General features: G+C 45.8%; 54 non-coding genes and 5 pseudogenes across 54 annotated transcripts in view; all 59 read left to right on the top strand.

Annotated features, from left to right (window-relative positions):
• Nucleotides 1-110, top strand: part of LOC130330649 (U2 spliceosomal RNA) — a 191-nt gene extending 81 nt beyond the window's left edge. The window contains exon 1 of the small nuclear RNA XR_008873769.1: nt 1-110. This exon is cut by the window's left edge and continues 81 nt beyond it. This is a non-coding gene — a small nuclear RNA (U2 spliceosomal RNA).
• A 2,089-nt stretch (nt 111-2,199) lies between these two features.
• LOC130330647 (U2 spliceosomal RNA) lies at nt 2,200-2,390 on the top strand. Its single transcript, XR_008873768.1, has one exon. It is a non-coding gene; the product is annotated as a U2 spliceosomal RNA (small nuclear RNA).
• Nucleotides 2,391-4,478: 2,088 nt separating this feature from the next.
• LOC130330646 (U2 spliceosomal RNA) lies at nt 4,479-4,669 on the top strand. The gene has a single exon (XR_008873767.1). It is a non-coding gene; the product is annotated as a U2 spliceosomal RNA (small nuclear RNA).
• Nucleotides 4,670-6,764: 2,095 nt separating this feature from the next.
• On the top strand, nt 6,765-6,955 carry LOC130330645 (U2 spliceosomal RNA). The gene has a single exon (XR_008873766.1). It is a non-coding gene; the product is annotated as a U2 spliceosomal RNA (small nuclear RNA).
• Nucleotides 6,956-9,042: 2,087 nt separating this feature from the next.
• Nucleotides 9,043-9,233, top strand: LOC130330644 (U2 spliceosomal RNA). The gene has a single exon (XR_008873765.1). It is a non-coding gene; the product is annotated as a U2 spliceosomal RNA (small nuclear RNA).
• A 2,086-nt stretch (nt 9,234-11,319) lies between these two features.
• Nucleotides 11,320-11,510, top strand: LOC130330584 (U2 spliceosomal RNA). The gene has a single exon (XR_008873718.1). It is a non-coding gene; the product is annotated as a U2 spliceosomal RNA (small nuclear RNA).
• A 2,089-nt stretch (nt 11,511-13,599) lies between these two features.
• LOC130330583 (U2 spliceosomal RNA) lies at nt 13,600-13,790 on the top strand. Its single transcript, XR_008873717.1, has one exon. It is a non-coding gene; the product is annotated as a U2 spliceosomal RNA (small nuclear RNA).
• Nucleotides 13,791-15,889: 2,099 nt separating this feature from the next.
• LOC130330580 (U2 spliceosomal RNA) lies at nt 15,890-16,080 on the top strand. The gene has a single exon (XR_008873715.1). It is a non-coding gene; the product is annotated as a U2 spliceosomal RNA (small nuclear RNA).
• Nucleotides 16,081-18,170: 2,090 nt separating this feature from the next.
• Nucleotides 18,171-18,361, top strand: LOC130330607 (U2 spliceosomal RNA). The gene has a single exon (XR_008873731.1). It is a non-coding gene; the product is annotated as a U2 spliceosomal RNA (small nuclear RNA).
• Nucleotides 18,362-25,540: 7,179 nt separating this feature from the next.
• On the top strand, nt 25,541-25,754 carry LOC130330590 (U2 spliceosomal RNA; annotated as a pseudogene).
• Nucleotides 25,755-27,851: 2,097 nt separating this feature from the next.
• LOC130330642 (U2 spliceosomal RNA) lies at nt 27,852-28,042 on the top strand. Its single transcript, XR_008873763.1, has one exon. It is a non-coding gene; the product is annotated as a U2 spliceosomal RNA (small nuclear RNA).
• A 2,090-nt stretch (nt 28,043-30,132) lies between these two features.
• Nucleotides 30,133-30,323, top strand: LOC130330641 (U2 spliceosomal RNA). The gene has a single exon (XR_008873762.1). It is a non-coding gene; the product is annotated as a U2 spliceosomal RNA (small nuclear RNA).
• Nucleotides 30,324-32,416: 2,093 nt separating this feature from the next.
• Nucleotides 32,417-32,607, top strand: LOC130330640 (U2 spliceosomal RNA). The gene has a single exon (XR_008873761.1). It is a non-coding gene; the product is annotated as a U2 spliceosomal RNA (small nuclear RNA).
• A 2,100-nt stretch (nt 32,608-34,707) lies between these two features.
• LOC130330602 (U2 spliceosomal RNA) lies at nt 34,708-34,867 on the top strand (annotated as a pseudogene).
• Nucleotides 34,868-35,560: 693 nt separating this feature from the next.
• LOC130330594 (U2 spliceosomal RNA) lies at nt 35,561-35,749 on the top strand. Its single transcript, XR_008873724.1, has one exon. It is a non-coding gene; the product is annotated as a U2 spliceosomal RNA (small nuclear RNA).
• A 2,097-nt stretch (nt 35,750-37,846) lies between these two features.
• On the top strand, nt 37,847-38,037 carry LOC130330639 (U2 spliceosomal RNA). The gene has a single exon (XR_008873760.1). It is a non-coding gene; the product is annotated as a U2 spliceosomal RNA (small nuclear RNA).
• Nucleotides 38,038-40,136: 2,099 nt separating this feature from the next.
• LOC130330638 (U2 spliceosomal RNA) lies at nt 40,137-40,327 on the top strand. Its single transcript, XR_008873759.1, has one exon. It is a non-coding gene; the product is annotated as a U2 spliceosomal RNA (small nuclear RNA).
• Nucleotides 40,328-42,434: 2,107 nt separating this feature from the next.
• Nucleotides 42,435-42,594, top strand: LOC130330601 (U2 spliceosomal RNA; annotated as a pseudogene).
• A 694-nt stretch (nt 42,595-43,288) lies between these two features.
• Nucleotides 43,289-43,479, top strand: LOC130330595 (U2 spliceosomal RNA). The gene has a single exon (XR_008873725.1). It is a non-coding gene; the product is annotated as a U2 spliceosomal RNA (small nuclear RNA).
• Nucleotides 43,480-45,582: 2,103 nt separating this feature from the next.
• On the top strand, nt 45,583-45,773 carry LOC130330636 (U2 spliceosomal RNA). The gene has a single exon (XR_008873758.1). It is a non-coding gene; the product is annotated as a U2 spliceosomal RNA (small nuclear RNA).
• Nucleotides 45,774-47,876: 2,103 nt separating this feature from the next.
• On the top strand, nt 47,877-48,067 carry LOC130330635 (U2 spliceosomal RNA). Its single transcript, XR_008873757.1, has one exon. It is a non-coding gene; the product is annotated as a U2 spliceosomal RNA (small nuclear RNA).
• Nucleotides 48,068-50,152: 2,085 nt separating this feature from the next.
• On the top strand, nt 50,153-50,343 carry LOC130330634 (U2 spliceosomal RNA). The gene has a single exon (XR_008873756.1). It is a non-coding gene; the product is annotated as a U2 spliceosomal RNA (small nuclear RNA).
• A 2,094-nt stretch (nt 50,344-52,437) lies between these two features.
• LOC130330576 (U2 spliceosomal RNA) lies at nt 52,438-52,628 on the top strand. The gene has a single exon (XR_008873711.1). It is a non-coding gene; the product is annotated as a U2 spliceosomal RNA (small nuclear RNA).
• Nucleotides 52,629-54,725: 2,097 nt separating this feature from the next.
• Nucleotides 54,726-54,916, top strand: LOC130330633 (U2 spliceosomal RNA). The gene has a single exon (XR_008873755.1). It is a non-coding gene; the product is annotated as a U2 spliceosomal RNA (small nuclear RNA).
• Nucleotides 54,917-57,007: 2,091 nt separating this feature from the next.
• On the top strand, nt 57,008-57,198 carry LOC130330632 (U2 spliceosomal RNA). The gene has a single exon (XR_008873754.1). It is a non-coding gene; the product is annotated as a U2 spliceosomal RNA (small nuclear RNA).
• A 2,105-nt stretch (nt 57,199-59,303) lies between these two features.
• On the top strand, nt 59,304-59,494 carry LOC130330630 (U2 spliceosomal RNA). The gene has a single exon (XR_008873752.1). It is a non-coding gene; the product is annotated as a U2 spliceosomal RNA (small nuclear RNA).
• Nucleotides 59,495-61,576: 2,082 nt separating this feature from the next.
• On the top strand, nt 61,577-61,767 carry LOC130330629 (U2 spliceosomal RNA). The gene has a single exon (XR_008873751.1). It is a non-coding gene; the product is annotated as a U2 spliceosomal RNA (small nuclear RNA).
• Nucleotides 61,768-63,844: 2,077 nt separating this feature from the next.
• On the top strand, nt 63,845-64,035 carry LOC130330628 (U2 spliceosomal RNA). The gene has a single exon (XR_008873750.1). It is a non-coding gene; the product is annotated as a U2 spliceosomal RNA (small nuclear RNA).
• Nucleotides 64,036-66,125: 2,090 nt separating this feature from the next.
• Nucleotides 66,126-66,316, top strand: LOC130330627 (U2 spliceosomal RNA). Its single transcript, XR_008873749.1, has one exon. It is a non-coding gene; the product is annotated as a U2 spliceosomal RNA (small nuclear RNA).
• A 2,089-nt stretch (nt 66,317-68,405) lies between these two features.
• On the top strand, nt 68,406-68,596 carry LOC130330625 (U2 spliceosomal RNA). Its single transcript, XR_008873748.1, has one exon. It is a non-coding gene; the product is annotated as a U2 spliceosomal RNA (small nuclear RNA).
• Nucleotides 68,597-70,682: 2,086 nt separating this feature from the next.
• Nucleotides 70,683-70,873, top strand: LOC130330624 (U2 spliceosomal RNA). Its single transcript, XR_008873747.1, has one exon. It is a non-coding gene; the product is annotated as a U2 spliceosomal RNA (small nuclear RNA).
• A 2,084-nt stretch (nt 70,874-72,957) lies between these two features.
• On the top strand, nt 72,958-73,148 carry LOC130330623 (U2 spliceosomal RNA). The gene has a single exon (XR_008873746.1). It is a non-coding gene; the product is annotated as a U2 spliceosomal RNA (small nuclear RNA).
• A 2,081-nt stretch (nt 73,149-75,229) lies between these two features.
• On the top strand, nt 75,230-75,420 carry LOC130330622 (U2 spliceosomal RNA). The gene has a single exon (XR_008873745.1). It is a non-coding gene; the product is annotated as a U2 spliceosomal RNA (small nuclear RNA).
• Nucleotides 75,421-77,514: 2,094 nt separating this feature from the next.
• Nucleotides 77,515-77,705, top strand: LOC130330621 (U2 spliceosomal RNA). The gene has a single exon (XR_008873744.1). It is a non-coding gene; the product is annotated as a U2 spliceosomal RNA (small nuclear RNA).
• Nucleotides 77,706-79,799: 2,094 nt separating this feature from the next.
• On the top strand, nt 79,800-79,990 carry LOC130330620 (U2 spliceosomal RNA). The gene has a single exon (XR_008873743.1). It is a non-coding gene; the product is annotated as a U2 spliceosomal RNA (small nuclear RNA).
• A 2,099-nt stretch (nt 79,991-82,089) lies between these two features.
• Nucleotides 82,090-82,280, top strand: LOC130330618 (U2 spliceosomal RNA). The gene has a single exon (XR_008873741.1). It is a non-coding gene; the product is annotated as a U2 spliceosomal RNA (small nuclear RNA).
• Nucleotides 82,281-84,384: 2,104 nt separating this feature from the next.
• Nucleotides 84,385-84,575, top strand: LOC130330617 (U2 spliceosomal RNA). The gene has a single exon (XR_008873740.1). It is a non-coding gene; the product is annotated as a U2 spliceosomal RNA (small nuclear RNA).
• Nucleotides 84,576-86,673: 2,098 nt separating this feature from the next.
• On the top strand, nt 86,674-86,864 carry LOC130330616 (U2 spliceosomal RNA). The gene has a single exon (XR_008873739.1). It is a non-coding gene; the product is annotated as a U2 spliceosomal RNA (small nuclear RNA).
• A 2,090-nt stretch (nt 86,865-88,954) lies between these two features.
• LOC130330614 (U2 spliceosomal RNA) lies at nt 88,955-89,145 on the top strand. The gene has a single exon (XR_008873738.1). It is a non-coding gene; the product is annotated as a U2 spliceosomal RNA (small nuclear RNA).
• Nucleotides 89,146-91,236: 2,091 nt separating this feature from the next.
• Nucleotides 91,237-91,427, top strand: LOC130330613 (U2 spliceosomal RNA). The gene has a single exon (XR_008873737.1). It is a non-coding gene; the product is annotated as a U2 spliceosomal RNA (small nuclear RNA).
• Nucleotides 91,428-93,527: 2,100 nt separating this feature from the next.
• Nucleotides 93,528-93,718, top strand: LOC130330612 (U2 spliceosomal RNA). Its single transcript, XR_008873736.1, has one exon. It is a non-coding gene; the product is annotated as a U2 spliceosomal RNA (small nuclear RNA).
• Nucleotides 93,719-95,796: 2,078 nt separating this feature from the next.
• LOC130330600 (U2 spliceosomal RNA) lies at nt 95,797-95,956 on the top strand (annotated as a pseudogene).
• A 693-nt stretch (nt 95,957-96,649) lies between these two features.
• Nucleotides 96,650-96,841, top strand: LOC130330596 (U2 spliceosomal RNA). Its single transcript, XR_008873726.1, has one exon. It is a non-coding gene; the product is annotated as a U2 spliceosomal RNA (small nuclear RNA).
• A 2,097-nt stretch (nt 96,842-98,938) lies between these two features.
• On the top strand, nt 98,939-99,129 carry LOC130330611 (U2 spliceosomal RNA). The gene has a single exon (XR_008873735.1). It is a non-coding gene; the product is annotated as a U2 spliceosomal RNA (small nuclear RNA).
• Nucleotides 99,130-101,220: 2,091 nt separating this feature from the next.
• LOC130330610 (U2 spliceosomal RNA) lies at nt 101,221-101,411 on the top strand. The gene has a single exon (XR_008873734.1). It is a non-coding gene; the product is annotated as a U2 spliceosomal RNA (small nuclear RNA).
• Nucleotides 101,412-103,506: 2,095 nt separating this feature from the next.
• On the top strand, nt 103,507-103,697 carry LOC130330609 (U2 spliceosomal RNA). The gene has a single exon (XR_008873733.1). It is a non-coding gene; the product is annotated as a U2 spliceosomal RNA (small nuclear RNA).
• A 2,086-nt stretch (nt 103,698-105,783) lies between these two features.
• On the top strand, nt 105,784-105,974 carry LOC130330608 (U2 spliceosomal RNA). Its single transcript, XR_008873732.1, has one exon. It is a non-coding gene; the product is annotated as a U2 spliceosomal RNA (small nuclear RNA).
• Nucleotides 105,975-108,079: 2,105 nt separating this feature from the next.
• LOC130330577 (U2 spliceosomal RNA) lies at nt 108,080-108,270 on the top strand. Its single transcript, XR_008873712.1, has one exon. It is a non-coding gene; the product is annotated as a U2 spliceosomal RNA (small nuclear RNA).
• A 2,086-nt stretch (nt 108,271-110,356) lies between these two features.
• On the top strand, nt 110,357-110,547 carry LOC130330606 (U2 spliceosomal RNA). Its single transcript, XR_008873730.1, has one exon. It is a non-coding gene; the product is annotated as a U2 spliceosomal RNA (small nuclear RNA).
• A 2,089-nt stretch (nt 110,548-112,636) lies between these two features.
• LOC130330599 (U2 spliceosomal RNA) lies at nt 112,637-112,827 on the top strand. Its single transcript, XR_008873729.1, has one exon. It is a non-coding gene; the product is annotated as a U2 spliceosomal RNA (small nuclear RNA).
• A 2,092-nt stretch (nt 112,828-114,919) lies between these two features.
• Nucleotides 114,920-115,110, top strand: LOC130330587 (U2 spliceosomal RNA). Its single transcript, XR_008873721.1, has one exon. It is a non-coding gene; the product is annotated as a U2 spliceosomal RNA (small nuclear RNA).
• Nucleotides 115,111-117,205: 2,095 nt separating this feature from the next.
• On the top strand, nt 117,206-117,396 carry LOC130330575 (U2 spliceosomal RNA). The gene has a single exon (XR_008873710.1). It is a non-coding gene; the product is annotated as a U2 spliceosomal RNA (small nuclear RNA).
• Nucleotides 117,397-119,495: 2,099 nt separating this feature from the next.
• Nucleotides 119,496-119,686, top strand: LOC130330563 (U2 spliceosomal RNA). The gene has a single exon (XR_008873699.1). It is a non-coding gene; the product is annotated as a U2 spliceosomal RNA (small nuclear RNA).
• Nucleotides 119,687-121,782: 2,096 nt separating this feature from the next.
• Nucleotides 121,783-121,973, top strand: LOC130330585 (U2 spliceosomal RNA). The gene has a single exon (XR_008873719.1). It is a non-coding gene; the product is annotated as a U2 spliceosomal RNA (small nuclear RNA).
• A 2,092-nt stretch (nt 121,974-124,065) lies between these two features.
• Nucleotides 124,066-124,256, top strand: LOC130330551 (U2 spliceosomal RNA). The gene has a single exon (XR_008873688.1). It is a non-coding gene; the product is annotated as a U2 spliceosomal RNA (small nuclear RNA).
• Nucleotides 124,257-126,351: 2,095 nt separating this feature from the next.
• On the top strand, nt 126,352-126,542 carry LOC130330539 (U2 spliceosomal RNA). The gene has a single exon (XR_008873677.1). It is a non-coding gene; the product is annotated as a U2 spliceosomal RNA (small nuclear RNA).
• A 2,086-nt stretch (nt 126,543-128,628) lies between these two features.
• On the top strand, nt 128,629-128,819 carry LOC130330526 (U2 spliceosomal RNA). The gene has a single exon (XR_008873666.1). It is a non-coding gene; the product is annotated as a U2 spliceosomal RNA (small nuclear RNA).
• Nucleotides 128,820-136,003: 7,184 nt separating this feature from the next.
• Nucleotides 136,004-136,210, top strand: LOC130330591 (U2 spliceosomal RNA; annotated as a pseudogene).
• A 2,091-nt stretch (nt 136,211-138,301) lies between these two features.
• Nucleotides 138,302-138,410, top strand: part of LOC130330514 (U2 spliceosomal RNA) — a 191-nt gene continuing 82 nt past the window's right edge. Inside the window, exon 1 of the small nuclear RNA XR_008873655.1 lies at nt 138,302-138,410. This exon is cut by the window's right edge and continues 82 nt beyond it. This is a non-coding gene — a small nuclear RNA (U2 spliceosomal RNA).

The raw sequence follows: 138,410 nt of genomic DNA, 5'->3' as shown, positions 1-138,410 counted from the left end.
GACCATATATTAAATGGATTTTTGAGAACGGGGGCCGATTTCGAAGCTTGCTTCCGTCGCCCTATGCATTGACCCGATATGGCAGTATCTTCGGGTACAGTGCACCACCCCCTTACAGGGTTAAAAAGAAAGATTCCTACTTTCATTGCTACCTGCTTGCTGGCTAGCCAGCTAGCCAGCCCTGTGGGCCTTGCTGCTGCTGCAGCCAAAAAACAAAAGGTGGTGCTGCTGCTGCTTCTGCTGCTTCTGCTTCTGCTTGTGTCTGGCCGCTGTTGGAGCGTCCAGGCACAGGACTTCTGCTGCTGCTGACTAAATGGCCTCCTTAATTGGATCATTTGAGTAGCCAGCACACCTGTGCAGGTAGGGCATGACATGATAGGCAGCTGCCTTGATAGCGGGTGGGTGCTGAATGTTCCTAATTGACAAAATAAGATTAATGCTTATGAAGAAATATAAAATCTCATCCCTTCCCCAATATCGCGCCACACCCCTACCCCTTAATTCCCTGGTTGAACTTGATGGACATATGTCTTTTTTCGACCGTACTAACTATGTAACTATGTAACATAACATGGGGGGGGGGGGGGTCTCCTGGCTGTTCACACAGGTGTGTCATTGCTGTACATTGACCATGCATTGCTTCTGTGGTATTGCAAAGGCAAAGACAAATGCTTCCAGCCATCCATTGCACTAATGGATTGGTCATCAGCTGGCTGTCTATGTCCCGCATCAATATAGACCAAAGTACAGAGGGTTAGGCTATGCTATTGTGCACCTACCTGATGCATCAGAAGGTGCGAGGCCCTTGCTAAATTCTGTGCACAGACTTTGAGATCTATACTTTAGACTGTATCTAAACCTGCTCCAACATGGACTGACATTCTGGCCTACTTTCAGCCGATGCGACTTGTCTGTCGCTGAACAGTCGCTTTTTATGTATTCAGCACCTATGTATAATGTTGTAAAAATGCTCTAGAAGCTAAAGTCGCAGAAATGTCACACATATTTGGCCTGCAACTTTCTGTGCGACAAATTCAGACAGGAAAAATCAGTATAAATCCTTAGAAAATTATCCCCCAGTGTCTCCATCTGCTGGCGGTATTGAATAAGCATTGCTGCACTGATGGGGTATGCATTAGACGAAAAAAAAGAAGAAAAAGAAGAATAATACGCCCAGAAAAGAGGCGAAAAGGAGAAAAACGTAAAAAAACGTGAAAAAAAAGTAAGAGGAAAAGAAGGGAAAAAAAGGTGGAAATGGGTTTAAAAGTGATTTCGGCGGAGAAATATATATATATATATATATATATATATATATATATATATATACGCGCACACACACACATATATATAAACGTATTCTCCGTTGAGATATTGCAGCCGCTGCTGTGTCCAGGCCCAGGAGCCTTAGCACTGTGCTGTGATGTCACTCAATACCACTGACATCACTAGGTGTAAACAACATCTCTCCTTTGCTGTGTATGTGACTATGGAGCTGTTTGGTGATGTCGTCTATTATGGCCTTCATAGAAGCAACAGGAGATTGTTGCATCCATCTAGAACCCTCAGAACTACAGTGCTATGATGTCACTCACTTCCACAGGCCTTGCAGAGTGTAAACAACAACAACCCAGCTTTGTTGTGTATGTAACCATAGGGATTTGTGATGTCACCTAGAACCTTCACAGCAGCGACAGCTTTATGAGGAGCATCAGCACTGCTCTGCCTGAGCAGAACCATCACCGCCATAGGTTGTCAAATAACCCGGATTTAACCCACACAGGTAAGTCCAATGGGGTGCAGGCATGTCCTCTATGCTTACAGCTTCCCGTGGGTGTTGGTTTGATACCGTTTGGGGACAGCCAAGGAGGCATCTGCAGGCAACAAAGGTAGGTGTGTGCTTGTGTGTGTGTTTCCTATGCAGATCCTAAGCCCAGTGTCACATGCAAGTAGGAGGAGTAAGAAGGGTTCCTGGCAAATCCGGGTTATGGATTGCATTTAAAAAGGCCCCGTGGGAGTGCAATGGGCCCCTGTCTTGCTGCTTAGCAATAATGGTATGGGTTTAGGTTCTGCTGTGTGTACTGGTGGTTGACTGCCCCCCAGCCCAGAGTGTGCATGGAAAATTGTCTGGCAGCCTCCCTGACAGCAAGCAGTGATAGTGCCCATGAAGGGCACCTTGTTGGGCCCGCCCCTTTCACGGTTATCGCTTCTCGGCCTTTTGGCTAAGATCAAGTGTAGTATCTGTTCTTATCAGTTTAATATCTGATACGTCCCCTATCTGGGGACCATATATTAAATGGATTTTTGAGAACGGGGGCCGATTTCGAAGCTTGCTTCCGTCGCCCTATGCATTGACCCGATATGGCAGTATCTTCGGGTACAGTGCACCACCCCCTTACAGGGTTAAAAAGAAAGATTCCTACTTTCATTGCTACCTGCTTGCTGGCTAGCCAGCTAGCCAGCCCTGTGGGCCTTGCTGCTGCTGCAGCCAAAAAACAAAAGGTGGTGCTGCTGCTGCTTCTGCTGCTTCTGCTTCTGCTTGTGTCTGGCCGCTGTTGGAGCGTCCAGGCACAGGACTTCTGCTGCTGCTGACTAAATGGCCTCCTTAATTGGATCATTTGAGTAGCCAGCACACCTGTGCAGGTAGGGCATGACATGATAGGCAGCTGCCTTGATAGCGGGTGGGTGCTGAATGTTCCTAATTGACAAAATAAGATTAATGCTTATGAAGAAATATAAAATCTCATCCCTTCCCCAATATCGCGCCACACCCCTACCCCTTAATTCCCTGGTTGAACTTGATGGACATATGTCTTTTTTCGACCGTACTAACTATGTAACTATGTAACATAACATGGGGGGGGGGGGGTCTCCTGGCTGTTCACACAGGTGTGTCATTGCTGTACATTGACCATGCATTGCTTCTGTGGTATTGCAAAGGCAAAGACAAATGCTTCCAGCCATCCATTGCACTAATGGATTGGTCATCAGCTGGCTGTCTATGTCCCGCATCAATATAGACCAAAGTACAGAGGGTTAGGCTATGCTATTGTGCACCTACCTGATGCATCAGAAGGTGCGAGGCCCTTGCTAAATTCTGTGCACAGACTTTGAGATCTATACTTTAGACTGTATCTAAACCTGCTCCAACATGGACTGACATTCTGGCCTACTTTCAGCCGATGCGACTTGTCTGTCGCTGAACAGTCGCTTTTTATGTATTCAGCACCTATGTATAATGTTGTAAAAATGCTCTAGAAGCTAAAGTCGCAGAAATGTCACACATATTTGGCCTGCAACTTTCTGTGCGACAAATTCAGACAGGAAAAATCAGTATAAATCCTTAGAAAATTATCCCCCAGTGTCTCCATCTGCTGGCGGTATTGAATAAGAATTGCTGCACTGATGGGGTATGCATTAGACGAAAAAAAAGAAGAAAAAGAAGAATAATACGCCCAGAAAAGAGGCGAAAAGGAGAAAAACGTAAAAAAACGTGAAAAAAAAGTAAGAGGAAGAGAAGGGAAAAAAAGGTGGAAATGGGTTTAAAAGTGATTTCGGCGGAGAAATATATATATATATATATATATATATATATATATATATATATACGCGCACACACACACATATATATAAACGTATTCTCCGTTGAGATATTGCAGCCGCTGCTGTGTCCAGGCCCAGGAGCCTTAGCACTCTGCTGTGATGTCACTCAATACCACTGACATCACTAGGTGTAAACAACATCTCTCCTTTGCTGTGTATGTGACTATGGAGCTGTTTGGTGATGTCGTCTATTATGGCCTTCATAGAAGCAACAGGAGATTGTTGCATCCATCTAGAACCCTCAGAACTACAGTGCTATGATGTCACTCACTTCCACAGGCCTTGCAGAGTGTAAACAACAACAACCCAGCTTTGTTGTGTATGTAACCATAGGGATTTGTGATGTCACCTAGAACCTTCACAGCAGCGACAGCTTTATGAGGAGCATCAGCACTGCTCTGCCTGAGCAGAACCATCACCGCCATAGGTTGTCAAATAACCCGGATTTAACCCACACAGGTAAGTCCAATGGGGTGCAGGCATGTCCTCTATGCTTACAGCTTCCCGTGGGTGTTGGTTTGATACCGTTTGGGGACAGCCAAGGAGGCATCTGCAGGCAACAAAGGTAGGTGTGTGCTTGTGTGTGTGTTTCCTATGCAGATCCTAAGCCCAGTGTCACATGCAAGTAGGAGGAGTAAGAAGGGTTCCTGGCAAATCCGGGTTATGGATTGCATTTAAAAAGGCCCCGTGGGAGTGCAATGGGCCCCTGTCTTGCTGCTTAGCAATAATGGTATGGGTTTAGGTTCTGCTGTGTGTACTGGTGGTTGACTGCCCCCCAGCCCAGAGTGTGCATGGAAAATTGTCTGGCAGCCTCCCTGACAGCAAGCAGTGATAGTGCCCATGAAGGGCACCTTGTTGGGCCCGCCCCTTTCACGGTTATCGCTTCTCGGCCTTTTGGCTAAGATCAAGTGTAGTATCTGTTCTTATCAGTTTAATATCTGATACGTCCCCTATCTGGGGACCATATATTAAATGGATTTTTGAGAACGGGGGCCGATTTCGAAGCTTGCTTCCGTCGCCCTATGCATTGACCCGATATGGCAGTATCTTCGGGTACAGTGCACCACCCCCTTACAGGGTTAAAAAGAAAGATTCCTACTTTCATTGCTACCTGCTTGCTGGCTAGCCAGCTAGCCAGCCCTGTGGGCCTTGCTGCTGCTGCAGCCAAAAAACAAAAGGTGGTGCTGCTGCTGCTTCTGCTGCTTCTGCTTCTGCTTGTGTCTGGCCGCTGTTGGAGCGTCCAGGCACAGGACTTCTGCTGCTGCTGACTAAATGGCCTCCTTAATTGGATCATTTGAGTAGCCAGCACACCTGTGCAGGTAGGGCATGACATGATAGGCAGCTGCCTTGATAGCGGGTGGGTGCTGAATGTTCCTAATTGACAAAATAAGATTAATGCTTATGAAGAAATATAAAATCTCATCCCTTCCCCAATATCGCGCCACACCCCTACCCCTTAATTCCCTGGTTGAACTTGATGGACATATGTCTTTTTTCGACCGTACTAACTATGTAACTATGTAACATAACATGGGGGGGGGGGGGGGGTCTCCTGGCTGTTCACACAGGTGTGTCATTGCTGTACATTGACCATGCATTGCTTCTGTGGTATTGCAAAGGCAAAGACAAATGCTTCCAGCCATCCATTGCACTAATGGATTGGTCATCAGCTGGCTGTCTATGTCCCGCATCAATATAGACCAAAGTACAGAGGGTTAGGCTATGCTATTGTGCACCTACCTGATGCATCAGAAGGTGCGAGGCCCTTGCTAAATTCTGTGCACAGACTTTGAGATCTATACTTTAGACTGTATCTAAACCTGCTCCAACATGGACTGACATTCTGGCCTACTTTCAGCCGATGCGACTTGTCTGTCGCTGAACAGTCGCTTTTTATGTATTCAGCACCTATGTATAATGTTGTAAAAATGCTCTAGAAGCTAAAGTCGCAGAAATGTCACACATATTTGGCCTGCAACTTTCTGTGCGACAAATTCAGACAGGAAAAATCAGTATAAATCCTTAGAAAATTATCCCCCAGTGTCTCCATCTGCTGGCGGTATTGAATAAGCATTGCTGCACTGATGGGGTATGCATTAGACGAAAAAAAAGAAGAAAAAGAAGAATAATACGCCCAGAAAAGAGGCGAAAAGGAGAAAAACGTAAAAAAATGTGAAAAAAAAGTAAGAGGAAGAGAAGGGAAAAAAAGGTGGAAATGGGTTTAAAAGTGATTTCGGCGGAGAAATATATATATATATATATATATATATATATATATATATATATATATACGCGCACACACACACATATATATAAACGTATTCTCCGTTGAGATATTGCAGCCGCTGCTGTGTCCAGGCCCAGGAGCCTTAGCACTGTGCTGTGATGTCACTCAATACCACTGACATCACTAGGTGTAAACAACATCTCTCCTTTGCTGTGTATGTGACTATGGAGCTGTTTGGTGATGTCGTCTATTATGGCCTTCATAGAAGCAACAGGAGATTGTTGCATCCATCTAGAACCCTCAGAACTACAGTGCTATGATGTCACTCACTTCCACAGGCCTTGCAGAGTGTAAACAACAACAACCCAGCTTTGTTGTGTATGTAACCATAGGGATTTGTGATGTCACCTAGAACCTTCACAGCAGCGACAGCTTCATGAGGAGCATCAGCACTGCTCTGCCTGAGCAGAACCATCACCGCCATAGGTTGTCAAATAACCCGGATTTAACCCACACAGGTAAGTCCAATGGGGTGCAGGCATGTCCTCTATGCTTACAGCTTCCCGTGGGTGTTGGTTTGATACCGTTTGGGGACAGCCAAGGAGGCATCTGCAGGCAACAAAGGTAGGTGTGTGCTTGTGTGTGTGTTTCCTATGCAGATCCTAAGCCCAGTGTCACATGCAAGTAGGAGGAGTAAGAAGGGTTCCTGGCAAATCCGGGTTATGGATTGCATTTAAAAAGGCCCCGTGGGAGTGCAATGGGCCCCTGTCTTGCTGCTTAGCAATAATGGTATGGGTTTAGGTTCTGCTGTGTGTACTGGTGGTTGACTGCCCCCCAGCCCAGAGTGTGCATGGAAAATTGTCTGGCAGCCTCCCTGACAGCAAGCAGTGATAGTGCCCATGAAGGGCACCTTGTTGGGCCCGCCCCTTTCACGGTTATCGCTTCTCGGCCTTTTGGCTAAGATCAAGTGTAGTATCTGTTCTTATCAGTTTAATATCTGATACGTCCCCTATCTGGGGACCATATATTAAATGGATTTTTGAGAACGGGGGCCGATTTCGAAGCTTGCTTCCGTCGCCCTATGCATTGACCCGATATGGCAGTATCTTCGGGTACAGTGCACCACCCCCTTACAGGGTTAAAAAGAAAGATTCCTACTTTCATTGCTACCTGCTTGCTGGCTAGCCAGCTAGCCAGCCCTGTGGGCCTTGCTGCTGCTGCAGCCAAAAAACAAAAGGTGGTGCTGCTGCTGCTTCTGCTTCTGCTTGTGTCTGGCCGCTGTTGGAGCGTCCAGGCACAGGACTTCTGCTGCTGCTGACTAAATGGCCTCCTTAATTGGATCATTTGAGTAGCCAGCACACCTGTGCAGGTAGGGCATGACATGATAGGCAGCTGCCTTGATAGCGGGTGGGTGCTGAATGTTCCTAATTGACAAAATAAGATTAATGCTTATGAAGAAATATAAAATCTCATCCCTTCCCCAATATCGCGCCACACCCCTACCCCTTAATTCCCTGGTTGAACTTGATGGACATATGTCTTTTTTCGACCGTACTAACTATGTAACTATGTAACATAACATGGGGGGGGGGGGGGTCTCCTGGCTGTTCACACAGGTGTGTCATTGCTGTACATTGACCATGCATTGCTTCTGTGGTATTGCAAAGGCAAAGACAAATGCTTCCAGCCATCCATTGCACTAATGGATTGGTCATCAGCTGGCTGTCTATGTCCCGCATCAATATAGACCAAAGTACAGAGGGTTAGGCTATGCTATTGTGCACCTACCTGATGCATCAGAAGGTGCGAGGCCCTTGCTAAATTCTGTGCACAGACTTTGAGATCTATACTTTAGACTGTATCTAAACCTGCTCCAACATGGACTGACATTCTGGCCTACTTTCAGCCGATGCGACTTGTCTGTCGCTGAACAGTCGCTTTTTATGTATTCAGCACCTATGTATAATGTTGTAAAAATGCTCTAGAAGCTAAAGTCGCAGAAATGTCACACATATTTGGCCTGCAACTTTCTGTGCGACAAATTCAGACAGGAAAAATCAGTATAAATCCTTAGAAAATTATCCCCCAGTGTCTCCATCTGCTGGCGGTATTGAATAAGCATTGCTGCACTGATGGGGTATGCATTAGACGAAAAAAAAGAAGAAAAAGAAGAATAATACGCCCAGAAAAGAGGCGAAAAGGAGAAAAACGTAAAAAAATGTGAAAAAAAAGTAAGAGGAAGAGAAGGGAAAAAAAGGTGGAAATGGGTTTAAAAGTGATTTCGGCGGAGAATATATATATATATATATATATATATATATATATATATATATATATATATACGCGCACACACACACATATATATAAACGTATTCTCCGTTGAGATATTGCAGCCGCTGCTGTGTCCAGGCCCAGGAGCCTTAGCACTGTGCTGTGATGTCACTCAATACCACTGACATCACTAGGTGTAAACAACATCTCTCCTTTGCTGTGTATGTGACTATGGAGCTGTTTGGTGATGTCGTCTATTATGGCCTTCATAGAAGCAACAGGAGATTGTTGCATCCATCTAGAACCCTCAGAACTACAGTGCTATGATGTCACTCACTTCCACAGGCCTTGCAGAGTGTAAACAACAACAACCCAGCTTTGTTGTGTATGTAACCATAGGGATTTGTGATGTCACCTAGAACCTTCACAGCAGCGACAGCTTTATGAGGAGCATCAGCACTGCTCTGCCTGAGCAGAACCATCACCGCCATAGGTTGTCAAATAACCCGGATTTAACCCACACAGGTAAGTCCAATGGGGTGCAGGCATGTCCTCTATGCTTACAGCTTCCCGTGGGTGTTGGTTTGATACCGTTTGGGGACAGCCAAGGAGGCATCTGCAGGCAACAAAGGTAGGTGTGTGCTTGTGTGTGTGTTTCCTATGCAGATCCTAAGCCCAGTGTCACATGCAAGTAGGAGGAGTAAGAAGGGTTCCTGGCAAATCCGGGTTATGGATTGCATTTAAAAAGGCCCCGTGGGAGTGCAATGGGCCCCTGTCTTGCTGCTTAGCAATAATGGTATGGGTTTAGGTTCTGCTGTGTGTACTGGTGGTTGACTGCCCCCCAGCCCAGAGTGTGCATGGAAAATTGTCTGGCAGCCTCCCTGACAGCAAGCAGTGATAGTGCCCATGAAGGGCACCTTGTTGGGCCCGCCCCTTTCACGGTTATCGCTTCTCGGCCTTTTGGCTAAGATCAAGTGTAGTATCTGTTCTTATCAGTTTAATATCTGATACGTCCCCTATCTGGGGACCATATATTAAATGGATTTTTGAGAACGGGGGCCGATTTCGAAGCTTGCTTCCGTCGCCCTATGCATTGACCCGATATGGCAGTATCTTCGGGTACAGTGCACCACCCCCTTACAGGGTTAAAAAGAAAGATTCCTACTTTCATTGCTACCTGCTTGCTGGCTAGCCAGCTAGCCAGCCCTGTGGGCCTTGCTGCTGCTGCAGCCAAAAAACAAAAGGTGGTGCTGCTGCTGCTTCTGCTGCTTCTGCTTCTGCTTGTGTCTGGCCGCTGTTGGAGCGTCCAGGCACAGGACTTCTGCTGCTGCTGACTAAATGGCCTCCTTAATTGGATCATTTGAGTAGCCAGCACACCTGTGCAGGTAGGGCATGACATGATAGGCAGCTGCCTTGATAGCGGGTGGGTGCTGAATGTTCCTAATTGACAAAATAAGATTAATGCTTATGAAGAAATATAAAATCTCATCCCTTCCCCAATATCGCGCCACACCCCTACCCCTTAATTCCCTGGTTGAACTTGATGGACATATGTCTTTTTTCGACCGTACTAACTATGTAACTATGTAACATAACATGGGGGGGGGGGTCTCCTGGCTGTTCACACAGGTGTGTCATTGCTGTACATTGACCATGCATTGCTTCTGTGGTATTGCAAAGGCAAAGACAAATGCTTCCAGCCATCCATTGCACTAATGGATTGGTCATCAGCTGGCTGTCTATGTCCCGCATCAATATAGACCAAAGTACAGAGGGTTAGGCTATGCTATTGTGCACCTACCTGATGCATCAGAAGGTGCGAGGCCCTTGCTAAATTCTGTGCACAGACTTTGAGATCTATACTTTAGACTGTATCTAAACCTGCTCCAACATGGACTGACATTCTGGCCTACTTTCAGCCGATGCGACTTGTCTGTCGCTGAACAGTCGCTTTTTATGTATTCAGCACCTATGTATAATGTTGTAAAAATGCTCTAGAAGCTAAAGTCGCAGAAATGTCACACATATTTGGCCTGCAACTTTCTGTGCGACAAATTCAGACAGGAAAAATCAGTATAAATCCTTAGAAAATTATCCCCCAGTGTCTCCATCTGCTGGCGGTATTGAATAAGCATTGCTGCACTGATGGGGTATGCATTAGACGAAAAAAAAGAAGAAAAAGAAGAATAATACGCCCAGAAAAGAGGCGAAAAGGAGAAAAACGTAAAAAAACGTGAAAAAAAAGTAAGAGGAAGAGAAGGGAAAAAAAGGTGGAAATGGGTTTAAAAGTGATTTCGGCGGAGAAATATATATATATATATATATATATATATATATATATATATATACGCGCACACACACACATATATATAAACGTATTCTCCGTTGAGATATTGCAGCCGCTGCTGTGTCCAGGCCCAGGAGCCTTAGCACTGTGCTGTGATGTCACTCAATACCACTGACATCACTAGGTGTAAACAACATCTCTCCTTTGCTGTGTATGTGACTATGGAGCTGTTTGGTGATGTCGTCTATTATGGCCTTCATAGAAGCAACAGGAGATTGTTGCATCCATCTAGAACCCTCAGAACTACAGTGCTATGATGTCACTCACTTCCACAGGCCTTGCAGAGTGTAAACAACAACAACCCAGCTTTGTTGTGTATGTAACCATAGGGATTTGTGATGTCACCTAGAACCTTCACAGCAGCGACAGCTTTATGAGGAGCATCAGCACTGCTCTGCCTGAGCAGAACCATCACCGCCATAGGTTGTCAAATAACCCGGATTTAACCCACACAGGTAAGTCCAATGGGGTGCAGGCATGTCCTCTATGCTTACAGCTTCCCGTGGGTGTTGGTTTGATACCGTTTGGGGACAGCCAAGGAGGCATCTGCAGGCAACAAAGGTAGGTGTGTGCTTGTGTGTGTGTTTCCTATGCAGATCCTAAGCCCAGTGTCACATGCAAGTAGGAGGAGTAAGAAGGGTTCCTGGCAAATCCGGGTTATGGATTGCATTTAAAAAGGCCCCGTGGGAGTGCAATGGGCCCCTGTCTTGCTGCTTAGCAATAATGGTATGGGTTTAGGTTCTGCTGTGTGTACTGGTGGTTGACTGCCCCCCAGCCCAGAGTGTGCATGGAAAATTGTCTGGCAGCCTCCCTGACAGCAAGCAGTGATAGTGCCCATGAAGGGCACCTTGTTGGGCCCGCCCCTTTCACGGTTATCGCTTCTCGGCCTTTTGGCTAAGATCAAGTGTAGTATCTGTTCTTATCAGTTTAATATCTGATACGTCCCCTATCTGGGGACCATATATTAAATGGATTTTTGAGAACGGGGGCCGATTTCGAAGCTTGCTTCCGTCGCCCTATGCATTGACCCGATATGGCAGTATCTTTGGGTACAGTGCACCACCCCCTTACAGGGTTAAAAAGAAAGATTCCTACTTTCATTGCTACCTGCTTGCTGGCTAGCCAGCTAGCCAGCCCTGTGGGCCTTGCTGCTGCTGCAGCCAAAAAACAAAAGGTGGTGCTGCTGCTGCTTCTGCTGCTTCTGCTTCTGCTTGTGTCTGGCCGCTGTTGGAGCGTCCAGGCACAGGACTTCTGCTGCTGCTGACTAAATGGCCTCCTTAATTGGATCATTTGAGTAGCCAGCACACCTGTGCAGGTAGGGCATGACATGATAGGCAGCTGCCTTGATAGCGGGTGGGTGCTGAATGTTCCTAATTGACAAAATAAGATTAATGCTTATGAAGAAATATAAAATCTCATCCCTTCCCCAATATCGCGCCACACCCCTACCCCTTAATTCCCTGGTTGAACTTGATGGACATATGTCTTTTTTCGACCGTACTAACTATGTAACTATGTAACATAACATGGGGGGGGGGGGGGTCTCCTGGCTGTTCACACAGGTGTGTCATTGCTGTACATTGACCATGCATTGCTTCTGTGGTATTGCAAAGGCAAAGACAAATGCTTCCAGCCATCCATTGCACTAATGGATTGGTCATCAGCTGGCTGTCTATGTCCCGCATCAATATAGACCAAAGTACAGAGGGTTAGGCTATGCTATTGTGCACCTACCTGATGCATCAGAAGGTGCGAGGCCCTTGCTAAATTCTGTGCACAGACTTTGAGATCTATACTTTAGACTGTATCTAAACCTGCTCCAACATGGACTGACATTCTGGCCTACTTTCAGCCGATGCGACTTGTCTGTCGCTGAACAGTCGCTTTTTATGTATTCAGCACCTATGTATAATGTTGTAAAAATGCTCTAGAAGCTAAAGTCGCAGAAATGTCACACATATTTGGCCTGCAACTTTCTGTGCGACAAATTCAGACAGGAAAAATCAGTATAAATCCTTAGAAAATTATCCCCCAGTGTCTCCATCTGCTGGCGGTATTGAATAAGCATTGCTGCACTGATGGGGTATGCATTAGACGAAAAAAAAGAAGAAAAAGAAGAATAATACGCCCAGAAAAGAGGCGAAAAGGAGAAAAACGTAAAAAAACGTGAAAAAAAAGTAAGAGGAAGAGAAGGGAAAAAAAGGTGGAAATGGGTTTAAAAGTGATTTCGGCGGAGAAATATATATATATATATATATATATATATATATATATATATATACGCGCACACACACACATATATATAAACGTATTCTCCGTTGAGATATTGCAGCCGCTGCTGTGTCCAGGCCCAGGAGCCTTAGCACTGTGCTGTGATGTCACTCAATACCACTGACATCACTAGGTGTAAACAACATCTCTCCTTTGCTGTGTATGTGACTATGGAGCTGTTTGGTGATGTCGTCTATTATGGCCTTCATAGAAGCAACAGGAGATTGTTGCATCCATCTAGAACCCTCAGAACTACAGTGCTATGATGTCACTCACTTCCACAGGCCTTGCAGAGTGTAAACAACAACAACCCAGCTTTGTTGTGTATGTAACCATAGGGATTTGTGATGTCACCTAGAACCTTCACAGCAGCGACAGCTTTATGAGGAGCATCAGCACTGCTCTGCCTGAGCAGAACCATCACCGCCATAGGTTGTCAAATAACCCGGATTTAACCCACACAGGTAAGTCCAATGGGGTGCAGGCATGTCCTCTATGCTTACAGCTTCCCGTGGGTGTTGGTTTGATACCGTTTGGGGACAGCCAAGGAGGCATCTGCAGGCAACAAAGGTAGGTGTGTGCTTGTGTGTGTGTTTCCTATGCAGATCCTAAGCCCAGTGTCACATGCAAGTAGGAGGAGTAAGAAGGGTTCCTGGCAAATCCGGGTTATGGATTGCATTTAAAAAGGCCCTGTGGGAGTGCAATGGGCCCCTGTCTTGCTGCTTAGCAATAATGGTATGGGTTTAGGTTCTGCTGTGTGTACTGGTGGTTGACTGCCCCCCAGCCCAGAGTGTGCATGGAAAATTGTCTGGCAGCCTCCCTGACAGCAAGCAGTGATAGTGCCCATGAAGGGCACCTTGTTGGGCCCGCCCCTTTCTCGGTTATCGCTTCTCGGCCTTTTGGCTAAGATCAAGTGTAGTATCTGTTCTTATCAGTTTAATATCTGATACGTCCCCTATCTGGGGACCATATATTAAATAGATTTTTGAGAACGGGGGCCGATTTCGAAGCTTGCTTCCGTCACCCTATGCATTGACCCGATATGGCAGTATCTTCGGGTACAGTGCACCACCCCCTTACAGGGTTAAAAAGAAAGATTCCTACTTTCATTGCTACCTGCTTGCTGGCTAGCCAGCTAGCCAGCCCTGTGGGCCTTGCTGCTGCTGCAGCCAAAAAACAAAAGGTGGTGCTGCTGCTGCTTCTGCTGCTTCTGCTTCTGCTTGTGTCTGGCCGCTGTTGGAGCGTCCAGGCACAGGACTTCTGCTGCTGCTGACTAAATGGCCTCCTTAATTGGATCATTTGAGTAGCCAGCACACCTGTGCAGGTAGGGCATGACATGATAGGCAGCTGCCTTGATAGCGGGTGGGTGCTGAATGTTCCTAATTGACAAAATAAGATTAATGCTTATGAAGAAATATAAAATCTCATCCCTTCCCCAATATCGCGCCACACCCCTACCCCTTAATTCCCTGGTTGAACTTGATGGACATATGTCTTTTTTCGACCGTACTAACTATGTAACTATGTAACATAACATGGGGGGGGGGGGGGGGGGTCTCCTGGCTGTTCACACAGGTGTGTCATTGCTGTACATTGACCATGCATTGCTTCTGTGGTATTGCAAAGGCAAAGACAAATGCTTCCAGCCATCCATTGCACTAATGGATTGGTCATCAGCTGGCTGTCTATGTCCCGCATCAATATAGACCAAAGTACAGAGGGTTAGGCTATGCTATTGTGCACCTACCTGATGCATCAGAAGGTGCGAGGCCCTTGCTAAATTCTGTGCACAGACTTTGAGATCTATACTTTAGACTGTATCTAAACCTGCTCCAACATGGACTGACATTCTGGCCTACTTTCAGCCGATGCGACTTGTCTGTCGCTGAACAGTCGCTTTTTATGTATTCAGCACCTATGTATAATGTTGTAAAAATGCTCTAGAAGCTAAAGTCGCAGAAATGTCACACATATTTGGCCTGCAACTTTCTGTGCGACAAATTCAGACAGGAAAAATCAGTATAAATCCTTAGAAAATTATCCCCCAGTGTCTCCATCTGCTGGCGGTATTGAATAAGCATTGCTGCACTGATGGGGTATGCATTAGATGAAAAAAAAGAAGAAAAAGAAGAATAATACGCCCAGAAAAGAGGCGAAAAGGAGAAAAACGTAAAAAAACGTGAAAAAAAAGTAAGAGGAAGAGAAGGGAAAAAAAGGTGGAAATGGGTTTAAAAGTGATTTCGGCGGAGAAATATATATATATATATATATATATATATATATATATATATATATATATACGCGCACACACACACATATATATAAACGTATTCTCCGTTGAGATATTGCAGCCGCTGCTGTGTCCAGGCCCAGGAGCCTTAGCACTGTGCTGTGATGTCACTCAATACCACTGACATCACTAGGTGTAAACAACATCTCTCCTTTGCTGTGTATGTGACTATGGAGCTGTTTGGTGATGTCGTCTATTATGGCCTTCATAGAAGCAACAGGAGATTGTTGCATCCATCTAGAACCCTCAGAACTACAGTGCTATGATGTCACTCACTTCCACAGGCCTTGCAGAGTGTAAACAACAACAACCCAGCTTTGTTGTGTATGTAACCATAGGGATTTGTGATGTCACCTAGAACCTTCACAGCAGCGACAGCTTTATGAGGAGCATCAGCACTGCTCTGCCTGAGCAGAACCATCACCGCCATAGGTTGTCAAATAACCCGGATTTAACCCACACAGGTAAGTCCAATGGGGTGCAGGCATGTCCTCTATGCTTACAGCTTCCCGTGGGTGTTGGTTTGATACCGTTTGGGGACAGCCAAGGAGGCATCTGCAGGCAACAAAGGTAGGTGTGTGCTTGTGTGTGTGTTTCCTATGCAGATCCTAAGCCCAGTGTCACATGCAAGTAGGAGGAGTAAGAAGGGTTCCTGGCAAATCCGGGTTATGGATTGCATTTAAAAAGGCCCCGTGGGAGTGCAATGGGCCCCTGTCTTGCTGCTTAGCAATAATGGTATGGGTTTAGGTTCTGCTGTGTGTACTGGTGGTTGACTGCCCCCCAGCCCAGAGTGTGCATGGAAAATTGTCTGGCAGCCTCCCTGACAGCAAGCAGTGATAGTGCCCATGAAGGGCACCTTGTTGGGCCCGCCCCTTTCACGGTTATCGTTTCTCGGCCTTTTGGCTAAGATCAAGTGTAGTATCTGTTCTTATCAGTTTAATATCTGATACGTCCCCTATCTGGGGACCATATATTAAATGGATTTTTGAGAACGGGGGCCGATTTCGAAGCTTGCTTCCGTCGCCCTATGCATTGACCCGATATGGCAGTATCTTCGGGTACAGTGCACCACCCCCTTACAGGGTTAAAAAGAAAGATTCCTACTTTCATTGCTACCTGCTTGCTGGCTAGCCAGCTAGCCAGCCCTGTGGGCCTTGCTGCTGCTGCAGCCAAAAAACAAAAGGTGGTGCTGCTGCTGCTTCTGCTGCTTCTGCTTCTGCTTGTGTCTGGCCGCTGTTGGAGCGTCCAGGCACAGGACTTCTGCTGCTGCTGACTAAATGGCCTCCTTAATTGGATCATTTGAGTAGCCAGCACACCTGTGCAGGTAGGGCATGACATGATAGGCAGCTGCCTTGATAGCGGGTGGGTGCTGAATGTTCCTAATTGACAAAATAAGATTAATGCTTATGAAGAAATATAAAATCTCATCCCTTCCCCAATATCGCGCCACACCCCTACCCCTTAATTCCCTGGTTGAACTTGATGGACATATGTCTTTTTTCGACCGTACTAACTATGTAACTATGTAACATAACATGGGGGGGGGGGGGGGTCTCCTGGCTGTTCACACAGGTGTGTCATTGCTGTACATTGACCATGCATTGCTTCTGTGGTATTGCAAAGGCAAAGACAAATGCTTCCAGCCATCCATTGCACTAATGGATTGGTCATCAGCTGGCTGTCTATGTCCCGCATCAATATAGACCAAAGTACAGAGGGTTAGGCTATGCTATTGTGCACCTACCTGATGCATCAGAAGGTGCGAGGCCCTTGCTAAATTCTGTGCACAGACTTTGAGATCTATACTTTAGACTGTATCTAAACCTGCTCCAACATGGACTGACATTCTGGCCTACTTTCAGCCGATGCGACTTGTCTGTCGCTGAACAGTCGCTTTTTATGTATTCAGCACCTATGTATAATGTTGTAAAAATGCTCTAGAAGCTAAAGTCGCAGAAATGTCACACATATTTGGCCTGCAACTTTCTGTGCGACAAATTCAGACAGGAAAAATCAGTATAAATCCTTAGAAAATTATCCCCCAGTGTCTCCATCTGCTGGCGGTATTGAATAAGCATTGCTGCACTGATGGGGTATGCATTAGACGAAAAAAAAGAAGAAAAAGAAGAATAATACGCCCAGAAAAGAGGCGAAAAGGAGAAAAACGTAAAAAAACGTGAAAAAAAAGTAAGAGGAAGAGAAGGGAAAAAAAGGTGGAAATGGGTTTAAAAGTGATTTCGGCGGAGAAATATATATATATATATATATATATATATATATATATATATATACGCGCACACACACACATATATATAAACGTATTCTCCGTTGAGATATTGCAGCCGCTGCTGTGTCCAGGCCCAGGAGCCTTAGCACTGTGCTGTGATGTCACTCAATACCACTGACATCACTAGGTGTAAACAACATCTCTCCTTTGCTGTGTATGTGACTATGGAGCTGTTTGGTGATGTCGTCTATTATGGCCTTCATAGAAGCAACAGGAGATTGTTGCATCCATCTAGAACCCTCAGAACTACAGTGCTATGATGTCACTCACTTCCACAGGCCTTGCAGAGTGTAAACAACAACAACCCAGCTTTGTTGTGTATGTAACCATAGGGATTTGTGATGTCACCTAGAACCTTCACAGCAGCGACAGCTTTATGAGGAGCATCAGCACTGCTCTGCCTGAGCAGAACCATCACCGCCATAGGTTGTCAAATAACCCGGATTTAACCCACACAGGTAAGTCCAATGGGGTGCAGGCATGTCCTCTATGCTTACAGCTTCCCGTGGGTGTTGGTTTGATACCGTTTGGGGACAGCCAAGGAGGCATCTGCAGGCAACAAAGGTAGGTGTGTGCTTGTGTGTGTGTTTCCTATGCAGATCCTAAGCCCAGTGTCACATGCAAGTAGGAGGAGTAAGAAGGGTTCCTGGCAAATCCGGGTTATGGATTGCATTTAAAAAGGCCCTGTGGGAGTGCAATGGGCCCCTGTCTTGCTGCTTAGCAATAATGGTATGGGTTTAGGTTCTGCTGTGTGTACTGGTGGTTGACTGCCCCCCAGCCCAGAGTGTGCATGGAAAATTGTCTGGCAGCCTCCCTGACAGCAAGCAGTGATAGTGCCCATGAAGGGCACCTTGTTGGGCCCGCCCCTTTCTCGGTTATCGCTTCTCGGCCTTTTGGCTAAGATCAAGTGTAGTATCTGTTCTTATCAGTTTAATATCTGATACGTCCCCTATCTGGGGACCATATATTAAATAGATTTTTGAGAACGGGGGCCGATTTCGAAGCTTGCTTCCGTCGCCCTATGCATTGACCCGATATGGCAGTATCTTCGGGTACAGTGCACCACCCCCTTACAGGGTTAAAAAGAAAGATTCCTACTTTCATTGCTACCTGCTTGCTGGCTAGCCAGCTAGCCAGCCCTGTGGGCCTTGCTGCTGCTGCAGCCAAAAAACAAAAGGTGGTGCTGCTGCTGCTTCTGCTGCTTCTGCTTCTGCTTGTGTCTGGCTGCTGTTGGAGCGTCCAGGCACAGGACTTCTGCTGCTGCTGACTAAATGGCCTCCTTAATTGGATCATTTGAGTAGCCAGCACACCTGTGCAGGTAGGGCATGACATGATAGGCAGCTGCCTTGATAGCGGGTGGGTGCTGAATGTTCCTAATTGACAAAATAAGATTAATGCTTATGAAGAAATATAAAATCTCATCCCTTCCCCAATATCGCGCCACACCCCTACCCCTTAATTCCCTGGTTGAACTTGATGGACATATGTCTTTTTTCGACCGTACTAACTATGTAACTATGTAACATAACATGGGGGGGGGGGGGGGTCTCCTGGCTGTTCACACAGGTGTGTCATTGCTGTACATTGACCATGCATTGCTTCTGTGGTATTGCAAAGGCAAAGACAAATGCTTCCAGCCATCCATTGCACTAATGGATTGGTCATCAGCTGGCTGTCTATGTCCCGCATCAATATAGACCAAAGTACAGAGGGTTAGGCTATGCTATTGTGCACCTACCTGATGCATCAGAAGGTGCGAGGCCCTTGCTAAATTCTGTGCACAGACTTTGAGATCTATACTTTAGACTGTATCTAAACCTGCTCCAACATGGACTGACATTCTGGCCTACTTTCAGCCGATGCGACTTGTCTGTCGCTGAACAGTCGCTTTTTATGTATTCAGCACCTATGTATAATGTTGTAAAAATGCTCTAGAAGCTAAAGTCGCAGAAATGTCACACATATTTGGCCTGCAACTTTCTGTGCGACAAATTCAGACAGGAAAAATCAGTATAAATCCTTAGAAAATTATCCCCCAGTGTCTCCATCTGCTGGCGGTATTGAATAAGCATTGCTGCACTGATGGGGTATGCATTAGACGAAAAAAAAGAAGAAAAAGAAGAATAATACGCCCAGAAAAGAGGCGAAAAGGAGAAAAACGTAAAAAAACGTGAAAAAAAAGTAAGAGGAAGAGAAGGGAAAAAAAGGTGGAAATGGGTTTAAAAGTGATTTCGGCGGAGAAATATATATATATATATATATATATATATATATATACGCGCACACACACACATATATATAAACGTATTCTCCGTTGAGATATTGCAGCCGCTGCTGTGTCCAGGCCCAGGAGCCTTAGCACTGTGCTGTGATGTCACTCAATACCACTGACATCACTAGGTGTAAACAACATCTCTCCTTTGCTGTGTATGTGACTATGGAGCTGTTTGGTGATGTCGTCTATTATGGCCTTCATAGAAGCAACAGGAGATTGTTGCATCCATCTAGAACCCTCAGAACTACAGTGCTATGATGTCACTCACTTCCACAGGCCTTGCAGAGTGTAAACAACAACAACCCAGCTTTGTTGTGTATGTAACCATAGGGATTTGTGATGTCACCTAGAACCTTCACAGCAGCGACAGCTTTATGAGGAGCATCAGCACTGCTCTGCCTGAGCAGAACCATCACCGCCATAGGTTGTCAAATAACCCGGATTTAACCCACACAGGTAAGTCCAATGGGGTGCAGGCATGTCCTCTATGCTTACAGCTTCCCGTGGGTGTTGGTTTGATACCGTTTGGGGACAGCCAAGGAGGCATCTGCAGGCAACAAAGGTAGGTGTGTGCTTGTGTGTGTGTTTCCTATGCAGATCCTAAGCCCAGTGTCACATGCAAGTAGGAGGAGTAAGAAGGGTTCCTGGCAAATCCGGGTTATGGATTGCATTTAAAAAGGCCCCGTGGGAGTGCAATGGGCCCCTGTCTTGCTGCTTAGCAATAATGGTATGGGTTTAGGTTCTGCTGTGTGTACTGGTGGTTGACTGCCCCCCAGCCCAGAGTGTGCATGGAAAATTGTCTGGCAGCCTCCCTGACAGCAAGCAGTGATAGTGCCCATGAAGGGCACCTTGTTGGGCCCGCCCCTTTCACGGTTATCGCTTCTCGGCCTTTTGGCTAAGATCAAGTGTCTTGCCCTAAGGTATTCGGGTACCCCTCTCCTCGGCCTTGTGGGATCGCCCAGGTTTATTGCCTGGGCTTCACCCACCTGCTGCTATTGGGGAGAGGGCTTAGTCCCAGGATAACGGGAAGGTGATCATCGGAGGACGGGTCTGCCGGAGAGGATGGCTAATGCGCCGAACGCTCCTAATACAGTACGGCTGTTTATCGAGGAGGAAAAGAGGAGTGCCTACGGGATTTTGCATGTCCAGCAGAAGGTCGTGGAAGGAGTGCTGAGGATGCCGCATGCTTCCATCTTCTGTGTCCAGGTCTTTCCCAGCCAAGGATTCTTTGACGTGACCTTCTACAACCTGGATGATCTCCGTACCTGTCTCTACCGGAGTAAGGAGAATGCTTCTCACCCTGACCTACAAGGGATCCGATTCATTTCCTGCGAGGCTCGGCCTAAGAAAGTTCCAGTGGTAGTGCATATGTACAACCCTTTTGTGCGGGATGAGGAGATCCAGACCTTTCTAAGAAGGTATTGTGTGTCTGTTTCTGGTGCGGAGAGGAAAAATAACATCCTGGGGACTTTCACAGGCATGAGACGTTTTTGGGTGGAGTTTAGGCCTGCCCCCGAGGGTGGTGCTGAAGGTTTTTGTCACCCCCCGCAGAACTTTGCGATAGGGAACAACAGGGGGTTTCTGCACTACCCGGGGATGCCAAGTTTTTGCCGGGACTGTTTTTGCTTTGGTCATACCAGAGAGAACTGTACAACCGGGCAGGTTTGCAGGAACTGCCACAAGCCTGATCACCGCACTGCAGACTGTCCCGAGAAACGCAAGTGTCATTTCTGTGGTTCTTCGGATCACCTGGCTAGGAGTTGCCCCACTTACCAGTCCGGGGCACCCCGATCATATGCAATGGCTCTTCGAGGTGGGACAGTTCCTGAGGACTCCAATGCTGCCAGGGCAGGCGATGCAGAGGTTAGCGTGCTGACCAGTGAAGCAGAGTCTGCCCCTGTTTTTCCTTCCATTTCTAGGTCTGTTCCGGATGCTTTGGTGGCAGAGGGGGAGAAGGCGGAGTCTGTTTCGGGGGCATCTGTTTCGGAGGCCTCTGATCCCCCAGAGGAGATGACTGTGGACAAAGAATCCTTGAAGAGAAAGATGCCGGTGGAAGAATCGGAGGATGACTGTCCGACTCCTCAGAGTCAAAGGATTGAGGACTTTCCTAGCCCGGGAAGGGAGGAGGCAGGTGGAGGGTCGTCATGTCAGATTGATTCTGACTCCTCTTTATCCTCCCTGGGCACAGGTTATTTGGAGGAATGTTCAGTCAAAAAATTGACAAAGACTCTTAAGTTTAAGGAAGGGGAGGCAAAAAATAAGGGTAGAGGTCGGGGAAAGGCTAGGCCTCCTTTTGATAATGCTTGATTTTGTATTTCCTTTTTTTCCTTCAAATGTTTGAATGAGTTTAACAATTGGTTCTCTAAATGTCCGCAGTATTAGATCTTTAGAAAGGAGATCCGCCATTTTTGATTTACTTTCTAGATATTCTTTTGATGTTCTAGGTCTCCAGGAGTGCTGCTTGGATGGGGAGCCAAATATCTCCTGGCCTTATGGGCAATCGGTATGGTCTGGTTCAATGGAACGTAATTCGGGGGTGGGGATTTTGTTCAAAAGTAATGAGTTTGTTGTTAAAAAAGTTGTCCATATTGTTCCGGGTAGGGTATTATTAGTGCATTTTATTTTCAGGGGTTTCACATATAAAGTAATTAATGTTTATGCTCCAACTGGGAGGAAGGAAAGAGGGGAGGTGTTTGAGAAATTATATTTCTTTTTGAGTGGGAGGGATGATGTGTTCCTTATAGGGGATTTCAATTGTATAATAACAGAGGGGGATAGGAGTAGTACTACGGTGGGTGGTGGGTCTGGTTTAGACAGTACTAGTAAGCAGCTTAAAGAGATTGTAAATTTATTTGGGTTAAAGGATTCCTTTGTTGCCCATAATGATGGTACTATCGGTTATACATATTTTTCTAACAATACAAGTTCGCGTATTGATTTCATTTTTGTCTCAAAACTAATGTCTGTTTCTAATTTCAGACGGAGGAGGTTACCGTTCACGGATCATGCCTGGATTGAGTGTGTGGTAAAAGGTGGTGGTCTAAGTGAGTATGGAAAGGGTGTTTGGAAGTTGAATGTGTCTTTATTGGATAATGAATGTGTATTACAAGAATATAGGGAGCGTTTTGATGGATGGGTGTTGAGGAAGGATGCATTTTATAGTGTGGTTGAGTGGTGGGAGTGGGTGAAGTTAGAGACTAAAAGGTTTTTTATTAAAAAAGGGTGTGAGAAAGGGAGGAAAGATAGAGAAGAGTATGAGAGATGGCAAAGAAGGTTAGAGTATTTGTATGAATTGAGGCGTTTGGGGATGAGTGTTGAGAAGGAGATTGAGGAAGCTCGTGGAAGTGTGAATGAGTGTCTGGAGAGGAATGGAAGGAAGATTATTGCACAGGCTAGGGTTGAAGTGAAAGAGAAGGATGAGAAATGTAGCAAATTTTTCTTTAAAAAGGCATTCAGTTAAAAAACTGAGATGATGAGTGTTTTTACGAATGATGGGGTAGAGGTCTTTGGTAAGGATGAGGTGTTAGAGGAAGTGTGGAAGTTTTATTCTGATTTATTCACGGAGAAGGAGCGGGACGTGACTCTAGAGGAGGAATGTTTGGGATATGTGGATAAGCGTTTGGATGAAATTGATGGGTTCTTTATGGAAGAGGATGTGAGGAAGAGTGAGGTGGAGGATGCTGTGAATGGGATGAAGAAAGGAAAGGTGGCAGGGAGTGATGGTTTGCCTGTGGAATTTTATCTTGTGTTTTGGGATATGTTAGGGGATTATGTATGGGAGGTGTGTAAGGAAGTACTTAGGAGAGGGAAGTTATCTAAAAGTATGAGTGAGAGTGTGACTGTGTTATTGTTTAAAAAAGGGGATAAGAGGGATCTTAAAAATTGGAGGCCTATAGCGCTCTTGAATTGTGATTACAAAATTATTGCTAAAGTTATTGCGAATAGGTTAAAGGATGTGATTGATTGTATGGTAGGTGAGGAGCAAATGTGTACAGTGCCTGATCGTAGGATTTCTGAATGTCTGTTAGGTCTGAGGGATGTATTGTGGGACTGTAAAACTAGGAAGCAAGGTGTGGCTGTTGTTACGGTGGATTTTGAAAAAGCGTATGATAGGGTGGTGCATGATTTATTGTTTAGGGTTTTGAGGAGGATGAATGTGCCGGACAGAATGGTGAAGTGGATTGAATGTTTGTATAGGGACATTTATAGTAAGATTCAGGTCAATGGTTTTCTGAGTAGGGAGGTGAGTATAAAATCTGGAGTGCGGCAGGGGTGTCCCCTGTCGCCAATTCTTTTTATTTGTATGATTGAGCCTTTGTTGGGGATGATTAGGAGAGATAAGGTGATGCGGGGTATAGAAATACCTGGTAGTCATGGGAAGGATATGCGAGTGATTGGTTACATGGATGATGTTACTGTTGTATGTAAGTCAATGGCAGGGGTAAGGCGTGCTAAGTTATTGATTGAGTGTTTCTGTTTAATGAGTGGGTTTAAGCTTAATGTTGGGAAGAGTGGTTGTAAATTTTTTGAGGGGTGGGGAGAGAGTGGGTTGTGCGAGTGGCCTGTGAGAGAGGGGGGTGTGGAAGTGCTTGGGGTGGTGTTTGATAATGATTTGTATGGGAAAGAAAGTTGGGAGAGGGTTTTGGGGAGGGTGGGGAATAAAATAAACTTCTGGTCTTTAAGGACTTTATCGATTGAGGGAAGGATTCTGGTTATTAAAGCTGTTATAATTCCTATTTTGCTTTATGTTAATTATGTGTTTCCTCCACCGGATAGGTGTCTGGCAAGAATTATCAGGCAGATCTTTGTTTTCTTATGGAATTCAAGGATGGAGAAATTGAGTCGTGGGAAGGTGGTGAAAAGCAGAATGCATGGTGGGAAAGGAATGATGAATGTGGAAGTGTTCCTGGCTGTGAAGTATGTCAGTTTTTGTCTCGCTGTAAGTAAGAAGGAATGTGTGTTTGGGTGCATGGTAAGGTATTTGGCTGGTAATGTGTTGTTGAAATATAAGCTAATGGAAAGGGACTTAAGGGTACCTGTAAGTTTTGAGGTTCCTTGGTTCTATCAGAGAATAGGGCGGTGTGTCAGGAAAAATAATCTGGAATGTGTGACTGAATGGAATGATAGTAAGAAGGTGATGAAAGTGTTGGAGCAGAGAGAAACAGTGGAATGTGTGGGAGGTCTGTCTGAGAAGGATTGTAAGGTAGTGTGGAAAAATGTCAGTCACAAGGAACTGACAAATAAACAAAAGGACTTGTCTTGGATGTTAGCTCATGGGTGTCTGCCAACAAGGGAATTTCAGAGGAGAAGGAGATTGGTAGACAGTGAAGTGTGTCCCAGGGATGGTTGCGGTGGATGTGAGAATTATGTACATGTGTTTTGGGAGTGTGGTTATGCGAAGTCTGTGTGGAGAAAAATGTCTGGTCTAATTAAAAATCTTACTGGAATTGAAATCTTATCCTTTAATATGATGATGTTTGGTTTGTGTGCAGTGGAGAGAGAGAAGGCAAGAGTGTTATGGTTCATAGTAAATTGTGTAAAAGAGGTTCTGTGGGATGTAAGGAATATTAGGATTTTCAATCAAACTGAAGTAAGTGTGAAGGAGTGTCTGGGCATGATCCGTGGTAAAATTTACCTTTACGTATTATGTGATAGGAAAAACTATGGTTCTGATGATGCAGAGGGGATCTGGAAACACAAAAAATGGAAGTACTGGTTATGATTGTATTCTTATTTGTCTTTCTTTTTCTTTTCTTACAGATTATATCCTGATATGAAGGGACAGTTGGAGGGACAGAATCCGCTGCAATTTATTTTTTCTGAGGGAAAGTCATGAAGGGAAAGCTTTTTGTTATATGTACATGTAAAGACATGATTCCTGTATATATTGTATATGTCAAATATGTGTTATTCATGTGTTTTCAGATGAATATGTAATTTTTTGAATGATTTACTTGGTTATGTATTGTATATTTCCTTTTCAATAAAAAAAAATCTGTTCTTATCAGAAAAAAAAAAAAAAAAAAAAAAAAATCTGTTCTTATCAGTTTAATATCTGATACGTCCCCTATCTGGGGACCATATATTAAATGGATTTTTGAGAACGGGGGCCGATTTCGAAGCTTGCTTCCGTCGCCCTATGCATTGACCCGATATGGCAGTATCTTCGGGTACAGTGCACCACCCCCTTACAGGGTTAAAAAGAAAGATTCCTACTTTCATTGCTACCTGCTTGCTGGCTAGCCAGCTAGCCAGCCCTGTGGGCCTTGCTGCTGCTGCAGCCAAAAAACAAAAGGTGGTGCTGCTGCTGCTTCTGCTGCTTCTGCTTCTGCTTGTGTCTGGCCGCTGTTGGAGCGTCCAGGCACAGGACTTCTGCTGCTGCTGACTAAATGGCCTCCTTAATTGGATCATTTGAGTAGCCAGCACACCTGTGCAGGTAGGGCATGACATGATAGGCAGCTGCCTTGATAGCGGGTGGGTGCTGAATGTTCCTAATTGACAAAATAAGATTAATGCTTATGAAGAAATATAAAATCTCATCCCTTCCCCAATATCGCGCCACACCCCTACCCCTTAATTCCCTGGTTGAACTTGATGGACATATGTCTTTTTTCGACCGTACTAACTATGTAACTATGTAACATAACATGGGGGGGGGGGGGGGGTCTCCTGGCTGTTCACACAGGTGTGTCATTGCTGTACATTGACCATGCATTGCTTCTGTGGTATTGCAAAGGCAAAGACAAATGCTTCCAGCCATCCATTGCACTAATGGATTGGTCATCAGCTGGCTGTCTATGTCCCGCATCAATATAGACCAAAGTACAGAGGGTTAGGCTATGCTATTGTGCACCTACCTGATGCATCAGAAGGTGCGAGGCCCTTGCTAAATTCTGTGCACAGACTTTGAGATCTATACTTTAGACTGTATCTAAACCTGCTCCAACATGGACTGACATTCTGGCCTACTTTCAGCCGATGCGACTTGTCTGTCGCTGAACAGTCGCTTTTTATGTATTCAGCACCTATGAATAATGTTGTAAAAATGCTCTAGAAGCTAAAGTCGCAGAAATGTCACACATATTTGGCCTGCAACTTTCTGTGCGACAAATTCAGACAGGAAAAATCAGTATAAATCCTTAGAAAATTATCCCCCAGTGTCTCCATCTGCTGGCGGTATTGAATAAGCATTGCTGCACTGATGGGGTATGCATTAGACGAAAAAAAAGAAGAAAAAGAAGAATAATACGCCCAGAAAAGAGGCGAAAAGGAGAAAAACGTAAAAAAACGTGAAAAAAAAGTAAGAGGAAGAGAAGGGAAAAAAAGGTGGAAATGGGTTTAAAAGTGATTTCGGCGGAGAAATATATATATATATATATATATATATATATATATATATATATATATATATGCGCACACACACACATATATATAAACGTATTCTCCGTTGAGATATTGCAGCCGCTGCTGTGTCCAGGCCCAGGAGCCTTAGCACTGTGCTGTGATGTCACTCAATACCACTGACATCACTAGGTGTAAACAACATCTCTCCTTTGCTGTGTATGTGACTATGGAGCTGTTTGGTGATGTCGTCTATTATGGCCTTCATAGAAGCAACAGGAGATTGTTGCATCCATCTAGAACCCTCAGAACTACAGTGCTATGATGTCACTCACTTCCACAGGCCTTGCAGAGTGTAAACAACAACAACCCAGCTTTGTTGTGTATGTAACCATAGGGATTTGTGATGTCACCTAGAACCTTCACAGCAGCGACAGCTTTATGAGGAGCATCAGCACTGCTCTGCCTGAGCAGAACCATCACCGCCATAGGTTGTCAAATAACCCGGATTTAACCCACACAGGTAAGTCCAATGGGGTGCAGGCATGTCCTCTATGCTTACAGCTTCCCGTGGGTGTTGGTTTGATACCGTTTGGGGACAGCCAAGGAGGCATCTGCAGGCAACAAAGGTAGGTGTGTGCTTGTGTGTGTGTTTCCTATGCAGATCCTAAGCCCAGTGTCACATGCAAGTAGGAGGAGTAAGAAGGGTTCCTGGCAAATCCGGGTTATGGATTGCATTTAAAAAGGCCCCGTGGGAGTGCAATGGGCCCCTGTCTTGCTGCTTAGCAATAATGGTATGGGTTTAGGTTCTGCTGTGTGTACTGGTGGTTGACTGCCCCCCAGCCCAGAGTGTGCATGGAAAATTGTCTGGCAGCCTCCCTGACAGCAAGCAGTGATAGTGCCCATGAAGGGCACCTTGTTGGGCCCGCCCCTTTCACGGTTATCGCTTCTCGGCCTTTTGGCTAAGATCAAGTGTAGTATCTGTTCTTATCAGTTTAATATCTGATACGTCCCCTATCTGGGGACCATATATTAAATGGATTTTTGAGAACGGGGGCCGATTTCGAAGCTTGCTTCCGTCGCCCTATGCATTGACCCGATATGGCAGTATCTTCGGGTACAGTGCACCACCCCCTTACAGGGTTAAAAAGAAAGATTCCTACTTTCATTGCTACCTGCTTGCTGGCTAGCCAGCTAGCCAGCCCTGTGGGCCTTGCTGCTGCTGCTGCAGCCAAAAAACAAAAGGTGGTGCTGCTGCTGCTTCTGCTGCTTCTGCTTCTGCTTGTGTCTGGCCGCTGTTGGAGCGTCCAGGCACAGGACTTCTGCTGCTGCTGACTAAATGGCCTCCTTAATTGGATCATTTGAGTAGCCAGCACACCTGTGCAGGTAGGGCATGACATGATAGGCAGCTGCCTTGATAGCGGGTGGGTGCTGAATGTTCCTAATTGACAAAATAAGATTAATGCTTATGAAGAAATATAAAATCTCATCCCTTCCCCAATATCGCGCCACACCCCTACCCCTTAATTCCCTGGTTGAACTTGATGGACATATGTCTTTTTTCGACCGTACTAACTATGTAACTATGTAACATAACATGGGGGGGGGGGGGGGGGGTCTCCTGGCTGTCCACACAGGTGTGTCATTGCTGTACATTGACCATGCATTGCTTCTGTGGTATTGCAAAGGCAAAGACAAATGCTTCCAGCCATCCATTGCACTAATGGATTGGTCATCAGCTGGCTGTCTATGTCCCGCATCAATATAGACCAAAGTACAGAGGGTTAGGCTATGCTATTGTGCACCTACCTGATGCATCAGAAGGTGCGAGGCCCTTGCTAAATTCTGTGCACAGACTTTGAGATCTATACTTTAGACTGTATCTAAACCTGCTCCAACATGGACTGACATTCTGGCCTACTTTCAGCCGATGCGACTTGTCTGTCGCTTAACAGTCGCTTTTTATGTATTCAGCACCTATGTATAATGTATTAAAAATGCTCTAGAAGCTAAAGTCGCAGAAATGTCACACATATTTGGCCTGCAACTTTCTGTGTGACAAATTCAGACAGGAAAAATCAGTATAAATCCTTAGAAAATTATCCCCCAGTGTCTCCATCTGCTGGCGGTATTGAATAAGCATTGCTGCACTGATGGGGTATGCATTAGACGAAAAAAAAGAAGAAAAAGAAGAATAATACGCCCAGAAAAGAGGCGAAAAGGAGAAAAACGTAAAAAAACGTGAAAAAAAAGTAAGAGGAAGAGAAGGGAAAAAAAGGTGGAAATGGGTTTAAAAGTGATTTCGGCGGAGAAATATATATATATATATATATATATATATATATATATACGCGCACACACACACATATATATAAACGTATTCTCCGTTGAGATATTGCAGCCGCTGCTGTGTCCAGGCCCAGGAGCCTTAGCACTGTGCTGTGATGTCACTCAATACCACTGACATCACTAGGTGTAAACAACATCTCTCCTTTGCTGTGTATGTGACTATGGAGCTGTTTGGTGATGTCGTCTATTATGGCCTTCATAGAAGCAACAGGAGATTGTTGCATCCATCTAGAACCCTCAGAACTACAGTGCTATGATGTCACTCACTTCCACAGGCCTTGCAGAGTGTAAACAACAACAACCCAGCTTTGTTGTGTATGTAACCATAGGGATTTGTGATGTCACCTAGAACCTTCACAGCAGCGACAGCTTTATGAGGAGCATCAGCACTGCTCTGCCTGAGCAGAACCATCACCGCCATAGGTTGTCAAATAACCCGGATTTAACCCACACAGGTAAGTCCAATGGGGTGCAGGCATGTCCTCTATGCTTACAGCTTCCCGTGGGTGTTGGTTTGATACCGTTTGGGGACAGCCAAGGAGGCATCTGCAGGCAACAAAGGTAGGTGTGTGCTTGTGTGTGTGTTTCCTATGCAGATCCTAAGCCCAGTGTCACATGCAAGTAGGAGGAGTAAGAAGGGTTCCTGGCAAATCCGGGTTATGGATTGCATTTAAAAAGGCCCCGTGGGAGTGCAATGGGCCCCTGTCTTGCTGCTTAGCAATAATGGTATGGGTTTAGGTTCTGCTGTGTGTACTGGTGGTTGACTGCCCCCCAGCCCAGAGTGTGCATGGAAAATTGTCTGGCAGCCTCCCTGACAGCAAGCAGTGATAGTGCCCATGAAGGGCACCTTGTTGGGCCCGCCCCTTTCACGGTTATCGCTTCTCGGCCTTTTGGCTAAGATCAAGTGTAGTATCTGTTCTTATCAGTTTAATATCTGATACGTCCCCTATCTGGGGACCATATATTAAATGGATTTTTGAGAACGGGGGCCGATTTCGAAGCTTGCTTCCGTCGCCCTATGCATTGACCCGATATGGCAGTATCTTCGGGTACAGTGCACCACCCCCTTACAGGGTTAAAAAGAAAGATTCCTACTTTCATTGCTACCTGCTTGCTGGCTAGCCAGCTAGCCAGCCCTGTGGGCCTTGCTGCTGCTGCAGCCAAAAAACAAAAGGTGGTGCTGCTGCTGCTTCTGCTGCTTCTGCTTCTGCTTGTGTCTGGCCGCTGTTGGAGCGTCCAGGCACAGGACTTCTGCTGCTGCTGACTAAATGGCCTCCTTAATTGGATCATTTGAGTAGCCAGCACACCTGTGCAGGTAGGGCATGACATGATAGGCAGCTGCCTTGATAGCGGGTGGGTGCTGAATGTTCCTAATTGACAAAATAAGATTAATGCTTATGAAGAAATATAAAATCTCATCCCTTCCCCAATATCGCGCCACACCCCTACCCCTTAATTCCCTGGTTGAACTTGATGGACATATGTCTTTTTTCGACCGTACTAACTATGTAACTATGTAACATAACATGGGGGGGGGGGGGGGGGGTCTCCTGGCTGTTCACACAGGTGTGTCATTGCTGTACATTGACCATGCATTGCTTCTGTGGTATTGCAAAGGCAAAGACAAATGCTTCCAGCCATCCATTGCACTAATGGATTGGTCATCAGCTGGCTGTCTATGTCCCGCATCAATATAGACCAAAGTACAGAGGGTTAGGCTATGCTATTGTGCACCTACCTGATGCATCAGAAGGTGCGAGGCCCTTGCTAAATTCTGTGCACAGACTTTGAGATCTATACTTTAGACTGTATCTAAACCTGCTCCAACATGGACTGACATTCTGGCCTACTTTCAGCCGATGCGACTTGTCTGTCGCTGAACAGTCGCTTTTTATGTATTCAGCACCTATGTATAATGTTGTAAAAATGCTCTAGAAGCTAAAGTCGCAGAAATGTCACACATATTTGGCCTGCAACTTTCTGTGCGACAAATTCAGACAGGAAAAATCAGTATAAATCCTTAGAAAATTATCCCCCAGTGTCTCCATCTGCTGGCGGTATTGAATAAGCATTGCTGCACTGATGGGGTATGCATTAGACGAAAAAAAAGAAGAAAAAGAAGAATAATACGCCCAGAAAAGAGGCGAAAAGGAGAAAAACGTAAAAAAACGTGAAAAAAAAGTAAGAGGAAGAGAAGGGAAAAAAAGGTGGAAATGGGTTTAAAAGTGATTTCGGCGGAGAAATATATATATATATATATATATATATATATATATATATATATACGCGCACACACACACATATATATAAACGTATTCTCCGTTGAGATATTGCAGCCGCTGCTGTGTCCAGGCCCAGGAGCCTTAGCACTGTGCTGTGATGTCACTCAATACCACTGACATCACTAGGTGTAAACAACATCTCTCCTTTGCTGTGTATGTGACTATGGAGCTGTTTGGTGATGTCGTCTATTATGGCCTTCATAGAAGCAACAGGAGATTGTTGCATCCATCTAGAACCCTCAGAACTACAGTGCTATGATGTCACTCACTTCCACAGGCCTTGCAGAGTGTAAACAACAACAACCCAGCTTTGTTGTGTATGTAACCATAGGGATTTGTGATGTCACCTAGAACCTTCACAGCAGCGACAGCTTTATGAGGAGCATCAGCACTGCTCTGCCTGAGCAGAACCATCACCGCCATAGGTTGTCAAATAACCCGGATTTAACCCACACAGGTAAGTCCAATGGGGTGCAGGCATGTCCTCTATGCTTACAGCTTCCCGTGGGTGTTGGTTTGATACCGTTTGGGGACAGCCAAGGAGGCATCTGCAGGCAACAAAGGTAGGTGTGTGCTTGTGTGTGTGTTTCCTATGCAGATCCTAAGCCCAGTGTCACATGCAAGTAGGAGGAGTAAGAAGGGTTCCTGGCAAATCCGGGTTATGGATTGCATTTAAAAAGGCCCCGTGGGAGTGCAATGGGCCCCTGTCTTGCTGCTTAGCAATAATGGTATGGGTTTAGGTTCTGCTGTGTGTACTGGTGGTTGACTGCCCCCCAGCCCAGAGTGTGCATGGAAAATTGTCTGGCAGCCTCCCTGACAGCAAGCAGTGATAGTGCCCATGAAGGGCACCTTGTTGGGCCCGCCCCTTTCACGGTTATCGCTTCTCGGCCTTTTGGCTAAGATCAAGTGTAGTATCTGTTCTTATCAGTTTAATATCTGATACGTCCCCTATCTGGGGACCATATATTAAATGGATTTTTGAGAACGGGGGCCGATTTCGAAGCTTGCTTCCGTCGCCCTATGCATTGACCCGATATGGCAGTATCTTCGGGTACAGTGCACCACCCCCTTACAGGGTTAAAAAGAAAGATTCCTACTTTCATTGCTACCTGCTTGCTGGCTAGCCAGCTAGCCAGCCCTGTGGGCCTTGCTGCTGCTGCAGCCAAAAAACAAAAGGTGGTGCTGCTGCTGCTTCTGCTGCTTCTGCTTCTGCTTGTGTCTGGCCGCTGTTGGAGCGTCCAGGCACAGGACTTCTGCTGCTGCTGACTAAATGGCCTCCTTAATTGGATCATTTGAGTAGCCAGCACACCTGTGCAGGTAGGGCATGACATGATAGGCAGCTGCCTTGATAGCGGGTGGGTGCTGAATGTTCCTAATTGACAAAATAAGATTAATGCTTATGAAGAAATATAAAATCTCATCCCTTCCCCAATATCGCGCCACACCCCTACCCCTTAATTCCCTGGTTGAACTTGATGGACATATGTCTTTTTTCGACCGTACTAACTATGTAACTATGTAACATAATTTGGGGGGGGGGGGGGGGGGGGACGTCTCCTGGCTGTTCACACAGGTGTGTCATTGCTGTACATTGACCATGCATTGCTTCTGTGGTATTGCAAAGGCAAAGACAAATGCTTCCAGCCATCCATTGCACTAATGGATTGGTCATCAGCTGGCTGTCTATGTCCCGCATCAATATAGACCAAAGTACAGAGGGTTAGGCTATGCTATTGTGCACCTACCTGATGCATCAGAAGGTGCGAGGCCCTTGCTAAATTCTGTGCACAGACTTTGAGATCTATACTTTAGACTGTATCTAAACCTGCTCCAACATGGACTGACATTCTGGCCTACTTTCAGCCGATGCGACTTGTCTGTCGCTGAACAGTCGCTTTTTATGTATTCAGCACCTATGTATAATGTTGTAAAAATGCTCTAGAAGCTAAAGTCGCAGAAATGTCACACATATTTGGCCTGCAACTTTCTGTGCGACAAATTCAGACAGGAAAAATCTGTATAAATCCTTAGAAAATTATCCCCCAGTGTCTCCATCTGCTGGCGGTATTGAATAAGCATTGCTGCACTGATGGGGTATGCATTAGACGAAAAAAAAGAAGAAAAAGAAGAATAATACGCCCAGAAAAGAGGCGAAAAGGAGAAAAACGTAAAAAAACGTGAAAAAAAAGTAAGAGGAAGAGAAGGGAAAAAAAGGTGGAAATGGGTTTAAAAGTGATTTCGGCGGAGAAATATATATATATATATATATATATATATATATATATATATATATACGCGCACACACACACATATATATAAACGTATTCTCCGTTGAGATATTGCAGCCGCTGCTGTGTCCAGGCCCAGGAGCCTTAGCACTGTGCTGTGATGTCACTCAATACCACTGACATCACTAGGTGTAAACAACATCTCTCCTTTGCTGTGTATGTGACTATGGAGCTGTTTGGTGATGTCGTCTATTATGGCCTTCATAGAAGCAACAGGAGATTGTTGCATCCATCTAGAACCCTCAGAACTACAGTGCTATGATGTCACTCACTTCCACAGGCCTTGCAGAGTGTAAACAACAACAACCCAGCTTTGTTGTGTATGTAACCATAGGGATTTGTGATGTCACCTAGAACCTTCACAGCAGCGACAGCTTTATGAGGAGCATCAGCACTGCTCTGCCTGAGCAGAACCATCACCGCCATAGGTTGTCAAATAACCCGGATTTAACCCACACAGGTAAGTCCAATGGGGTGCAGGCATGTCCTCTATGCTTACAGCTTCCCGTGGGTGTTGGTTTGATACCGTTTGGGGACAGCCAAGGAGGCATCTGCAGGCAACAAAGGTAGGTGTGTGCTTGTGTGTGTGTTTCCTATGCAGATCCTAAGCCCAGTGTCACATGCAAGTAGGAGGAGTAAGAAGGGTTCCTGGCAAATCCGGGTTATGGATTGCATTTAAAAAGGCCCCGTGGGAGTGCAATGGGCCCCTGTCTTGCTGCTTAGCAATAATGGTATGGGTTTAGGTTCTGCTGTGTGTACTGGTGGTTGACTGCCCCCCAGCCCAGAGTGTGCATGGAAAATTGTCTGGCAGCCTCCCTGACAGCAAGCAGTGATAGTGCCCATGAAGGGCACCTTGTTGGGCCCGCCCCTTTCACGGTTATCGCTTCTCGGCCTTTTGGCTAAGATCAAGTGTAGTATCTGTTCTTATCAGTTTTCATGCTGGTGGGGATGGGTGCTGCATGGAGGATGCAGGTGTACCAGGGCTTTCCGGGGCTGGTTCTGAGGAATCAGCTCGACGGCTGCCCCGATGTGACCTGTTCCCTCCGGGTCTCGCCATGAGGCTGAGAGGGTCTAGAGCCGAGGTACTTTTGTGCCTCGGGGAGTGGTGACCCCGAGGTGCCGAAACTCACTGGGAGAATAGGCTCACTGAGTTGAAGCACGGGCACCATAATCTCTTCACCTTGTGGCACTCACCTCTTGATTCCCGGCCTTCTGGCTAGGATCAGAGAAATTTTTATAGATCCGGCCGGATGTCCGGGCAGTATATCTGCACACATTCACTTATTTATTTATTTTTTGTCTCACTGTGTCACTTTTTGCGTGTTGTGTGTTCACAGGATTTGTCAGGATGCGGTAGCCCTTCTGGGTGTCCCTCCTGGCGGTCTAGGGGAGGTGTGTGTGGCCATTAGGTTCCGCACCTCCCTGCAAACACCCCGGGTACTCCTGCTTCGCAGGGTACCTACCGTAATCGGCTCTGCGGGCAGATACCTTGGCTAACGCCAAGGGGGATGCCGGGAGCATTTGTGGTCTCCTAGTAGCTTCGGCGAAAAGGGACATCGAACCTGGAACCTCGCAGGTACCTTTTGGTCCGGAGGCGAAGGGTAAGGTTTGTTGGGGGGCCTCTCTCCTATCGGAGAAGGGCTTGCGATAGACCGCATCCTTTGTGCACGTTTTTTTTAGTGTAACACGTTTGCACTTTTTCTTGCACTTTGGGTGAATCGAAAGCACGTTCCTCGGCTTTAGATAAAAAAAAAAAAAAAAAAAAAAATCTGTTCTTATCAGTTTAATATCTGATACGTCCCCTATCTGGGGACCATATATTAAATGGATTTTTGAGAACGGGGGCCGATTTCGAAGCTTGCTTCCGTCGCCCTATGCATTGACCCGATATGGCAGTATCTTCGGGTACAGTGCACCACCCCCTTACAGGGTTAAAAAGAAAGATTCCTACTTTCATTGCTACCTGCTTGCTGGCTAGCCAGCTAGCCAGCCCTGTGGGCCTTGCTGCTGCTGCAGCCAAAAAACAAAAGGTGGTGCTGCTGCTGCTTCTGCTGCTTCTGCTTCTGCTTGTGTCTGGCCGCTGTTGGAGCGTCCAGGCACAGGACTTCTGCTGCTGCTGACTAAATGGCCTCCTTAATTGGATCATTTGAGTAGCCAGCACACCTGTGCAGGTAGGGCATGACATGATAGGCAGCTGCCTTGATAGCGGGTGGGTGCTGAATGTTCCTAATTGACAAAATAAGATTAATGCTTATGAAGAAATATAAAATCTCATCCCTTCCCCAATATCGCGCCACACCCCTACCCCTTAATTCCCTGGTTGAACTTGATGGACATATGTCTTTTTTCGACCGTACTAACTATGTAACTATGTAACATAACATGGGGGGGGGGGGGGGGGGGGTCTCCTGGCTGTTCACACAGGTGTGTCATTGCTGTACATTGACCATGCATTGCTTCTGTGGTATTGCAAAGGCAAAGACAAATGCTTCCAGCCATCCATTGCACTAATGGATTGGTCATCAGCTGGCTGTCTATGTCCCGCATCAATATAGACCAAAGTACAGAGGGTTAGGCTATGCTATTGTGCACCTACCTGATGCATCAGAAGGTGCGAGGCCCTTGCTAAATTCTGTGCACAGACTTTGAGATCTATACTTTAGACTGTATCTAAACCTGCTCCAACATGGACTGACATTCTGGCCTACTTTCAGCCGATGCGACTTGTCTGTCGCTGAACAGTCGCTTTTTATGTATTCAGCACCTATGTATAATGTTGTAAAAATGCTCTAGAAGCTAAAGTCGCAGAAATGTCACACATATTTGGCCTGCAACTTTCTGTGCGACAAATTCAGACAGGAAAAATCAGTATAAATCCTTAGAAAATTATCCCCCAGTGTCTCCATCTGCTGGCGGTATTGAATAAGCATTGCTGCACTGATGGGGTATGCATTAGACGAAAAAAAAGAAGAAAAAGAAGAATAATACGCCCAGAAAAGAGGCGAAAAGGAGAAAAACGTAAAAAAACGTGAAAAAAAAGTAAGAGGAAGAGAAGGGAAAAAAAGGTGGAAATGGGTTTAAAAGTGATTTCGGCGGAGAAATATATATATATATATATATATATATATATATATATATATATATACGCGCACACACACACATATATATAAACGTATTCTCCGTTGAGATATTGCAGCCGCTGCTGTGTCCAGGCCCAGGAGCCTTAGCACTGTGCTGTGATGTCACTCAATACCACTGACATCACTAGGTGTAAACAACATCTCTCCTTTGCTGTGTATGTGACTATGGAGCTGTTTGGTGATGTCGTCTATTATGGCCTTCATAGAAGCAACAGGAGATTGTTGCATCCATCTAGAACCCTCAGAACTACAGTGCTATGATGTCACTCACTTCCACAGGCCTTGCAGAGTGTAAACAACAACAACCCAGCTTTGTTGTGTATGTAACCATAGGGATTTGTGATGTCACCTAGAACCTTCACAGCAGCGACAGCTTTATGAGGAGCATCAGCACTGCTCTGCCTGAGCAGAACCATCACCGCCATAGGTTGTCAAATAACCCGGATTTAACCCACACAGGTAAGTCCAATGGGGTGCAGGCATGTCCTCTATGCTTACAGCTTCCCGTGGGTGTTGGTTTGATACCGTTTGGGGACAGCCAAGGAGGCATCTGCAGGCAACAAAGGTAGGTGTGTGCTTGTGTGTGTGTTTCCTATGCAGATCCTAAGCCCAGTGTCACATGCAAGTAGGAGGAGTAAGAAGGGTTCCTGGCAAATCCGGGTTATGGATTGCATTTAAAAAGGCCCCGTGGGAGTGCAATGGGCCCCTGTCTTGCTGCTTAGCAATAATGGTATGGGTTTAGGTTCTGCTGTGTGTACTGGTGGTTGACTGCCCCCCAGCCCAGAGTGTGCATGGAAAATTGTCTGGCAGCCTCCCTGACAGCAAGCAGTGATAGTGCCCATGAAGGGCACCTTGTTGGGCCCGCCCCTTTCACGGTTATCGCTTCTCGGCCTTTTGGCTAAGATCAAGTGTAGTATCTGTTCTTATCAGTTTAATATCTGATACGTCCCCTATCTGGGGACCATATATTAAATGGATTTTTGAGAACGGGGGCCGATTTCGAAGCTTGCTTCCGTCGCCCTATGCATTGACCCGATATGGCAGTATCTTCGGGTACAGTGCACCACCCCCTTACAGGGTTAAAAAGAAAGATTCCTACTTTCATTGCTACCTGCTTGCTGGCTAGCCAGCTAGCCAGCCCTGTGGGCCTTGCTGCTGCTGCAGCCAAAAAACAAAAGGTGGTGCTGCTGCTGCTTCTGCTGCTTCTGCTTCTGCTTGTGTCTGGCCGCTGTTGGAGCGTCCAGGCACAGGACTTCTGCTGCTGCTGACTAAATGGCCTCCTTAATTGGATCATTTGAGTAGCCAGCACACCTGTGCAGGTAGGGCATGACATGATAGGCAGCTGCCTTGATAGCGGGTGGGTGCTGAATGTTCCTAATTGACAAAATAAGATTAATGCTTATGAAGAAATATAAAATCTCATCCCTTCCCCAATATCGCGCCACACCCCCTACCCCTTAATTCCCTGGTTGAACTTGATGGACATATGTCTTTTTTCGACCGTACTAACTATGTAACTATGTAACATAATTTGGGGGGGGGGGGGGGGGGACGTCTCCTGGCTGTTCACACAGGTGTGTCATTGCTGTACATTGACCATGCATTGCTTCTGTGGTATTGCAAAGGCAAAGACAAATGCTTCCAGCCATCCATTGCACTAATGGATTGGTCATCAGCTGGCTGTCTATGTCCCGCATCAATATAGACCAAAGTACAGAGGGTTAGGCTATGCTATTGTGCACCTACCTGATGCATCAGAAGGTGCGAGGCCCTTGCTAAATTCTGTGCACAGACTTTGAGATCTATACTTTAGACTGTATCTAAACCTGCTCCAACATGGACTGACATTCTGGCCTACTTTCAGCCGATGCGACTTGTCTGTCGCTGAACAGTCGCTTTTTATGTATTCAGCACCTATGTATAATGTTGTAAAAATGCTCTAGAAGCTAAAGTCGCAGAAATGTCACACATATTTGGCCTGCAACTTTCTGTGCGACAAATTCAGACAGGAAAAATCTGTATAAATCCTTAGAAAATTATCCCCCAGTGTCTCCATCTGCTGGCGGTATTGAATAAGCATTGCTGCACTGATGGGGTATGCATTAGACGAAAAAAAAGAAGAAAAAGAAGAATAATACGCCCAGAAAAGAGGCGAAAAGGAGAAAAACGTAAAAAAACGTGAAAAAAAAGTAAGAGGAAGAGAAGGGAAAAAAAGGTGGAAATGGGTTTAAAAGTGATTTCGGCGGAGAAATATATATATATATATATATATATATATATATATATATATATATACGCGCACACACACACATATATATAAACGTATTCTCCGTTGAGATATTGCAGCCGCTGCTGTGTCCAGGCCCAGGAGCCTTAGCACTGTGCTGTGATGTCACTCAATACCACTGACATCACTAGGTGTAAACAACATCTCTCCTTTGCTGTGTATGTGACTATGGAGCTGTTTGGTGATGTCGTCTATTATGGCCTTCATAGAAGCAACAGGAGATTGTTGCATCCATCTAGAACCCTCAGAACTACAGTGCTATGATGTCACTCACTTCCACAGGCCTTGCAGAGTGTAAACAACAACAACCCAGCTTTGTTGTGTATGTAACCATAGGGATTTGTGATGTCACCTAGAACCTTCACAGCAGCGACAGCTTTATGAGGAGCATCAGCACTGCTCTGCCTGAGCAGAACCATCACCGCCATAGGTTGTCAAATAACCCGGATTTAACCCACACAGGTAAGTCCAATGGGGTGCAGGCATGTCCTCTATGCTTACAGCTTCCCGTGGGTGTTGGTTTGATACCGTTTGGGGACAGACAAGGAGGCATCTGCAGGCAACAAAGGTAGGTGTGTGCTTGTGTGTGTGTTTCCTATGCAGATCCTAAGCCCAGTGTCACATGCAAGTAGGAGGAGTAAGAAGGGTTCCTGGCAAATCCGGGTTATGGATTGCATTTAAAAAGGCCCCGTGGGAGTGCAATGGGCCCCTGTCTTGCTGCTTAGCAATAATGGTATGGGTTTAGGTTCTGCTGTGTGTACTGGTGGTTGACTGCCCCCCAGCCCAGAGTGTGCATGGAAAATTGTCTGGCAGCCTCCCTGACAGCAAGCAGTGATAGTGCCCATGAAGGGCACCTTGTTGGGCCCGCCCCTTTCACGGTTATCGCTTCTCGGCCTTTTGGCTAAGATCAAGTGTAGTATCTGTTCTTATCAGTTTAATATCTGATACGTCCCCTATCTGGGGACCATATATTAAATGGATTTTTGAGAACGGGGGCCGATTTCGAAGCTTGCTTCCGTCGCCCTATGCATTGACCCGATATGGCAGTATCTTCGGGTACAGTGCACCACCCCCTTACAGGGTTAAAAAGAAAGATTCCTACTTTCATTGCTACCTGCTTGCTGGCTAGCCAGCTAGCCAGCCCTGTGGGCCTTGCTGCTGCTGCAGCCAAAAAACAAAAGGTGGTGCTGCTGCTGCTTCTGCTGCTTCTGCTTCTGCTTGTGTCTGGCCGCTGTTGGAGCGTCCAGGCACAGGACTTCTGCTGCTGCTGACTAAATGGCCTCCTTAATTGGATCATTTGAGTAGCCAGCACACCTGTGCAGGTAGGGCATGACATGATAGGCAGCTGCCTTGATAGCGGGTGGGTGCTGAATGTTCCTAATTGACAAAATAAGATTAATGCTTATGAAGAAATATAAAATCTCATCCCTTCCCCAATATCGCGCCACACCCCTACCCCTTAATTCCCTGGTTGAACTTGATGGACATATGTCTTTTTTCGACCGTACTAACTATGTAACTATGTAACATAACATGGGGGGGGGGGGGGGGGGTCTCCTGGCTGTTCACACAGGTGTGTCATTGCTGTACATTGACCATGCATTGCTTCTGTGGTATTGCAAAGGCAAAGACAAATGCTTCCAGCCATCCATTGCACTAATGGATTGGTCATCAGCTGGCTGTCTATGTCCCGCATCAATATAGACCAAAGTACAGAGGGTTAGGCTATGCTATTGTGCACCTACCTGATGCATCAGAAGGTGCGAGGCCCTTGCTAAATTCTGTGCACAGACTTTGAGATCTATACTTTAGACTGTATCTAAACCTGCTCCAACATGGACTGACATTCTGGCCTACTTTCAGCCGATGCGACTTGTCTGTCGCTGAACAGTCGCTTTTTATGTATTCAGCACCTATGTATAATGTTGTAAAAATGCTCTAGAAGCTAAAGTCGCAGAAATGTCACACATATTTGGCCTGCAACTTTCTGTGCGACAAATTCAGACAGGAAAAATCAGTATAAATCCTTAGAAAATTATCCCCCAGTGTCTCCATCTGCTGGCGGTATTGAATAAGCATTGCTGCACTGATGGGGTATGCATTAGACGAAAAAAAAGAAGAAAAAGAAGAATAATACGCCCAGAAAAGAGGCGAAAAGGAGAAAAACGTAAAAAAACTTGAAAAAAAAGTAAGAGGAAGAGAAGGGAAAAAAAGGTGGAAATGGGTTTAAAAGTGATTTCGGCGGAGAAATATATATATATATATATATATATATATATATATATATATATATATATATATATACGCGCACACACACACACATATATATAAACGTATTCTCCGTTGAGATATTGCAGCCGCTGCTGTGTCCAGGCCCAGGAGCCTTAGCACTGTGCTGTGATGTCACTCAATACCACTGACATCACTAGGTGTAAACAACATCTCTCCTTTGCTGTGTATGTGACTATGGAGCTGTTTGGTGATGTCGTCTATTATGGCCTTCATAGAAGCAACAGGAGATTGTTGCATCCATCTAGAACCCTCAGAACTACAGTGCTATGATGTCACTCACTTCCACAGGCCTTGCAGAGTGTAAACAACAACAACCCAGCTTTGTTGTGTATGTAACCATAGGGATTTGTGATGTCACCTAGAACCTTCACAGCAGCGACAGCTTTATGAGGAGCATCAGCACTGCTCTGCCTGAGCAGAACCATCACCGCCATAGGTTGTCAAATAACCCGGATTTAACCCACACAGGTAAGTCCAATGGGGTGCAGGCATGTCCTCTATGCTTACAGCTTCCCGTGGGTGTTGGTTTGATACCGTTTGGGGACAGCCAAGGAGGCATCTGCAGGCAACAAAGGTAGGTGTGTGCTTGTGTGTGTGTTTCCTATGCAGATCCTAAGCCCAGTGTCACATGCAAGTAGGAGGAGTAAGAAGGGTTCCTGGCAAATCCGGGTTATGGATTGCATTTAAAAAGGCCCCGTGGGAGTGCAATGGGCCCCTGTCTTGCTGCTTAGCAATAATGGTATGGGTTTAGGTTCTGCTGTGTGTACTGGTGGTTGACTGCCCCCCAGCCCAGAGTGTGCATGGAAAATTGTCTGGCAGCCTCCCTGACAGCAAGCAGTGATAGTGCCCATGAAGGGCACCTTGTTGGGCCCGCCCCTTTCACGGTTATCGCTTCTCGGCCTTTTGGCTAAGATCAAGTGTAGTATCTGTTCTTATCAGTTTTCATGCTGGTGGGGATGGGTGCTGCATGGAGGATGCAGGTGTACCAGGGCTTTCCGGGGCTGGTTCTGAGGAATCAGCTCGACGGCTGCCCCGATGTGACCTGTTCCCTCCGGGTCTCGCCATGAGGCTGAGAGGGTCTAGAGCCGAGGTACTTTTGTGCCTCGGGGAGTGGTGACCCCGAGGTGCCGAAACTCACTGGGAGAATAGGCTCACTGAGTTGAAGCACGGGCACCATAATCTCTTCACCTTGTGGCACTCACCTCTTGATTCCCGGCCTTCTGGCTAGGATCAGAGAAATTTTTATAGATCCGGCCGGATGTCCGGGCAGTATATCTGCACACATTCACTTATTTATTTCTTTTTTTGTCTCACTGTGTCACTTTTTGCGTGTTGTGTGTTCACAGGATTTGTCAGGATGCGGTAGCCCTTCTGGGTGTCCCTCCTGGCGGTCTAGGGGAGGTGTGTGTGGCCATTAGGTTCCGCACCTCCCTGCAAACACCCCGGGTACTCCTGCTTTGGCAGGGTACCTACCGTAATCGGCTCTGCGGGCAGATACCTTGGCTAACGCCAAGGGGGATGCCGGGAGCATTTGTGGTCCCCTAGTAGCTTCGGCGAAAAGGGACATCGAACCTGGAACCTCGCAGGTACCTTTTGGTCCGGAGGCGAAGGGTAAGGTTTGTTGGGGGGCCTCTCTCCTATCGGAGAAGGGCTTGCGATAGACCGCATCCTTTGTGCACGTTTTTTTAGTGTAACACGTTTGCACTTTTTCTTGCACTTTGGGTGAATCGAAAGCACGTTCCTCGGCTTTAGATAAAAAAAAAAAAAAAAAAAAAAAAATCTGTTCTTATCAGTTTAATATCTGATACGTCCCCTATCTGGGGACCATATATTAAATGGATTTTTGAGAACGGGGGCCGATTTCGAAGCTTGCTTCCGTCGCCCTATGCATTGACCCGATATGGCAGTATCTTCGGGTACAGTGCACCACCCCCTTACAGGGTTAAAAAGAAAGATTCCTACTTTCATTGCTACCTGCTTGCTGGCTAGCCAGCTAGCCAGCCCTGTGGGCCTTGCTGCTGCTGCAGCCAAAAAACAAAAGGTGGTGCTGCTGCTGCTTCTGCTGCTTCTGCTTCTGCTTGTGTCTGGCCGCTGTTGGAGCGTCCAGGCACAGGACTTCTGCTGCTGCTGACTAAATGGCCTCCTTAATTGGATCATTTGAGTAGCCAGCACACCTGTGCAGGTAGGGCATGACATGATAGGCAGCTGCCTTGATAGCGGGTGGGTGCTGAATGTTCCTAATTGACAAAATAAGATTAATGCTTATGAAGAAATATAAAATCTCATCCCTTCCCCAATATCGCGCCACACCCCTACCCCTTAATTCCCTGGTTGAACTTGATGGACATATGTCTTTTTTCGACCGTACTAACTATGTAACTATGTAACATAACATGGGGGGGGGGGGGGGGGGGGGGTCTCCTGGCTGTTCACACAGGTGTGTCATTGCTGTACATTGACCATGCATTGCTTCTGTGGTATTGCAAAGGCAAAGACAAATGCTTCCAGCCATCCATTGCACTAATGGATTGGTCATCAGCTGGCTGTCTATGTCCCGCATCAATATAGACCAAAGTACAGAGGGTTAGGCTATGCTATTGTGCACCTACCTGATGCATCAGAAGGTGCGAGGCCCTTGCTAAATTCTGTGCACAGACTTTGAGATCTATACTTTAGACTGTATCTAAACCTGCTCCAACATGGACTGACATTCTGGCCTACTTTCAGCCGATGCGACTTGTCTGTCGCTGAACAGTCGCTTTTTATGTATTCAGCACCTATGTATAATGTTGTAAAAATGCTCTAGAAGCTAAAGTCGCAGAAATGTCACACATATTTGGCCTGCAACTTTCTGTGCGACAAATTCAGACAGGAAAAATCAGTATAAATCCTTAGAAAATTATCCCCCAGTGTCTCCATCTGCTGGCGGTATTGAATAAGCATTGCTGCACTGATGGGGTATGCATTAGACGAAAAAAAAGAAGAAAAAGAAGAATAATACGCCCAGAAAAGAGGCGAAAAGGAGAAAAACGTAAAAAAACTTGAAAAAAAAGTAAGAGGAAGAGAAGGGAAAAAAAGGTGGAAATGGGTTTAAAAGTGATTTCGGCGGAGAAATATATATATATATATATATATATATATATATATATATATATATATATACGCGCACACACACACATATATATAAACGTATTCTCCGTTGAGATATTGCAGCCGCTGCTGTGTCCAGGCCCAGGAGCCTTAGCACTGTGCTGTGATGTCACTCAATACCACTGACATCACTAGGTGTAAACAACATCTCTCCTTTGCTGTGTATGTGACTATGGAGCTGTTTGGTGATGTCGTCTATTATGGCCTTCATAGAAGCAACAGGAGATTGTTGCATCCATCTAGAACCCTCAGAACTACAGTGCTATGATGTCACTCACTTCCACAGGCCTTGCAGAGTGTAAACAACAACAACCCAGCTTTGTTGTGTATGTAACCATAGGGATTTGTGATGTCACCTAGAACCTTCACAGCAGCGACAGCTTTATGAGGAGCATCAGCACTGCTCTGCCTGAGCAGAACCATCACCGCCATAGGTTGTCAAATAACCCGGATTTAACCCACACAGGTAAGTCCAATGGGGTGCAGGCATGTCCTCTATGCTTACAGCTTCCCGTGGGTGTTGGTTTGATACCGTTTGGGGACAGCCAAGGAGGCATCTGCAGGCAACAAAGGTAGGTGTGTGCTTGTGTGTGTGTTTCCTATGCAGATCCTAAGCCCAGTGTCACATGCAAGTAGGAGGAGTAAGAAGGGTTCCTGGCAAATCCGGGTTATGGATTGCATTTAAAAAGGCCCCGTGGGAGTGCAATGGGCCCCTGTCTTGCTGCTTAGCAATAATGGTATGGGTTTAGGTTCTGCTGTGTGTACTGGTGGTTGACTGCCCCCCAGCCCAGAGTGTGCATGGAAAATTGTCTGGCAGCCTCCCTGACAGCAAGCAGTGATAGTGCCCATGAAGGGCACCTTGTTGGGCCCGCCCCTTTCACGGTTATCGCTTCTCGGCCTTTTGGCTAAGATCAAGTGTAGTATCTGTTCTTATCAGTTTAATATCTGATACGTCCCCTATCTGGGGACCATATATTAAATGGATTTTTGAGAACGGGGGCCGATTTCGAAGCTTGCTTCCGTCGCCCTATGCATTGACCCGATATGGCAGTATCTTCGGGTACAGTGCACCACCCCCTTACAGGGTTAAAAAGAAAGATTCCTACTTTCATTGCTACCTGCTTGCTGGCTAGCCAGCTAGCCAGCCCTGTGGGCCTTGCTGCTGCTGCAGCCAAAAAACAAAAGGTGGTGCTGCTGCTGCTTCTGCTGCTTCTGCTTCTGCTTGTGTCTGGCCGCTGTTGGAGCGTCCAGGCACAGGACTTCTGCTGCTGCTGACTAAATGGCCTCCTTAATTGGATCATTTGAGTAGCCAGCACACCTGTGCAGGTAGGGCATGACATGATAGGCAGCTGCCTTGATAGCGGGTGGGTGCTGAATGTTCCTAATTGACAAAATAAGATTAATGCTTATGAAGAAATATAAAATCTCATCCCTTCCCCAATATCGCGCCACACCCCTACCCCTTAATTCCCTGGTTGAACTTGATGGACATATGTCTTTTTTCGACCGTACTAACTATGTAACTATGTAACATAATTTGGGGGGGGGGGGGGGGGGGACGTCTCCTGGCTGTTCACACAGGTGTGTCATTGCTGTACATTGACCATGCATTGCTTCTGTGGTATTGCAAAGGCAAAGACAAATGCTTCCAGCCATCCATTGCACTAATGGATTGGTCATCAGCTGGCTGTCTATGTCCCGCATCAATATAGACCAAAGTACAGAGGGTTAGGCTATGCTATTGTGCACCTACCTGATGCATCAGAAGGTGCGAGGCCCTTGCTAAATTCTGTGCACAGACTTTGAGATCTATACTTTAGACTGTATCTAAACCTGCTCCAACATGGACTGACATTCTGGCCTACTTTCAGCCGATGCGACTTGTCTGTCGCTGAACAGTCGCTTTTTATGTATTCAGCACCTATGTATAATGTTGTAAAAATGCTCTAGAAGCTAAAGTCGCAGAAATGTCACACATATTTGGCCTGCAACTTTCTGTGCGACAAATTCAGACAGGAAAAATCTGTATAAATCCTTAGAAAATTATCCCCCAGTGTCTCCATCTGCTGGCGGTATTGAATAAGCATTGCTGCACTGATGGGGTATGCATTAGACGAAAAAAAAGAAGAAAAAGAAGAATAATACGCCCAGAAAAGAGGCGAAAAGGAGAAAAACGTAAAAAAACGTGAAAAAAAAGTAAGAGGAAGAGAAGGGAAAAAAAGGTGGAAATGGGTTTAAAAGTGATTTCGGCGGAGAAATATATATATATATATATATATATATATATATATATATATATATATATACGCGCACACACACACATATATATAAACGTATTCTCCGTTGAGATATTGCAGCCGCTGCTGTGTCCAGGCCCAGGAGCCTTAGCACTGTGCTGTGATGTCACTCAATACCACTGACATCACTAGGTGTAAACAACATCTCTCCTTTGCTGTGTATGTGACTATGGAGCTGTTTGGTGATGTCGTCTATTATGGCCTTCATAGAAGCAACAGGAGATTGTTGCATCCATCTAGAACCCTCAGAACTACAGTGCTATGATGTCACTCACTTCCACAGGCCTTGCAGAGTGTAAACAACAACAACCCAGCTTTGTTGTGTATGTAACCATAGGGATTTGTGATGTCACCTAGAACCTTCACAGCAGCGACAGCTTTATGAGGAGCATCAGCACTGCTCTGCCTGAGCAGAACCATCACCGCCATAGGTTGTCAAATAACCCGGATTTAACCCACACAGGTAAGTCCAATGGGGTGCAGGCATGTCCTCTATGCTTACAGCTTCCCGTGGGTGTTGGTTTGATACCGTTTGGGGACAGCCAAGGAGGCATCTGCAGGCAACAAAGGTAGGTGTGTGCTTGTGTGTGTGTTTCCTATGCAGATCCTAAGCCCAGTGTCACATGCAAGTAGGAGGAGTAAGAAGGGTTCCTGGCAAATCCGGGTTATGGATTGCATTTAAAAAGGCCCCGTGGGAGTGCAATGGGCCCCTGTCTTGCTGCTTAGCAATAATGGTATGGGTTTAGGTTCTGCTGTGTGTACTGGTGGTTGACTGCCCCCCAGCCCAGAGTGTGCATGGAAAATTGTCTGGCAGCCTCCCTGACAGCAAGCAGTGATAGTGCCCATGAAGGGCACCTTGTTGGGCCCGCCCCTTTCACGGTTATCGCTTCTCGGCCTTTTGGCTAAGATCAAGTGTAGTATCTGTTCTTATCAGTTTAATATCTGATACGTCCCCTATCTGGGGACCATATATTAAATGGATTTTTGAGAACGGGGGCCGATTTCGAAGCTTGCTTCCGTCGCCCTATGCATTGACCCGATATGGCAGTATCTTCGGGTACAGTGCACCACCCCCTTACAGGGTTAAAAAGAAAGATTCCTACTTTCATTGCTACCTGCTTGCTGGCTAGCCAGCTAGCCAGCCCTGTGGGCCTTGCTGCTGCTGCTGCAGCCAAAAAACAAAAGGTGGTGCTGCTGCTGCTTCTGCTGCTTCTGCTTCTGCTTGTGTCTGGCCGCTGTTGGAGCGTCCAGGCACAGGACTTCTGCTGCTGCTGACTAAATGGCCTCCTTAATTGGATCATTTGAGTAGCCAGCACACCTGTGCAGGTAGGGCATGACATGATAGGCAGCTGCCTTGATAGCGGGTGGGTGCTGAATGTTCCTAATTGACAAAATAAGATTAATGCTTATGAAGAAATATAAAATCTCATCCCTTCCCCAATATCGCGCCACACCCCTACCCCTTAATTCCCTGGTTGAACTTGATGGACATATGTCTTTTTTCGACCGTACTAACTATGTAACTATGTAACATAACATGGGGGGGGGGGGGGGTCTCCTGGCTGTTCACACAGGTGTGTCATTGCTGTACATTGACCATGCATTGCTTCTGTGGTATTGCAAAGGCAAAGACAAATGCTTCCAGCCATCCATTGCACTAATGGATTGGTCATCAGCTGGCTGTCTATGTCCCGCATCAATATAGACCAAAGTACAGAGGGTTAGGCTATGCTATTGTGCACCTACCTGATGCATCAGAAGGTGCGAGGCCCTTGCTAAATTCTGTGCACAGACTTTGAGATCTATACTTTAGACTGTATCTAAACCTGCTCCAACATGGACTGACATTCTGGCCTACTTTCAGCCGATGCGACTTGTCTGTCGCTGAACAGTCGCTTTTTATGTATTCAGCACCTATGTATAATGTTGTAAAAATGCTCTAGAAGCTAAAGTCGCAGAAATGTCACACATATTTGGCCTGCAACTTTCTGTGCGACAAATTCAGACAGGAAAAATCAGTATAAATCCTTAGAAAATTATCCCCCAGTGTCTCCATCTGCTGGCGGTATTGAATAAGCATTGCTGCACTGATGGGGTATGCATTAGACGAAAAAAAAGAAGAAAAAGAAGAATAATACGCCCATAAAAGAGGCGAAAAGGAGAAAAACGTAAAAAAACGTGAAAAAAAAGTAAGAGGAAGAGAAGGGAAAAAAAGGTGGAAATGGGTTTAAAAGTGATTTCGGCGGAGAAATATATATATATATATATATATATATATATATATACGCGCACGCACACACATAGATATAAACGTATTCTCCGTTGAGATATTGCAGCCGCTGCTGTGTCCAGGCCCAGGAGCCTTAGCACTGTGCTGTGATGTCACTCAATACCACTGACATCACTAGGTGTAAACAACATCTCTCCTTTGCTGTGTATGTGACTATGGAGCTGTTTGGTGATGTCGTCTATTATGGCCTTCATAGAAGCAACAGGAGATTGTTGCATCCATCTAGAACCCTCAGAACTACAGTGCTATGATGTCACTCACTTCCACAGGCCTTGCAGAGTGTAAACAACAACAACCCAGCTTTGTTGTGTATGTAACCATAGGGATTTGTGATGTCACCTAGAACCTTCACAGCAGCGACAGCTTTATGAGGAGCATCAGCACTGCTCTGCCTGAGCAGAACCATCACCGCCATAGGTTGTCAAATAACCCGGATTTAACCCACACAGGTAAGTCCAATGGGGTGCAGGCATTTCCTCTATGCTTACAGCTTCCCGTGGGTGTTGGTTTGATACCGTTTGGGGACAGCCAAGGAGGCATCTGCAGGCAACAAAGGTAGGTGTGTGCTTGTGTGTGTGTTTCCTATGCAGATCCTAAGCCCAGTGTCACATGCAAGTAGGAGGAGTAAGAAGGGTTCCTGGCAAATCCGGGTTATGGATTGCATTTAAAAAGGCCCCGTGGGAGTGCAATGGGCCCCTGTCTTGCTGCTTAGCAATAATGGTATGGGTTTAGGTTCTGCTGTGTGTACTGGTGGTTGACTGCCCCCCAGCCCAGAGTGTGCATGGAAAATTGTCTGGCAGCCTCCCTGACAGCAAGCAGTGATAGTGCCCATGAAGGGCACCTTGTTGGGCCCGCCCCTTTCACGGTTATCGCTTCTCGGCCTTTTGGCTAAGATCAAGTGTAGTATCTGTTCTTATCAGTTTAATATCTGATACGTCCCCTATCTGGGGACCATATATTAAATGGATTTTTGAGAACGGGGGCCGATTTCGAAGCTTGCTTCCGTCGCCCTATGCATTGACCCGATATGGCAGTATCTTCGGGTACAGTGCACCACCCCCTTACAGGGTTAAAAAGAAAGATTCCTACTTTCATTGCTACCTGCTTGCTGGCTAGCCAGCTAGCCAGCCCTGTGGGCCTTGCTGCTGCTGCTGCAGCCAAAAAACAAAAGGTGGTGCTGCTGCTGCTTCTGCTGCTTCTGCTTGTGTCTGGCCGCTGTTGGAGCGTCCAGGCACAGGACTTCTGCTGCTGCTGACTAAATGGCCTCCTTAATTGGATCATTTGAGTAGCCAGCACACCTGTGCAGGTAGGGCATGACATGATAGGCAGCTGCCTTGATAGCGGGTGGGTGCTGAATGTTCCTAATTGACAAAATAAGATTAATGCTTATGAAGAAATATAAAATCTCATCCCTTCCCCAATATCGCGCCACACCCCTACCCCTTAATTCCCTGGTTGAACTTGATGGACATATGTCTTTTTTCGACCGTACTAACTATGTAACTATGTAACATAACATGGGGGGGGGGGGGGGGGGGGTCTCCTGGCTGTTCACACAGGTGTGTCATTGCTGTACATTGACCATGCATTGCTTCTGTGGTATTGCAAAGGCAAAGACAAATGCTTCCAGCCATCCATTGCACTAATGGATTGGTCATCAGCTGGCTGTCTATGTCCCGCATCAATATAGACCAAAGTACAGAGGGTTAGGCTATGCTATTGTGCACCTACCTGATGCATCAGAAGGTGCGAGGCCCTTGCTAAATTCTGTGCACAGACTTTGAGATCTATACTTTAGACTGTATCTAAACCTGCTCCAACATGGACTGACATTCTGGCCTACTTTCAGCCGATGCGACTTGTCTGTCGCTGAACAGTCGCTTTTTATGTATTCAGCACCTATGTATAATGTTGTAAAAATGCTCTAGAAGCTAAAGTCGCAGAAATGTCACACATATTTGGCCTGCAACTTTCTGTGCGACAAATTCAGACAGGAAAAATCAGTATAAATCCTTAGAAAATTATCCCCCAGTGTCTCCATCTGCTGGCGGTATTGAATAAGCATTGCTGCACTGATGGGGTATGCATTAGACGAAAAAAAAGAAGAAAAAGAAGAATAATACGCCCAGAAAAGAGGCGAAAAGGAGAAAAACGTAAAAAAACGTGAAAAAAAAGTAAGAGGAAGAGAAGGGAAAAAAAGGTGGAAATGGGTTTAAAAGTGATTTCGGCGGAGAAATATATATATATATATATATATATATATATATATATATATATATACGCGCACACACACACATATATATAAACGTATTCTCCGTTGAGATATTGCAGCCGCTGCTGTGTCCAGGCCCAGGAGCCTTAGCACTGTGCTGTGATGTCACTCAATACCACTGACATCACTAGGTGTAAACAACATCTCTCCTTTGCTGTGTATGTGACTATGGAGCTGTTTGGTGATGTCGTCTATTATGGCCTTCATAGAAGCAACAGGAGATTGTTGCATCCATCTAGAACCCTCAGAACTACAGTGCTATGATGTCACTCACTTCCACAGGCCTTGCAGAGTGTAAACAACAACAACCCAGCTTTGTTGTGTATGTAACCATAGGGATTTGTGATGTCACCTAGAACCTTCACAGCAGCGACAGCTTTATGAGGAGCATCAGCACTGCTCTGCCTGAGCAGAACCATCACCGCCATAGGTTGTCAAATAACCCGGATTTAACCCACACAGGTAAGTCCAATGGGGTGCAGGCATTTCCTCTATGCTTACAGCTTCCCGTGGGTGTTGGTTTGATACCGTTTGGGGACAGCCAAGGAGGCATCTGCAGGCAACAAAGGTAGGTGTGTGCTTGTGTGTGTGTTTCCTATGCAGATCCTAAGCCCAGTGTCACATGCAAGTAGGAGGAGTAAGAAGGGTTCCTGGCAAATCCGGGTTATGGATTGCATTTAAAAAGGCCCCGTGGGAGTGCAATGGGCCCCTGTCTTGCTGCTTAGCAATAATGGTATGGGTTTAGGTTCTGCTGTGTGTACTGGTGGTTGACTGCCCCCCAGCCCAGAGTGTGCATGGAAAATTGTCTGGCAGCCTCCCTGACAGCAAGCAGTGATAGTGCCCATGAAGGGCACCTTGTTGGGCCCGCCCCTTTCACGGTTATCGCTTCTCGGCCTTTTGGCTAAGATCAAGTGTAGTATCTGTTCTTATCAGTTTAATATCTGATACGTCCCCTATCTGGGGACCATATATTAAATGGATTTTTGAGAACGGGGGCCGATTTCGAAGCTTGCTTCCGTCGCCCTATGCATTGACCCGATATGGCAGTATCTTCGGGTACAGTGCACTACCCCCTTACAGGGTTAAAAAGAAAGATTCCTACTTTCATTGCTACCTGCTTGCTGGCTAGCCAGCTAGCCAGCCCTGTGGGCCTTGCTGCTGCTGCTGCAGCCAAAAAACAAAAGGTGGTGCTGCTGCTGCTTCTGCTGCTTCTGCTTCTGCTTGTGTCTGGCCGCTGTTGGAGCGTCCAGGCACAGGACTTCTGCTGCTGCTGACTAAATGGCCTCCTTAATTGGATCATTTGAGTAGCCAGCACACCTGTGCAGGTAGGGCATGACATGATAGGCAGCTGCCTTGATAGCGGGTGGGTGCTGAATGTTCCTAATTGACAAAATAAGATTAATGCTTATGAAGAAATATAAAATCTCATCCCTTCCCCAATATCGCGCCACACCCCTACCCCTTAATTCCCTGGTTGAACTTGATGGACATATGTCTTTTTTCGACCGTACTAACTATGTAACTATGTAACATAACATGGGGGGGGGGGGGGGGGTCTCCTGGCTGTTCACACAGGTGTGTCATTGCTGTACATTGACCATGCATTGCTTCTGTGGTATTGCAAAGGCAAAGACAAATGCTTCCAGCCATCCATTGCACTAATGGATTGGTCATCAGCTGGCTGTCTATGTCCCGCATCAATATAGACCAAAGTACAGAGGGTTAGGCTATGCTATTGTGCACCTACCTGATGCATCAGAAGGTGCGAGGCCCTTGCTAAATTCTGTGCACAGACTTTGAGATCTATACTTTAGACTGTATCTAAACCTGCTCCAACATGGACTGACATTCTGGCCTACTTTCAGCCGATGCGACTTGTCTGTCGCTGAACAGTCGCTTTTTATGTATTCAGCACCTATGTATAATGTTGTAAAAATGCTCTAGAAGCTAAAGTCGCAGAAATGTCACACATATTTGGCCTGCAACTTTCTGTGCGACAAATTCAGACAGGAAAAATCAGTATAAATCCTTAGAAAATTATCCCCCAGTGTCTCCATCTGCTGGCGGTATTGAATAAGCATTGCTGCACTGATGGGGTATGCATTAGACGAAAAAAAAGAAGAAAAAGAAGAATAATACGCCCAGAAAAGAGGCGAAAAGGAGAAAAACGTAAAAAAACGTGAAAAAAAAGTAAGAGGAAGAGAAGGGAAAAAAAGGTGGAAATGGGTTTAAAAGTGATTTCGGCGGAGAAATATATATATATATATATATATATATATATATATATATATATATACGCGCACACACACACATATATATAAACGTATTCTCCGTTGAGATATTGCAGCCGCTGCTGTGTCCAGGCCCAGGAGCCTTAGCACTGTGCTGTGATGTCACTCAATACCACTGACATCACTAGGTGTAAACAACATCTCTCCTTTGCTGTGTATGTGACTATGGAGCTGTTTGGTGATGTCGTCTATTATGGCCTTCATAGAAGCAACAGGAGATTGTTGCATCCATCTAGAACCCTCAGAACTACAGTGCTATGATGTCACTCACTTCCACAGGCCTTGCAGAGTGTAAACAACAACAACCCAGCTTTGTTGTGTATGTAACCATAGGGATTTGTGATGTCACCTAGAACCTTCACAGCAGCGACAGCTTTATGAGGAGCATCAGCACTGCTCTGCCTGAGCAGAACCATCACCGCCATAGGTTGTCAAATAACCCGGATTTAACCCACACAGGTAAGTCCAATGGGGTGCAGGCATGTCCTCTATGCTTACAGCTTCCCGTGGGTGTTGGTTTGATACCGTTTGGGGACAGCCAAGGAGGCATCTGCAGGCAACAAAGGTAGGTGTGTGCTTGTGTGTGTGTTTCCTATGCAGATCCTAAGCCCAGTGTCACATGCAAGTAGGAGGAGTAAGAAGGGTTCCTGGCAAATCCGGGTTATGGATTGCATTTAAAAAGGCCCCGTGGGAGTGCAATGGGCCCCTGTCTTGCTGCTTAGCAATAATGGTATGGGTTTAGGTTCTGCTGTGTGTACTGGTGGTTGACTGCCCCCCAGCCCAGAGTGTGCATGGAAAATTGTCTGGCAGCCTCCCTGACAGCAAGCAGTGATAGTGCCCATGAAGGGCACCTTGTTGGGCCCGCCCCTTTCACGGTTATCGCTTCTCGGCCTTTTGGCTAAGATCAAGTGTAGTATCTGTTCTTATCAGTTTAATATCTGATACGTCCCCTATCTGGGGACCATATATTAAATGGATTTTTGAGAACGGGGGCCGATTTCGAAGCTTGCTTCCGTCGCCCTATGCATTGACCCGATATGGCAGTATCTTCGGGTACAGTGCACCACCCCCTTACAGGGTTAAAAAGAAAGATTCCTACTTTCATTGCTACCTGCTTGCTGGCTAGCCAGCTAGCCAGCCCTGTGGGCCTTGCTGCTGCTGCAGCCAAAAAACAAAAGGTGGTGCTGCTGCTGCTTCTGCTGCTTCTGCTTCTGCTTGTGTCTGGCCGCTGTTGGAGCGTCCAGGCACAGGACTTCTGCTGCTGCTGACTAAATGGCCTCCTTAATTGGATCATTTGAGTAGCCAGCACACCTGTGCAGGTAGGGCATGACATGATAGGCAGCTGCCTTGATAGCGGGTGGGTGCTGAATGTTCCTAATTGACAAAATAAGATTAATGCTTATGAAGAAATATAAAATCTCATCCCTTCCCCAATATCGCGCCACACCCCTACCCCTTAATTCCCTGGTTGAACTTGATGGACATATGTCTTTTTTCGACCGTACTAACTATGTAACTATGTAACATAACATGGGGGGGGGGGGGGGGTCTCCTGGCTGTTCACACAGGTGTGTCATTGCTGTACATTGACCATGCATTGCTTCTGTGGTATTGCAAAGGCAAAGACAAATGCTTCCAGCCATCCATTGCACTAATGGATTGGTCATCAGCTGGCTGTCTATGTCCCGCATCAATATAGACCAAAGTACAGAGGGTTAGGCTATGCTATTGTGCACCTACCTGATGCATCAGAAGGTGCAAGGCCCTTGCTAAATTCTGTGCACAGACTTTGAGATCTATACTTTAGACTGTATCTAAACCTGCTCCAACATGGACTGACATTCTGGCCTACTTTCAGCCGATGCGACTTGTCTGTCGCTGAACAGTCGCTTTTTATGTATTCAGCACCTATGTATAATGTTGTAAAAATGCTCTAGAAGCTAAAGTCGCAGAAATGTCACACATATTTGGCCTGCAACTTTCTGTGCGACAAATTCAGACAGGAAAAATCAGTATAAATCCTTAGAAAATTATCCCCCAGTGTCTCCATCTGCTGGCGGTATTGAATAAGCATTGCTGCACTGATGGGGTATGCATTAGACGAAAAAAAAGAAGAAAAAGAAGAATAATACGCCCATAAAAGAGGCGAAAAGGAGAAAAACGTAAAAAAACGTGAAAAAAAAGTAAGAGGAAGAGAAGGGAAAAAAAGGTGGAAATGGGTTTAAAAGTGATTTCGGCGGAGAAATATATATATATATATATATATATATATATATATATATATATACGCGCACACACACACATATATATAAACGTATTCTCCGTTGAGATATTGCAGCCGCTGCTGTGTCCAGGCCCAGGAGCCTTAGCACTGTGCTGTGATGTCACTCAATACCACTGACATCACTAGGTGTAAACAACATCTCTCCTTTGCTGTGTATGTGACTATGGAGCTGTTTGGTGATGTCGTCTATTATGGCCTTCATAGAAGCAACAGGAGATTGTTGCATCCATCTAGAACCCTCAGAACTACAGTGCTATGATGTCACTCACTTCCACAGGCCTTGCAGAGTGTAAACAACAACAACCCAGCTTTGTTGTGTATGTAACCATAGGGATTTGTGATGTCACCTAGAACCTTCACAGCAGCGACAGCTTTATGAGGAGCATCAGCACTGCTCTGCCTGAGCAGAACCATCACCGCCATAGGTTGTCAAATAACCCGGATTTAACCCACACAGGTAAGTCCAATGGGGTGCAGGCATTTCCTCTATGCTTACAGCTTCCCGTGGGTGTTGGTTTGATACCGTTTGGGGACAGCCAAGGAGGCATCTGCAGGCAACAAAGGTAGGTGTGTGCTTGTGTGTGTGTTTCCTATGCAGATCCTAAGCCCAGTGTCACATGCAAGTAGGAGGAGTAAGAAGGGTTCCTGGCAAATCCGGGTTATGGATTGCATTTAAAAAGGCCCCGTGGGAGTGCAATGGGCCCCTGTCTTGCTGCTTAGCAATAATGGTATGGGTTTAGGTTCTGCTGTGTGTACTGGTGGTTGACTGCCCCCCAGCCCAGAGTGTGCATGGAAAATTGTCTGGCAGCCTCCCTGACAGCAAGCAGTGATAGTGCCCATGAAGGGCACCTTGTTGGGCCCGCCCCTTTCACGGTTATCGCTTCTCGGCCTTTTGGCTAAGATCAAGTGTAGTATCTGTTCTTATCAGTTTAATATCTGATACGTCCCCTATCTGGGGACCATATATTAAATGGATTTTTGAGAACGGGGGCCGATTTCGAAGCTTGCTTCCGTCGCCCTATGCATTGACCCGATATGGCAGTATCTTCGGGTACAGTGCACCACCCCCTTACAGGGTTAAAAAGAAAGATTCCTACTTTCATTGCTACCTGCTTGCTGGCTAGCCAGCTAGCCAGCCCTGTGGGCCTTGCTGCTGCTGCTGCAGCCAAAAAACAAAAGGTGGTGCTGCTGCTGCTTCTGCTGCTTCTGCTTCTGCTTGTGTCTGGCCGCTGTTGGAGCGTCCAGGCACAGGACTTCTGCTGCTGCTGACTAAATGGCCTCCTTAATTGGATCATTTGAGTAGCCAGCACACCTGTGCAGGTAGGGCATGACATGATAGGCAGCTGCCTTGATAGCGGGTGGGTGCTGAATGTTCCTAATTGACAAAATAAGATTAATGCTTATGAAGAAATATAAAATCTCATCCCTTCCCCAATATCGCGCCACACCCCTACCCCTTAATTCCCTGGTTGAACTTGATGGACATATGTCTTTTTTCGACCGTACTAACTATGTAACTATGTAACATAACATGGGGGGGGGGGGGGGGGGTCTCCTGGCTGTTCACACAGGTGTGTCATTGCTGTACATTGACCATGCATTGCTTCTGTGGTATTGCAAAGGCAAAGACAAATGCTTCCAGCCATCCATTGCACTAATGGATTGGTCATCAGCTGGCTGTCTATGTCCCGCATCAATATAGACCAAAGTACAGAGGGTTAGGCTATGCTATTGTGCACCTACCTGATGCATCAGAAGGTGCGAGGCCCTTGCTAAATTCTGTGCACAGACTTTGAGATCTATACTTTAGACTGTATCTAAACCTGCTCCAACATGGACTGACATTCTGGCCTACTTTCAGCCGATGCGACTTGTCTGTCGCTGAACAGTCGCTTTTTATGTATTCAGCACCTATGTATAATGTTGTAAAAATGCTCTAGAAGCTAAAGTCGCAGAAATGTCACACATATTTGGCCTGCAACTTTCTGTGCGACAAATTCAGACAGGAAAAATCAGTATAAATCCTTAGATATCCCCCAGTGTCTCCATCTGCTGGCGGTATTGAATAAGCATTGCTGCACTGATGGGGTATGCATTAGACGAAAAAAAAGAAGAAAAAGAAGAATAATACGCCCAGAAAAGAGGCGAAAAGGAGAAAAACGTAAAAAAACGTGAAAAAAAAGTAAGAGGAAGAGAAGGGAAAAAAGGTGGAAATGGGTTTAAAAGTGATTTCGGCGGAGAAATATATATATATATATATATATATATATATATATATATATATATATATATATACATACGCGCACACACACACATATATATAAACGTATTCTCCGTTGAGATATTGCAGCCGCTGCTGTGTCCAGGCCCAGGAGCCTTAGCACTGTGCTGTGATGTCACTCAATACCACTGACATCACTAGGTGTAAACAACATCTCTCCTTTGCTGTGTATGTGACTATGGAGCTGTTTGGTGATGTCGTCTATTATGGCCTTCATAGAAGCAACAGGAGATTGTTGCATCCATCTAGAACCCTCAGAACTACAGTGCTATGATGTCACTCACTTCCACAGGCCTTGCAGAGTGTAAACAACAACAACCCAGCTTTGTTGTGTATGTAACCATAGGGATTTGTGATGTCACCTAGAACCTTCACAGCAGCGACAGCTTTATGAGGAGCATCAGCACTGCTCTGCCTGAGCAGAACCATCACCGCCATAGGTTGTCAAATAACCCGGATTTAACCCACACAGGTAAGTCCAATGGGGTGCAGGCATGTCCTCTATGCTTACAGCTTCCCGTGGGTGTTGGTTTGATACCGTTTGGGGACAGCCAAGGAGGCATCTGCAGGCAACAAAGGTAGGTGTGTGCTTGTGTGTGTGTTTCCTATGCAGATCCTAAGCCCAGTGTCACATGCAAGTAGGAGGAGTAAGAAGGGTTCCTGGCAAATCCGGGTTATGGATTGCATTTAAAAAGGCCCCGTGGGAGTGCAATGGGCCCCTGTCTTGCTGCTTAGCAATAATGGTATGGGTTTAGGTTCTGCTGTGTGTACTGGTGGTTGACTGCCCCCCAGCCCAGAGTGTGCATGGAAAATTGTCTGGCAGCCTCCCTGACAGCAAGCAGTGATAGTGCCCATGAAGGGCACCTTGTTGGGCCCGCCCCTTTCACGGTTATCGCTTCTCGGCCTTTTGGCTAAGATCAAGTGTAGTATCTGTTCTTATCAGTTTAATATCTGATACGTCCCCTATCTGGGGACCATATATTAAATGGATTTTTGAGAACGGGGGCCGATTTCGAAGCTTGCTTCCGTCGCCCTATGCATTGACCCGATATGGCAGTATCTTCGGGTACAGTGCACCACCCCCTTACAGGGTTAAAAAGAAAGATTCCTACTTTCATTGCTACCTGCTTGCTGGCTAGCCAGCTAGCCAGCCCTGTGGGCCTTGCTGCTGCTGCAGCCAAAAAACAAAAGGTGGTGCTGCTGCTGCTTCTGCTGCTTCTGCTTCTGCTTGTGTCTGGCCGCTGTTGGAGCGTCCAGGCACAGGACTTCTGCTGCTGCTGACTAAATGGCCTCCTTAATTGGATCATTTGAGTAGCCAGCACACCTGTGCAGGTAGGGCATGACATGATAGGCAGCTGCCTTGATAGCGGGTGGGTGCTGAATGTTCCTAATTGACAAAATAAGATTAATGCTTATGAAGAAATATAAAATCTCATCCCTTCCCCAATATCGCGCCACACCCCTACCCCTTAATTCCCTGGTTGAACTTGATGGACATATGTCTTTTTTCGACCGTACTAACTATGTAACTATGTAACATAACATGGGGGGGGGGGGGGGGGTCTCCTGGCTGTTCACACAGGTGTGTCATTGCTGTACATTGACCATGCATTGCTTCTGTGGTATTGCAAAGGCAAAGACAAATGCTTCCAGCCATCCATTGCACTAATGGATTGGTCATCAGCTGGCTGTCTATGTCCCGCATCAATATAGACCAAAGTACAGAGGGTTAGGCTATGCTATTGTGCACCTACCTGATGCATCAGAAGGTGCGAGGCCCTTGCTAAATTCTGTGCACAGACTTTGAGATCTATACTTTAGACTGTATCTAAACCTGCTCCAACATGGACTGACATTCTGGCCTACTTTCAGCCGATGCGACTTGTCTGTCGCTGAACAGTCGCTTTTTATGTATTCAGCACCTATGTATAATGTTGTAAAAATGCTCTAGAAGCTAAAGTCGCAGAAATGTCACACATATTTGGCCTGCAACTTTCTGTGCGACAAATTCAGACAGGAAAAATCAGTATAAATCCTTAGAAAATTATCCCCCAGTGTCTCCATCTGCTGGCGGTATTGAATAAGCATTGCTGCACTGATGGGGTATGCATTAGACGAAAAAAAAGAAGAAAAAGAAGAATAATACGCCCATAAAAGAGGCGAAAAGGAGAAAAACGTAAAAAAACGTGAAAAAAAAGTAAGAGGAAGAGAAGGGAAAAAAAGGTGGAAATGGGTTTAAAAGTGATTTCGGCGGAGAAATATATATATATATATATATATATATATATATACGCGCACACACACACATATATATAAACGTATTCTCCGTTGAGATATTGCAGCCGCTGCTGTGTCCAGGCCCAGGAGCCTTAGCACTGTGCTGTGATGTCACTCAATACCACTGACATCACTAGGTGTAAACAACATCTCTCCTTTGCTGTGTATGTGACTATGGAGCTGTTTGGTGATGTCGTCTATTATGGCCTTCATAGAAGCAACAGGAGATTGTTGCATCCATCTAGAACCCTCAGAACTACAGTGCTATGATGTCACTCACTTCCACAGGCCTTGCAGAGTGTAAACAACAACAACCCAGCTTTGTTGTGTATGTAACCATAGGGATTTGTGATGTCACCTAGAACCTTCACAGCAGCGACAGCTTTATGAGGAGCATCAGCACTGCTCTGCCTGAGCAGAACCATCACCGCCATAGGTTGTCAAATAACCCGGATTTAACCCACACAGGTAAGTCCAATGGGGTGCAGGCATTTCCTCTATGCTTACAGCTTCCCGTGGGTGTTGGTTTGATACCGTTTGGGGACAGCCAAGGAGGCATCTGCAGGCAACAAAGGTAGGTGTGTGCTTGTGTGTGTGTTTCCTATGCAGATCCTAAGCCCAGTGTCACATGCAAGTAGGAGGAGTAAGAAGGGTTCCTGGCAAATCCGGGTTATGGATTGCATTTAAAAAGGCCCCGTGGGAGTGCAATGGGCCCCTGTCTTGCTGCTTAGCAATAATGGTATGGGTTTAGGTTCTGCTGTGTGTACTGGTGGTTGACTGCCCCCCAGCCCAGAGTGTGCATGGAAAATTGTCTGGCAGCCTCCCTGACAGCAAGCAGTGATAGTGCCCATGAAGGGCACCTTGTTGGGCCCGCCCCTTTCACGGTTATCGCTTCTCGGCCTTTTGGCTAAGATCAAGTGTAGTATCTGTTCTTATCAGTTTAATATCTGATACGTCCCCTATCTGGGGACCATATATTAAATGGATTTTTGAGAACGGGGGCCGATTTCGAAGCTTGCTTCCGTCGCCCTATGCATTGACCCGATATGGCAGTATCTTCGGGTACAGTGCACCACCCCCTTACAGGGTTAAAAAGAAAGATTCCTACTTTCATTGCTACCTGCTTGCTGGCTAGCCAGCTAGCCAGCCCTGTGGGCCTTGCTGCTGCTGCTGCAGCCAAAAAACAAAAGGTGGTGCTGCTGCTGCTTCTGCTGCTTCTGCTTCTGCTTGTGTCTGGCCGCTGTTGGAGCGTCCAGGCACAGGACTTCTGCTGCTGCTGACTAAATGGCCTCCTTAATTGGATCATTTGAGTAGCCAGCACACCTGTGCAGGTAGGGCATGACATGATAGGCAGCTGCCTTGATAGCGGGTGGGTGCTGAATGTTCCTAATTGACAAAATAAGATTAATGCTTATGAAGAAATATAAAATCTCATCCCTTCCCCAATATCGCGCCACACCCCTACCCCTTAATTCCCTGGTTGAACTTGATGGACATATGTCTTTTTTCGACCGTACTAACTATGTAACTATGTAACATAACATGGGGGGGGGGGGGTCTCCTGGCTGTTCACACAGGTGTGTCATTGCTGTACATTGACCATGCATTGCTTCTGTGGTATTGCAAAGGCAAAGACAAATGCTTCCAGCCATCCATTGCACTAATGGATTGGTCATCAGCTGGCTGTCTATGTCCCGCATCAATATAGACCAAAGTACAGAGGGTTAGGCTATGCTATTGTGCACCTACCTGATGCATCAGAAGGTGCGAGGCCCTTGCTAAATTCTGTGCACAGACTTTGAGATCTATACTTTAGACTGTATCTAAACCTGCTCCAACATGGACTGACATTCTGGCCTACTTTCAGCCGATGCGACTTGTCTGTCGCTGAACAGTCGCTTTTTATGTATTCAGCACCTATGTATAATGTTGTAAAAATGCTCTAGAAGCTAAAGTCGCAGAAATGTCACACATATTTGGCCTGCAACTTTCTGTGCGACAAATTCAGACAGGAAAAATCAGTATAAATCCTTAGAAAATTATCCCCCAGTGTCTCCATCTGCTGGCGGTATTGAATAAGCATTGCTGCACTGATGGGGTATGCATTAGACGAAAAAAAAGAAGAAAAAGAAGAATAATACGCCCAGAAAAGAGGCGAAAAGGAGAAAAACGTAAAAAAACGTGAAAAAAAAGTAAGAGGAAGAGAAGGGAAAAAAAGGTGGAAATGGGTTTAAAAGTGATTTCGGCGGAGAAATATATATATATATATATATATATATATACGCGCACACACACACATATATATAAACGTATTCTCCGTTGAGATATTGCAGCCGCTGCTGTGTCCAGGCCCAGGAGCCTTAGCACTGTGCTGTGATGTCACTCAATACCACTGACATCACTAGGTGTAAACAACATCTCTCCTTTGCTGTGTATGTGACTATGGAGCTGTTTGGTGATGTCGTCTATTATGGCCTTCATAGAAGCAACAGGAGATTGTTGCATCCATCTAGAACCCTCAGAACTACAGTGCTATGATGTCACTCACTTCCACAGGCCTTGCAGAGTGTAAACAACAACAACCCAGCTTTGTTGTGTATGTAACCATAGGGATTTGTGATGTCACCTAGAACCTTCACAGCAGCGACAGCTTTATGAGGAGCATCAGCACTGCTCTGCCTGAGCAGAACCATCACCGCCATAGGTTGTCAAATAACCCGGATTTAACCCACACAGGTAAGTCCAATGGGGTGCAGGCATGTCCTCTATGCTTACAGCTTCCCGTGGGTGTTGGTTTGATACCGTTTGGGGACAGCCAAGGAGGCATCTGCAGGCAACAAAGGTAGGTGTGTGCTTGTGTGTGTGTTTCCTATGCAGATCCTAAGCCCAGTGTCACATGCAAGTAGGAGGAGTAAGAAGGGTTCCTGGCAAATCCGGGTTATGGATTGCATTTAAAAAGGCCCCGTGGGAGTGCAATGGGCCCCTGTCTTGCTGCTTAGCAATAATGGTATGGGTTTAGGTTCTGCTGTGTGTACTGGTGGTTGACTGCCCCCCAGCCCAGAGTGTGCATGGAAAATTGTCTGGCAGCCTCCCTGACAGCAAGCAGTGATAGTGCCCATGAAGGGCACCTTGTTGGGCCCGCCCCTTTCACGGTTATCGCTTCTCGGCCTTTTGGCTAAGATCAAGTGTAGTATCTGTTCTTATCAGTTTAATATCTGATACGTCCCCTATCTGGGGACCATATATTAAATGGATTTTTGAGAACGGGGGCCGATTTCGAAGCTTGCTTCCGTCGCCCTATGCATTGACCCGATATGGCAGTATCTTCGGGTACAGTGCACCACCCCCTTACAGGGTTAAAAAGAAAGATTCCTACTTTCATTGCTACCTGCTTGCTGGCTAGCCAGCTAGCCAGCCCTGTGGGCCTTGCTGCTGCTGCAGCCAAAAAACAAAAGGTGGTGCTGCTGCTGCTTCTGCTGCTTCTGCTTCTGCTTGTGTCTGGCCGCTGTTGGAGCGTCCAGGCACAGGACTTCTGCTGCTGCTGACTAAATGGCCTCCTTAATTGGATCATTTGAGTAGCCAGCACACCTGTGCAGGTAGGGCATGACATGATAGGCAGCTGCCTTGATAGCGGGTGGGTGCTGAATGTTCCTAATTGACAAAATAAGATTAATGCTTATGAAGAAATATAAAATCTCATCCCTTCCCCAATATCGCGCCACACCCCTACCCCTTAATTCCCTGGTTGAACTTGATGGACATATGTCTTTTTTCGACCGTACTAACTATGTAACTATGTAACATAACATGGGGGGGGGGGGGGGGGTCTCCTGGCTGTTCACACAGGTGTGTCATTGCTGTACATTGACCATGCATTGCTTCTGTGGTATTGCAAAGGCAAAGACAAATGCTTCCAGCCATCCATTGCACTAATGGATTGGTCATCAGCTGGCTGTCTATGTCCCGCATCAATATAGACCAAAGTACAGAGGGTTAGGCTATGCTATTGTGCACCTACCTGATGCATCAGAAGGTGCGAGGCCCTTGCTAAATTCTGTGCACAGACTTTGAGATCTATACTTTAGACTGTATCTAAACCTGCTCCAACATGGACTGACATTCTGGCCTACTTTCAGCCGATGCGACTTGTCTGTCGCTGAACAGTCGCTTTTTATGTATTCAGCACCTATGTATAATGTTGTAAAAATGCTCTAGAAGCTAAAGTCGCAGAAATGTCACACATATTTGGCCTGCAACTTTCTGTGCGACAAATTCAGACAGGAAAAATCAGTATAAATCCTTAGAAAATTATCCCCCAGTGTCTCCATCTGCTGGCGGTATTGAATAAGCATTGCTGCACTGATGGGGTATGCATTAGACGGAAAAAAAGAAGAAAAAGAAGAATAATACGCCCAGAAAAGAGGCGAAAAGGAGAAAAACGTAAAAAAACGTGAAAAAAAAGTAAGAGGAAGAGAAGGGAAAAAAAGGTGGAAATGGGTTTAAAAGTGATTTCGGCGGAGAAATATATATATATATATATATATATATATATATATATATATACGCGCACACACACACATATATATAAACGTATTCTCCGTTGAGATATTGCAGCCGCTGCTGTGTCCAGGCCCAGGAGCCTTAGCACTGTGCTGTGATGTCACTCAATACCACTGACATCACTAGGTGTAAACAACATCTCTCCTTTGCTGTGTATGTGACTATGGAGCTGTTTGGTGATGTCGTCTATTATGGCCTTCATAGAAGCAACAGGAGATTGTTGCATCCATCTAGAACCCTCAGAACTACAGTGCTATGATGTCACTCACTTCCACAGGCCTTGCAGAGTGTAAACAACAACAACCCAGCTTTGTTGTGTATGTAACCATAGGGATTTGTGATGTCACCTAGAACCTTCACAGCAGCGACAGCTTTATGAGGAGCATCAGCACTGCTCTGCCTGAGCAGAACCATCACCGCCATAGGTTGTCAAATAACCCGGGTTTAACCCACACAGGTAAGTCCAATGGGGTGCAGGCATGTCCTCTATGCTTACAGCTTCCCGTGGGTGTTGGTTTGATACCGTTTGGGGACAGCCAAGGAGGCATCTGCAGGCAACAAAGGTAGGTGTGTGCTTGTGTGTGTGTTTCCTATGCAGATCCTAAGCCCAGTGTCACATGCAAGTAGGAGGAGTAAGAAGGGTTCCTGGCAAATCCGGGTTATGGATTGCATTTAAAAAGGCCCCGTGGGAGTGCAATGGGCCCCTGTCTTGCTGCTTAGCAATAATGGTATGGGTTTAGGTTCTGCTGTGTGTACTGGTGGTTGACTGCCCCCCAGCCCAGAGTGTGCATGGAAAATTGTCTGGCAGCCTCCCTGACAGCAAGCAGTGATAGTGCCCATGAAGGGCACCTTGTTGGGCCCGCCCCTTTCACGGTTATCGCTTCTCGGCCTTTTGGCTAAGATCAAGTGTAGTATCTGTTCTTATCAGTTTAATATCTGATACGTCCCCTATCTGGGGACCATATATTAAATGGATTTTTGAGAACGGGGGCCGATTTCGAAGCTTGCTTCCGTCGCCCTATGCATTGACCCGATATGGCAGTATCTTCGGGTACAGTGCACCACCCCCTTACAGGGTTAAAAAGAAAGATTCCTACTTTCATTGCTACCTGCTTGCTGGCTAGCCAGCTAGCCAGCCCTGTGGGCCTTGCTGCTGCTGCAGCCAAAAAACAAAAGGTGGTGCTGCTGCTGCTTCTGCTGCTTCTGCTTCTGCTTGTGTCTGGCCGCTGTTGGAGCGTCCAGGCACAGGACTTCTGCTGCTGCTGACTAAATGGCCTCCTTAATTGGATCATTTGAGTAGCCAGCACACCTGTGCAGGTAGGGCATGACATGATAGGCAGCTGCCTTGATAGCGGGTGGGTGCTGAATGTTCCTAATTGACAAAATAAGATTAATGCTTATGAAGAAATATAAAATCTCATCCCTTCCCCAATATCGCGCCACACCCCTACCCCTTAATTCCCTGGTTGAACTTGATGGACATATGTCTTTTTTCGACCGTACTAACTATGTAACTATGTAACATAACATGGGGGGGGGGGGTCTCCTGGCTGTTCACACAGGTGTGTCATTGCTGTACATTGACCATGCATTGCTTCTGTGGTATTGCAAAGGCAAAGACAAATGCTTCCAGCCATCCATTGCACTAATGGATTGGTCATCAGCTGGCTGTCTATGTCCCGCATCAATATAGACCAAAGTACAGAGGGTTAGGCTATGCTATTGTGCACCTACCTGATGCATCAGAAGGTGCGAGGCCCTTGCTAAATTCTGTGCACAGACTTTGAGATCTATACTTTAGACTGTATCTAAACCTGCTCCAACATGGACTGACATTCTGGCCTACTTTCAGCCGATGCGACTTGTCTGTCGCTGAACAGTCGCTTTTTATGTATTCAGCACCTATGTATAATGTTGTAAAAATGCTCTAGAAGCTAAAGTCGCAGAAATGTCACACATATTTGGCCTGCAACTTTCTGTGCGACAAATTCAGACAGGAAAAATCAGTATAAATCCTTAGAAAATTATCCCCCAGTGTCTCCATCTGCTGGCGGTATTGAATAAGCATTGCTGCACTGATGGGGTATGCATTAGACGAAAAAAAAGAAGAAAAAGAAGAATAATACGCCCAGAAAAGAGGCGAAAAGGAGAAAAACGTAAAAAAACGTGAAAAAAAAGTAAGAGGAAGAGAAGGGAAAAAAAGGTGGAAATGGGTTTAAAAGTGATTTCGGCGGAGAAATATATATATATATATATATATATATATATATATATATATATATACGCGCACACACACACATATATATAAACGTATTCTCCGTTGAGATATTGCAGCCGCTGCTGTGTCCAGGCCCAGGAGCCTTAGCACTGTGCTGTGATGTCACTCAATACCACTGACATCACTAGGTGTAAACAACATCTCTCCTTTGCTGTGTATGTGACTATGGAGCTGTTTGGTGATGTCGTCTATTATGGCCTTCATAGAAGCAACAGGAGATTGTTGCATCCATCTAGAACCCTCAGAACTACAGTGCTATGATGTCACTCACTTCCACAGGCCTTGCAGAGTGTAAACAACAACAACCCAGCTTTGTTGTGTATGTAACCATAGGGATTTGTGATGTCACCTAGAACCTTCACAGCAGCGACAGCTTTATGAGGAGCATCAGCACTGCTCTGCCTGAGCAGAACCATCACCGCCATAGGTTGTCAAATAACCCGGATTTAACCCACACAGGTAAGTCCAATGGGGTGCAGGCATGTCCTCTATGCTTACAGCTTCCCGTGGGTGTTGGTTTGATACCGTTTGGGGACAGCCAAGGAGGCATCTGCAGGCAACAAAGGTAGGTGTGTGCTTGTGTGTGTGTTTCCTATGCAGATCCTAAGCCCAGTGTCACATGCAAGTAGGAGGAGTAAGAAGGGTTCCTGGCAAATCCGGGTTATGGATTGCATTTAAAAAGGCCCCGTGGGAGTGCAATGGGCCCCTGTCTTGCTGCTTAGCAATAATGGTATGGGTTTAGGTTCTGCTGTGTGTACTGGTGGTTGACTGCCCCCCAGCCCAGAGTGTGCATGGAAAATTGTCTGGCAGCCTCCCTGACAGCAAGCAGTGATAGTGCCCATGAAGGGCACCTTGTTGGGCCCGCCCCTTTCACGGTTATCGCTTCTCGGCCTTTTGGCTAAGATCAAGTGTAGTATCTGTTCTTATCAGTTTAATATCTGATACGTCCCCTATCTGGGGACCATATATTAAATGGATTTTTGAGAACGGGGGCCGATTTCGAAGCTTGCTTCCGTCGCCCTATGCATTGACCCGATATGGCAGTATCTTCGGGTACAGTGCACCACCCCCTTACAGGGTTAAAAAGAAAGATTCCTACTTTCATTGCTACCTGCTTGCTGGCTAGCCAGCTAGCCAGCCCTGTGGGCCTTGCTGCTGCTGCAGCCAAAAAACAAAAGGTGGTGCTGCTGCTGCTTCTGCTGCTTCTGCTTCTGCTTGTGTCTGGCCGCTGTTGGAGCGTCCAGGCACAGGACTTCTGCTGCTGCTGACTAAATGGCCTCCTTAATTGGATCATTTGAGTAGCCAGCACACCTGTGCAGGTAGGGCATGACATGATAGGCAGCTGCCTTGATAGCGGGTGGGTGCTGAATGTTCCTAATTGACAAAATAAGATTAATGCTTATGAAGAAATATAAAATCTCATCCCTTCCCCAATATCGCGCCACACCCCTACCCCTTAATTCCCTGGTTGAACTTGATGGACATATGTCTTTTTTCGACCGTACTAACTATGTAACTATGTAACATAACATGGGGGGGGGTCTCCTGGATGTTCACACAGGTGTGTCATTGCTGTACATTGACCATGCATTGCTTCTGTGGTATTGCAAAGGCAAAGACAAATGCTTCCAGCCATCCATTGCACTAATGGATTGGTCATCAGCTGGCTGTCTATGTCCCGCATCAATATAGACCAAAGTACAGAGGGTTAGGCTATGCTATTGTGCACCTACCTGATGCATCAGAAGGTGCGAGGCCCTTGCTAAATTCTGTGCACAGACTTTGAGATCTATACTTTAGACTGTATCTAAACCTGCTCCAACATGGACTGACATTCTGGCCTACTTTCAGCCGATGCGACTTGTCTGTCGCTGAACAGTCGCTTTTTATGTATTCAGCACCTATGTATAATGTTGTAAAAATGCTCTAGAAGCTAAAGTCGCAGAAATGTCACACATATTTGGCCTGCAACTTTCTGTGCGACAAATTCAGACAGGAAAAATCAGTATAAATCCTTAGAAAATTATCCCCCAGTGTCTCCATCTGCTGGCGGTATTGAATAAGCATTGCTGCACTGATGGGGTATGCATTAGACGAAAAAAAAGAAGAAAAAGAAGAATAATACGCCCAGAAAAGAGGCGAAAAGGAGAAAAACGTAAAAAAACGTGAAAAAAAAGTAAGAGGAAGAGAAGGGAAAAAAAGGTGGAAATGGGTTTAAAAGTGATTTCGGCGGAGAAATATATATATATATATATATATATATATATATATATATATATATACGCGCACACACACACATATATATAAACGTATTCTCCGTTGAGATATTGCAGCCGCTGCTGTGTCCAGGCCCAGGAGCCTTAGCACTGTGCTGTGATGTCACTCAATACCACTGACATCACTAGGTGTAAACAACATCTCTCCTTTGCTGTGTATGTGACTATGGAGCTGTTTGGTGATGTCGTCTATTATGGCCTTCATAGAAGCAACAGGAGATTGTTGCATCCATCTAGAACCCTCAGAACTACAGTGCTATGATGTCACTCACTTCCACAGGCCTTGCAGAGTGTAAACAACAACAACCCAGCTTTGTTGTGTATGTAACCATAGGGATTTGTGATGTCACCTAGAACCTTCACAGCAGCGACAGCTTTATGAGGAGCATCAGCACTGCTCTGCCTGAGCAGAACCATCACCGCCATAGGTTGTCAAATAACCCGGATTTAACCCACACAGGTAAGTCCAATGGGGTGCAGGCATGTCCTCTATGCTTACAGCTTCCCGTGGGTGTTGGTTTGATACCGTTTGGGGACAGCCAAGGAGGCATCTGCAGGCAACAAAGGTAGGTGTGTGCTTGTGTGTGTGTTTCCTATGCAGATCCTAAGCCCAGTGTCACATGCAAGTAGGAGGAGTAAGAAGGGTTCCTGGCAAATCCGGGTTATGGATTGCATTTAAAAAGGCCCCGTGGGAGTGCAATGGGCCCCTGTCTTGCTGCTTAGCAATAATGGTATGGGTTTAGGTTCTGCTGTGTGTACTGGTGGTTGACTGCCCCCCAGCCCAGAGTGTGCATGGAAAATTGTCTGGCAGCCTCCCTGACAGCAAGCAGTGATAGTGCCCATGAAGGGCACCTTGTTGGGCCCGCCCCTTTCACGGTTATCGCTTCTCGGCCTTTTGGCTAAGATCAAGTGTAGTATCTGTTCTTATCAGTTTAATATCTGATACGTCCCCTATCTGGGGACCATATATTAAATGGATTTTTGAGAACGGGGGCCGATTTCGAAGCTTGCTTCCGTCGCCCTATGCATTGACCCGATATGGCAGTATCTTCGGGTACAGTGCACCACCCCCTTACAGGGTTAAAAAGAAAGATTCCTACTTTCATTGCTACCTGCTTGCTGGCTAGCCAGCTAGCCAGCCCTGTGGGCCTTGCTGCTGCTGCAGCCAAAAAACAAAAGGTGGTGCTGCTGCTGCTTCTGCTGCTTCTGCTTCTGCTTGTGTCTGGCCGCTGTTGGAGCGTCCAGGCACAGGACTTCTGCTGCTGCTGACTAAATGGCCTCCTTAATTGGATCATTTGAGTAGCCAGCACACCTGTGCAGGTAGGGCATGACATGATAGGCAGCTGCCTTGATAGCGGGTGGGTGCTGAATGTTCCTAATTGACAAAATAAGATTAATGCTTATGAAGAAATATAAAATCTCATCCCTTCCCCAATATCGCGCCACACCCCTACCCCTTAATTCCCTGGTTGAACTTGATGGACATATGTCTTTTTTCGACCGTACTAACTATGTAACTATGTAACATAACATGGGGGGGGGTCTCCTGGATGTTCACACAGGTGTGTCATTGCTGTACATTGACCATGCATTGCTTCTGTGGTATTGCAAAGGCAAAGACAAATGCTTCCAGCCATCCATTGCACTAATGGATTGGTCATCAGCTGGCTGTCTATGTCCCGCATCAATATAGACCAAAGTACAGAGGGTTAGGCTATGCTATTGTGCACCTACCTGATGCATCAGAAGGTGCGAGGCCCTTGCTAAATTCTGTGCACAGACTTTGAGATCTATACTTTAGACTGTATCTAAACCTGCTCCAACATGGACTGACATTCTGGCCTACTTTCAGCCGATGCGACTTGTCTGTCGCTGAACAGTCGCTTTTTATGTATTCAGCACCTATGTATAATGTTGTAAAAATGCTCTAGAAGCTAAAGTCGCAGAAATGTCACACATATTTGGCCTGCAACTTTCTGTGCGACAAATTCAGACAGGAAAAATCAGTATAAATCCTTAGAAAATTATCCCCCAGTGTCTCCATCTGCTGGCGGTATTGAATAAGCATTGCTGCACTGATGGGGTATGCATTAGACGAAAAAAAAGAAGAAAAAGAAGAATAATACGCCCAGAAAAGAGGCGAAAAGGAGAAAAACGTAAAAAAACGTGAAAAAAAAGTAAGAGGAAGAGAAGGGAAAAAAAGGTGGAAATGGGTTTAAAAGTGATTTCGGCGGAGAAATATATATATATATATATATATATATATATATATATATATATACGCGCACACACACACATATATATAAACGTATTCTCCGTTGAGATATTGCAGCCGCTGCTGTGTCCAGGCCCAGGAGCCTTAGCACTGTGCTGTGATGTCACTCAATACCACTGACATCACTAGGTGTAAACAACATCTCTCCTTTGCTGTGTATGTGACTATGGAGCTGTTTGGTGATGTCGTCTATTATGGCCTTCATAGAAGCAACAGGAGATTGTTGCATCCATCTAGAACCCTCAGAACTACAGTGCTATGATGTCACTCACTTCCACAGGCCTTGCAGAGTGTAAACAACAACAACCCAGCTTTGTTGTGTATGTAACCATAGGGATTTGTGATGTCACCTAGAACCTTCACAGCAGCGACAGCTTTATGAGGAGCATCAGCACTGCTCTGCCTGAGCAGAACCATCACCGCCATAGGTTGTCAAATAACCCGGATTTAACCCACACAGGTAAGTCCAATGGGGTGCAGGCATGTCCTCTATGCTTACAGCTTCCCGTGGGTGTTGGTTTGATACCGTTTGGGGACAGCCAAGGAGGCATCTGCAGGCAACAAAGGTAGGTGTGTGCTTGTGTGTGTGTTTCCTATGCAGATCCTAAGCCCAGTGTCACATGCAAGTAGGAGGAGTAAGAAGGGTTCCTGGCAAATCCGGGTTATGGATTGCATTTAAAAAGGCCCCGTGGGAGTGCAATGGGCCCCTGTCTTGCTGCTTAGCAATAATGGTATGGGTTTAGGTTCTGCTGTGTGTACTGGTGGTTGACTGCCCCCCAGCCCAGAGTGTGCATGGAAAATTGTCTGGCAGCCTCCCTGACAGCAAGCAGTGATAGTGCCCATGAAGGGCACCTTGTTGGGCCCGCCCCTTTCACGGTTATCGCTTCTCGGCCTTTTGGCTAAGATCAAGTGTAGTATCTGTTCTTATCAGTTTAATATCTGATACGTCCCCTATCTGGGGACCATATATTAAATGGATTTTTGAGAACGGGGGCCGATTTCGAAGCTTGCTTCCGTCGCCCTATGCATTGACCCGATATGGCAGTATCTTCGGGTACAGTGCACCACCCCCTTACAGGGTTAAAAAGAAAGATTCCTACTTTCATTGCTACCTGCTTGCTGGCTAGCCAGCTAGCCAGCCCTGTGGGCCTTGCTGCTGCTGCAGCCAAAAAACAAAAGGTGGTGCTGCTGCTGCTTCTGCTTCTGCTTGTGTCTGGCCGCTGTTGGAGCGTCCAGGCACAGGACTTCTGCTGCTGCTGACTAAATGGCCTCCTTAATTGGATCATTTGAGTAGCCAGCACACCTGTGCAGGTAGGGCATGACATGATAGGCAGCTGCCTTGATAGCGGGTGGGTGCTGAATGTTCCTAATTGACAAAATAAGATTAATGCTTATGAAGAAATATAAAATCTCATCCCTTCCCCAATATCGCGCCACACCCCTACCCCTTAATTCCCTGGTTGAACTTGATGGACATATGTCTTTTTTCGACCGTACTAACTATGTAACTATGTAACATAACATGGGGGGGGGGGGGTCTCCTGGCTGTTCACACAGGTGTGTCATTGCTGTACATTGACCATGCATTGCTTCTGTGGTATTGCAAAGGCAAAGACAAATGCTTCCAGCCATCCATTGCACTAATGGATTGGTCATCAGCTGGCTGTCTATGTCCCGCATCAATATAGACCAAAGTACAGAGGGTTAGGCTATGCTATTGTGCACCTACCTGATGCATCAGAAGGTGCGAGGCCCTTGCTAAATTCTGTGCACAGACTTTGAGATCTATACTTTAGACTGTATCTAAACCTGCTCCAACATGGACTGACATTCTGGCCTACTTTCAGCCGATGCGACTTGTCTGTCGCTGAACAGTCGCTTTTTATGTATTCAGCACCTATGTATAATGTTGTAAAAATGCTCTAGAAGCTAAAGTCGCAGAAATGTCACACATATTTGGCCTGCAACTTTCTGTGCGACAAATTCAGACAGGAAAAATCAGTATAAATCCTTAGAAAATTATCCCCCAGTGTCTCCATCTGCTGGCGGTATTGAATAAGCATTGCTGCACTGATGGGGTATGCATTAGACGAAAAAAAAGAAGAAAAAGAAGAATAATACGCCCAGAAAAGAGGCGAAAAGGAGAAAAACGTAAAAAAACGTGAAAAAAAAGTAAGAGGAAGAGAAGGGAAAAAAAGGTGGAAATGGGTTTAAAAGTGATTTCGGCGGAGAAATATATATATATATATATATATATATATATATATATATATATATACGCGCACACACACACATATATATAAACGTATTCTCCGTTGAGATATTGCAGCCGCTGCTGTGTCCAGGCCCAGGAGCCTTAGCACTGTGCTGTGATGTCACTCAATACCACTGACATCACTAGGTGTAAACAACATCTCTCCTTTGCTGTGTATGTGACTATGGAGCTGTTTGGTGATGTCGTCTATTATGGCCTTCATAGAAGCAACAGGAGATTGTTGCATCCATCTAGAACCCTCAGAACTACAGTGCTATGATGTCACTCACTTCCACAGGCCTTGCAGAGTGTAAACAACAACAACCCAGCTTTGTTGTGTATGTAACCATAGGGATTTGTGATGTCACCTAGAACCTTCACAGCAGCGACAGCTTTATGAGGAGCATCAGCACTGCTCTGCCTGAGCAGAACCATCACCGCCATAGGTTGTCAAATAACCCGGATTTAACCCACACAGGTAAGTCCAATGGGGTGCAGGCATGTCCTCTATGCTTACAGCTTCCCGTGGGTGTTGGTTTGATACCGTTTGGGGACAGCCAAGGAGGCATCTGCAGGCAACAAAGGTAGGTGTGTGCTTGTGTGTGTGTTTCCTATGCAGATCCTAAGCCCAGTGTCACATGCAAGTAGGAGGAGTAAGAAGGGTTCCTGGCAAATCCGGGTTATGGATTGCATTTAAAAAGGCCCCGTGGGAGTGCAATGGGCCCCTGTCTTGCTGCTTAGCAATAATGGTATGGGTTTAGGTTCTGCTGTGTGTACTGGTGGTTGACTGCCCCCCAGCCCAGAGTGTGCATGGAAAATTGTCTGGCAGCCTCCCTGACAGCAAGCAGTGATAGTGCCCATGAAGGGCACCTTGTTGGGCCCGCCCCTTTCACGGTTATCGCTTCTCGGCCTTTTGGCTAAGATCAAGTGTAGTATCTGTTCTTATCAGTTTAATATCTGATACGTCCCCTATCTGGGGACCATATATTAAATGGATTTTTGAGAACGGGGGCCGATTTCGAAGCTTGCTTCCGTCGCCCTATGCATTGACCCGATATGGCAGTATCTTCGGGTACAGTGCACCACCCCCTTACAGGGTTAAAAAGAAAGATTCCTACTTTCATTGCTACCTGCTTGCTGGCTAGCCAGCTAGCCAGCCCTGTGGGCCTTGCTGCTGCTGCAGCCAAAAAACAAAAGGTGGTGCTGCTGCTGCTTCTGCTGCTTCTGCTTCTGCTTGTGTCTGGCCGCTGTTGGAGCGTCCAGGCACAGGACTTCTGCTGCTGCTGACTAAATGGCCTCCTTAATTGGATCATTTGAGTAGCCAGCACACCTGTGCAGGTAGGGCATGACATGATAGGCAGCTGCCTTGATAGCGGGTGGGTGCTGAATGTTCCTAATTGACAAAATAAGATTAATGCTTATGAAGAAATATAAAATCTCATCCCTTCCCCAATATCGCGCCACACCCCTACCCCTTAATTCCCTGGTTGAACTTGATGGACATATGTCTTTTTTCGACCGTACTAACTATGTAACTATGTAACATAACATGGGGGGGGGGGGGTCTCCTGGCTGTTCACACAGGTGTGTCATTGCTGTACATTGACCATGCATTGCTTCTGTGGTATTGCAAAGGCAAAGACAAATGCTTCCAGCCATCCATTGCACTAATGGATTGGTCATCAGCTGGCTGTCTATGTCCCGCATCAATATAGACCAAAGTACAGAGGGTTAGGCTATGCTATTGTGCACCTACCTGATGCATCAGAAGGTGCGAGGCCCTTGCTAAATTCTGTGCACAGACTTTGAGATCTATACTTTAGACTGTATCTAAACCTGCTCCAACATGGACTGACATTCTGGCCTACTTTCAGCCGATGCGACTTGTCTGTCGCTGAACAGTCGCTTTTTATGTATTCAGCACCTATGTATAATGTTGTAAAAATGCTCTAGAAGCTAAAGTCGCAGAAATGTCACACATATTTGGCCTGCAACTTTCTGTGCGGCAAATTCAGACAGGAAAAATCAGTATAAATCCTTAGAAAATTATCCCCCAGTGTCTCCATCTGCTGGCGGTATTGAATAAGCATTGCTGCACTGATGGGGTATGCATTAGACGAAAAAAAAGAAGAAAAAGAAGAATAATACGCCCAGAAAAGAGGCGAAAAGGAGAAAAACGTAAAAAAACGTGAAAAAAAAGTAAGAGGAAGAGAAGGGAAAAAAAGGTGGAAATGGGTTTAAAAGTGATTTCGGCGGAGAAATATATATATATATATATATATATATATATATATATATATATATATATACGCGCACACACACACATATATATAAACGTATTCTCCGTTGAGATATTGCAGCCGCTGCTGTGTCCAGGCCCAGGAGCCTTAGCACTGTGCTGTGATGTCACTCAATACCACTGACATCACTAGGTGTAAACAACATCTCTCCTTTGCTGTGTATGTGACTATGGAGCTGTTTGGTGATGTCGTCTATTATGGCCTTCATAGAAGCAACAGGAGATTGTTGCATCCATCTAGAACCCTCAGAACTACAGTGCTATGATGTCACTCACTTCCACAGGCCTTGCAGAGTGTAAACAACAACAACCCAGCTTTGTTGTGTATGTAACCATAGGGATTTGTGATGTCACCTAGAACCTTCACAGCAGCGACAGCTTTATGAGGAGCATCAGCACTGCTCTGCCTGAGCAGAACCATCACCGCCATAGGTTGTCAAATAACCCGGATTTAACCCACACAGGTAAGTCCAATGGGGTGCAGGCATGTCCTCTATGCTTACAGCTTCCCGTGGGTGTTGGTTTGATACCGTTTGGGGACAGCCAAGGAGGCATCTGCAGGCAACAAAGGTAGGTGTGTGCTTGTGTGTGTGTTTCCTATGCAGATCCTAAGCCCAGTGTCACATGCAAGTAGGAGGAGTAAGAAGGGTTCCTGGCAAATCCGGGTTATGGATTGCATTTAAAAAGGCCCCGTGGGAGTGCAATGGGCCCCTGTCTTGCTGCTTAGCAATAATGGTATGGGTTTAGGTTCTGCTGTGTGTACTGGTGGTTGACTGCCCCCCAGCCCAGAGTGTGCATGGAAAATTGTCTGGCAGCCTCCCTGACAGCAAGCAGTGATAGTGCCCATGAAGGGCACCTTGTTGGGCCCGCCCCTTTCACGGTTATCGCTTCTCGGCCTTTTGGCTAAGATCAAGTGTAGTATCTGTTCTTATCAGTTTAATATCTGATACGTCCCCTATCTGGGGACCATATATTAAATGGATTTTTGAGAACGGGGGCCGATTTCGAAGCTTGCTTCCGTCGCCCTATGCATTGACCCGATATGGCAGTATCTTCGGGTACAGTGCACCACCCCCTTACAGGGTTAAAAAGAAAGATTCCTACTTTCATTGCTACCTGCTTGCTGGCTAGCCAGCTAGCCAGCCCTGTGGGCCTTGCTGCTGCTGCAGCCAAAAAACAAAAGGTGGTGCTGCTGCTGCTTCTGCTGCTTCTGCTTCTGCTTGTGTCTGGCCGCTGTTGGAGCGTCCAGGCACAGGACTTCTGCTGCTGCTGACTAAATGGCCTCCTTAATTGGATCATTTGAGTAGCCAGCACACCTGTGCAGGTAGGGCATGACATGATAGGCAGCTGCCTTGATAGCGGGTGGGTGCTGAATGTTCCTAATTGACAAAATAAGATTAATGCTTATGAAGAAATATAAAATCTCATCCCTTCCCCAATATCGCGCCACACCCCTACCCCTTAATTCCCTGGTTGAACTTGATGGACATATGTCTTTTTTCGACCGTACTAACTATGTAACTATGTAACATAACATGGGGGGGGGGGGGGGGGGGTCTCCTGGCTGTTCACACAGGTGTGTCATTGCTGTACATTGACCATGCATTGCTTCTGTGGTATTGCAAAGGCAAAGACAAATGCTTCCAGCCATCCATTGCACTAATGGATTGGTCATCAGCTGGCTGTCTATGTCCCGCATCAATATAGACCAAAGTACAGAGGGTTAGGCTATGCTATTGTGCACCTACCTGATGCATCAGAAGGTGCGAGGCCCTTGCTAAATTCTGTGCACAGACTTTGAGATCTATACTTTAGACTGTATCTAAACCTGCTCCAACATGGACTGACATTCTGGCCTACTTTCAGCCGATGCGACTTGTCTGTCGCTGAACAGTCGCTTTTTATGTATTCAGCACCTATGTATAATGTTGTAAAAATGCTCTAGAAGCTAAAGTCGCAGAAATGTCACACATATTTGGCCTGCAACTTTCTGTGCGACAAATTCAGACAGGAAAAATCAGTATAAATCCTTAGAAAATTATCCCCCAGTGTCTCCATCTGCTGGCGGTATTGAATAAGCATTGCTGCACTGATGGGGTATGCATTAGACGAAAAAAAAGAAGAAAAAGAAGAATAATACGCCCAGAAAAGAGGCGAAAAGGAGAAAAACGTAAAAAAACGTGAAAAAAAAGTAAGAGGAAGAGAAGGGAAAAAAAGGTGGAAATGGGTTTAAAAGTGATTTCGGCGGAGAAATATATATATATATATATATATATATATATATATATATATATACGCGCACACACACACATATATATAAACGTATTCTCCGTTGAGATATTGCAGCCGCTGCTGTGTCCAGGCCCAGGAGCCTTAGCACTGTGCTGTGATGTCACTCAATACCACTGACATCACTAGGTGTAAACAACATCTCTCCTTTGCTGTGTATGTGACTATGGAGCTGTTTGGTGATGTCGTCTATTATGGCCTTCATAGAAGCAACAGGAGATTGTTGCATCCATCTAGAACCCTCAGAACTACAGTGCTATGATGTCACTCACTTCCACAGGCCTTGCAGAGTGTAAACAACAACAACCCAGCTTTGTTGTGTATGTAACCATAGGGATTTGTGATGTCACCTAGAACCTTCACAGCAGCGACAGCTTTATGAGGAGCATCAGCACTGCTCTGCCTGAGCAGAACCATCACCGCCATAGGTTGTCAAATAACCCGGATTTAACCCACACAGGTAAGTCCAATGGGGTGCAGGCATGTCCTCTATGCTTACAGCTTCCCGTGGGTGTTGGTTTGATACCGTTTGGGGACAGCCAAGGAGGCATCTGCAGGCAACAAAGGTAGGTGTGTGCTTGTGTGTGTGTTTCCTATGCAGATCCTAAGCCCAGTGTCACATGCAAGTAGGAGGAGTAAGAAGGGTTCCTGGCAAATCCGGGTTATGGATTGCATTTAAAAAGGCCCCGTGGGAGTGCAATGGGCCCCTGTCTTGCTGCTTAGCAATAATGGTATGGGTTTAGGTTCTGCTGTGTGTACTGGTGGTTGACTGCCCCCCAGCCCAGAGTGTGCATGGAAAATTGTCTGGCAGCCTCCCTGACAGCAAGCAGTGATAGTGCCCATGAAGGGCACCTTGTTGGGCCCGCCCCTTTCACGGTTATCGCTTCTCGGCCTTTTGGCTAAGATCAAGTGTAGTATCTGTTCTTATCAGTTTAATATCTGATACGTCCCCTATCTGGGGACCATATATTAAATGGATTTTTGAGAACGGGGGCCGATTTCGAAGCTTGCTTCCGTCGCCCTATGCATTGACCCGATATGGCAGTATCTTCGGGTACAGTGCACCACCCCCTTACAGGGTTAAAAAGAAAGATTCCTACTTTCATTGCTACCTGCTTGCTGGCTAGCCAGCTAGCCAGCCCTGTGGGCCTTGCTGCTGCTGCAGCCAAAAAACAAAAGGTGGTGCTGCTGCTGCTTCTGCTGCTTCTGCTTCTGCTTGTGTCTGGCCGCTGTTGGAGCGTCCAGGCACAGGACTTCTGCTGCTGCTGACTAAATGGCCTCCTTAATTGGATCATTTGAGTAGCCAGCACACCTGTGCAGGTAGGGCATGACATGATAGGCAGCTGCCTTGATAGCGGGTGGGTGCTGAATGTTCCTAATTGACAAAATAAGATTAATGCTTATGAAGAAATATAAAATCTCATCCCTTCCCCAATATCGCGCCACACCCCTACCCCTTAATTCCCTGGTTGAACTTGATGGACATATGTCTTTTTTCGACCGTACTAACTATGTAACTATGTAACATAACATGGGGGGGGGGGGGGGGGGGGGGTCTCCTGGCTGTTCACACAGGTGTGTCATTGCTGTACATTGACCATGCATTGCTTCTGTGGTATTGCAAAGGCAAAGACAAATGCTTCCAGCCATCCATTGCACTAATGGATTGGTCATCAGCTGGCTGTCTATGTCCCGCATCAATATAGACCAAAGTACAGAGGGTTAGGCTATGCTATTGTGCACCTACCTGATGCATCAGAAGGTGCGAGGCCCTTGCTAAATTCTGTGCACAGACTTTGAGATCTATACTTTAGACTGTATCTAAACCTGCTCCAACATGGACTGACATTCTGGCCTACTTTCAGCCGATGCGACTTGTCTGTCGCTGAACAGTCGCTTTTTATGTATTCAGCACCTATGTATAATGTTGTAAAAATGCTCTAGAAGCTAAAGTCGCAGAAATGTCACACATATTTGGCCTGCAACTTTCTGTGCGACAAATTCAGACAGGAAAAATCAGTATAAATCCTTAGAAAATTATCCCCCAGTGTCTCCATCTGCTGGCGGTATTGAATAAGCATTGCTGCACTGATGGGGTATGCATTAGACGAAAAAAAAGAAGAAAAAGAAGAATAATACGCCCAGAAAAGAGGCGAAAAGGAGAAAAACGTAAAAAAACGTGAAAAAAAAGTAAGAGGAAGAGAAGGGAAAAAAAGGTGGAAATGGGTTTAAAAGTGATTTCGGCGGAGAAATATATATATATATATATATATATATATATATATATATATATATACGCGCACACACACACATATATATAAACGTATTCTCCGTTGAGATATTGCAGCCGCTGCTGTGTCCAGGCCCAGGAGCCTTAGCACTGTGCTGTGATGTCACTCAATACCACTGACATCACTAGGTGTAAACAACATCTCTCCTTTGCTGTGTATGTGACTATGGAGCTGTTTGGTGATGTCGTCTATTATGGCCTTCATAGAAGCAACAGGAGATTGTTGCATCCATCTAGAACCCTCAGAACTACAGTGCTATGATGTCACTCACTTCCACAGGCCTTGCAGAGTGTAAACAACAACAACCCAGCTTTGTTGTGTATGTAACCATAGGGATTTGTGATGTCACCTAGAACCTTCACAGCAGCGACAGCTTTATGAGGAGCATCAGCACTGCTCTGCCTGAGCAGAACCATCACCGCCATAGGTTGTCAAATAACCCGGATTTAACCCACACAGGTAAGTCCAATGGGGTGCAGGCATGTCCTCTATGCTTACAGCTTCCCGTGGGTGTTGGTTTGATACCGTTTGGGGACAGCCAAGGAGGCATCTGCAGGCAACAAAGGTAGGTGTGTGCTTGTGTGTGTGTTTCCTATGCAGATCCTAAGCCCAGTGTCACATGCAAGTAGGAGGAGTAAGAAGGGTTCCTGGCAAATCCGGGTTATGGATTGCATTTAAAAAGGCCCCGTGGGAGTGCAATGGGCCCCTGTCTTGCTGCTTAGCAATAATGGTATGGGTTTAGGTTCTGCTGTGTGTACTGGTGGTTGACTGCCCCCCAGCCCAGAGTGTGCATGGAAAATTGTCTGGCAGCCTCCCTGACAGCAAGCAGTGATAGTGCCCATGAAGGGCACCTTGTTGGGCCCGCCCCTTTCACGGTTATCGCTTCTCGGCCTTTTGGCTAAGATCAAGTGTAGTATCTGTTCTTATCAGTTTAATATCTGATACGTCCCCTATCTGGGGACCATATATTAAATGGATTTTTGAGAACGGGGGCCGATTTCGAAGCTTGCTTCCGTCGCCCTATGCATTGACCCGATATGGCAGTATCTTCGGGTACAGTGCACCACCCCCTTACAGGGTTAAAAAGAAAGATTCCTACTTTCATTGCTACCTGCTTGCTGGCTAGCCAGCTAGCCAGCCCTGTGGGCCTTGCTGCTGCTGCAGCCAAAAAACAAAAGGTGGTGCTGCTGCTGCTTCTGCTGCTTCTGCTTCTGCTTGTGTCTGGCCGCTGTTGGAGCGTCCAGGCACAGGACTTCTGCTGCTGCTGACTAAATGGCCTCCTTAATTGGATCATTTGAGTAGCCAGCACACCTGTGCAGGTAGGGCATGACATGATAGGCAGCTGCCTTGATAGCGGGTGGGTGCTGAATGTTCCTAATTGACAAAATAAGATTAATGCTTATGAAGAAATATAAAATCTCATCCCTTCCCCAATATCGCGCCACACCCCTACCCCTTAATTCCCTGGTTGAACTTGATGGACATATGTCTTTTTTCGACCGTACTAACTATGTAACTATGTAACATAACATGGGGGGGGGGGGGGGTCTCCTGGCTGTTCACACAGGTGTGTCATTGCTGTACATTGACCATGCATTGCTTCTGTGGTATTGCAAAGGCAAAGACAAATGCTTCCAGCCATCCATTGCACTAATGGATTGGTCATCAGCTGGCTGTCTATGTCCCGCATCAATATAGACCAAAGTACAGAGGGTTAGGCTATGCTATTGTGCACCTACCTGATGCATCAGAAGGTGCGAGGCCCTTGCTAAATTCTGTGCACAGACTTTGAGATCTATACTTTAGACTGTATCTAAACCTGCTTCAACATGGACTGACATTCTGGCCTACTTTCAGCCGATGCGACTTGTCTGTCGCTGAACAGTCGCTTTTTATGTATTCAGCACCTATGTATAATGTTGTAAAAATGCTCTAGAAGCTAAAGTCGCAGAAATGTCACACATATTTGGCCTGCAACTTTCTGTGCGACAAATTCAGACAGGAAAAATCAGTATAAATCCTTAGAAAATTATCCCCCAGTGTCTCCATCTGCTGGCGGTATTGAATAAGCATTGCTGCACTGATGGGGTATGCATTAGACGAAAAAAAAGAAGAAAAAGAAGAATAATACGCCCAGAAAAGAGGCGAAAAGGAGAAAAACGTAAAAAAACGTGAAAAAAAAGTAAGAGGAAGAGAAGGGAAAAAAAGGTGGAAATGGGTTTAAAAGTGATTTTGGCGGAGAAATATATATATATATATATATATATATAAATATATATATATATATATATATATATATACGCGCACACACACACATATATATAAACGTATTCTCCGTTGAGATATTGCAGCCGCTGCTGTGTCCAGGCCCAGGAGCCTTAGCACTGTGCTGTGATGTCACTCAATACCACTGACATCACTAGGTGTAAACAACATCTCTCCTTTGCTGTGTATGTGACTATGGAGCTGTTTGGTGATGTCGTCTATTATGGCCTTCATAGAAGCAACAGGAGATTGTTGCATCCATCTAGAACCCTCAGAACTACAGTGCTATGATGTCACTCACTTCCACAGGCCTTGCAGAGTGTAAACAACAACAACCCAGCTTTGTTGTGTATGTAACCATAGGGATTTGTGATGTCACCTAGAACCTTCACAGCAGCGACAGCTTTATGAGGAGCATCAGCACTGCTCTGCCTGAGCAGAACCATCACCGCCATAGGTTGTCAAATAACCCGGATTTAACCCACACAGGTAAGTCCAATGGGGTGCAGGCATGTCCTCTATGCTTACAGCTTCCCGTGGGTGTTGGTTTGATACCGTTTGGGGACAGCCAAGGAGGCATCTGCAGGCAACAAAGGTAGGTGTGTGCTTGTGTGTGTGTTTCCTATGCAGATCCTAAGCCCAGTGTCACATGCAAGTAGGAGGAGTAAGAAGGGTTCCTGGCAAATCCGGGTTATGGATTGCATTTAAAAAGGCCCCGTGGGAGTGCAATGGGCCCCTGTCTTGCTGCTTAGCAATAATGGTATGGGTTTAGGTTCTGCTGTGTGTACTGGTGGTTGACTGCCCCCCAGCCCAGAGTGTGCATGGAAAATTGTCTGGCAGCCTCCCTGACAGCAAGCAGTGATAGTGCCCATGAAGGGCACCTTGTTGGGCCCGCCCCTTTCACGGTTATCGCTTCTCGGCCTTTTGGCTAAGATCAAGTGTAGTATCTGTTCTTATCAGTTTAATATCTGATACGTCCCCTATCTGGGGACCATATATTAAATGGATTTTTGAGAACGGGGGCCGATTTCGAAGCTTGCTTCCGTCGCCCTATGCATTGACCCGATATGGCAGTATCTTCGGGTACAGTGCACCACCCCCTTACAGGGTTAAAAAGAAAGATTCCTACTTTCATTGCTACCTGCTTGCTGGCTAGCCAGCTAGCCAGCCCTGTGGGCCTTGCTGCTGCTGCAGCCAAAAAACAAAAGGTGGTGCTGCTGCTGCTTCTGCTGCTTCTGCTTCTGCTTGTGTCTGGCCGCTGTTGGAGCGTCCAGGCACAGGACTTCTGCTGCTGCTGACTAAATGGCCTCCTTAATTGGATCATTTGAGTAGCCAGCACACCTGTGCAGGTAGGGCATGACATGATAGGCAGCTGCCTTGATAGCGGGTGGGTGCTGAATGTTCCTAATTGACAAAATAAGATTAATGCTTATGAAGAAATATAAAATCTCATCCCTTCCCCAATATCGCGCCACACCCCTACCCCTTAATTCCCTGGTTGAACTTGATGGACATATGTCTTTTTTCGACCGTACTAACTATGTAACTATGTAACATAACATGGGGGGGGGGGGGGGGGGGGGTCTCCTGGCTGTTCACACAGGTGTGTCATTGCTGTACATTGACCATGCATTGCTTCTGTGGTATTGCAAAGGCAAAGACAAATGCTTCCAGCCATCCATTGCACTAATGGATTGGTCATCAGCTGGCTGTCTATGTCCCGCATCAATATAGACCAAAGTACAGAGGGTTAGGCTATGCTATTGTGCACCTACCTGATGCATCAGAAGGTGCGAGGCCCTTGCTAAATTCTGTGCACAGACTTTGAGATCTATACTTTAGACTGTATCTAAACCTGCTCCAACATGGACTGACATTCTGGCCTACTTTCAGCCGATGCGACTTGTCTGTCGCTGAACAGTCGCTTTTTATGTATTCAGCACCTATGTATAATGTTGTAAAAATGCTCTAGAAGCTAAAGTCGCAGAAATGTCACACATATTTGGCCTGCAACTTTCTGTGCGACAAATTCAGACAGGAAAAATCAGTATAAATCCTTAGAAAATTATCCCCCAGTGTCTCCATCTGCTGGCGGTATTGAATAAGCATTGCTGCACTGATGGGGTATGCATTAGACGAAAAAAAAGAAGAAAAAGAAGAATAATACGCCCAGAAAAGAGGCGAAAAGGAGAAAAACGTAAAAAAACGTGAAAAAAAAGTAAGAGGAAGAGAAGGGAAAAAAAGGTGGAAATGGGTTTAAAAGTGATTTCGGCGGAGAAATATATATATATATATATATATATATATATATATATATATATATACGCGCACACACACACATATATATAAACGTATTCTCCGTTGAGATATTGCAGCCGCTGCTGTGTCCAGGCCCAGGAGCCTTAGCACTGTGCTGTGATGTCACTCAATACCACTGACATCACTAGGTGTAAACAACATCTCTCCTTTGCTGTGTATGTGACTATGGAGCTGTTTGGTGATGTCGTCTATTATGGCCTTCATAGAAGCAACAGGAGATTGTTGCATCCATCTAGAACCCTCAGAACTACAGTGCTATGATGTCACTCACTTCCACAGGCCTTGCAGAGTGTAAACAACAACAACCCAGCTTTGTTGTGTATGTAACCATAGGGATTTGTGATGTCACCTAGAACCTTCACAGCAGCGACAGCTTTATGAGGAGCATCAGCACTGCTCTGCCTGAGCAGAACCATCACCGCCATAGGTTGTCAAATAACCCGGATTTAACCCACACAGGTAAGTCCAATGGGGTGCAGGCATGTCCTCTATGCTTACAGCTTCCCGTGGGTGTTGGTTTGATACCGTTTGGGGACAGCCAAGGAGGCATCTGCAGGCAACAAAGGTAGGTGTGTGCTTGTGTGTGTGTTTCCTATGCAGATCCTAAGCCCAGTGTCACATGCAAGTAGGAGGAGTAAGAAGGGTTCCTGGCAAATCCGGGTTATGGATTGCATTTAAAAAGGCCCCGTGGGAGTGCAATGGGCCCCTGTCTTGCTGCTTAGCAATAATGGTATGGGTTTAGGTTCTGCTGTGTGTACTGGTGGTTGACTGCCCCCCAGCCCAGAGTGTGCATGGAAAATTGTCTGGCAGCCTCCCTGACAGCAAGCAGTGATAGTGCCCATGAAGGGCACCTTGTTGGGCCCGCCCCTTTCACGGTTATCGCTTCTCGGCCTTTTGGCTAAGATCAAGTGTAGTATCTGTTCTTATCAGTTTAATATCTGATACGTCCCCTATCTGGGGACCATATATTAAATGGATTTTTGAGAACGGGGGCCGATTTCGAAGCTTGCTTCCGTCGCCCTATGCATTGACCCGATATGGCAGTATCTTCGGGTACAGTGCACCACCCCCTTACAGGGTTAAAAAGAAAGATTCCTACTTTCATTGCTACCTGCTTGCTGGCTAGCCAGCTAGCCAGCCCTGTGGGCCTTGCTGCTGCTGCAGCCAAAAAACAAAAGGTGGTGCTGCTGCTGCTTCTGCTGCTTCTGCTTCTGCTTGTGTCTGGCCGCTGTTGGAGCGTCCAGGCACAGGACTTCTGCTGCTGCTGACTAAATGGCCTCCTTAATTGGATCATTTGAGTAGCCAGCACACCTGTGCAGGTAGGGCATGACATGATAGGCAGCTGCCTTGATAGCGGGTGGGTGCTGAATGTTCCTAATTGACAAAATAAGATTAATGCTTATGAAGAAATATAAAATCTCATCCCTTCCCCAATATCGCGCCACACCCCTACCCCTTAATTCCCTGGTTGAACTTGATGGACATATGTCTTTTTTCGACCGTACTAACTATGTAACTATGTAACATAACATGGGGGGGGGGGGGGGTCTCCTGGCTGTTCACACAGGTGTGTCATTGCTGTACATTGACCATGCATTGCTTCTGTGGTATTGCAAAGGCAAAGACAAATGCTTCCAGCCATCCATTGCACTAATGGATTGGTCATCAGCTGGCTGTCTATGTCCCGCATCAATATAGACCAAAGTACAGAGGGTTAGGCTATGCTATTGTGCACCTACCTGATGCATCAGAAGGTGCGAGGCCCTTGCTAAATTCTGTGCACAGACTTTGAGATCTATACTTTAGACTGTATCTAAACCTGCTCCAACATGGACTGACATTCTGGCCTACTTTCAGCCGATGCGACTTGTCTGTCGCTGAACAGTCGCTTTTTATGTATTCAGCACCTATGTATAATGTTGTAAAAATGCTCTAGAAGCTAAAGTCGCAGAAATGTCACACATATTTGGCCTGCAACTTTCTGTGCGACAAATTCAGACAGGAAAAATCAGTATAAATCCTTAGAAAATTATCCCCCAGTGTCTCCATCTGCTGGCGGTATTGAATAAGCATTGCTGCACTGATGGGGTATGCATTAGACGAAAAAAAAGAAGAAAAAGAAGAATAATACGCCCAGAAAAGAGGCGAAAAGGAGAAAAACGTAAAAAAACGTGAAAAAAAAGTAAGAGGAAGAGAAGGGAAAAAAAGGTGGAAATGGGTTTAAAAGTGATTTCGGCGGAGAAATATATATATATATATATATATATATATATATATATATATATACGCGCACACACACACATATATATAAACGTATTCTCCGTTGAGATATTGCAGCCGCTGCTGTGTCCAGGCCCAGGAGCCTTAGCACTGTGCTGTGATGTCATTCAATACCACTGACATCACTAGGTGTAAACAACATCTCTCCTTTGCTGTGTATGTGACTATGGAGCTGTTTGGTGATGTCGTCTATTATGGCCTTCATAGAAGCAACAGGAGATTGTTGCATCCATCTAGAACCCTCAGAACTACAGTGCTATGATGTCACTCACTTCCACAGGCCTTGCAGAGTGTAAACAACAACAACCCAGCTTTGTTGTGTATGTAACCATAGGGATTTGTGATGTCACCTAGAACCTTCACAGCAGCGACAGCTTTATGAGGAGCATCAGCACTGCTCTGCCTGAGCAGAACCATCACCGCCATAGGTTGTCAAATAACCCGGATTTAACCCACACAGGTAAGTCCAATGGGGTGCAGGCATGTCCTCTATGCTTACAGCTTCCCGTGGGTGTTGGTTTGATACCGTTTGGGGACAGCCAAGGAGGCATCTGCAGGCAACAAAGGTAGGTGTGTGCTTGTGTGTGTGTTTCCTATGCAGATCCTAAGCCCAGTGTCACATGCAAGTAGGAGGAGTAAGAAGGGTTCCTGGCAAATCCGGGTTATGGATTGCATTTAAAAAGGCCCCGTGGGAGTGCAATGGGCCCCTGTCTTGCTGCTTAGCAATAATGGTATGGGTTTAGGTTCTGCTGTGTGTACTGGTGGTTGACTGCCCCCCAGCCCAGAGTGTGCATGGAAAATTGTCTGGCAGCCTCCCTGACAGCAAGCAGTGATAGTGCCCATGAAGGGCACCTTGTTGGGCCCGCCCCTTTCACGGTTATCGCTTCTCGGCCTTTTGGCTAAGATCAAGTGTAGTATCTGTTCTTATCAGTTTAATATCTGATACGTCCCCTATCTGGGGACCATATATTAAATGGATTTTTGAGAACGGGGGCCGATTTCGAAGCTTGCTTCCGTCGCCCTATGCATTGACCCGATATGGCAGTATCTTCGGGTACAGTGCACCACCCCCTTACAGGGTTAAAAAGAAAGATTCCTACTTTCATTGCTACCTGCTTGCTGGCTAGCCAGCTAGCCAGCCCTGTGGGCCTTGCTGCTGCTGCAGCCAAAAAACAAAAGGTGGTGCTGCTGCTGCTTCTGCTGCTTCTGCTTCTGCTTGTGTCTGGCCGCTGTTGGAGCGTCCAGGCACAGGACTTCTGCTGCTGCTGACTAAATGGCCTCCTTAATTGGATCATTTGAGTAGCCAGCACACCTGTGCAGGTAGGGCATGACATGATAGGCAGCTGCCTTGATAGCGGGTGGGTGCTGAATGTTCCTAATTGACAAAATAAGATTAATGCTTATGAAGAAATATAAAATCTCATCCCTTCCCCAATATCGCGCCACACCCCTACCCCTTAATTCCCTGGTTGAACTTGATGGACATATGTCTTTTTTCGACCGTACTAACTATGTAACTATGTAACATAACATGGGGGGGGGGGGGGTCTCCTGGCTGTTCACACAGGTGTGTCATTGCTGTACATTGACCATGCATTGCTTCTGTGGTATTGCAAAGGCAAAGACAAATGCTTCCAGCCATCCATTGCACTAATGGATTGGTCATCAGCTGGCTGTCTATGTCCCGCATCAATATAGACCAAAGTACAGAGGGTTAGGCTATGCTATTGTGCACCTACCTGATGCATCAGAAGGTGCGAGGCCCTTGCTAAATTCTGTGCACAGACTTTGAGATCTATACTTTAGACTGTATCTAAACCTGCTCCAACATGGACTGACATTCTGGCCTACTTTCAGCCGATGCGACTTGTCTGTCGCTGAACAGTCGCTTTTTATGTATTCAGCACCTATGTATAATGTTGTAAAAATGCTCTAGAAGCTAAAGTCGCAGAAATGTCACACATATTTGGCCTGCAACTTTCTGTGCGACAAATTCAGACAGGAAAAATCAGTATAAATCCTTAGAAAATTATCCCCCAGTGTCTCCATCTGCTGGCGGTATTGAATAAGCATTGCTGCACTGATGGGGTATGCATTAGACGAAAAAAAAGAAGAAAAAGAAGAATAATACGCCCAGAAAAGAGGCGAAAAGGAGAAAAACGTAAAAAAACGTGAAAAAAAAGTAAGAGGAAGAGAAGGGAAAAAAAGGTGGAAATGGGTTTAAAAGTGATTTCGGCGGAGAAATATATATATATATATATATATATATATATATATATATATATATACGCGCACACACACACATATATATAAACGTATTCTCCGTTGAGATATTGCAGCCGCTGCTGTGTCCAGGCCCAGGAGCCTTAGCACTGTGCTGTGATGTCACTCAATACCACTGACATCACTAGGTGTAAACAACATCTCTCCTTTGCTGTGTATGTGACTATGGAGCTGTTTGGTGATGTCGTCTATTATGGCCTTCATAGAAGCAACAGGAGATTGTTGCATCCATCTAGAACCCTCAGAACTACAGTGCTATGATGTCACTCACTTCCACAGGCCTTGCAGAGTGTAAACAACAACAACCCAGCTTTGTTGTGTATGTAACCATAGGGATTTGTGATGTCACCTAGAACCTTCACAGCAGCGACAGCTTTATGAGGAGCATCAGCACTGCTCTGCCTGAGCAGAACCATCACCGCCATAGGTTGTCAAATAACCCGGATTTAACCCACACAGGTAAGTCCAATGGGGTGCAGGCATGTCCTCTATGCTTACAGCTTCCCGTGGGTGTTGGTTTGATACCGTTTGGGGACAGCCAAGGAGGCATCTGCAGGCAACAAAGGTAGGTGTGTGCTTGTGTGTGTGTTTCCTATGCAGATCCTAAGCCCAGTGTCACATGCAAGTAGGAGGAGTAAGAAGGGTTCCTGGCAAATCCGGGTTATGGATTGCATTTAAAAAGGCCCCGTGGGAGTGCAATGGGCCCCTGTCTTGCTGCTTAGCAATAATGGTATGGGTTTAGGTTCTGCTGTGTGTACTGGTGGTTGACTGCCCCCCAGCCCAGAGTGTGCATGGAAAATTGTCTGGCAGCCTCCCTGACAGCAAGCAGTGATAGTGCCCATGAAGGGCACCTTGTTGGGCCCGCCCCTTTCACGGTTATCGCTTCTCGGCCTTTTGGCTAAGATCAAGTGTAGTATCTGTTCTTATCAGTTTAATATCTGATACGTCCCCTATCTGGGGACCATATATTAAATGGATTTTTGAGAACGGGGGCCGATTTCGAAGCTTGCTTCCGTCGCCCTATGCATTGACCCGATATGGCAGTATCTTCGGGTACAGTGCACCACCCCCTTACAGGGTTAAAAAGAAAGATTCCTACTTTCATTGCTACCTGCTTGCTGGCTAGCCAGCTAGCCAGCCCTGTGGGCCTTGCTGCTGCTGCAGCCAAAAAACAAAAGGTGGTGCTGCTGCTGCTTCTGCTGCTTCTGCTTCTGCTTGTGTCTGGCCGCTGTTGGAGCGTCCAGGCACAGGACTTCTGCTGCTGCTGACTAAATGGCCTCCTTAATTGGATCATTTGAGTAGCCAGCACACCTGTGCAGGTAGGGCATGACATGATAGGCAGCTGCCTTGATAGCGGGTGGGTGCTGAATGTTCCTAATTGACAAAATAAGATTAATGCTTATGAAGAAATATAAAATCTCATCCCTTCCCCAATATCGCGCCACACCCCTACCCCTTAATTCCCTGGTTGAACTTGATGGACATATGTCTTTTTTCGACCGTACTAACTATGTAACTATGTAACATAACATGGGGGGGGGGGGGGGTCTCCTGGCTGTTCACACAGGTGTGTCATTGCTGTACATTGACCATGCATTGCTTCTGTGGTATTGCAAAGGCAAAGACAAATGCTTCCAGCCATCCATTGCACTAATGGATTGGTCATCAGCTGGCTGTCTATGTCCCGCATCAATATAGACCAAAGTACAGAGGGTTAGGCTATGCTATTGTGCACCTACCTGATGCATCAGAAGGTGCGAGGCCCTTGCTAAATTCTGTGCACAGACTTTGAGATCTATACTTTAGACTGTATCTAAACCTGCTCCAACATGGACTGACATTCTGGCCTACTTTCAGCCGATGCGACTTGTCTGTCGCTGAACAGTCGCTTTTTATGTATTCAGCACCTATGTATAATGTTGTAAAAATGCTCTAGAAGCTAAAGTCGCAGAAATGTCACACATATTTGGCCTGCAACTTTCTGTGCGACAAATTCAGACAGGAAAAATCAGTATAAATCCTTAGAAAATTATCCCCCAGTGTCTCCATCTGCTGGCGGTATTGAATAAGCATTGCTGCACTGATGGGGTATGCATTAGACGAAAAAAAAGAAGAAAAAGAAGAATAATACGCCCAGAAAAGAGGCGAAAAGGAGAAAAACGTAAAAAAACGTGAAAAAAAAGTAAGAGGAAGAGAAGGGAAAAAAAGGTGGAAATGGGTTTAAAAGTGATTTCGGCGGAGAAATATATATATATATATATATATATATATATATATATATATATATATATACACACACGCACACACACACATATATATAAACGTATTCTCCGTTGAGATATTGCAGCCGCTGCTGTGTCCAGGCCCAGGAGCCTTAGCACTGTGCTGTGATGTCACTCAATACCACTGACATCACTAGGTGTAAACAACATCTCTCCTTTGCTGTGTATGTGACTATGGAGCTGTTTGGTGATGTCGTCTATTATGGCCTTCATAGAAGCAACAGGAGATTGTTGCATCCATCTAGAACCCTCAGAACTACAGTGCTATGATGTCACTCACTTCCACAGGCCTTGCAGAGTGTAAACAACAACAACCCAGCTTTGTTGTGTATGTAACCATAGGGATTTGTGATGTCACCTAGAACCTTCACAGCAGCGACAGCTTTATGAGGAGCATCAGCACTGCTCTGCCTGAGCAGAACCATCACCGCCATAGGTTGTCAAATAACCCGGATTTAACCCACACAGGTAAGTCCAATGGGGTGCAGGCATGTCCTCTATGCTTACAGCTTCCCGTGGGTGTTGGTTTGATACCGTTTGGGGACAGCCAAGGAGGCATCTGCAGGCAACAAAGGTAGGTGTGTGCTTGTGTGTGTGTTTCCTATGCAGATCCTAAGCCCAGTGTCACATGCAAGTAGGAGGAGTAAGAAGGGTTCCTGGCAAATCCGGGTTATGGATTGCATTTAAAAAGGCCCCGTGGGAGTGCAATGGGCCCCTGTCTTGCTGCTTAGCAATAATGGTATGGGTTTAGGTTCTGCTGTGTGTACTGGTGGTTGACTGCCCCCCAGCCCAGAGTGTGCATGGAAAATTGTCTGGCAGCCTCCCTGACAGCAAGCAGTGATAGTGCCCATGAAGGGCACCTTGTTGGGCCCGCCCCTTTCACGGTTATCGCTTCTCGGCCTTTTGGCTAAGATCAAGTGTAGTATCTGTTCTTATCAGTTTAATATCTGATACGTCCCCTATCTGGGGACCATATATTAAATGGATTTTTGAGAACGGGGGCCGATTTCGAAGCTTGCTTCCGTCGCCCTATGCATTGACCCGATATGGCAGTATCTTCGGGTACAGTGCACCACCCCCTTACAGGGTTAAAAAGAAAGATTCCTACTTTCATTGCTACCTGCTTGCTGGCTAGCCAGCTAGCCAGCCCTGTGGGCCTTGCTGCTGCTGCAGCCAAAAAACAAAAGGTGGTGCTGCTGCTGCTTCTGCTGCTTCTGCTTCTGCTTGTGTCTGGCCGCTGTTGGAGCGTCCAGGCACAGGACTTCTGCTGCTGCTGACTAAATGGCCTCCTTAATTGGATCATTTGAGTAGCCAGCACACCTGTGCAGGTAGGGCATGACATGATAGGCAGCTGCCTTGATAGCGGGTGGGTGCTGAATGTTCCTAATTGACAAAATAAGATTAATGCTTATGAAGAAATATAAAATCTCATCCCTTCCCCAATATCGCGCCACACCCCTACCCCTTAATTCCCTGGTTGAACTTGATGGACATATGTCTTTTTTCGACCGTACTAACTATGTAACTATGTAACATAACATGGGGGGGGGGGGGTCTCCTGGCTGTTCACACAGGTGTGTCATTGCTGTACATTGACCATGCATTGCTTCTGTGGTATTGCAAAGGCAAAGACAAATGCTTCCAGCCATCCATTGCACTAATGGATTGGTCATCAGCTGGCTGTCTATGTCCCGCATCAATATAGACCAAAGTACAGAGGGTTAGGCTATGCTATTGTGCACCTACCTGATGCATCAGAAGGTGCGAGGCCCTTGCTAAATTCTGTGCACAGACTTTGAGATCTATACTTTAGACTGTATCTAAACCTGCTCCAACATGGACTGACATTCTGGCCTACTTTCAGCCGATGCGACTTGTCTGTCGCTGAACAGTCGCTTTTTATGTATTCAGCACCTATGTATAATGTTGTAAAAATGCTCTAGAAGCTAAAGTCGCAGAAATGTCACACATATTTGGCCTGCAACTTTCTGTGCGACAAATTCAGACAGGAAAAATCAGTATAAATCCTTAGAAAATTATCCCCCAGTGTCTCCATCTGCTGGCGGTATTGAATAAGCATTGCTGCACTGATGGGGTATGCATTAGACGAAAAAAAAGAAGAAAAAGAAGAATAATACGCCCAGAAAAGAGGCGAAAAGGAGAAAAACGTAAAAAAACGTGAAAAAAAAGTAAGAGGAAGAGAAGGGAAAAAAAGGTGGAAATGGGTTTAAAAGTGATTTCGGCGGAGAAATATATATATATATATATATATATATATATATACGCGCACACACACACATATATATAAACGTATTCTCCGTTGAGATATTGCAGCCGCTGCTGTGTCCAGGCCCAGGAGCCTTAGCACTGTGCTGTGATGTCACTCAATACCACTGACATCACTAGGTGTAAACAACATCTCTCCTTTGCTGTGTATGTGACTATGGAGCTGTTTGGTGATGTCGTCTATTATGGCCTTCATAGAAGCAACAGGAGATTGTTGCATCCATCTAGAACCCTCAGAACTACAGTGCTATGATGTCACTCACTTCCACAGGCCTTGCAGAGTGTAAACAACAACAACCCAGCTTTGTTGTGTATGTAACCATAGGGATTTGTGATGTCACCTAGAACCTTCACAGCAGCGACAGCTTTATGAGGAGCATCAGCACTGCTCTGCCTGAGCAGAACCATCACCGCCATAGGTTGTCAAATAACCCGGATTTAACCCACACAGGTAAGTCCAATGGGGTGCAGGCATGTCCTCTATGCTTACAGCTTCCCGTGGGTGTTGGTTTGATACCGTTTGGGGACAGCCAAGGAGGCATCTGCAGGCAACAAAGGTAGGTGTGTGCTTGTGTGTGTGTTTCCTATGCAGATCCTAAGCCCAGTGTCACATGCAAGTAGGAGGAGTAAGAAGGGTTCCTGGCAAATCCGGGTTATGGATTGCATTTAAAAAGGCCCCGTGGGAGTGCAATGGGCCCCTGTCTTGCTGCTTAGCAATAATGGTATGGGTTTAGGTTCTGCTGTGTGTACTGGTGGTTGACTGCCCCCCAGCCCAGAGTGTGCATGGAAAATTGTCTGGCAGCCTCCCTGACAGCAAGCAGTGATAGTGCCCATGAAGGGCACCTTGTTGGGCCCGCCCCTTTCACGGTTATCGCTTCTCGGCCTTTTGGCTAAGATCAAGTGTAGTATCTGTTCTTATCAGTTTTCATGCTGGTGGGGATGGGTGCTGCATGGAGGATGCAGGTGTACCAGGGCTTTCCGGGGCTGGTTCTGAGGAATCAGCTCGACGGCTGCCCCGATGTGACCTGTTCCCTCCGGGTCTCGCCATGAGGCTGAGAGGGTCTAGAGCCGAGGTACTTTTGTGCCTCGGGGAGTGGTGACCCCGAGGTGCCGAAACTCACTGGGAGAATAGGCTCACTGAGTTGAAGCACGGGCACCATAATCTCTTCACCTTGTGGCACTCACCTCTTGATTCCCGGCCTTCTGGCTAGGATCAGAGAAATTTTTATAGATCCGGCCGGATGTCCGGGCAGTATATCTGCACACATTCACTTATTTATTTATTTTTTGTCTCACTGTGTCACTTTTTGCGTGTTGTGTGTTCACAGGATTTGTCAGGATGCGGTAGCCCTTCTGGGTGTCCCTCCTGGCGGTCTAGGGGAGGTGTGTGTGGCCATTAGGTTCCGCACCTCCCTGCAAACACCCCGGGTACTCCTGCTTCGCAGGGTACCTACCGTAATCGGCTCTGCGGGCAGATACCTTGGCTAACGCCAAGGGGGATGCCGGGAGCATTTGTGGTCTCCTAGTAGCTTCGGCGAAAAGGGACATCGAACCTGGAACCTCGCAGGTACCTTTTGGTCCGGAGGCGAAGGGTAAGGTTTGTTGGGGGGCCTCTCTCCTATCGGAGAAGGGCTTGCGATAGACCGCATCCTTTGTGCACGTTTTTTTTAGTGTAACACGTTTGCACTTTTTCTTGCACTTTGGGTGAATCGAAAGCACGTTCCTCGGCTTTAGATAAAAAAAAAAAAAAAAAAAAAAAAAATCTGTTCTTATCAGTTTAATATCTGATACGTCCCCTATCTGGGGACCATATATTAAATGGATTTTTGAGAACGGGGGCCGATTTCGAAGCTTGCTTCCGTCGCCCTATGCATTGACCCGATATGGCAGTATCTTCGGGTACAGTGCACCACCCCCTTACAGGGTTAAAAAGAAAGATTCCTACTTTCATTGCTACCTGCTTGCTGGCTAGCCAGCTAGCCAGCCCTGTGGGCCTTGCTGCTGCTGCAGCCAAAAAACAAAAGGTGGTGCTGCTGCTGCTTCTGCTGCTTCTGCTTCTGCTTGTGTCTGGCCGCTGTTGGAGCGTCCAGGCACAGGACTTCTGCTGCTGCTGACTAAATGGCCTCCTTAATTGGATCATTTGAGTAGCCAGCACACCTGTGCAGGTAGGGCATGACATGATAGGCAGCTGCCTTGATAGCGGGTGGGTGCTGAATGTTCCTAATTGACAAAATAAGATTAATGCTTATGAAGAAATATAAAATCTCATCCCTTCCCCAATATCGCGCCACACCCCTACCCCTTAATTCCCTGGTTGAACTTGATGGACATATGTCTTTTTTCGACCGTACTAACTATGTAACTATGTAACATAACATGGGGGGGGGGGGGGTCTCCTGGCTGTTCACACAGGTGTGTCATTGCTGTACATTGACCATGCATTGCTTCTGTGGTATTGCAAAGGCAAAGACAAATGCTTCCAGCCATCCATTGCACTAATGGATTGGTCATCAGCTGGCTGTCTATGTCCCGCATCAATATAGACCAAAGTACAGAGGGTTAGGCTATGCTATTGTGCACCTACCTGATGCATCAGAAGGTGCGAGGCCCTTGCTAAATTCTGTGCACAGACTTTGAGATCTATACTTTAGACTGTATCTAAACCTGCTCCAACATGGACTGACATTCTGGCCTACTTTCAGCCGATGCGACTTGTCTGTCGCTGAACAGTCGCTTTTTATGTATTCAGCACCTATGTATAATGTTGTAAAAATGCTCTAGAAGCTAAAGTCGCAGAAATGTCACACATATTTGGCCTGCAACTTTCTGTGCGACAAATTCAGACAGGAAAAATCTGTATAAATCCTTAGAAAATTATCCCCCAGTGTCTCCATCTGCTGGCGGTATTGAATAAGCATTGCTGCACTGATGGGGTATGCATTAGACGAAAAAAAAGAAGAAAAAGAAGAATAATACGCCCAGAAAAGAGGCGAAAAGGAGAAAAACGTAAAAAAACGTGAAAAAAAACGTGAAAAAAAAGTAAGAGGAAGAGAAGGGAAAAAAAGGTGGAAATGGGTTTAAAAGTGATTTCGGCGGAGAAATATATATATATATATATATATATATATATATATATATACGCGCACACACACACATATATATAAACGTATTCTCCGTTGAGATATTGCAGCCGCTGCTGTGTCCAGGCCCAGGAGCCTTAGCACTGTGCTGTGATGTCACTCAATACCACTGACATCACTAGGTGTAAACAACATCTCTCCTTTGCTGTGTATGTGACTATGGAGCTGTTTGGTGATGTCGTCTATTATGGCCTTCATAGAAGCAACAGGAGATTGTTGCATCCATCTAGAACCCTCAGAACTACAGTGCTATGATGTCACTCACTTCCACAGGCCTTGCAGAGTGTAAACAACAACAACCCAGCTTTGTTGTGTATGTAACCATAGGGATTTGTGATGTCACCTAGAACCTTCACAGCAGCGACAGCTTTATGAGGAGCATCAGCACTGCTCTGCCTGAGCAGAACCATCACCGCCATAGGTTGTCAAATAACCCGGATTTAACCCACACAGGTAAGTCCAATGGGGTGCAGGCATGTCCTCTATGCTTACAGCTTCCCGTGGGTGTTGGTTTGATACCGTTTGGGGACAGCCAAGGAGGCATCTGCAGGCAACAAAGGTAGGTGTGTGCTTGTGTGTGTGTTTCCTATGCAGATCCTAAGCCCAGTGTCACATGCAAGTAGGAGGAGTAAGAAGGGTTCCTGGCAAATCCGGGTTATGGATTGCATTTAAAAAGGCCCCGTGGGAGTGCAATGGGCCCCTGTCTTGCTGCTTAGCAATAATGGTATGGGTTTAGGTTCTGCTGTGTGTACTGGTGGTTGACTGCCCCCCAGCCCAGAGTGTGCATGGAAAATTGTCTGGCAGCCTCCCTGACAGCAAGCAGTGATAGTGCCCATGAAGGGCACCTTGTTGGGCCCGCCCCTTTCACGGTTATCGCTTCTCGGCCTTTTGGCTAAGATCAAGTGTAGTATCTGTTCTTATCAGTTTAATATCTGATACGTCCCCTATCTGGGGACCATATATTAAATGGATTTTTGAGAACGGGGGCCGATTTCGAAGCTTGCTTCCGTCGCCCTATGCATTGACCCGATATGGCAGTATCTTCGGGTACAGTGCACCACCCCCTTACAGGGTTAAAAAGAAAGATTCCTACTTTCATTGCTACCTGCTTGCTGGCTAGCCAGCTAGCCAGCCCTGTGGGCCTTGCTGCTGCTGCAGCCAAAAAACAAAAGGTGGTGCTGCTGCTGCTTCTGCTGCTTCTGCTTCTGCTTGTGTCTGGCCGCTGTTGGAGCGTCCAGGCACAGGACTTCTGCTGCTGCTGACTAAATGGCCTCCTTAATTGGATCATTTGAGTAGCCAGCACACCTGTGCAGGTAGGGCATGACATGATAGGCAGCTGCCTTGATAGCGGGTGGGTGCTGAATGTTCCTAATTGACAAAATAAGATTAATGCTTATGAAGAAATATAAAATCTCATCCCTTCCCCAATATCGCGCCACACCCCTACCCCTTAATTCCCTGGTTGAACTTGATGGGACATATGTCTTTTTTCGACCGTACTAACTATGTAACTATGTAACATAACATGGGGGGGGGGGGGTCTCCTGGCTGTTCACACAGGTGTGTCATTGCTGTACATTGACCATGCATTGCTTCTGTGGTATTGCAAAGGCAAAGACAAATGCTTCCAGACATCCATTGCACTAATGGATTGGTCATCAGCTGGCTGTCTATGTCCCGCATCAATATAGACCAAAGTACAGAGGGTTAGGCTATGCTATTGTGCACCTACCTGATGCATCAGAAGGTGTGAGGCCCTTGCTAAATTCTGTGCACAGACTTTGAGATCTATACTTTAGACTGTATCTAAACCTGCTCCAACATGGACTGACATTCTGGCCTACTTTCAGCCGATGCGACTTGTCTGTCGCTGAACAGTCGCTTTTTATGTATTCAGCACCTATGTATAATGTTGTAAAAATGCTCTAGAAGCTAAAGTCGCAGAAATGTCACACATATTTGGCCTGCAACTTTCTGTGCGACAAATTCAGACAGGAAAAATCAGTATAAATCCTTAGAAAATTATCCCCCAGTGTCTCCATCTGCTGGCGGTATTGAATAAGCATTGCTGCACTGATGGGGTATGCATTAGACGAAAAAAAAGAAGAAAAAGAAGAATAATACGCCCAGAAAAGAGGCGAAAAGGAGAAAAACGTAAAAAAACGTGAAAAAAAAGTAAGAGGAAGAGAAGGGAAAAAAAGGTGGAAATGGGTTTAAAAGTGATTTCGGCGGAGAAATATATATATATATATATATATATATATATATATATATATATATACGCGCACACACACACATATATATAAACGTATTCTCCGTTGAGATATTGCAGCCGCTGCTGTGTCCAGGCCCAGGAGCCTTAGCACTGTGCTGTGATGTCACTCAATACCACTGACATCACTAGGTGTAAACAACATCTCTCCTTTGCTGTGTATGTGACTATGGAGCTGTTTGGTGATGTCGTCTATTATGGCCTTCATAGAAGCAACAGGAGATTGTTGCATCCATCTAGAACCCTCAGAACTACAGTGCTATGATGTCACTCACTTCCACAGGCCTTGCAGAGTGTAAACAACAACAACCCAGCTTTGTTGTGTATGTAACCATAGGGATTTGTGATGTCACCTAGAACCTTCACAGCAGCGACAGCTTTATGAGGAGCATCAGCACTGCTCTGCCTGAGCAGAACCATCACCGCCATAGGTTGTCAAATAACCCGGATTTAACCCACACAGGTAAGTCCAATGGGGTGCAGGCATGTCCTCTATGCTTACAGCTTCCCGTGGGTGTTGGTTTGATACCGTTTGGGGACAGCCAAGGAGGCATCTGCAGGCAACAAAGGTAGGTGTGTGCTTGTGTGTGTGTTTCCTATGCAGATCCTAAGCCCAGTGTCACATGCAAGTAGGAGGAGTAAGAAAGGTTCCTGGCAAATCCGGGTTATGGATTGCATTTAAAAAGGCCCCGTGGGAGTGCAATGGGCCCCTGTCTTGCTGCTTAGCAATAATGGTATGGGTTTAGGTTCTGCTGTGTGTACTGGTGGTTGACTGCCCCCCAGCCCAGAGTGTGCATGGAAAATTGTCTGGCAGCCTCCCTGACAGCAAGCAGTGATAGTGCCCATGAAGGGCACCTTGTTGGGCCCGCCCCTTTCACGGTTATCGCTTCTCGGCCTTTTGGCTAAGATCAAGTGTAGTATCTGTTCTTATCAGTTTAATATCTGATACGTCCCCTATCTGGGGACCATATATTAAATGGATTTTTGAGAACGGGGGCCGATTTCGAAGCTTGCTTCCGTCGCCCTATGCATTGACCCGATATGGCAGTATCTTCGGGTACAGTGCACCACCCCCTTACAGGGTTAAAAAGAAAGATTCCTACTTTCATTGCTACCTGCTTGCTGGCTAGCCAGCTAGCCAGCCCTGTGGGCCTTGCTGCTGCTGCAGCCAAAAAACAAAAGGTGGTGCTGCTGCTGCTTCTGCTGCTTCTGCTTCTGCTTGTGTCTGGCCGCTGTTGGAGCGTCCAGGCACAGGACTTCTGCTGCTGCTGACTAAATGGCCTCCTTAATTGGATCATTTGAGTAGCCAGCACACCTGTGCAGGTAGGGCATGACATGATAGGCAGCTGCCTTGATAGCGGGTGGGTGCTGAATGTTCCTAATTGACAAAATAAGATTAATGCTTATGAAGAAATATAAAATCTCATCCCTTCCCCAATATCGCGCCACACCCCTACCCCTTAATTCCCTGGTTGAACTTGATGGACATATGTCTTTTTTCGACCGTACTAACTATGTAACTATGTAACATAACATGGGGGGGGGGGGGGGGGGGGTCTCCTGGCTGTTCACACAGGTGTGTCATTGCTGTACATTGACCATGCATTGCTTCTGTGGTATTGCAAAGGCAAAGACAAATGCTTCCAGCCATCCATTGCACTAATGGATTGGTCATCAGCTGGCTGTCTATGTCCCGCATCAATATAGACCAAAGTACAGAGGGTTAGGCTATGCTATTGTGCACCTACCTGATGCATCAGAAGGTGCGAGGCCCTTGCTAAATTCTGTGCACAGACTTTGAGATCTATACTTTAGACTGTATCTAAACCTGCTCCAACATGGACTGACATTCTGGCCTACTTTCAGCCGATGCGACTTGTCTGTCGCTGAACAGTCGCTTTTTATGTATTCAGCACCTATGTATAATGTTGTAAAAATGCTCTAGAAGCTAAAGTCGCAGAAATGTCACACATATTTGGCCTGCAACTTTCTGTGCGACAAATTCAGACAGGAAAAATCAGTATAAATCCTTAGAAAATTATCCCCCAGTGTCTCCATCTGCTGGCGGTATTGAATAAGCATTGCTGCACTGATGGGGTATGCATTAGACGAAAAAAAAGAAGAAAAAGAAGAATAATACGCCCAGAAAAGAGGCGAAAAGGAGAAAAACGTAAAAAAACGTGAAAAAAAAGTAAGAGGAAGAGAAGGGAAAAAAAGGTGGAAATGGGTTTAAAAGTGATTTCGGCGGAGAAATATATATATATATATATATATATATATATATATATATATATACGCGCACACACACACATATATATAAACGTATTCTCCGTTGAGATATTGCAGCCGCTGCTGTGTCCAGGCCCAGGAGCCTTAGCACTGTGCTGTGATGTCACTCAATACCACTGACATCACTAGGTGTAAACAACATCTCTCCTTTGCTGTGTATGTGACTATGGAGCTGTTTGGTGATGTCGTCTATTATGGCCTTCATAGAAGCAACAGGAGATTGTTGCATCCATCTAGAACCCTCAGAACTACAGTGCTATGATGTCACTCACTTCCACAGGCCTTGCAGAGTGTAAACAACAACAACCCAGCTTTGTTGTGTATGTAACCATAGGGATTTGTGATGTCACCTAGAACCTTCACAGCAGCGACAGCTTTATGAGGAGCATCAGCACTGCTCTGCCTGAGCAGAACCATCACCGCCATAGGTTGTCAAATAACCCGGATTTAACCCACACAGGTAAGTCCAATGGGGTGCAGGCATGTCCTCTATGCTTACAGCTTCCCGTGGGTGTTGGTTTGATACCGTTTGGGGACAGCCAAGGAGGCATCTGCAGGCAACAAAGGTAGGTGTGTGCTTGTGTGTGTGTTTCCTATGCAGATCCTAAGCCCAGTGTCACATGCAAGTAGGAGGAGTAAGAAGGGTTCCTGGCAAATCCGGGTTATGGATTGCATTTAAAAAGGCCCCGTGGGAGTGCAATGGGCCCCTGTCTTGCTGCTTAGCAATAATGGTATGGGTTTAGGTTCTGCTGTGTGTACTGGTGGTTGACTGCCCCCCAGCCCAGAGTGTGCATGGAAAATTGTCTGGCAGCCTCCCTGACAGCAAGCAGTGATAGTGCCCATGAAGGGCACCTTGTTGGGCCCGCCCCTTTCACGGTTATCGCTTCTCGGCCTTTTGGCTAAGATCAAGTGTAGTATCTGTTCTTATCAGTTTAATATCTGATACGTCCCCTATCTGGGGACCATATATTAAATGGATTTTTGAGAACGGGGGCCGATTTCGAAGCTTGCTTCCGTCGCCCTATGCATTGACCCGATATGGCAGTATCTTCGGGTACAGTGCACCACCCCCTTACAGGGTTAAAAAGAAAGATTCCTACTTTCATTGCTACCTGCTTGCTGGCTAGCCAGCTAGCCAGCCCTGTGGGCCTTGCTGCTGCTGCAGCCAAAAAACAAAAGGTGGTGCTGCTGCTGCTTCTGCTGCTTCTGCTTCTGCTTGTGTCTGGCCGCTGTTGGAGCGTCCAGGCACAGGACTTCTGCTGCTGCTGACTAAATGGCCTCCTTAATTGGATCATTTGAGTAGCCAGCACACCTGTGCAGGTAGGGCATGACATGATAGGCAGCTGCCTTGATAGCGGGTGGGTGCTGAATGTTCCTAATTGACAAAATAAGATTAATGCTTATGAAGAAATATAAAATCTCATCCCTTCCCCAATATCGCGCCACACCCCTACCCCTTAATTCCCTGGTTGAACTTGATGGACATATGTCTTTTTTCGACCGTACTAACTATGTAACTATGTAACATAACATGGGGGGGGGGGGGTCTCCTGGCTGTTCACACAAATGTGTCATTGCTGTACATTGACCATGCATTGCTTCTGTGGTATTGCAAAGGCAAAGACAAATGCTTCCAGCCATCCATTGCACTAATGGATTGGTCATCAGCTGGCTGTCTATGTCCCGCATCAATATAGACCAAAGTACAGAGGGTTAGGCTATGCTATTGTGCACCTACCTGATGCATCAGAAGGTGCGAAGCCCTTGCTAAATTCTGTGCACAGACTTTGAGATCTATACTTTAGACTGTATCTAAACCTGCTCCAACATGGACTGACATTCTGGCCTACTTTCAGCCGATGCGACTTGTCTGTCGCTGAACAGTCGCTTTTTATGTATTCAGCACCTATGTATAATGTTGTAAAAATGCTCTAGAAGCTAAAGTCGCAGAAATGTCACACATATTTGGCCTGCAACTTTCTGTGCGACAAATTCAGACAGGAAAAATCAGTATAAATCCTTAGAAAATTATCCCCCAGTGTCTCCATCTGCTGGCGGTATTGAATAAGCATTGCTGCACTGATGGGGTATGCATTAGAAGAAAAAAAAGAAGAAAAAGAAGAATAATACGCCCAGAAAAGAGGCGAAAAGGAGAAAAACGTAAAAAAACGTGAAAAAAAAGTAAGAGGAAGAGAAGGGAAAAAAAGGTGGAAATGGGTTTAAAAGTGATTTCGGCGGAGAAATATATATATATATATATATATATATATATATATATATACGCGCACACACACACATATATATATAAACGTATTCTCCGTTGAGATATTGCAGCCGCTGCTGTGTCCAGGCCCAGGAGCCTTAGCACTGTGCTGTGATGTCACTCAATACCACTGACATCACTAGGTGTAAACAACATCTCTCCTTTGCTGTGTATGTGACTATGGAGCTGTTTGGTGATGTCGTCTATTATGGCCTTCATAGAAGCAACAGGAGATTGTTGCATCCATCTAGAACCCTCAGAACTACAGTGCTATGATGTCACTCACTTCCACAGGCCTTGCAGAGTGTAAACAACAACAACCCAGCTTTGTTGTGTATGTAACCATAGGGATTTGTGATGTCACCTAGAACCTTCACAGCAGCGACAGCTTTATGAGGAGCATCAGCACTGCTCTTCCTGAGCAGAACCATCACCGCCATAGGTAGTCAAATAACCCGGATTTAACCCACACAGGTAAGTCCAATGGGGTGCAGGCATGTCCTCTATGCTTACAGCTTCCCGTGGGTGTTGGTTTGATACCGTTTGGGGACAGCCAAGGAGGCATCTGCAGGCAACAAAGGTAGGTGTGTGCTTGTGTGTGTGTTTCCTATGCAGATCCTAAGCCCAGTGTCACATGCAAGTAGGAGGAGTAAGAAGGGTTCCTGGCAAATCCGGGTTATGGATTGCATTTAAAAAGGCCCCGTGGGAGTGCAATGGGCCCCTGTCTTGCTGCTTAGCAATAATGGTATGGGTTTAGGTTCTGCTGTGTGTACTGGTGGTTGACTGCCCCCCAGCCCAGAGTGTGCATGGAAAATTGTCTGGCAGCCTCCCTGACAGCAAGCAGTGATAGTGCCCATGAAGGGCACCTTGTTGGGCCCGCCCCTTTCACGGTTATCGCTTCTCGGCCTTTTGGCTAAGATCAAGTGTAGTATCTGTTCTTATCAGTTTAATATCTGATACGTCCCCTATCTGGGGACCATATATTAAATGGATTTTTGAGAACGGGGGCCGATTTCGAAGCTTGCTTCCGTCGCCCTATGCATTGACCCGATATGGCAGTATCTTCGGGTACAGTGCACCACCCCCTTACAGGGTTAAAAAGAAAGATTCCTACTTTCATTGCTACCTGCTTGCTGGCTAGCCAGCTAGCCAGCCCTGTGGGCCTTGCTGCTGCTGCAGCCAAAAAACAAAAGGTGGTGCTGCTGCTGCTTCTGCTGCTTCTGCTGCTTCTGCTTCTGCTTGTGTCTGGCCGCTGTTGGAGCGTCCAGGCACAGGACTTCTGCTGCTGCTGACTAAATGGCCTCCTTAATTGGATCATTTGAGTAGCCAGCACACCTGTGCAGGTAGGGCATGACATGATAGGCAGCTGCCTTGATAGCGGGTGGGTGCTGAATGTTCCTAATTGACAAAATAAGATTAATGCTTATGAAGAAATATAAAATCTCATCCCTTCCCCAATATCGCGCCACACCCCTACCCCTTAATTCCCTGGTTGAACTTGATGGACATATGTCTTTTTTCGACCGTACTAACTATGTAACTATGTAACATAACATGGGGGGGGGGGGGGGTCTCCTGGCTGTTCACACAGGTGTGTCATTGCTGTACATTGACCATGCATTGCTTCTGTGGTATTGCAAAGGCAAAGACAAATGCTTCCAGCCATCCATTGCACTAATGGATTGGTCATCAGCTGGCTGTCTATGTCCCGCATCAATATAGACCAAAGTACAGAGGGTTAGGCTATGCTATTGTGCACCTACCTGATGCATCAGAAGGTGCGAGGCCCTTGCTAAATTCTGTGCACAGACTTTGAGATCTATACTTTAGACTGTATCTAAACCTGCTCCAACATGGACTGACATTCTGGCCTACTTTCAGCCGATGCGACTTGTCTGTCGCTGAACAGTCGCTTTTTATGTATTCAGCACCTATGTATAATGTTGTAAAAATGCTCTAGAAGCTAAAGTCGCAGAAATGTCACACATATTTGGCCTGCAACTTTCTGTGCGACAAATTCAGACAGGAAAAATCAGTATAAATCCTTAGAAAATTATCCCCCAGTGTCTCCATCTGCTGGCGGTATTGAATAAGCATTGCTGCACTGATGGGGTATGCATTAGACGAAAAAAAAGAAGAAAAAGAAGAATAATACGCCCAGAAAAGAGGCGAAAAGGAGAAAAACGTAAAAAAACGTGAAAAAAAAGTAAGAGGAAGAGAAGGGAAAAAAAGGTGGAAATGGGTTTAAAAGTGATTTCGGCGGAGAAATATATATATATATATATATAAATATATATATATATATATATATATATACGCGCACACACACACATATATATAAACGTATTCTCCGTTGAGATATTGCAGCCGCTGCTGTGTCCAGGCCCAGGAGCCTTAGCACTGTGCTGTGATGTCACTCAATACCACTGACATCACTAGGTGTAAACAACATCTCTCCTTTGCTGTGTATGTGACTATGGAGCTGTTTGGTGATGTCGTCTATTATGGCCTTAATAGAAGCAACAGGAGATTGTTGCATCCATCTAGAACCCTCAGAACTACAGTGCTATGATGTCACTCACTTCCACAGGCCTTGCAGAGTGTAAACAACAACAACCCAGCTTTGTTGTGTATGTAACCATAGGGATTTGTGATGTCACCTAGAACCTTCACAGCAGCGACAGCTTTATGAGGAGCATCAGCACTGCTCTGCCTGAGCAGAACCATCACCGCCATAGGTTGTCAAATAACCCGGATTTAACCCACACAGGTAAGTCCAATGGGGTGCAGGCATGTCCTCTATGCTTACAGCTTCCCGTGGGTGTTGGTTTGATACCGTTTGGGGACAGCCAAGGAGGCATCTGCAGGCAACAAAGGTAGGTGTGTGCTTGTGTGTGTGTTTCCTATGCAGATCCTAAGCCCAGTGTCACATGCAAGTAGGAGGAGTAAGAAGGGTTCCTGGCAAATCCGGGTTATGGATTGCATTTAAAAAGGCCCCGTGGGAGTGCAATGGGCCCCTGTCTTGCTGCTTAGCAATAATGGTATGGGTTTAGGTTCTGCTGTGTGTACTGGTGGTTGACTGCCCCCCAGCCCAGAGTGTGCATGGAAAATTGTCTGGCAGCCTCCCTGACAGCAAGCAGTGATAGTGCCCATGAAGGGCACCTTGTTGGGCCCGCCCCTTTCACGGTTATTGCTTCTCGGCCTTTTGGCTAAGATCAAGTGTAGTATCTGTTCTTATCAGTTTAATATCTGATACGTCCCCTATCTGGGGACCATATATTAAATGGATTTTTGAGAACGGGGGCCGATTTCGAAGCTTGCTTCCGTCGCCCTATGCATTGACCCGATATGGCAGTATCTTCGGGTACAGTGCACCACCCCCTTACAGGGTTAAAAAGAAAGATTCCTACTTTCATTGCTACCTGCTTGCTGGCTAGCCAGCTAGCCAGCCCTGTGGGCCTTGCTGCTGCTGCAGCCAAAAAACAAAAGGTGGTGCTGCTGCTGCTTCTGCTGCTTCTGCTTCTGCTTGTGTCTGGCCGCTGTTGGAGCGTCCAGGCACAGGACTTCTGCTGCTGCTGACTAAATGGCCTCCTTAATTGGATCATTTGAGTAGCCAGCACACCTGTGCAGGTAGGGCATGACATGATAGGCAGCTGCCTTGATAGCGGGTGGGTGCTGAATGTTCCTAATTGACAAAATAAGATTAATGCTTATGAAGAAATATAAAATCTCATCCCTTCCCCAATATCGCGCCACACCCCTACCCCTTAATTCCCTGGTTGAACTTGATGGACATATGTCTTTTTTCGACCGTACTAACTATGTAACTATGTAACATAACATGGGGGGGGGGGGGGGGGGGTCTCCTGGCTGTTCACACAGGTGTGTCATTGCTGTACATTGACCATGCATTGCTTCTGTGGTATTGCAAAGGCAAAGACAAATGCTTCCAGCCATCCATTGCACTAATGGATTGGTCATCAGCTGGCTGTCTATGTCCCGCATCAATATAGACCAAAGTACAGAGGGTTAGGCTATGCTATTGTGCACCTACCTGATGCATCAGAAGGTGCGAGGCCCTTGCTAAATTCTGTGCACAGACTTTGAGATCTATACTTTAGACTGTATCTAAACCTGCTCCAACATGGACTGACATTCTGGCCTACTTTCAGCCGATGCGACTTGTCTGTCGCTGAACAGTCGCTTTTTATGTATTCAGCACCTATGTATAATGTTGTAAAAATGCTCTAGAAGCTAAAGTCGCAGAAATGTCACACATATTTGGCCTGCAACTTTCTGTGCGACAAATTCAGACAGGAAAAATCAGTATAAATCCTTAGAAAATTATCCCCCAGTGTCTCCATCTGCTGGCGGTATTGAATAAGCATTGCTGCACTGATGGGGTATGCATTAGACGAAAAAAAAGAAGAAAAAGAAGAATAATACGCCCAGAAAAGAGGCGAAAAGGAGAAAAACGTAAAAAAACGTGAAAAAAAAGTAAGAGGAAGAGAAGGGAAAAAAAGGTGGAAATGGGTTTAAAAGTGATTTCGGCGGAGAAATATATATATATATATATATATATATATATATATACGCGCACACACACACATATATATAAACGTATTCTCCGTTGAGATATTGCAGCCGCTGCTGTGTCCAGGCCCAGGAGCCTTAGCACTGTGCTGTGATGTCACTCAATACCACTGACATCACTAGGTGTAAACAACATCTCTCCTTTGCTGTGTATGTGACTATGGAGCTGTTTGGTGATGTCGTCTATTATGGCCTTCATAGAAGCAACAGGAGATTGTTGCATCCATCTAGAACCCTCAGAACTACAGTGCTATGATGTCACTCACTTCCACAGGCCTTGCAGAGTGTAAACAACAACAACCCAGCTTTGTTGTGTATGTAACCATAGGGATTTGTGATGTCACCTAGAACCTTCACAGCAGCGACAGCTTTATGAGGAGCATCAGCACTGCTCTGCCTGAGCAGAACCATCACCGCCATAGGTTGTCAAATAACCCGGATTTAACCCACACAGGTAAGTCCAATGGGGTGCAGGCATGTCCTCTATGCTTACAGCTTCCCGTGGGTGTTGGTTTGATACCGTTTGGGGACAGCCAAGGAGGCATCTGCAGGCAACAAAGGTAGGTGTGTGCTTGTGTGTGTGTTTCCTATGCAGATCCTAAGCCCAGTGTCACATGCAAGTAGGAGGAGTAAGAAGGGTTCCTGGCAAATCCGGGTTATGGATTGCATTTAAAAAGGCCCCGTGGGAGTGCAATGGGCCCCTGTCTTGCTGCTTAGCAATAATGGTATGGGTTTAGGTTCTGCTGTGTGTACTGGTGGTTGACTGCCCCCCAGCCCAGAGTGTGCATGGAAAATTGTCTGGCAGCCTCCCTGACAGCAAGCAGTGATAGTGCCCATGAAGGGCACCTTGTTGGGCCCGCCCCTTTCACGGTTATCGCTTCTCGGCCTTTTGGCTAAGATCAAGTGTAGTATCTGTTCTTATCAGTTTAATATCTGATACGTCCCCTATCTGGGGACCATATATTAAATGGATTTTTGAGAACGGGGGCCGATTTCGAAGCTTGCTTCCGTCGCCCTATGCATTGACCCGATATGGCAGTATCTTCGGGTACAGTGCACCACCCCCTTACAGGGTTAAAAAGAAAGATTCCTACTTTCATTGCTACCTGCTTGCTGGCTAGCCAGCTAGCCAGCCCTGTGGGCCTTGCTGCTGCTGCAGCCAAAAAACAAAAGGTGGTGCTGCTGCTGCTTCTGCTGCTTCTGCTTCTGCTTGTGTCTGGCCGCTGTTGGAGCGTCCAGGCACAGGACTTCTGCTGCTGCTGACTAAATGGCCTCCTTAATTGGATCATTTGAGTAGCCAGCACACCTGTGCAGGTAGGGCATGACATGATAGGCAGCTGCCTTGATAGCGGGTGGGTGCTGAATGTTCCTAATTGACAAAATAAGATTAATGCTTATGAAGAAATATAAAATCTCATCCCTTCCCCAATATCGCGCCACACCCCTACCCCTTAATTCCCTGGTTGAACTTGATGGACATATGTCTTTTTTCGACCGTACTAACTATGTAACTATGTAACATAACATGGGGGGGGGGGGGGGGGGGGTCTCCTGGCTGTTCACACAGGTGTGTCATTGCTGTACATTGACCATGCATTGCTTCTGTGGTATTGCAAAGGCAAAGACAAATGCTTCCAGCCATCCATTGCACTAATGGATTGGTCATCAGCTGGCTGTCTATGTCCCGCATCAATATAGACCAAAGTACAGAGGGTTAGGCTATGCTATTGTGCACCTACCTGATGCATCAGAAGGTGCGAGGCCCTTGCTAAATTCTGTGCACAGACTTTGAGATCTATACTTTAGACTGTATCTAAACCTGCTCCAACATGGACTGACATTCTGGCCTACTTTCAGCCGATGCGACTTGTCTGTCGCTGAACAGTCGCTTTTTATGTATTCAGCACCTATGTATAATGTTGTAAAAATGCTCTAGAAGCTAAAGTCGCAGAAATGTCACACATATTTGGCCTGCAACTTTCTGTGCGACAAATTCAGACAGGAAAAATCAGTATAAATCCTTAGAAAATTATCCCCCAGTGTCTCCATCTGCTGGCGGTATTGAATAAGCATTGCTGCACTGATGGGGTATGCATTAGACGAAAAAAAAGAAGAAAAAGAAGAATAATACGCCCAGAAAAGAGGCGAAAAGGAGAAAAACGTAAAAAAACGTGAAAAAAAAGTAAGAGGAAGAGAAGGGAAAAAAAGGTGGAAATGGGTTTAAAAGTGATTTCGGCGGAGAAATATATATATATATATATATATATATATATATATATACGCGCACACACACACATATATATAAACGTATTCTCCGTTGAGATATTGCAGCCGCTGCTGTGTCCAGGCCCAGGAGCCTTAGCACTGTGCTGTGATGTCACTCAATACCACTGACATCACTAGGTGTAAACAACATCTCTCCTTTGCTGTGTATGTGACTATGGAGCTGTTTGGTGATGTCGTCTATTATGGCCTTCATAGAAGCAACAGGAGATTGTTGCATCCATCTAGAACCCTCAGAACTACAGTGCTATGATGTCACTCACTTCCACAGGCCTTGCAGAGTGTAAACAACAACAACCCAGCTTTGTTGTGTATGTAACCATAGGGATTTGTGATGTCACCTAGAACCTTCACAGCAGCGACAGCTTTATGAGGAGCATCAGCACTGCTCTGCCTGAGCAGAACCATCACCGCCATAGGTTGTCAAATAACCCGGATTTAACCCACACAGGTAAGTCCAATGGGGTGCAGGCATGTCCTCTATGCTTACAGCTTCCCGTGGGTGTTGGTTTGATACCGTTTGGGGACAGCCAAGGAGGCATCTGCAGGCAACAAAGGTAGGTGTGTGCTTGTGTGTGTGTTTCCTATGCAGATCCTAAGCCCAGTGTCACATGCAAGTAGGAGGAGTAAGAAGGGTTCCTGGCAAATCCGGGTTATGGATTGCATTTAAAAAGGCCCCGTGGGAGTGCAATGGGCCCCTGTCTTGCTGCTTAGCAATAATGGTATGGGTTTAGGTTCTGCTGTGTGTACTGGTGGTTGACTGCCCCCCAGCCCAGAGTGTGCATGGAAAATTGTCTGGCAGCCTCCCTGACAGCAAGCAGTGATAGTGCCCATGAAGGGCACCTTGTTGGGCCCGCCCCTTTCACGGTTATCGCTTCTCGGCCTTTTGGCTAAGATCAAGTGTAGTATCTGTTCTTATCAGTTTAATATCTGATACGTCCCCTATCTGGGGACCATATATTAAATGGATTTTTGAGAACGGGGGCCGATTTCGAAGCTTGCTTCCGTCGCCCTATGCATTGACCCGATATGGCAGTATCTTCGGGTACAGTGCACCACCCCCTTACAGGGTTAAAAAGAAAGATTCCTACTTTCATTGCTACCTGCTTGCTGGCTAGCCAGCTAGCCAGCCCTGTGGGCCTTGCTGCTGCTGCAGCCAAAAAACAAAAGGTGGTGCTGCTGCTGCTTCTGCTGCTTCTGCTTCTGCTTGTGTCTGGCCGCTGTTGGAGCGTCCAGGCACAGGACTTCTGCTGCTGCTGACTAAATGGCCTCCTTAATTGGATCATTTGAGTAGCCAGCACACCTGTGCAGGTAGGGCATGACATGATAGGCAGCTGCCTTGATAGCGGGTGGGTGCTGAATGTTCCTAATTGACAAAATAAGATTAATGCTTATGAAGAAATATAAAATCTCATCCCTTCCCCAATATCGCGCCACACCCCTACCCCTTAATTCCCTGGTTGAACTTGATGGACATATGTCTTTTTTCGACCGTACTAACTATGTAACTATGTAACATAACATGGGGGGGGGGGGGGGGTCTCCTGGCTGTTCACACAGGTGTGTCATTGCTGTACATTGACCATGCATTGCTTCTGTGGTATTGCAAAGGCAAAGACAAATGCTTCCAGACATCCATTGCACTAATGGATTGGTCATCAGCTGGCTGTCTATGTCCCGCATCAATATAGACCAAAGTACAGAGGGTTAGGCTATGCTATTGTGCACCTACCTGATGCATCAGAAGGTGTGAGGCCCTTGCTAAATTCTGTGCACAGACTTTGAGATCTATACTTTAGACTGTATCTAATCCTGCTCCAACATGGACTGACATTCTGGCCTACTTTCAGCCGATGCGACTTGTCTGTCGCTGAACAGTCGCTTTTTATGTATTCAGCACCTATGTATAATGTTGTAAAAATGCTCTAGAAGCTAAAGTCGCAGAAATGTCACACATATTTGGCCTGCAACTTTCTGTGCGACAAATTCAGACAGGAAAAATCAGTATAAATCCTTAGAAAATTATCCCCCAGTGTCTCCATCTGCTGGCGGTATTGAATAAGCATTGCTGCACTGATGGGGTATGCATTAGACGAAAAAAAAGAAGAAAAAGAAGAATAATACGCCCAGAAAAGAGGCGAAAAGGAGAAAAACGTAAAAAAACGTGAAAAAAAAGTAAGAGGAAGAGAAGGGAAAAAAAGGTGGAAATGGGTTTAAAAGTGATTTCGGCGGAGAAATATATATATATATATATATATATATATATATATATATATATATACGCGCACACACACACATATATATAAACGTATTCTCCGTTGAGATATTGCAGCCGCTGCTGTGTCCAGGCCCAGGAGCCTTAGCACTGTGCTGTGATGTCACTCAATACCACTGACATCGCTAGGTGTAAACAACATCTCTCCTTTGCTGTGTATGTGACTATGGAGCTGTTTGGTGATGTCGTCTATTATGGCCTTCATAGAAGCAACAGGAGATTGTTGCATCCATCTAGAACCCTCAGAACTACAGTGCTATGATGTCACTCACTTCCACAGGCCTTGCAGAGTGTAAACAACAACAACCCAGCTTTGTTGTGTATGTAACCATAGGGATTGTGATGTCACCTAGAACCTTCACAGCAGCGACAGCTTTATGAGGAGCATCAGCACTGCTCTGCCTGAGCAGAACCATCACCGCCATAGGTTGTCAAATAACCCGGATTTAACCCACACAGGTAAGTCCAATGGGGTGCAGGCATGTCCTCTATGCTTACAGCTTCCCGTGGGTGTTGGTTTGATACCGTTTGGGGACAGCCAAGGAGGCATCTGCAGGCAACAAAGGTAGGTGTGTGCTTGTGTGTGTGTTTCCTATGCAGATCCTAAGCCCAGTGTCACATGCAAGTAGGAGGAGTAAGAAGGGTTCCTGGCAAATCCGGGTTATGGATTGCATTTAAAAAGGCCCCGTGGGAGTGCAATGGGCCCCTGTCTTGCTGCTTAGCAATAATGGTATGGGTTTAGGTTCTGCTGTGTGTACTGGTGGTTGACTGCCCCCCAGCCCAGAGTGTGCATGGAAAATTGTCTGGCAGCCTCCCTGACAGCAAGCAGTGATAGTGCCCATGAAGGGCACCTTGTTGGGCCCGCCCCTTTCACGGTTATCGCTTCTCGGCCTTTTGGCTAAGATCAAGTGTAGTATCTGTTCTTATCAGTTTAATATCTGATACGTCCCCTATCTGGGGACCATATATTAAATGGATTTTTGAGAACGGGGGCCGATTTCGAAGCTTGCTTCCGTCGCCCTATGCATTGACCCGATATGGCAGTATCTTCGGGTACAGTGCACCACCCCCTTACAGGGTTAAAAAGAAAGATTCCTACTTTCATTGCTACCTGCTTGCTGGCTAGCCAGCTAGCCAGCCCTGTGGGCCTTGCTGCTGCTGCAGCCAAAAAACAAAAGGTGGTGCTGCTGTTGCTTCTGCTGCTTCTGCTTCTGCTTGTGTCTGGCCGCTGTTGGAGCGTCCAGGCACAGGACTTCTGCTGCTGCTGACTAAATGGCCTCCTTAATTGGATCATTTGAGTAGCCAGCACACCTGTGCAGGTAGGGCATGACATGATAGGCAGCTGCCTTGATAGCGGGTGGGTGCTGAATGTTCCTAATTGACAAAATAAGATTAATGCTTATGAAGAAATATAAAATCTCATCCCTTCCCCAATATCGCGCCACACCCCTACCCCTTAATTCCCTGGTTGAACTTGATGGACATATGTCTTTTTTCGACCGTACTAACTATGTAACTATGTAACATAACATGGGGGGGGGGGGGGGGGTCTCCTGGCTGTTCACACAGGTGTGTCATTGCTGTACATTGACCATGCATTGCTTCTGTGGTATTGCAAAGGCAAAGACAAATGCTTCCAGACATCCATTGCACTAATGGATTGGTCATCAGCTGGCTGTCTATGTCCCGCATCAATATAGACCAAAGTACAGAGGGTTAGGCTATGCTATTGTGCACCTACCTGATGCATCAGAAGGTGCGAAGCCCTTGCTAAATTCTGTGCACAGACTTTGAGATCTATACTTTAGACTGTATCTAAACCTGCTCCAACATGGACTGACATTCTGGCCTACTTTCAGCCGATGCGACTTGTCTGTCGCTGAACAGTCGCTTTTTATGTATTCAGCACCTATGTATAATGTTGTAAAAATGCTCTAGAAGCTAAAGTCGCAGAAATGTCACACATATTTGGCCTGCAACTTTCTGTGCGACAAATTCAGACAGGAAAAATCAGTATAAATCCTTAGAAAATTATCCCCCAGTGTCTCCATCTGCTGGCGGTATTGAATAAGCATTGCTGCACTGATGGGGTATGCATTAGACGAAAAAAAAGAAGAAAAAGAAGAATAATACGCCCAGAAAAGAGGCGAAAAGGAGAAAAACGTAAAAAAACGTGAAAAAAAAGTAAGAGGAAGAGAAGGGAAAAAAAGGTGGAAATGGGTTTAAAAGTGATTTCGGCGGAGAAATATATATATATATATATATATATATATATATATATATATATATATACGCGCACACACACACATATATATAAACGTATTCTCCGTTGAGATATTGCAGCCGCTGCTGTGTCCAGGCCCAGGAGCCTTAGCACTGTGCTGTGATGTCACTCAATACCACTGACATCACTAGGTGTAAACAACATCTCTCCTTTGCTGTGTATGTGACTATGGAGCTGTTTGGTGATGTCGTCTATTATGGCCTTCATAGAAGCAACAGGAGATTGTTGCATCCATCTAGAACCCTCAGAACTACAGTGCTATGATGTCACTCACTTCCACAGGCCTTGCAGAGTGTAAACAACAACAACCCAGCTTTGTTGTGTATGTAACCATAGGGATTGTGATGTCACCTAGAACCTTCACAGCAGCGACAGCTTTATGAGGAGCATCAGCACTGCTCTGCCTGAGCAGAACCATCACCGCCATAGGTTGTCAAATAACCCGGATTTAACCCACACAGGTAAGTCCAATGGGGTGCAGGCATGTCCTCTATGCTTACAGCTTCCCGTGGGTGTTGGTTTGATACCGTTTGGGGACAGCCAAGGAGGCATCTGCAGGCAACAAAGGTAGGTGTGTGCTTGTGTGTGTGTTTCCTATGCAGATCCTAAGCCCAGTGTCACATGCAAGTAGGAGGAGTAAGAAGGGTTCCTGGCAAATCCGGGTTATGGATTGCATTTAAAAAGGCCCCGTGGGAGTGCAATGGGCCCCTGTCTTGCTGCTTAGCAATAATGGTATGGGTTTAGGTTCTGCTGTGTGTACTGGTGGTTGACTGCCCCCCAGCCCAGAGTGTGCATGGAAAATTGTCTGGCAGCCTCCCTGACAGCAAGCAGTGATAGTGCCCATGAAGGGCACCTTGTTGGGCCCGCCCCTTTCACGGTTATCGCTTCTCGGCCTTTTGGCTAAGATCAAGTGTAGTATCTGTTCTTATCAGTTTAATATCTGATACGTCCCCTATCTGGGGACCATATATTAAATGGATTTTTGAGAACGGGGGCCGATTTCGAAGCTTGCTTCCGTCGCCCTATGCATTGACCCGATATGGCAGTATCTTCGGGTACAGTGCACCACCCCCTTACAGGGTTAAAAAGAAAGATTCCTACTTTCATTGCTACCTGCTTGCTGGCTAGCCAGCTAGCCAGCCCTGTGGGCCTTGCTGCTGCTGCAGCCAAAAAACAAAAGGTGGTGCTGCTGTTGCTTCTGCTGCTTCTGCTTCTGCTTGTGTCTGGCCGCTGTTGGAGCGTCCAGGCACAGGACTTCTGCTGCTGCTGACTAAATGGCCTCCTTAATTGGATCATTTGAGTAGCCAGCACACCTGTGCAGGTAGGGCATGACATGATAGGCAGCTGCCTTGATAGCGGGTGGGTGCTGAATGTTCCTAATTGACAAAATAAGATTAATGCTTATGAAGAAATATAAAATCTCATCCCTTCCCCAATATCGCGCCACACCCCTACCCCTTAATTCCCTGGTTGAACTTGATGGACATATGTCTTTTTTCGACCGTACTAACTATGTAACTATGTAACATAACATGGGGGGGGGGGGGGGGGGTCTCCTGGCTGTTCACACAGGTGTGTCATTGCTGTACATTGACCATGCATTGCTTCTGTGGTATTGCAAAGGCAAAGACAAATGCTTCCAGACATCCATTGCACTAATGGATTGGTCATCAGCTGGCTGTCTATGTCCCGCATCAATATAGACCAAAGTACAGAGGGTTAGGCTATGCTATTGTGCACCTACCTGATGCATCAGAAGGTGCGAAGCCCTTGCTAAATTCTGTGCACAGACTTTGAGATCTATACTTTAGACTGTATCTAAACCTGCTCCAACATGGACTGACATTCTGGCCTACTTTCAGCCGATGCGACTTGTCTGTCGCTGAACAGTCGCTTTTTATGTATTCAGCACCTATGTATAATGTTGTAAAAATGCTCTAGAAGCTAAAGTCGCAGAAATGTCACACATATTTGGCCTGCAACTTTCTGTGCGACAAATTCAGACAGGAAAAATCAGTATAAATCCTTAAAAAATTATCCCCCAGTGTCTCCATCTGCTGGCGGTATTGAATAAGCATTGCTGCACTGATGGGGTATGCATTAGACGAAAAAAAAGAAGAAAAAGAAGAATAATACGCCCAGAAAAGAGGCGAAAAGGAGAAAAACGTAAAAAAACGTGAAAAAAAAGTAAGAGGAAGAGAAGGGAAAAAAAGGTGGAAATGGGTTTAAAAGTGATTTCGGCGGAGAAATATATATATATATATATATATATATATATATATATATATATATATATACGCGCACACACACACATATATATAAACGTATTCTCCGTTGAGATATTGCAGCCGCTGCTGTGTCCAGGCCCAGGAGCCTTAGCACTGTGCTGTGATGTCACTCAATACCACTGACATCACTAGGTGTAAACAACATCTCTCCTTTGCTGTGTATGTGACTATGGAGCTGTTTGGTGATGTCGTCTATTATGGCCTTCATAGAAGCAACAGGAGATTGTTGCATCCATCTAGAACCCTCAGAACTACAGTGCTATGATGTCACTCACTTCCACAGGCCTTGCAGAGTGTAAACAACAACAACCCAGCTTTGTTGTGTATGTAACCATAGGGATTTGTGATGTCACCTAGAACCTTCACAGCAGCGACAGCTTTATGAGGAGCATCAGCACTGCTCTGCCTGAGCAGAACCATCACCGCCATAGGTTGTCAAATAACCCGGATTTAACCCACACAGGTAAGTCCAATGGGGTGCAGGCATGTCCTCTATGCTTACAGCTTCCCGTGGGTGTTGGTTTGATACCGTTTGGGGACAGCCAAGGAGGCATCTGCAGGCAACAAAGGTAGGTGTGTGCTTGTGTGTGTGTTTCCTATGCAGATCCTAAGCCCAGTGTCACATGCAAGTAGGAGGAGTAAGAAGGGTTCCTGGCAAATCCGGGTTATGGATTGCATTTAAAAAGGCCCCGTGGGAGTGCAATGGGCCCCTGTCTTGCTGCTTAGCAATAATGGTATGGGTTTAGGTTCTGCTGTGTGTACTGGTGGTTGACTGCCCCCCAGCCCAGAGTGTGCATGGAAAATTGTCTGGCAGCCTCCCTGACAGCAAGCAGTGATAGTGCCCATGAAGGGCACCTTGTTGGGCCCGCCCCTTTAACGGTTATCGCTTCTCGGCCTTTTGGCTAAGATCAAGTGTAGTATCTGTTCTTATCAGTTTAATATCTGATACGTCCCCTATCTGGGGACCATATATTAAATGGATTTTTGAGAACGGGGGCCGATTTCGAAGCTTGCTTCCGTCGCCCTATGCATTGACCCGATATGGCAGTATCTTCGGGTACAGTGCACCACCCCCTTACAGGGTTAAAAAGAAAGATTCCTACTTTCATTGCTACCTGCTTGCTGGCTAGCCAGCTAGCCAGCCCTGTGGGCCTTGCTGCTGCTGCAGCCAAAAAACAAAAGGTGGTGCTGCTGCTGCTTCTGCTGCTTCTGCTTCTGCTTGTGTCTGGCCGCTGTTGGAGCGTCCAGGCACAGGACTTCTGCTGCTGCTGACTAAATGGCCTCCTTAATTGGATCATTTGAGTAGCCAGCACACCTGTGCAGGTAGGGCATGACATGATAGGCAGCTGCCTTGATAGCGGGTGGGTGCTGAATGTTCCTAATTGACAAAATAAGATTAATGCTTATGAAGAAATATAAAATCTCATCCCTTCCCCAATATCGCGCCACACCCCTACCCCTTAATTCCCTGGTTGAACTTGATGGACATATGTCTTTTTTCGACCGTACTAACTATGTAACTATGTAACATAACATGGGGGGGGGGGGGGGTCTCCTGGCTGTTCACACAGGTGTGTCATTGCTGTACATTGACCATGCATTGCTTCTGTGGTATTGCAAAGGCAAAGACAAATGCTTCCAGCCATCCATTGCACTAATGGATTGGTCATCAGCTGGCTGTCTATGTCCCGCATCAATATAGACCAAAGTACAGAGGGTTAGGCTATGCTATTGTGCACCTACCTGATGCATCAGAAGGTGCGAGGCCCTTGCTAAATTCTGTGCACAGACTTTGAGATCTATACTTTAGACTGTATCTAAACCTGCTCCAACATGGACTGACATTCTGGCCTACTTTCAGCCGATGCGACTTGTCTGTCGCTGAACAGTCGCTTTTTATGTATTCAGCACCTATGTATAATGTTGTAAAAATGCTCTAGAAGCTAAAGTCGCAGAAATGTCACACATATTTGGCCTGCAACTTTCTGTGCGACAAATTCAGACAGGAAAAATCAGTATAAATCCTTAGAAAATTATCCCCCAGTGTCTCCATCTGCTGGCGGTATTGAATAAGCATTGCTGCACTGATGGGGTATGCATTAGACGAAAAAAAAGAAGAAAAAGAAGAATAATACGCCCAGAAAAGAGGCGAAAAGGAGAAAAACGTAAAAAAACGTGAAAAAAAAGTAAGAGGAAGAGAAGGGAAAAAAAGGTGGAAATGGGTTTAAAAGTGATTTCGGCGGAGAAATATATATATATATATATATATATATATATATATATATATATATATATACGTGCACACACACACATATATATAAACGTATTCTCCGTTGAGATATTGCAGCCGCTGCTGTGTCCAGGCCCAGGAGCCTTAGCACTGTGCTGTGATGTCACTCAATACCACTGACATCACTAGGTGTAAACAACATCTCTCCTTTGCTGTGTATGTGACTATGGAGCTGTTTGGTGATGTCGTCTATTATGGCCTTCATAGAAGCAACAGGAGATTGTTGCATCCATCTAGAACCCTCAGAACTACAGTGCTATGATGTCACTCACTTCCACAGGCCTTGCAGAGTGTAAACAACAACAACCCAGCTTTGTTGTGTATGTAACCATAGGGATTTGTGATGTCACCTAGAACCTTCACAGCAGCGACAGCTTTATGAGGAGCATCAGCACTGCTCTGCCTGAGCAGAACCATCACCGCCATAGGTTGTCAAATAACCCGGATTTAACCCACACAGGTAAGTCCAATGGGGTGCAGGCATGTCCTCTATGCTTACAGCTTCCCGTGGGTGTTGGTTTGATACCGTTTGGGGACAGCCAAGGAGGGATCTGCAGGCAACAAAGGTAGGTGTGTGCTTGTGTGTGTGTTTCCTATGCAGATCCTAAGCCCAGTGTCACATGCAAGTAGGAGGAGTAAGAAGGGTTCCTGGCAAATCCGGGTTATGGATTGCATTTAAAAAGGCCCCGTGGGAGTGCAATGGGCCCCTGTCTTGCTGCTTAGCAATAATGGTATGGGTTTAGGTTCTGCTGTGTGTACTGGTGGTTGACTGCCCCCCAGCCCAGAGTGTGCATGGAAAATTGTCTGGCAGCCTCCCTGACAGCAAGCAGTGATAGTGCCCATGAAGGGCACCTTGTTGGGCCCGCCCCTTTCACGGTTATCGCTTCTCGGCCTTTTGGCTAAGATCAAGTGTAGTATCTGTTCTTATCAGTTTAATATCTGATACGTCCCCTATCTGGGGACCATATATTAAATGGATTTTTGAGAACGGGGGCCGATTTCGAAGCTTGCTTCCGTCGACCTATGCATTGACCCGATATGGCAGTATCTTCGGGTACAGTGCACCACCCCCTTACAGGGTTAAAAAGAAAGATTCCTACTTTCATTGCTACCTGCTTGCTGGCTAGCCAGCTAGCCAGCCCTGTGGGCCTTGCTGCTGCTGCAGCCAAAAAACAAAAGGTGGTGCTGCTGCTGCTTCTGCTGCTTCTGCTTCTGCTTGTGTCTGGCCGCTGTTGGAGCGTCCAGGCACAGGACTTCTGCTGCTGCTGACTAAATGGCCTCCTTAATTGGATCATTTGAGTAGCCAGCACACCTGTGCAGGTAGGGCATGACATGATAGGCAGCTGCCTTGATAGCGGGTGGGTGCTGAATGTTCCTAATTGACAAAATAAGATTAATGCTTATGAAGAAATATAAAATCTCATCCCTTCCCCAATATCGCGCCACACCCCTACCCCTTAATTCCCTGGTTGAACTTGATGGACATATGTCTTTTTTCGACCGTACTAACTATGTAACTATGTAACATAACATGGGGGGGGGGGGGGGGGTCTCCTGGCTGTTCACACAGGTGTGTCATTGCTGTACATTGACCATGCATTGCTTCTGTGGTATTGCAAAGGCAAAGACAAATGCTTCCAGCCATCCATTGCACTAATGGATTGGTCATCAGCTGGCTGTCTATGTCCCGCATCAATATAGACCAAAGTACAGAGGGTTAGGCTATGCTATTGTGCACCTACCTGATGCATCAGAAGGTGCGAGGCCCTTGCTAAATTCTGTGCACAGACTTTGAGATCTATACTTTAGACTGTATCTAAACCTGCTCCAACATGGACTGACATTCTGGCCTACTTTCAGCCGATGCGACTTGTCTGTCGCTGAACAGTCGCTTTTTATGTATTCAGCACCTATGTATAATGTTGTAAAAATGCTCTAGAAGCTAAAGTCGCAGAAATGTCACACATATTTGGCCTGCAACTTTCTGTGCGACAAATTCAGACAGGAAAAATCAGTATAAATCCTTAGAAAATTATCCCCCAGTGTCTCCATCTGCTGGCGGTATTGAATAAGCATTGCTGCACTGATGGGGTATGCATTAGACGAAAAAAAAGAAGAAAAAGAAGAATAATACGCCCAGAAAAGAGGCGAAAAGGAGAAAAACGTAAAAAAACGTGAAAAAAAAGTAAGAGGAAGAGAAGGGAAAAAAAGGTGGAAATGGGTTTAAAAGTGATTTCGGCGGAGAAATATATATATATATATATATATATATATATATATATATATATACGCGCACACACACACATATATATAAACGTATTCTCCGTTGAGATATTGCAGCCGCTGCTGTGTCCAGGCCCAGGAGCCTTAGCACTGTGCTGTGATGTCACTCAATACCACTGACATCACTAGGTGTAAACAACATCTCTCCTTTGCTGTGTATGTGACTATGGAGCTGTTTGGTGATGTCGTCTATTACGGCCTTCATAGAAGCAACAGGAGATTGTTGCATCCATCTAGAACCCTCAGAACTACAGTGCTATGATGTCACTCACTTCCACAGGCCTTGCAGAGTGTAAACAACAACAACCCAGCTTTGTTGTGTATGTAACCATAGGGATTTGTGATGTCACCTAGAACCTTCACAGCAGCGACAGCTTTATGAGGAGCATCAGCACTGCTCTGCCTGAGCAGAACCATCACCGCCATAGGTTGTCAAATAACCCGGATTTAACCCACACAGGTAAGTCCAATGGGGTGCAGGCATGTCCTCTATGCTTACAGCTTCCCGTGGGTGTTGGTTTGATACCGTTTGGGGACAGCCAAGGAGGCATCTGCAGGCAACAAAGGTAGGTGTGTGCTTGTGTGTGTGTTTCCTATGCAGATCCTAAGCCCAGTGTCACATGCAAGTAGGAGGAGTAAGAAGGGTTCCTGGCAAATCCGGGTTATGGATTGCATTTAAAAAGGCCCCGTGGGAGTGCAATGGGCCCCTGTCTTGCTGCTTAGCAATAATGGTATGGGTTTAGGTTCTGCTGTGTGTACTGGTGGTTGACTGCCCCCCAGCCCAGAGTGTGCATGGAAAATTGTCTGGCAGCCTCCCTGACAGCAAGCAGTGATAGTGCCCATGAAGGGCACCTTGTTGGGCCCGCCCCTTTCACGGTTATCGCTTCTCGGCCTTTTGGCTAAGATCAAGTGTAGTATCTGTTCTTATCAGTTTAATATCTGATACGTCCCCTATCTGGGGACCATATATTAAATGGATTTTTGAGAACGGGGGCCGATTTCGAAGCTTGCTTCCGTCGCCCTATGCATTGACCCGATATGGCAGTATCTTCGGGTACAGTGCACCACCCCCTTACAGGGTTAAAAAGAAAGATTCCTACTTTCATTGCTACCTGCTTGCTGGCTAGCCAGCTAGCCAGCCCTGTGGGCCTTGCTGCTGCTGCAGCCAAAAAACAAAAGGTGGTGCTGCTGCTGCTTCTGCTGCTTCTGCTTCTGCTTGTGTCTGGCCGCTGTTGGAGCGTCCAGGCACAGGACTTCTGCTGCTGCTGACTAAATGGCCTCCTTAATTGGATCATTTGAGTAGCCAGCACACCTGTGCAGGTAGGGCATGACATGATAGGCAGCTGCCTTGATAGCGGGTGGGTGCTGAATGTTCCTAATTGACAAAATAAGATTAATGCTTATGAAGAAATATAAAATCTCATCCCTTCCCCAATATCGCGCCACACCCCTACCCCTTAATTCCCTGGTTGAACTTGATGGACATATGTCTTTTTTCGACCGTACTAACTATGTAACTATGTAACATAACATGGGGGGGGGGGGGGGGTCTCCTGGCTGTTCACACAGGTGTGTCATTGCTGTACATTGACCATGCATTGCTTCTGTGGTATTGCAAAGGCAAAGACAAATGCTTCCAGCCATCCATTGCACTAATGGATTGGTCATCAGCTGGCTGTCTATGTCCCGCATCAATATAGACCAAAGTACAGAGGGTTAGGCTATGCTATTGTGCACCTACCTGATGCATCAGAAGGTGCGAGGCCCTTGCTAAATTCTGTGCACAGACTTTGAGATCTATACTTTAGACTGTATCTAAACCTGCTCCAACATGGACTGACATTCTGGCCTACTTTCAGCCGATGCGACTTGTCTGTCGCTGAACAGTCGCTTTTTATGTATTCAGCACCTATGTATAATGTTGTAAAAATGCTCTAGAAGCTAAAGTCGCAGAAATGTCACACATATTTGGCCTGCAACTTTCTGTGCGACAAATTCAGACAGGAAAAATCAGTATAAATCCTTAGAAAATTATCCCCCAGTGTCTCCATCTGCTGGCGGTATTGAATAAGCATTGCTGCACTGATGGGGTATGCATTAGACGAAAAAAAAGAAGAAAAAGAAGAATAATACGCCCAGAAAAGAGGCGAAAAGGAGAAAAACGTAAAAAAACGTGAAAAAAAAGTAAGAGGAAGAGAAGGGAAAAAAAGGTGGAAATGGGTTTAAAAGTGATTTCGGCGGAGAAATATATATATATATATATATATATATATATATATATATATATATATACGCGCACACACACACATATATATAAACGTATTCTCCGTTGAGATATTGCAGCCGCTGCTGTGTCCAGGCCCAGGAGCCTTAGCACTGTGCTGTGATGTCACTCAATACCACTGACATCACTAGGTGTAAACAACATCTCTCCTTTGCTGTGTATGTGACTATGGAGCTGTTTGGTGATGTCGTCTATTATGGCCTTCATAGAAGCAACAGGAGATTGTTGCATCCATCTAGAACCCTCAGAACTACAGTGCTATGATGTCACTCACTTCCACAGGCCTTGCAGAGTGTAAACAACAACAACCCAGCTTTGTTGTGTATGTAACCATAGGGATTTGTGATGTCACCTAGAACCTTCACAGCAGCGACAGCTTTATGAGGAGCATCAGCACTGCTCTGCCTGAGCAGAACCATCACCGCCATAGGTTGTCAAATAACCCGGATTTAACCCACACAGGTAAGTCCAATGGGGTGCAGGCATGTCCTCTATGCTTACAGCTTCCCGTGGGTGTTGGTTTGATACCGTTTGGGGACAGCCAAGGAGGCATCTGCAGGCAACAAAGGTAGGTGTGTGCTTGTGTGTGTGTTTCCTATGCAGATCCTAAGCCCAGTGTCACATGCAAGTAGGAGGAGTAAGAAGGGTTCCTGGCAAATCCGGGTTATGGATTGCATTTAAAAAGGCCCCGTGGGAGTGCAATGGGCCCCTGTCTTGCTGCTTAGCAATAATGGTATGGGTTTAGGTTCTGCTGTGTGTACTGGTGGTTGACTGCCCCCCAGCCCAGAGTGTGCATGGAAAATTGTCTGGCAGCCTCCCTGACAGCAAGCAGTGATAGTGCCCATGAAGGGCACCTTGTTGGGCCCGCCCCTTTCACGGTTATCGCTTCTCGGCCTTTTGGCTAAGATCAAGTGTAGTATCTGTTCTTATCAGTTTAATATCTGATACGTCCCCTATCTGGGGACCATATATTAAATGGATTTTTGAGAACGGGGGCCGATTTCGAAGCTTGCTTCCGTCGCCCTATGCATTGACCCGATATGGCAGTATCTTCGGGTACAGTGCACCACCCCCTTACAGGGTTAAAAAGAAAGATTCCTACTTTCATTGCTACCTGCTTGCTGGCTAGCCAGCTAGCCAGCCCTGTGGGCCTTGCTGCTGCTGCAGCCAAAAAACAAAAGGTGGTGCTGCTGCTGCTTCTGCTGCTTCTGCTTCTGCTTGTGTCTGGCCGCTGTTGGAGCGTCCAGGCACAGGACTTCTGCTGCTGCTGACTAAATGGCCTCCTTAATTGGATCATTTGAGTAGCCAGCACACCTGTGCAGGTAGGGCATGACATGATAGGCAGCTGCCTTGATAGCGGGTGGGTGCTGAATGTTCCTAATTGACAAAATAAGATTAATGCTTATGAAGAAATATAAAATCTCATCCCTTCCCCAATATCGCGCCACACCCCTACCCCTTAATTCCCTGGTTGAACTTGATGGACATATGTCTTTTTTCGACCGTACTAACTATGTAACTATGTAACATAACATGGGGGGGGGGGGGGGTCTCCTGGCTGTTCACACAGGTGTGTCATTGCTGTACATTGACCATGCATTGCTTCTGTGGTATTGCAAAGGCAAAGACAAATGCTTCCAGCCATCCATTGCACTAATGGATTGGTCATCAGCTGGCTGTCTATGTCCCGCATCAATATAGACCAAAGTACAGAGGGTTAGGCTATGCTATTGTGCACCTACCTGATGCATCAGAAGGTGCGAGGCCCTTGCTAAATTCTGTGCACAGACTTTGAGATCTATACTTTAGACTGTATCTAAACCTGCTCCAACATGGACTGACATTCTGGCCTACTTTCAGCCGATGCGACTTGTCTGTCGCTGAACAGTCGCTTTTTATGTATTCAGCACCTATGTATAATGTTGTAAAAATGCTCTAGAAGCTAAAGTCGCAGAAATGTCACACATATTTGGCCTGCAACTTTCTGTGCGACAAATTCAGACAGGAAAAATCAGTATAAATCCTTAGAAAATTATCCCCCAGTGTCTCCATCTGCTGGCGGTATTGAATAAGCATTGCTGCACTGATGGGGTATGCATTAGACGAAAAAAAAGAAGAAAAAGAAGAATAATACGCCCAGAAAAGAGGCGAAAAGGAGAAAAACGTAAAAAAATGTGAAAAAAAAGTAAGAGGAAGAGAAGGGAAAAAAAGGTGGAAATGGGTTTAAAAGTGATTTCGGCGGAGAAATATATATATATATATATATATATATATATATATATATACGCGCACACACACACATATATATAAACGTATTCTCCGTTGAGATATTGCAGCCGCTGCTGTGTCCAGGCCCAGGAGCCTTAGCACTGTGCTGTGATGTCACTCAATACCACTGACATCACTAGGTGTAAACAACATCTCTCCTTTGCTGTGTATGTGACTATGGAGCTGTTTGGTGATGTCGTCTATTATGGCCTTCATAGAAGCAACAGGAGATTGTTGCATCCATCTAGAACCCTCAGAACTACAGTGCTATGATGTCACTCACTTCCACAGGCCTTGCAGAGTGTAAACAACAACAACCCAGCTTTGTTGTGTATGTAACCATAGGGATTTGTGATGTCACCTAGAACCTTCACAGCAGCGACAGCTTTATGAGGAGCATCAGCACTGCTCTGCCTGAGCAGAACCATCACCGCCATAGGTTGTCAAATAACCCGGATTTAACCCACACAGGTAAGTCCAATGGGGTGCAGGCATGTCCTCTATGCTTACAGCTTCCCGTGGGTGTTGGTTTGATACCGTTTGGGGACAGCCAAGGAGGCATCTGCAGGCAACAAAGGTAGGTGTGTGCTTGTGTGTGTGTTTCCTATGCAGATCCTAAGCCCAGTGTCACATGCAAGTAGGAGGAGTAAGAAGGGTTCCTGGCAAATCCGGGTTATGGATTGCATTTAAAAAGGCCCCGTGGGAGTGCAATGGGCCCCTGTCTTGCTGCTTAGCAATAATGGTATGGGTTTAGGTTCTGCTGTGTGTACTGGTGGTTGACTGCCCCCCAGCCCAGAGTGTGCATGGAAAATTGTCTGGCAGCCTCCCTGACAGCAAGCAGTGATAGTGCCCATGAAGGGCACCTTGTTGGGCCCGCCCCTTTCACGGTTATCGCTTCTCGGCCTTTTGGCTAAGATCAAGTGTAGTATCTGTTCTTATCAGTTTAATATCTGATACGTCCCCTATCTGGGGACCATATATTAAATGGATTTTTGAGAACGGGGGCCGATTTCGAAGCTTGCTTCCGTCGCCCTATGCATTGACCCGATATGGCAGTATCTTCGGGTACAGTGCACCACCCCCTTACAGGGTTAAAAAGAAAGATTCCTACTTTCATTGCTACCTGCTTGCTGGCTAGCCAGCTAGCCAGCCCTGTGGGCCTTGCTGCTGCTGCAGCCAAAAAACAAAAGGTGGTGCTGCTGCTGCTTCTGCTGCTTCTGCTTCTGCTTGTGTCTGGCCGCTGTTGGAGCGTCCAGGCACAGGACTTCTGCTGCTGCTGACTAAATGGCCTCCTTAATTGGATCATTTGAGTAGCCAGCACACCTGTGCAGGTAGGGCATGACATGATAGGCAGCTGCCTTGATAGCGGGTGGGTGCTGAATGTTCCTAATTGACAAAATAAGATTAATGCTTATGAAGAAATATAAAATCTCATCCCTTCCCCAATATCGCGCCACACCCCTACCCCTTAATTCCCTGGTTGAACTTGATGGACATATGTCTTTTTTCGACCGTACTAACTATGTAACTATGTAACATAACATGGGGGGGGGGGGGGTCTCCTGGCTGTTCACACAGGTGTGTCATTGCTGTACATTGACCATGCATTGCTTCTGTGGTATTGCAAAGGCAAAGACAAATGCTTCCAGCCATCCATTGCACTAATGGATTGGTCATCAGCTGGCTGTCTATGTCCCGCATCAATATAGACCAAAGTACAGAGGGTTAGGCTATGCTATTGTGCACCTACCTGATGCATCAGAAGGTGCGAGGCCCTTGCTAAATTCTGTGCACAGACTTTTAGATCTATACTTTAGACTGTATCTAAACCTGCTCCAACATGGACTGACATTCTGGCCTACTTTCAGCCGATGCGACTTGTCTGTCGCTGAACAGTCGCTTTTTATGTATTCAGCACCTATGTATAATGTTGTAAAAATGCTCTAGAAGCTAAAGTCGCAGAAATGTCACACATATTTGGCCTGCAACTTTCTGTGCGACAAATTCAGACAGGAAAAATCAGTATAAATCCTTAGAAAATTATCCCCCAGTGTCTCCATCTGCTGGCGGTATTGAATAAGCATTGCTGCACTGATGGGGTATGCATTAGACGAAAAAAAAGAAGAAAAAGAAGAATAATACGCCCAGAAAAGAGGCGAAAAGGAGAAAAACGTAAAAAAACGTGAAAAAAAAGTAAGAGGAAGAGAAGGGAAAAAAAGGTGGAAATGGGTTTAAAAGTGATTTCGGCGGAGAAATATATATATATATATATATATATATATATATATATATACGCGCACACACACACATATATATAAACGTATTCTCCGTTGAGATATTGCAGCCGCTGCTGTGTCCAGGCCCAGGAGCCTTAGCACTGTGCTGTGATGTCACTCAATACCACTGACATCACTAGGTGTAAACAACATCTCTCCTTTGCTGTGTATGTGACTATGGAGCTGTTTGGTGATGTCGTCTATTATGGCCTTCATAGAAGCAACAGGAGATTGTTGCATCCATCTAGAACCCTCAGAACTACAGTGCTATGATGTCACTCACTTCCACAGGCCTTGCAGAGTGTAAACAACAACAACCCAGCTTTGTTGTGTATGTAACCATAGGGATTTGTGATGTCACCTAGAACCTTCACAGCAGCGACAGCTTTATGAGGAGCATCAGCACTGCTCTGCCTGAGCAGAACCATCACCGCCATAGGTTGTCAAATAACCCGGATTTAACCCACACAGGTAAGTCCAATGGGGTGCAGGCATGTCCTCTATGCTTACAGCTTCCCGTGGGTGTTGGTTTGATACCGTTTGGGGACAGCCAAGGAGGCATCTGCAGGCAACAAAGGTAGGTGTGTGCTTGTGTGTGTGTTTCCTATGCAGATCCTAAGCCCAGTGTCACATGCAAGTAGGAGGAGTAAGAAGGGTTCCTGGCAAATCCGGGTTATGGATTGCATTTAAAAAGGCCCCGTGGGAGTGCAATGGGCCCCTGTCTTGCTGCTTAGCAATAATGGTATGGGTTTAGGTTCTGCTGTGTGTACTGGTGGTTGACTGCCCCCCAGCCCAGAGTGTGCATGGAAAATTGTCTGGCAGCCTCCCTGACAGCAAGCAGTGATAGTGCCCATGAAGGGCACCTTGTTGGGCCCGCCCCTTTCACGGTTATCGCTTCTCGGCCTTTTGGCTTCGATCCTGTGCGGTTTACCGGGCAGGGTAGGAGTCGGAAGGGGTGGTGATCGGGGCCCTCTTTTGCGGGGGGCCCTGGATTGTTACTGGGTTGCGATAGTGGGTATCTTAACCTGCAAAAATGAGCGGAGAGAGGACTCGAGGACTCGAGGATACGGTGCGGATTTACGTTCCTGGCGAACACCGGGGGACGATTGGATTGGATCAAGTTGTGCTGGAGATTCTTCGCAAGCTCCAGTACCTTCAGGTATGGCATGTAATCGCTATGCAAGACTTCCCTAGGCAAGGGATTTACGATATAACCTTTTATGATTCTGAGGTTTGCCAGAGGGTCTACATGGACTTAGAAGATATGAAGAGGAGGAATGAGCCAGCTATAATGAGTAAGGTGAAAGTGGAGCCATTATTCATGAATATGTCTAAGGTTGTTATAGTCCATATGTACAACCCGAAGGTTTCGGATGAGATGGTGACCAATTTTTTGTACCGATATTGTGATGAAGTTAAATTTCTTGGAAGACTCAAGAACAGACATGGGTACTTTAATTGTAAAAGGAAATTTGTTGTAAAATTTAAAAAGGACGAAGGAATGGAAGAGGGAAGGAAGAGTATACCACAGGTATTTTCTATTGGAGGAGAAAGAGGTTTTTGTTTTTATGAAGGACAGTTGCAGTACTGTAGACGTTGTCACGCTTATGGACATGTACAGGAGTCTTGCCCTGAGCAAGGAGTATGCTGCAGGAATTGTGGGAAATCAGGTCACAACTCGGGTGAATGTACTGAGAAGAAAACGTGTGATATCTGTGGTAGTGAGGAGCATTTGGCTAGAGGATGCAGCTTATGGTATAGAAAGAAAATGAGCTATGCTGACGCGGCTGGAAATAGAAGAGAGGAAAGAGGAGAAAGGCCATTTCCACGTGTTTTTGGTGTGAATGCTGAGGTGACTCAGGTGATTGACGAGAACTCTGTAAAAGGGAGTGCAGCAGGTGTGACAGTGCAGCACATGAATACTCAGGAAAAATCTGGAAAAGGGGAGGAGGGTGACTCCACTGGTGTGCATTGTGAGGAGACTGGTGTTGGTGAAGAGTTTACTGAGGTCAGTAAGAAGAAAGCACGTAAAGGGAAAAAAGAGAAAGTGGTGGAGAGTGTGGAGACTGTGTGTAGGGAGGTTCCCCCATGTGAAGAAACAATTGAGGATTTTGAATGCCCAAACCCAGTGGTGGGGGAGGAGGAGGGGATGGAGTTTCAGGAGAATGAGAGTGAGAGATCCCTAACACCTGGGCAGAGGGTGATTAGTGGGGAGGAGAATGTAACATCTGAAGAGGAGGAGAAGGAGGAGGAGGAGGGGGAAGATGAAGATGAAGATGCAAATGGAGGCTTTCAAGGTAAAAGTAAAAGGTGTAAGAAAGGGAGTTGGTCAGGGGATCAGACGGATCCTGTGTATGGAGGTGAGAAAATGATGGACAGGGACTCTCAAGTGGGGTCGCCTGATTGCTATGGGATGCTGCTAAGGAAGGTTGAAGGTCAGAATACTAACTTCTAGTTAAAATGGATGTTAAGAAAATGGATTGCCTTCTTTCCTTTTTAATGGCATTGGTTGTGGCTACTCTTAATGTTCGGAGTATAGGAACAACCATCAGAAGAGCAGCAGTTTTTGATTTTTTGGAGAATGTGAAGGGAGATATATTTTGTTTACAGGAGTGTGCAATTAAGTCTGCACCTTATGTAGATGAATGGAAGAGAGGGCAGTCTTTTTGGTCTACATGCACAGAGAATAAAAATGAAGGTGTGGGGATTTTATTGTGTAACAGGGACATTAAAGTTTTAAATTGCCAAGTTTTAGTACCAGGTCGTTGTATGGTTTTAAATTTTGAGTTTTTAGGCCAGAGAATGAGAGTTTTTAATGCATATGCGCCAGCAGAAAAACAGGCACGTGTGTTATTTTTAGAGTCTCTTAAACTTTTTATTCCTGGTCGTGATGGTACTATTATTGTTGGTGATTTTAACTGCATTAGATCCGTCAATGATCGTGAGAGCTCTGCTAAGGTTAGAACTGATATTACTTCAAATGTTTTAAACCAAATTATACAAGACTTACATTATTCTGATGTGGGACTGATGGTTAGCACTGATGAAAGATACACCTATATATCAGATAGTGGCCGCTGTAAATCCCGGATTGATTACATTCTTGTCTCTGAGGGGATTAAGGTGGTCCGGTGCAATCAAATGATGTCAACTTTCTCAGATCATAAGATGGTGTCGGCAGAAATAAGTATTGCAGAGTCCTTTCATTTTGGTAGAGGGCTCTGGAAATTAAATGTAAGTCTATTAGAAGATGAAGAAGTAATGGCCGGTTTTAAAGATTTTTTTTTATCTTGTACTTCTAAACAATCTGTTTTTAGTAATGTTTTAGCTTGGTGGGATTGGGCAAAAAGTGAGTTTGCTAAGTATTTTAAGTTCATTTGCATAAGGAGGGCACAAGAAAAGAGGAGGGGTTATGAAAGGCTTATCTCACGTTTAGAAACTCTCTTTAAGTTTAAACATGTTGGTGTGGAGGTGGAGGAGGAAATTGAGAAGGTGAAAATTGAGATGAAGAACAGGTTGTTGGAAAGAGGTAGCAATATTGTTTTTAAATCCAAAGTTCAACATTTGGAGGAAAATGAACAATGTACAAGATATTTCTTTAAAAAATGTTTTAATGCTAGGGGTGTTTTTAAGTCTGTTTTAACTCCTACAGGGGAAGTTGTTGGTGATGAGATGGTGAAGGAGATTGGCAGATTTTATGAAACACTTTTTAGTAATAAGAGCAGAGCCAGTGAGACGGAGATGAATGATTATTGTAATATTTTAGAGAATAATGTCCCTGAAGGAAAAAGTGCATTTTTAATTGAGGAAGTTTGTGAAGGGGAGATCAAGCAGGCTCTGGACAAGACAGCGAAAGGGAAGACACCGGGCTGTGATGGCCTCCCCTTTGAGTTTTATTCAGTTTTTTGGCATATTTTAAAGCAAGATTTTACACGGGTGGTGCAATATGTTTTTAACTCAGGTATTTTAGCGGAGTCTATGAAGAAAGGAGTTATTACCTTGATACATAAGAAAGGTGATGAAAGAGATTTGAAAAACTGGAGGCCGATCACATTATTGAATACAGATTATAAGATCATTGCAAAGATTGTGGCGAACAGGATGAGTGACATAGTTGAGCACCTTGTTGGAGAATACCAAGTTTGTGCAGTGCCAAATAGGAGAATAACTGATAATTTATTAGTTTTAAGAGACTCTATTTATTATAGTAATTTTAATAAGAATGCACTTTTTGTGGAATCCATTGATTTTGAAAAAGCTTATGACAGAGTTGCTCATGATTTTATGTTTATGGTTTTAAAGCATATGGGTATTCCTGAGAAGCTACTGTTTGTGATTAAAAGTTTTTATTATGGGGCAACAAGTCAGATTTTAGTCAATGGACATGTGGGGCCGGGTTTTAATATTTTATCAGGAGTACGACAGGGATGCCCACTCTCCCCAATTTTATTCATTTGTGTCATTGAGGCCTTGCTCAAAAATGTACAGAAGGACAAATGTGTGAGTGGTGTTTTTATCCCGGGAAGTAATGGAAGGAATTTGAAGGTTTTAAGTTACATGGATGATGTGGTTTTTACTTGCACTTCCCAAGCTGATCTTAACAGAGTGAATTTGCATGTAAAGATTTTTTGCTGTATTGCTGGTATGAAAGTCAATTGGGGGAAGTGCCAATTGAGTAATTTTGGAAAGCAAGGAAAAGTGGTGGTGGATGGCGTGGATGAGAAGGAGGATATTGAAGTGTTAGGGGTTGTTTTTGAAAAAAATCTAAAAGGAGGGAAAAGTCATGAAAAGTTGGAGGAGAAGATAGAGAAGAAATTATCTTTTTGGAAATTGAGAAACTTGTCCCTTAAAGGTAAAGTTCTGATTTTAAAGGCAGTAATTTTGCCACTACTATTATATACTGCAATGGTTTTCCCACCCGGCAAATTATGGACCAGAAGGATGACAAGGAAGTTGTTTATTTTTTTCTGGGGTTCAAAGATGGAAAAGATGAAGAGGGAGGAAGTGATGAAGAGCGTGAAGAAAGGCGGATATAATTTCCCGGATATTAATCTGTTTTTAAAGACTCATTACTTTCTTTTAATTTATAAAGTGTCTCAGTGCAATAATTGGGTGGCAGACATGAGCAGGTATTTGGCAGGATGGTTGTTTTCCAAATGGGGCTGGTGTGAGAAGGATCTGAGGAGACCAATAGCGCAAGTTATACCTACCTTCTATGTGGTTCTCAGGTCTTTCAGTGATCAATTTGGTTTGAGTTCCCTGGGAAAACCTGAGAAAAAGAAAATTGAAAATGAAATAAGAAAAAATGAGAGATTATATGAAGTACCATTCTGCACTACTGCTCAGTCTGTGAAGATCTGGAATCTTTTTAATGTTAGAGGATTATCGAATAGACAGAGAGATGTAAACTGGATGACTTTTCATGGCTGCCTCCCAACCAGAGCTTTCCTGAATGGACGAGGAATAAGAGTGAGCGAGAAATGTCCAAGAGAGGGTTGTGGAGGCAGGGAGGATACAGTGCACTTATTTTGGAACTGTTTTTATGCAAGAGAATTTTTTATGCTTCTACAGAGGTTTTTTTCTGCAATCACGGGATATGTTGATTTTAATTTTGAGAAGATTTTTATTGGTCAGGATTTTAGCAGGAGAGAGGACACACGTGAAAGCTGGATTGTATTTTCTGTTTTTAAAGAAGTTTTATGGGATTCTAGAAACCTGCTTGTTTTTAAAAATGTGTGTATTTCTCCAAGGGAGTTGAAGAGACTTTTTTTTGGAAGGTTGTTTATTATTTTTCTATTTGACAAGAAGAGAATGGAAGAGGAAGAGGCTGAAAAGATTTGGAGATACAAGGAATGGAGAAAGTTGTAAGTATCCTGATCAAGGTTTTGAATTTGTGCTTCTCTTATAGTTTTCTTATTGAGATATTTTTCCGCATGATGTTTTTTCAGACTTTGTTTAGAAGTGATGAGTTTTGGTAGGTGACCTGATGATCGCTTGAACAATAGTCTGTAACTGAGGAAAAAAAAAAAAAAAAAAAAAAAAATCTGTTCTTATCAGTTTAATATCTGATACGTCCCCTATCTGGGGACCATATATTAAATGGATTTTTGAGAACGGGGGCCGATTTCGAAGCTTGCTTCCGTCGCCCTATGCATTGACCCGATATGGCAGTATCTTCGGGTACAGTGCACCACCCCCTTACAGGGTTAAAAAGAAAGATTCCTACTTTCATTGCTACCTGCTTGCTGGCTAGCCAGCTAGCCAGCCCTGTGGGCCTTGCTGCTGCTGCAGCCAAAAAACAAAAGGTGGTGCTGCTGCTGCTTCTGCTGCTTCTGCTTCTGCTTGTGTCTGGCCGCTGTTGGAGCGTCCAGGCACAGGACTTCTGCTGCTGCTGACTAAATGGCCTCCTTAATTGGATCATTTGAGTAGCCAGCACACCTGTGCAGGTAGGGCATGACATGATAGGCAGCTGCCTTGATAGCGGGTGGGTGCTGAATGTTCCTAATTGACAAAATAAGATTAATGCTTATGAAGAAATATAAAATCTCATCCCTTCCCCAATATCGCGCCACACCCCTACCCCTTAATTCCCTGGTTGAACTTGATGGACATATGTCTTTTTTCGACCGTACTAACTATGTAACTATGTAACATAACATGGGGGGGGGGGGGGTCTCCTGGCTGTTCACACAGGTGTGTCATTGCTGTACATTGACCATGCATTGCTTCTGTGGTATTGCAAAGGCAAAGACAAATGCTTCCAGCCATCCATTGCACTAATGGATTGGTCATCAGCTGGCTGTCTATGTCCCGCATCAATATAGACCAAAGTACAGAGGGTTAGGCTATGCTATTGTACACCTACCTGATGCATCAGAAGGTGCGAGGCCCTTGCTAAATTCTGTGCACAGACTTTGAGATCTATACTTTAGACTGTATCTAAACCTGCTCCAACATGGACTGACATTCTGGCCTACTTTCAGCCGATGCGACTTGTCTGTCGCTGAACAGTCGCTTTTTATGTATTCAGCACCTATGTATAATGTTGTAAAAATGCTCTAGAAGCTAAAGTCGCAGAAATGTCACACATATTTGGCCTGCAACTTTCTGTGCGACAAATTCAGACAGGAAAAATCAGTATAAATCCTTAGAAAATTATCCCCCAGTGTCTCCATCTGCTGGCGGTATTGAATAAGCATTGCTGCACTGATGGGGTATGCATTAGACGAAAAAAAAGAAGAAAAAGAAGAATAATACGCCCAGAAAAGAGGCGAAAAGGAGAAAAACGTAAAAAAACGTGAAAAAAAAGTAAGAGGAAGAGAAGGGAAAAAAAGGTGGAAATGGGTTTAAAAGTGATTTCGGCGGAGAATATATATATATATATATATATATATATATATATATATATATATACGCGCACACACACACATATATATAAACGTATTCTCCGTTGAGATATTGCAGCCGCTGCTGTGTCCAGGCCCAGGAGCCTTAGCACTGTGCTGTGATGTCACTCAATACCACTGACATCACTAGGTGTAAACAACATCTCTCCTTTGCTGTGTATGTGACTATGGAGCTGTTTGGTGATGTCGTCTATTATGGCCTTCATAGAAGCAACAGGAGATTGTTGCATCCATCTAGAACCCTCAGAACTACAGTGCTATGATGTCACTCACTTCCACAGGCCTTGCAGAGTGTAAACAACAACAACCCAGCTTTGTTGTGTATGTAACCATAGGGATTTGTGATGTCACCTAGAACCTTCACAGCAGCGACAGCTTTATGAGGAGCATCAGCACTGCTCTGCCTGAGCAGAACCATCACCGCCATAGGTTGTCAAATAACCCGGATTTAACCCACACAGGTAAGTCCAATGGGGTGCAGGCATGTCCTCTATGCTTACAGCTTCCCGTGGGTGTTGGTTTGATACCGTTTGGGGACAGCCAAGGAGGCATCTGCAGGCAACAAAGGTAGGTGTGTGCTTGTGTGTGTGTTTCCTATGCAGATCCTAAGCCCAGTGTCACATGCAAGTAGGAGGAGTAAGAAGGGTTCCTGGCAAATCCGGGTTATGGATTGCATTTAAAAAGGCCCCGTGGGAGTGCAATGGGCCCCTGTCTTGCTGCTTAGCAATAATGGTATGGGTTTAGGTTCTGCTGTGTGTACTGGTGGTTGACTGCCCCCCAGCCCAGAGTGTGCATGGAAAATTGTCTGGCAGCCTCCCTGACAGCAAGCAGTGATAGTGCCCATGAAGGGCACCTTGTTGGGCCCGCCCCTTTCACGGTTCATCGCTTCTCGGCCTTTTGGCTAAGATCAAGTGTAGTATCTGTTCTTATCAGTTTAATATCTGATACGTCCCCTATCTGGGGACCATATATTAAATGGATTTTTGAGAA

The sequence above is a fragment of the Hyla sarda genome, unplaced genomic scaffold (genome assembly GCF_029499605.1).
Source record: "Hyla sarda isolate aHylSar1 unplaced genomic scaffold, aHylSar1.hap1 scaffold_336, whole genome shotgun sequence".
Classification (NCBI taxonomy): Eukaryota; Metazoa; Chordata; class Amphibia; order Anura; family Hylidae; genus Hyla; species Hyla sarda.
Note: the sequence above shows the minus strand (reverse complement) of the source record. Positions and strands in the feature narration are given on the sequence as shown.